This window comes from Dermacentor albipictus, chromosome 7 (genome assembly GCF_038994185.2).
Source record: "Dermacentor albipictus isolate Rhodes 1998 colony chromosome 7, USDA_Dalb.pri_finalv2, whole genome shotgun sequence".
Lineage (NCBI taxonomy): Eukaryota > Metazoa > Arthropoda > Arachnida > Ixodida > Ixodidae > Dermacentor > Dermacentor albipictus.
The window spans coordinates 79943491-80087669 of record NC_091827.1 but is presented as its reverse complement, the minus strand read 5'-3'; the positions used below and the strand labels follow the sequence as shown (position 1 = coordinate 80087669).

The following is a 144179-nucleotide window of genomic DNA, read 5'->3' as shown; positions in this document are numbered from 1 at the left end:
AGAGTTACACGCATTAATTTCTGGGCCGAACGTTCACATGACTAATCACTTTATGTTCTATAGGTTCATATTTGTAGCCGTTTATAAACGCCTACGTGTTTTCGGTTACTTCTCATTATGTGTGATAAGGAATGCAGCTTAAGGCAGAGAAATAAGCAACTGTATGGCACAATTGGCAATTTATGCTGCACCCCACCAAACTGATTCAACGTGTGCCTGATATGCAGCTTTCTAGAGCAAAATTCTAAAACTTGCAAAGTATGCCTACTAATCCCGCCAATTTCCAACTTCAGCCCGTGCGCAAATTTCATGGCGAAACTTGGCTAGGGAATCTCAGATAGATTTTAGAAGGGCATGGTATGCGTCGCTATGTCTCGGCGGCATAGATCCCCATTGCTCATTTGCCATGGAAACTTGGATCACGTGCCGGTTTACTCTGGCGTCTGCTTCGACAGCGCCAGGCTCTACGTTTTACGATGTAAGAGCGCAGAATTTTAGCCTCAATAGCATTCATTCCAGAATATGACCAGATTTGAAATCTTAGTCGCTCGGCCAATAATAACGCATCTATGCAATACGCTGCGAAACATTGTCGAAGAGGGAAGGAATTCAATGGCCATTAAGATGCGTATTTAAAATTACCGAATATTCATAGGCAATGTCGAAAAGACCATATAAACGAGCGTTGTGTTTCGTAACACAATGCAAGTTCCCTTTATTTGTTTCAATTTATTTGTTTTGCTGTTGTATATTGTGCAGATTCTACGTACCTTTACAATACAGTGCAAGATGGCGTTGCGTTAAGCAGCAACAAAAACACTGCAAATGTGTTGATCGTCTGCAACACGTTTCCAGGCATAGCAGATAACCAAGGCACGGGCAACCAGCTCTCCGCCCCCCCCCCCCCCCAATCTTTTTTTTCTTCACGACTGACCTGATCCATGCGACCGCGGATTACTGTCTCCGATATCAACTTGCTTTTTGTTATCACCTCCTGTATCAGCCTAGTGCAATGTTGTACGATGCCCGTAAAACAGTAAACTTTATTCAGTGTAAAGTGAGAATGGATACACGTCAGACATAGAAAGCAAGACCTGGGAAGATTAATTTTGCATACGAATGGTAATGAGCTCGAAGGCCTATATATTTTTTGCACTGAGGTTATTTAGGTGCCTTTTTTTTCTCTGCGTGATACTCTACAAAGGGTAGTCACCAAGCGGCAGATTCCTAGACATAGTAAATATACGGCTGCATATAAGCATACTCGTTATATAAGGGCTGTTGTTTGCGCGAGCCATTCCGCAAAACAGCGGTAGCGACTAGGGTCTCCAATGTATGAGGGGCGAATTAAACTGAAAAGCTGCGCTTTAAACATGTGACATACCAACGTGGCCTCTTCTTCGAAATGGCATACACTATACTGCGAAGAATATAACTAGTGCATCACGTGACACAAATATTCCCTCAAAACTTAGCGCACTGCGTCGCGGCTACCCGTTGGCGGTCTAGCACTTTCTTGAAGGCAAAACAAATGTTAGGCCCGATGTAATTATCAAAGCTTTTTTTTGAGCCAGGTTATCAAACAGCAGCCATATCAAGTTTATGACCTGGGCTCGGCTGCATATCCTAGGAGCTCCGAAAAAAAGGAGAAATATAATGGGGTCTTATTTCCGAAAATTACTATCTGGTTATAAGGCACGCGGTAGCGGGAAACTTCGGAGCACATCGGGTTATTTAACTTTCACCTAAAGCAAAGCTCGCAGATGTTTTCGCCCTCATCGAAATGCGGCCGCCGTTGACGGGATTCAATCCCCCGATCTCAAGATCAGCTGCCCAACACCATAGCCGCTGGGCAACCCCGGCTGGTATGAGCTCTGCAATTGTAATTTCTGTACCATAAAATGCATCGTTTCGTGACTCAGAAATGTTTTATTTTCTTTCTGATGATGCAACAATTCTCAGTTGTCCGCAATGGACGAATTTTTCGCCAGGAATGAGAAGCATTCCTCCTAAGTCGCAGCGAAGAGGCGGCTTACTTCGTTGTAAGTTGCGTTGTAAGCTTACTTAGTTGTAACGGCGTCATTTGAACTTGGTTTTCTTGAAATATAGGCAGTAGCGCCTGTGCATCCCCAAGTGGCGCTCGGGCCGAACACTGTGGCTCGGATAAATAGAGAACTCGGAATTTCAGCAGGATTTATACACCGCACTTTATGCTTGCAACCACAACGTTTACCAGCAATTGCCATTTCAGAAACTGCCAAAGAACGTGCAAGGTTTACCTCTTTTTTAAGGAGCTAATTTTGATATGCGAGATTTGCTGGCGTCGGAGTATTTTAGAAATATAACCTAAATTGCGATGTAAATAAACACACTTACCTTTCTCATTTTCAATGTATGCCAGCAAACGGGTTGTAATTTCGGTCTCTGAAAATTCAGTAATTCCGCAGACGCAAACAATAAGATTGTCACAAGTTGGAATTTTTCTGCCATTCCCTTGCTAAAGACCGCTTCCTATAACTTTAGCGAATGAAAGCATGCATAGCCGCGCGTTGAGTGTCGATGTATTTCACTACTATCTGCTGCAGGCTACGTTGACTATGTATCGCAAGCTTTGCAGGTGTGCAGGTGCGTCCTTATTTTTCCATTCAATTGCGAACCTCATGCCACGTAAGTATTACTCAATACGGACAGAACGGAGCCGGCGTTGCGGGCTGTTACACAAAGGAAAGATGTGTCCAGTTGTTACGCGTGGTCTTAATCGAACGCGGCACAATGCATTATACAGGTAGGCCCACATAACTTGCGCCGAAGTTTTAAAAATGAAAGGCGCTCCGGACGCGATTTGAACCGAATCCATAATGTTGGCACTGTCAATATTTCAAGAAAATTTAGTTCAAGTTACGCCGCTCCAAATGGGTAAAGCACGCGCGGCTCGCAGTAATCCGCCTCTTCGCTGCCACTTAGGAGGAATGCTTTTCATTCATGGCGAAAAATTCGTCCACTGCGTGCCATTTAGTCATGGTGTCGTTCTGCAGGCGACTACATGAAGTTGTCTCTCTCTCCATTGCGTAAAATTGAGAATTGTTGCACTGAGGCTATTTTTTAATATTTCCCTTATCTAACGGATTAGTTATGCTTAATTATTCAAAGGTTTAAGTATTGGCTGCAGACCCCAAAAGTGATGCGCAAAGTTGTAGAGCACCTTGGGAAACCTCTCAATCAATTGTTTCCAACAAGATATATCTCACGTGGTCCTTTTTTCTGCGTTCCAAGGAAAGCCTGCGAAATATGAAAAAAAAAGAATGTGAAAGGGCGCTTGCGCACTGCTATTGTGCTGCTATCAAGCGTGTGATGAACGAACAAGGTCGGCTGCAGCGAGACTGGCCCTCCACAGGGCATGTGCGCCGTTGTGCGATAAGAGCAGCATGCCCAGATGCCTGCACCAGGCATAACGCCCTGTCGTGGGTCAGTGTTGCTGCAGCCGACCATGTTCATCCCTCGCATGCTTGAGAACAGCGCAATAACAGTGCGCAAGCGCCCCGTAACTTTGTATTCTTTTTTCGTATTTTGTGGCCTTTCTTTGGAACGCAGAAAAAAGAACCACGTGATATATATTGTGATGGAAACAATTAATTCAGAGGTTTCTCAAGTGTCTGGCCCTTGCAAATGGCAACACGCGAATTGTAGTTATTCCATAATTTCTTTGTGCACTACTACTAATCGAGTAGTTCCTGCGTGGAAGAAGCGGTCGACAAAGGTTGAGATACCCCGTAACCATACTGATATGGCAAACCAATGCACCATTCATGAATATCCATATCCAGCTTTTCTAAGACATCAGGGGTTAGCTTGCATGAGTGCCACCATATGGCCTAGTGAACTTAAAATTTTGAAGCTTCGTGCAGTAACGCAGTGATGACGTCAGCAAAACATAAATAAAAGAATCGAAATTCATCCGTGTGTACTAAACTTCACCAGAAAGCCGCCCCTGAAGCACTCCGTGCAGGTGGCTAACCTGCAAAGCTGAAACTCCCCACCGCGATGTTTATCACTGGGTTGATCGCTATGGTTCAATTATTGACGGCTTGGTAGGGTGCCGGGACCTCGGTACACAGCGCTGCTTGCGCTCGGCTGCACAAGCTTGGTCTTGTGCCCGGGCTGCATCATCCACACGGCGTAGACAAGCTGGTTGGCGGTTCGGTTCATGACATTGCTGGTGGAAAGTTGCCTGCTCCTCAGGAGAACGTATGACGCTTTCGTTTCGAAGCCGGAGAAAAACTGCTGTGCGTGGTCGCCTGCGACGGAGAGCAACGGTGTCACTACTGGTGCAGCTAATCGCACGCCATTCTTTTTGTCCCTTACCGTAGGAGCTTTAGACTTGCAGGGGACAGACGGATGGACGGATGAATCGGCTAGCCATATACAGCTTCGCTGTAAAAGCTTGTCCCGCCAACGTTGCAAGTGTTCTGATATAGGCAAGCAGCGAGTCGGCTGGAAATGACTTTACATCAAAACAGCGTTCAGTCAACACGGCAAACAAACCGAAGAACGATTCCATGCTTTCAGATCCTTCACAAAAGGCAGGCTCGGCTTTTTTTGAAAGCTACGAAGAGAACCGGCTAGGATAATAGCCAGAAGCACTACGCTGCAGCATTTCATCTCTAGGAACGCATTCTCTGTTTATTGTTAAGAATCAGCATCCGAACTTTCCATGGCGCCTATGATAGACCCGTTGTGGACAGCTTTCGGTTTTGACCTATGGGTTGCATTAGCATGACTTCAAATATTTTACAAGTAACCTTCCTATCCGCACTCATAGGCTACCGTAGCAGCTACAAATCGAGAAAAAGATGTGTTAACTATTAGCATGAACAAATCAAGCAGTTCGTTTTTCACCTTGAATAAAAGTGCACACAACATGAATTGTGCACACTGTCTCCGTGTCATCCTCCGTAAGCGTGCTACGGAAGAAGTTCGCTACAATAGTACGTCACACTTACTGGCCACTGTTCCAGGTACACCATCGGGTGTGACAAATATGTTGCTTGCAGTTAGTTGGCAACATACTATCACGTCCTCATGAAGGAAGACTGCTATTTAATATATTTGTGCAGTAATACATGCGGCATTTGTCTGTTCTCCACATTGCCTGCTACGCTGCTACTAGCTGATATCGGTATCGCAGATATCTATAGTGTTGTACTGCTACGCAAGTGGTCGCGGGATCAAATTCCGGTCGCTACTGCCAAATTTCGATGGCGGCGAAATGCAAGAACCACCGTTTGTCATGCATTGTTAATTATAATCCCCTGTTGGTGAACTTGATCTTAAGCCTTCCACGGCGTGCGTCCCAACAAAATCGTGATTTTGGCACGTAAAACCCCATAATTCATTCATAGGCATCGCCCAGGAGTTCTCACTCTAACTTTTATGCAAGAGCTGTGTTACTGTAAACGACATCATTAAGCAACGTTGGCAGGCCAAAGAAGGTGACAGTCGGCACAAGTGACAATTAGTTTCTATCCTCATTGCGCGAACATCAGTACCGCCTCACATTCTCGCATCATTTAACATCATCGGGTTTTAGCTGAACTCCCTCTACAGCCAACATAATGTTCCCCAAATTTGGCCACCCTCTCAACCTGGTGATTATTTATCTTTGATGTGTTTTTTACATCTGAGTGAGTGTTGTTCCGAGATTTCCAGGTGTTTCACGTTTGCCCCAATGCTCGCTTTTTTGTCAACTTCTGTTAACGTTATCACCTGCCGTGGTCGCTTAGTGGCCATGGTGTCGGGCTGCGAAGCACGAGGTCGCGCGATGAAATCCTGGCCATGGCGGCCTCATTTCGATGGGGCAAAATGAAGAAACGCCCATCTAATTAAATTTTGGTGCACGTTAAAAAGCCGATTTCCCCATTTTCGGAGTCCCTCAATTCAAAGTGCCTCATTGTCAGATGGTGGTTTTGACCATGTTCTTGTGGGTGGGCAGCGCGACCCGGACGAAGGACAATAAAATTTGACACATAAAACCCCATATGTATTTTATTTTCACTTTATCGCGCTGTAGTGATGGCCAAGCACACAGTACCAAAGTGTGAATGACGAAACAAACATTTATTACTGGGTGAACGTCTGCTCACAAAAGCAATTGACACTCGAACCACAAGGATTTGGGCAAGGACAGGCGGGGATAATTACCGTTTGATCTGCGGATCACGCACGTGGGCTTTCATTCATGGCTCGTGGCAGGTTCCAGCGTAATCGATGGTTCTCGCACACCTTCCAGACAGTACAAAACTCTTCCCGTTGCGCACATAATATCATCCCACAACTTTCAGCGAGGACATGCGCAACCAACTGAAACAACAAGAGCATTCGAGAAAGTGGTACCAGTAACCTGCTAGCGGATGAAATGCTGTTCCCAGGAAAATGATAAACAATACACATGCACATAAAACTTCTCACCCTCACTTTGTCGAGAGTTTAATGTTTGCGGTTCGTTTCATCTGGAACATAAGCTCAACTCACGCTATATCTACCTGCTTGGAGCCAGATGATTCTGTGTGTTAGGCAATATTGAGTTCTATAAAACAAAAAAAATCAAATTATGGGCTTTAACGTGCCAGAACAACTTTCTGATTATGAGGCACGCCGTACTCCGGAAATTTCGACCACCTGGGGATCTTTAACGTGCACCTTATTCTATGTACACGGGTGTTTTCTTATACAAAACTGACGAAGAAATAAGAACCTAATTTCAGTAACAAGATTACCATTTTAAACTTAGGCTATCACGGTGCGTACTGTTAATTTAGAAAGTGTTTTAAAATCTTTCCAGCTAAGCGTTCGTCTTTGACGGTTCGCTATATCGTTCTCCTTCACATGTTGCTTCATCTGATTAATTTTTACTGGAGCTGCCAGACTCATAAGTACTGCAGTGAGCTTCAAGTGTGTCGGGTAGAAGACAACGAAGTTATCCTGTTGCTGACTGTTCTCCGTCACCAGAAGTTTCTGGTAATTCTCGCTATCTTTTGGGGAGCACTATCCCGTGCTCTGCGGGAATTAATCTGCAACCACCCGCATCTTCACCTGATTTAGCGGCGCCTGCGTCGGCAACCTCTAAAAAGCGGAACTGCATCTTGTGCGACAGCGAGGCTACCCTTATATGCTCGACGGAGAGCGATACAAGTTGCGACCACGACTACGTGACTGTCCTGAGTAAGAAACCAAAGCGGTGGATGCTCTGGGCATCTGTGCACATATCTACTAGAGGACTCCAAGAGCTTGCCGAAGTACACCACCCTCTTATCTACGCTACCCTCAGACAACATGAGGCACCTCAACAGGCAAGCTCCATCGGTTGAACGGAAGAGACTGCTGCCAAATGGCATTGCGGACGGCAGAGTCAACTCTAGGAAGGATGTTGTTGTGCTCGGCGTTCCACTCTCTGCGTCGTCCTTCGACTCTCTGCGCGCTGTCACTGTCCTCGGTGGCATGAACGTTCTTACCATCATCCCGCAGGAAAAAGAGACTACTACAGGCGTCATATATGACACTGATGTGGCCATCTCAGGTGAGAATACACCGCTTTTGATTAAGCCTGCCATTTATAGGGCCCAAACACCACAGTTGGAATGTCTCGGTAATTCCGGATGTGTAAAAATCATCTTTAAAGGCGACGGCCTTCCGTCGCATGGAAAGGTAGGTCAATTCGGACATTGTGTCCCGCACTTTGTTCCCTTGTCACTTCAGTGCAGAAAATGCCAGAAATTTGGTCATGGGAGTGCCGTATTTGGAAAGTGTATGATAAGTTCCCGTTGTGCAGCACAACACTCTGCAGACAACTGCCATGCTAAAACATTGTAGCTGTCCAAACTGTCAGAGGCCCCACGACGCCTCATCAAAGGAATGTCCAAGAGTTCAACGGAAACTCACCATCTTGAAGACAATAGCGAAGGACTGGTGTACTCATCAAGAAGCAGCTGCTGACGTCGGGCGACGTCGTTCTCGTCGTAGACGCCCGTCACAGAACCCTGCTACCCACACACAGAATACACGTGCCACAAAGCGCCTTGCTGCTAAATCCGCTGCACCACCCCTGCAGAATGTGTCCAAACCATGTATTAATAATGGAACAGCTGAAAAGAGTGCCGTGGATGAAGCAAGGCTACCACTGCCATGTGAATAAACCCCAACAACGAGCGCACCACGATGTTTCACCTTCAGCCAGATGAGCTGACAGACCATCACCGCCGCATTGCGACAATGCTCAAGTCTTTGATAAATGTGATTCGCACGCCTGTCAGCAGCTTCAATACACCAACATATCGAAGCGCAGTGCAACTGTTGGATGCCGTGAGCCCAGTGCTTGCAAACCTTGCATAAGCACAATGGCTCTTGCACTGCCTTCAGTCCGTAATGAAGTGTGTATTGCGACGATTTTCCAGTGGAATGCAAAATAGTTTAAATCACGGATCTCATGTTTGAGCCAATGCGTTTTTACCATTTTATTCCCTATAGGAATAATATGTGAATCAAACTCGTCAAAAGCGCTAAGACTCTCTGGGCATGAAGTCTTTATGGCATCGACATGCGGGCAATCCAGCAAAGTAGTTGTTTACACCCACACAGAACTAACCTACATTCCCCACTGAGTGCAACATGATGATGGAAACCAATATGTGTCGCTCTGCATTGCAGAGAATAAAGTGGCCTTCATTATTAACGGCGCCTACATCTCCCCATCTAGTCAGTTCGACGATGACCGACTGGAACACATCCTGACGGCTGCTTCTGAACCGTGGATTGTAACTGCTCACTTTAATGCTCAACATTTGGTTTGGGAAAACTCCAGAATAGATTCCGTGGGCAGCAAGCTTGTGGAATTCGATTGCGACCACGAACTCAGCATTATAAACGATGACAGTCCAACGTACTTGCATGGCTCGACTTATAACAGTTGTTTAGTTTGACTTTGGCGATACGGCATGTTGGTCAACATGTTCGATGTTTCTCTCGCATCGAGACTCATTGCAGTGACTATATTGCCCCCTACTTAAGGGACCCTAAAGGTTAATATTAAGACAACGTGGACTGTTGAAATACCATCCCAGAAACCTCGAAACGCTTGTTTCATGTAAAGAAATGACCTATTTTAAGAGAAAATGCGTTCCGAAGCATCCGCGTACTTCTAGCGCAGTTCAAATCGCCTGCCCTCCGATCGTGGAGCGCTGACGTCGTGGTCTCATAGTGACGTTGCGCCGTCGGTGAGTAAAACGGCACCCGCAGACGGCACTATAGCTTTTCTGCACAGAACGCAAACGCGCGGCCAGAAACAGAGCCAAGACAGCCGACCGCAGTGCGAAAGCGGAGCTGTGGTGGCTAGCAGAAGGGAAATGCGCGACGATAAGCTGGTTCATTATTTTACGACGTCAACTTTGACGCTCGTTGCAGTGGACTACCCTTACAACGAAACATTGGATCACGATGCTGGGCTCAACTTCAGCGATTTGAGCATTAATGAACGTGACCCGCTTCTGAGGGCTCTCGCTGCCGGTGTCGCTGCGTACTACTACGACGGCGACTGTGTGTCACGGCTGTACATACTCGCACATTTGTAGCTTTTCCTTCGTGAAAGCCAAATGCCGCACTCACCGCCCCGTCTTCTACTCGCAGTTCTTGCGCTTCGGAGAATGCAGGCAAGACCGACGGAACAGCGCTACGGGAAAGCATTGCTTTGAAAGGCACTCCACACGACTTCAGTAAGTCGGCGTTGAACTCGTAATCCTCAGGTCGAAAGTGCACCGAGCACACTATGCGATTTTTCGGCTCTTTGCACCCGCGCAGTAGCAGAGGTACGGCCCTCAACCACTTCGAACGGAGAGGTTCACTCGTTTGCACAGCGTGATAAGTAACGTTGGATTCGCCGCTGCAACTGCCTTTGGCCAAGTTCCGCGCACCGTTCGCGCATCCCATGACATCACATGGACGTGGCATTCTCGCTGCTTGTTCCAAATGCAAGTTTCCCGAGCCAGCAGAACCAGCGCAGCACGACGTGATAACGAAACGACTGAAACTCCAAAGCGCGCGCGGCGCAGTCGAACGCGCAGAGCCGAGCGAAAACGAAACCTTTCGGCCACCCATACTACTGAAGGGTAACATCAAAATGGTATTTTTTCTTAGAATCGAACAGAAGTGGACACGTAGCATTTTCTTCCATATTTTAACGTAATGGAATGATCTTTTTATTACGAGTAGGTGAGTACTAGTGACATAAATTATGATGAGGAGTGCCTTCGTCATCGGGCTAGTACCGGAATATCGCTGAAGGGGTCCTAAATCGTGTCATGCATTTACCTCAATTTCTCAGTTACTAAAGCTCTGTTCGCGATTATATTGACGCTTTAGACGATCTAGAGCATTGCTTTGTCACTTTAACTTGAATTCATAGTAGCCTTTAGTGTCCCTTTAGGAATCACTTGGTTTGTAAACTTCTCGTTTTCGACTTCCCGACAAGTAAGGTTGTCAACGTAGAAGACAAAAGTGGAATAGGCATGCAAGGAAGGATTTCCTTGCGCCATTAAGCATACATTAGCAATGCGCTGGAAGCGTGCAAATACTGCTTTGCATACACAACAGAACGTACGAAATTCGACAAGGAACTTGAGCGACTTCGAACGATTTGTAGAAGGGCCGAAGGCAATACAAGTACACCAAGTCAATTCATGACCTTAGAGTCACTCGACGTATGCCAAACAAAATCCAACGTCGTATGGATAGGCTGGAGGAACAGCAGTGGAAGATGTTTGGCGAATCACTTGACCCCCGCAAACCACTGTCTACTATATATAGGACGGTGCGGTGCCTTGGCTTGTCTCCACAACAACGACATCTATTCTGCTCTCTAGCCCCTTATTAAGGACGCTAGCAGGTTGATATAACCGAATACTTCTGTATGAAGATTGCGGGTAGTGTAGTCACCATCAATAAGAATATTGTTGGTGAGGTTCCTGCAACACGTTTGCCAGAATTGCATGTGTCCTTCTCACTTGAGGGATTGGACGCTGCTCTGGCCACATGCAGGCGATCATTGTCGTCAGGACCGGATGGCATCACCTATGCTGCTTTATGCCACCGAGGTTGACTTCTGGAATTGAAGTTGGCCGAGGTAGAATTCTGGAATGCTACGACCAGTCATGGAATACTGGCTTTGTTCCTGAGTGGTGGAAGTGCAGCTGCTTCATACCATTCCTGAAGCAGGGAAAGACGTCACTTCACCTAGCGTCCTACCCACCCATTTCGGTGTCCAGCTATGTTGGAATGTTCATGGAAAAAATGGTTCTTACATGTCTACAGTGCTACCTTGAGCGCCACAACGTATACCACGAAGCCCTGGCTAGGTTTAGAAAAAGTCCACTCCTCCGTTGACGTCCTCGGCCTTGTGGCATCGGTGCAACAAGAAAAACAATGCAAACTTACATCGGTTGCATTTTTCCTCGATGTGAAAGGCGCCGATGATAATGTAACTCATGAAGCCGTCCTTGATGCCCTAGAATATAAGGGAATTGGTTGAATGTTTCTGTGGATTCGAAGCTATGCATTCAAAAGATCCTTCTTTGTGGAAAGTGCGGATGACCGAACCGTTACCATTGCACTTGCCTTGGCGTCCCGCAAGGCGGGTTTCTCAGCCTCACTTTGTTCAAACTCGCAATCCTTGGACTTTCCGACGTTCTACTACATACATTCAACCTTTTCATGTATGCTGACGACATATGCATATGGGCCTCGGCAGTTACACGTCCCCAGGTGCGTGCGTGGCTTCAAGAAGCAGTGTCTCTAACATCGTCGTACGTGCGCGTTCAAGGCCTCAGCATTTCGACCGAGAAGTGCGCCTTAGTCGCTTTATCAACAAACCCATAACCTGGTACTCCATTTCTATTGACCACCAAGTATTTTCATAGGCAAACTCTCACAGATTCCTAGGTGTTATTATTGACAGAGACCTGTAATAGAGCCCCGCTTCTCAAACTTGAAGAATAAGCGTATTTCTATCGCCAATATACTAAGGCTTCTTACCAATAAAACGTGCGGCACATCCGTGGCATCTATGCTTCAAATATGCACGACGCTCTTCCGAGGATACTTGCGATATAGCACACCTGTCCTGTTCAATGCTAGTATAACTAAGATCCACTTTCTGCAGAGCATTCAAGGTCAAGCCCTTGGAACATATCTGCAGCTACCTTGATGTCCTGCAACCGTACCAACAATTGACACCGCGGGACAGTACTAAAAAACGACTTATATAGCTGTCGACGCACTCTGGGGGCATGTTAGGCCCATATCCAGAGTCCCTGACCACCATCTCGCTCGCTTGCCTGCGAAAACACCAAAGGCATCGTTTTCCACATCAATTGCTGCTCAGCAGCACTCTTTGTCATTGAGGTACTCGCCCACAGCAAGAATGCCATCCCCTATGTGGTACTTGAAATAGCTTTCTGTGGACCTTGCTGTTCCAGGAATTGCGAAGAAGGCTAGCCTGACCACCACAGCTCTCATGCAGATCACATTGGAACTTTTAACTTGTCCGTACGGCAACCGAATCCATGTGTACACGGACGGTTCGGTCTCGGAACGTTTTACCAGCGCCGTTGTTACACCATCTCAGTCGGTCGTCATCAATTTTAAGACTTCACACGCCACAACATCTACAGTTTCCGAACTGGCCGCTTTTCGCGCTGCTGTCGAATACATTTAAAAAGAATCGCCTAGGAAATGGGCAGTATTTTGTGATTCGAAAGAAGCCCTCCAAAGCTTGCGAGGTTTACGACGTCGTAATTACGAACACCTGGTGCCTGAAATCAACGAAATTTGCCGTTGCGCTTCAGAACGAGGACGTGATATATTCTTTCAGTGGCTAACGGGACATTGTGGCATTGTTGGTAATCACCTCACTGATAATGGTGTCCGATGTGCCCAGGCTTAATCACTGACACTCATACCTTTATTGAGAGGAGACGCTCCAAGAGAGCTTCGCAGTCTCGTTCAAACCATTACGTTCAATTACTGGCATATAAGTCATAACTCTGTCGTTTATGCATCCTAGACTCATCACTGAAACTGGAATTACCAGCAAACCTTTCACGACGTGAAGCAACACTGCTGTATCGGCTCTAGGTAGGAGTAGCGTTCATCAACTCCTACAGCTATCGTACTGGAATGGCGGACATAACGCTGTGCGCTAAGTGCAAGTTTGAAGAGACCATCAGTCATCTTTTCTGCGGTGGTTCTCGCTTTGGTAACCAAGGTCAGACTCTCCAGTGTGCCTTGAATGGAGTGTACGGAAGGCGATTCACTGGAGCAAAGATCTCAGGAGCCTGGTCTCCCAGGTGATTAGCTCAGAAAGCCTTTCGAGCTCTTCGCTACATGAAGGCAACAGACTTGAGTGCCCGAATGCACGCGTCCTGCACCTAATTAATTGCATGTGAAAGTGCGAAATAGACACATGTTTTTTTCTCTTCCTCACTATCACTGCCCCATTCCCTTCCCCACATGTAGGGGAGCAAACTGGGCTCAGTCAGGCTAACCTCACTGCCTTTCCTTCCTCATTTCTCGCTCTCTGTCTCTCAAGCGTGTCTGCATGCAGTTCACATGACTCATCAGCATCCGATGGTTACTTTCTTTTTGATTAGTGACTTTCAGCCTGCAAAGAGTCCGAACGGTGTGATGGCGTGCCACCAGAAGCATTGCTTCCACAGCTCTCACAGGCTATCTGTACATGGGATTCTTTCCTAGATGTTTCGCAAAGCGGTGTCCTGCGGATCGGCCATCACCGCCGGTAGCGGCTGATGTTTTGGCACGATCTCCTGTGCAAACCGGCACTTAAAGAAAACAAGTTTCAAATTTCAAAGATACTCCGTATATTTCCGTCTTGGCGCGCTGCGCACGCGTTCGCTTGCTATGATGTACATGCAAAGAACCTATCCAAATCGACACTAGAGCCTAAACCAACCAAGGGCCAAGGCAAAAACCACCGTAATACGAATGTAGTACTTTAATACCCATGAATGCCTGTGGCGAATGTGGCTGACGTACAATAAAGGTATTATCAATGTTTGTTTAATTTCCTTGCTTCGCTTCGTGGTTTTTACGCAATTTATTAAATGAGTTTACACCATCACCTCGGTTATATGTATTTTTTTGTGAAGTTGGTACTTAGGCGGTAGTTGTAAGGACGTCGCTTTTATGTAGGACAAGACGACTCGCACTAGGAATGGGAAAAACCATCATTTCCCATAGCTCCCAGTAAAATTTTGTTGTTCTGAGCCTGAGCAGCAAAAACATAATTCAGTGTGTTGCATACCTATTGCCATGGATCGACTTTGCTGCATGATGGACGTACGAAATTATACCTTCTGCGCTTCTCCTAAGCCTTAACCCAGGTCATCTAGAGTGCCTGTGAATGCAGTCTTCAGCTTTTCAGTCGGCTAACGTAGCTCAAGTTTTGTTGCTTCTCTAGTGGAAGCGCCAAGATACAATAGTTTCCTTAAGTTGCTTCTCGCAACTGGCACCTTTCTGTTGACTTTCTATGATGTCCTCTTTATCAACGTTTTAGTGGGGGTCAGGCACGTAGTAGATGTATCGTTGTTGGCGCCTCTCAAGCCTGTGCACTCTTTTTGGATATTTCTTGTAATGTACTTGCACTTTAGCTTGTGCCGCTGGTAGGACAATCAAGGCAAAGCTGCAAAGTGTGCAATACTTGCACGACTGCTCCAACATCTTTGCTTGACAATATAAGCTTGACAATATATACATGTGTCAATATATAAATATATATTGTCGTATATCCTGCAGTTGTGCAAGCAAATGCCTAACTTCGCGATCAATTAAAGTAATATGTTCGTATATACAATGCCACAATTCTGCTTACCTTTTATGCCATAAGTTGGAGGCACAGCTCTCATGCAATGGCTTCCATTGTAACGGTTCCCATTTTTGAAATCTTGAGCTTGCTACTGTCTTTCTAACGCCACATTGAGTCAGTGGAGTTTTTCAGTGCTAAGATTACCTCTGCACAATTTCCTTTACCTAGCAGCTCCATCACAACTGGTAGACTTCCATTGACTTTACACCATGCTGACTGAATGTGTCTCTTTATCACCACATCAAGACATTTAAAGTGCTCTCAACCACACTATAGAACGGCGGAATGCTTTACGCCGTCATATTCATTCTTTTTCAACATGTTGAATTTTTGGATCTCGTTTATGTTAACCACTGAACTTGCCTTTCGTGTTAATTTCTTTTTTGTTTTCGCTTTTTTATTCTTTACTAAATTTGTATTCTGTACTCCCTATTCCGGCAATGGCCGTTCGGGGCTACAGTATGTTGAAATGAAGGAAACAAATTTGCATGTGATAGCCGTGCTAATTTAAAGGCAGCAAATTAAACATTGAGAAGGCTTTTATCCTATATAAACGAGAAAAAACTGCATAAACCGAGGCCGGTGTCTCAAAATTAAGTTTACATCACATCATATTAGCACGTACGCCAGACCGCGCCACCCTACAGTTATGGGCCCACCAAGTACTACTAGACTACACAGTGGTGTGCCACCAGACAACAATGTAGTGTACATGAGGTAGCACTGAACAATCGTTGGGCGCCCACCGGATGATACCAGGCCACATTGACGTGCATACTAGAACAAACCAAGCCACTATGGTGTGTATACCAGAACACAACAGGCCACTCTGGCGTGCAGACCAGTTGACAGCGGGCCATGCTGGTGTTTACACTAGAAAACACCAGAACGCATCAAACCGGTCTAGTGTATTTTTCATCTGGGAGTGTTATATCAGTGAGTAACTTCTGCAAAAATCTTCCATTTTCCTAAACCGCGCGGCTTAAATCCTCATAAATGACGATGCTCTGGAGAATCAAGTAAAAGTCTTCATTCACAGCTGTGCAATAAAATAAGTTACCTGAATGAACACAGCAATCTGGGCGAGTTGGTGAAAAAATATTTGCCGAGTTTTTTACAGCCATTCTGGAGTCATCGATGTCCGATTTCGAGCAAGCAGCAGCGCAGCATTTCCTACTAGTGTAGAGAAACTGATGTCGTCCGTACGAGAGAGTGATTCATGTGGAAATTCTCCAAGCAGATCTCGAGGTTATTCTGCTGTTTGCTGATGCACAAGTGCCCTTTGCCTTGTCACTCTTCGTCTTCTGCGGTTGGACGAAACGTACACTGGGAGATTAGAAAAGTAACAAGCAACCGCATCGGGGGGAGGGGGTTTCCTCAAAGCCTAAGCACCGGGATCAATTTTTACGACTTCGCCGTTCTTAACACAGTCAAACGTCTTCCTTAAATGGCTTTCTTAGAAGAGAGCATTGAACACTTTGCGTTCTTTCCTTATATATTTGTCCGCAGGAGAACTGGCTCTTTCTCATTGCCTTAATAACAGTGGGCAAGACGGCAGAGAGAAAAAGTGGAGGTTCTCAGAGTTTTTGTTGTATCCGCTGGTGCAACCATGCACAAACAAGTCGACATGTTGTCTTGAAGCTCGAAAGCATGACAGTGAAGATGACAATAGCAGTAGGCTTTACCTCATGAGGTGAAGTAATCCACACGTCATCGGTACTTCAATCATACCTTGCGATCTCTACACTAGGGACGAGTAGGTATCAGATGCTCAAAGGGCTGCGTGACCGCAGACGACAGTCGAACCTGATGCAAAAGGCCACGGAAGCCTGCCAAGTCCAGGGTTTCGGAGCACACAGAAAGCACACAGACTAGATAAAAAGAACTAGACTTCCAACAGCAAGACGCAATGTAAGTAATTACTACCAGAGGAGAACTGTCATTCACTAGGCGCTTTTTAACTTTTTTATCACGTTGTGACATAGTGTGCAAGCAGTTGAGACAACAGGAGATAGAAAATGCATTTGATGCATTAAAGCGGTGCCATTATTCTAGGACGTTTACTAACGATACCCAGAAGCAAATGCGGAGGAAAAGGGGAAGTGAGTCACGAGTGAGTGCAGCGTCGACTGTATCTGTTCCATATGTTCAGGGTACGTCAGATATTCGTTGCAGTGCTTTGCGTCCGCTATGCCTACAAACCGCTTTGAAACCCCTTTACACTTTCGGGATGTGTTCGCGAAACCAAAACACCACGCCCCTGTGAATGATCAGAGTGGGGCCATCTTCAAGTCCGATGCGGGAATTGTGACACGACCTAGATTGTCGAAATCGGTAGAAAAAGGCCAACAAGATTGAAAGAGCACAAGCGAGACGTCAGCAAGGCAGCCCATGAAGCGCGTTCAAAAATCGAAGTTGTCAAACTCTGCTGCACAATAAGGCATAGCTTCGACCTTGACAATGTGACGACGTTGGCCTGATAGCAAAAGTGCGGCAAAAAAAGCTCCTGGAATCGTGGTTCATCCGGCGTGACAAAACAGCGTGCAACAGCAACCGTGACCCCCTGCTGGACGCTTATGATGGCGTCTTGGACGAGTAGAGTGGTCCTCCACTCATTTGGTTTAGTGTATACTGAAGATGCCACCTGCATAGGTGGCGAAACGTCTGTACCCCTTTCTTTTAATTTGTTATGTTAAGTTGGAGTAACCATATTTTCACACATAAATTCACCAGGCTTTTGGAACAATCTTGCAAAATATTTACGGAAAACAATTGTCTTTTTTTTCGAGTCTACTGGCCGCAACCTGGATCTTCACCCCAAATCTCAGGAACAAAAAACCTGCGGCCATTACACGAGCATATATGGATAGGCTTTTCGCTCTGTATTACTCCACCCCCAGCACTTCAATTGAGACTCTTAGCATTCTTATAGTACTTCACGAACCATCTGGGGACAAACTATAGATTTATGGATATATGTATGCTTGCAGCTGACCGTTCTATCGCAAACCTCTGTCAATGCGTAGCCCATGGTCAAATTATTAAAGAATCGGGCTAGTACGCTGAAGGAACAGAGCTCGAAACCGACTGTCTGATCAACGTGACTCAAAGAGTATGCGGCAAAATATGCATATGAACCGTTCTTCAACGGCTTACTTTCGAGCCCACGTGGGTCAATGTATGTGCATGTTGGGTATCTACCGCTCTTCAATGAAACTCTTTGACGCCAACTTCGTGCACTGGGTATGTGCCAGTGGGTCGGTACGTGTATTCAATGAACCTGTCTAATACCAATATGGCTCCCTGGGTATGTGCCAGTAGGTATGTGTAACACTACAATTAGAAAATGTCCGATGGAACCAATCTCACGATGACTATCGACGGAAATGCGTTTAGCTTTTCTCAATATTGCGACACAAAGTATTGATGCTGTCGAAGCAAGTTATGTATGAGTCGTGCACGGCAGCGGGATTCCTCTATCGCGATGCCCTCAGAACCCTTGGTGCGATTTAACACTCCCTGCGTGTGGCCTCCAAAATGCATGGATCGCCGCTATATGTCAAACACATAGACACACACGGAACGGCAACCGGTCTCCTCTGCTGCGTTTTTTTTTCTGAAAACGCGTGACATCTAGTAGCACTACAAAAAGTGCGTGCCTGGCCTTCGAGACAAGAAGCGTGGTGAAGACATCCTTGTAAACGTTGATAATTGTGCACTCGCTTGCCCACACTGACTGGTATATACTCAGTGACCGAAGCTAACGAAATTTTTATTGAACAGCAGCACATAAACGGTGCATCAATGGTGCAGCTTGCGAAGTCGTTGGCTAAAAACCGTTCATGGAAAACTGGTACATACCCAATACATTTAAATTTGCGCAGGCTGCTAATGCACCGTGTTGATATTCTTAAGGAACCCTTGTGGCGTGGACTCGATTCCGCTCAGCAACGAAAAAAATTGAGGGCCTAATTTGTCGTTGTAGATAGCAGATTCCCTCAGGCACATACATAGATACTCAACCTGGCGTCAAAGGCGTTTATTGGAGAGAGGCACACCCCCACTTCCAGACGACCGTTGGCTCAAGTTGGCATCAAGGAGGTTCACTGAAGACTTGCGCAAACCGGGTGGCACAAACCTAGTGCACCCAGTGGCAATTAAGAAGCTTTTTTTCTAACATTGGTACCTTTATATTTCACTCATGCTGTGCAGAAGCACACCAATGTCATACGTCTTCTTCAAAAACAGCAACCAAATTGCAATAGCAGGCTGCATAAAATTCAATAGCTTGCGTATGTAATGAAACAGTAGAGCAGAAATAGGAGACCTGCTACAGTACAGGCCTTATACATGACTCATTTCGACGGTGGCAATATGTATTGTCATTGAAATGATTCAATGCTTATTGAATTACCACAGACTGTGATAGTAATTTATTTATAAATTTATAAAGTGAATCTTAATCTACTCCGTGCGAATCCGACTAGTGATCAACCAACCAGCCGAGGCGAAACCATGGAATCGTAAGTAAAGACAAGATCGCTTTTGAAAGGAAAAGCTGTAGGATAACACAAACGATATTTCCTTGAATTGTGAGGCCCGAGCTGGCTACCCGAGGAGCAACTGAGCACATTCTAATAGATAGTGAAACTGCACACCTTTACTGGCTGCCTAACTACTCAGATACTAATTTCATTGTAAAGGTAGTCACCCAGCAAAACCTGTAGTTAATGCGCACCTTCCTGAAGTGCTGGGGTTTAAAGTGAACGGAAAACGAAACGATCAGCAGTCGAGATGACCACAATCGGTTTTGGGTATTGATGGAAAAACAGTAGACAAGAGGTTGACAGGGCCGAATGTGTTGCAGGCTTGGGTAGGTGTGCTAGTTAGACAAGCGATTTCAAGAAAGGCGTTGGCTTGATGATACATTTATGCGCATGTATGAGTTGAAAGAGACAACCCTGTGGATTACCAGCCGTTGCGTTTGTGATTAAATAAAACCAGCTAGGCGACTATTTTTTGCCATCTAGTTTCAAAGCAGATGCCAATAAATCATTGTAATCATAGACATCATCACGTAGCTAGTGAGACACTGCCGTTATGATGTGGTGTTGCTGATGGAGCTGAAGCATTTGCACCAGTGAACGCTCGCTTCCTCTCTTAAATATATGGCTAAGAGGAAGATCAGCGCGGGAGTTCCTATCGTTTTTCTCAGCAACAGCAGCAGTATTGGTCAAATTTTTTGCATTGGAAAGGAAAAGTTACCATGGAATAGGTGAAAGTATTGTTTTGTCTTCATTTACGGTGACAGTATACTTAGAATATGTCAAGAAAATGCCAAATTCCAATATATCAACCGTCACGTTTACAACTGGTTCACACATGAACAAGAAACAAGATCACTAATCTGGAAACTATACTGATAAATAATATATAGCGGACAAATTGAATGTACCATACGCTTTTGTACTGTACCGCTAATGTTTAGGACGAGTTTCGCAATATTCTTCCAGCCACTGTAACAGTTTATGTATACTTCGTATTTATATATTCAATTTTTCCGCTATAAATTCTGGAACAGCGGAAATTTCTATAACTGCGCAATATACTTTTTCGTGTTGACTTGTAGGTTTTTCAGCATTGTGCTTCTATTTCTTGTTTTGCTCACTTATTTATGGAACGCTTTTCAAGAAATTCGAGGCCCTGAAGCGAAATTCTCTTTCGCAAATGTGATGGCAACTAACATTCTCTCCAAATGGAACAAATATTCTCAGGATCAGTCCAGCGGTTGTTTCAGCGTAGTATTGCTGCGTTTTGCAAGAATTTCATTTGGGAAATTGGCATAGCTTAGGCCTTAAAGCTGGGGCCCTATAACGTAAAACTATTTCAATATATTTTTATTTTATTCTCCTGACGTCAATTTTGCGCAGCCGCTGACGCAAGCATCGGACGGTAATCCACAGGGTTGTCTGAACAGACAAATAAAAAGTTCTGCTCGTTCATAGGAGATCACTTTTCTTTGCTTCAAAAACGAATAGCATTGCCTGCACTGAGCGGGTTGTCTTATATAATTGGCTGCCAATAGGCAAAGAGCACGCTAATGGGAAGAGGGATGCGACGGGGTCGAGCTTCTGCACTGACAATCGATAACCCGATTAAGAGGGTGGTGCCGGCGGTTGCGATTGGTCCGCTTTCCCTTACTTAGCTTGCGGTGGCTGGTCAAAATTACGGTGACATGCAACGGAAGCTCAAGAATGACGCTAAAACGGATTATAAGCAAAGAGGAGTTGGCAGAACGAGGTCGTAAACGTGCTGAAAATGCTTGAAAACTTTACATGGTCATTAAAATGTTTTATTATACACAAATAAACCCATTCTCTCCGGCAGGTGTGGGTAGTCACTGCCTGAGCGGTAAGCGTCAGCCATCTTTTATTCCTTTCAGAACGGGGTAGCCTGGGGCTATTCAGAAGAAACTTCAGTTTTGTTCGGCATAATAACGAAGCTTTAACGCGTACGCGTCCCTTTGACGCGATGAGTTTCTGCGGTTTTGTGACGTAGCGTGACAGGCAGGTGAAGTTAGGCCAGCCAGAAAAGTTTAGGGCTAGGGCTAATGACGGGCTAGGGCTAAGCCTAGGGCTAATGACGAAAAGGCATCGAATCAGATATAACTATTTTTCTGTCGTTTGGTCAAATCATGTATAATCAGTGTGCACACGTCATATCAGATAGGTAGCGATCGCGGTTTTCGTGACGTCACCAGGCAGACAGGTGAAGTGGGGGTGGTTCAAAAAGGATATTGACCAATCGCAAAAGGCTGATTCCATAATTGGAATAGAAAAATTTGGAATAGTTTTACGTTATACCACCCCTACATGACCGGGGTTGTTGGAGAAGTATGGGAGAGGCCTTTGCCCTGCAGTGGGCGTAACCAGGCTGATGATGATACCAGCCCTGCTACACGTTTGGGGGTGTGGCTACCTGCGCGTTATCTTGGCCTTTTATTGCCTGATGCTTTTGTATTCCTCCCGCTAACTTGCTTCACTGACCACCCTTCTATGAACTCGGCTCAACTTCTGTAAAACTGGGGGGTTGGTCTTTGTCGAGTCTTCAAGAAAAGCGCTCCTGGAGCAAGGCGAATTTCTTTGAACTACGATAATTTTCTTATGAGCTCCGACCAGCGAGACCAGGTCTGGGCCGTCCAGCTAGCCGAAGCAACCACTGAGACGCAGGCAACTACGGCCGTCTCCTAAACAGAGGAAGGCTGCATCCGTCCTCGTTATTGCTGGCATAAAAAAGTTGAATCTATCTCTCTCTCTCTTATTAGAACTGCTACTTGTTTTCTTTAGCTCCATCACATTTCCGCGGCGTGCTGCTGTTTCTGGTGCTCTTTCTCTCCCCCTACTTTCATTCCCTACCCCCTGTGCAGCGCGGTTGAGGTGTCCTCTGCTGAGAGAGAGTTACTGCGCTGCACTTTACCCCAACCTTTCCTTCCCATCATCAAGAATCTCCTTCTCTCTCTCTCTCTTGTAGCTTAGGCAGCTGCGTGTGAGAATTCTTCATTTTGATGGATGTCTGTCTACCTTGAGATTTTCGTAGAATTGTTATTATAAAGCTCGCCTAAAGGGCGTACTCCTATTTCGAAGACACATCATCGTATAGCTTTTTTTGCGAGCCTATCTCTGTCCTTGGCACTGGCTTGAGGAAAGATTTCACTGAGACGTGCAATGGAATGGCACCTAACTTATTGCCTGGCTGTTATTTTGACATTGCACGATCAAATATGTGAAGGGTCAACTCCAAAAATTTACTTCTCAGGAGAGATATCTCTTGATTTGCGATTTTAGGCTGGCATGAAGGATCAAGGTACTGATAACAGAAAAATATTGGTATCAATGTTTTACTTCTCTTTAAGACTCTCTTTCACTTGTAACTCGTAGATTACTGACCAAAAATCTACCCTGTATAAATAACCATACTTAAAATTTATGTGCCCTAAAGACTACACTTAAATTTTGTCGCGTCTTAAAAGGTAGCGCTGGATTACTTTTGTAACAAAAAAAAATATTGCATCACCTACTAGCCCCGCTACGTCTTTATTGAGGGAACTTATATTTTGCTTCCCATTTTCTATAACGTCTGCCGTGGATGTTTGGCACTTTGCTGAATCAGCTGCGGCGGTCGTGAACTCTTATGGAATAGGCCCTTGCAGAAGTTGTCGTAAATACAATGTCCTCGGGGTTCCAGCTTTGTGAATTTTTGAAGACAGGGGCGTGCACTTTGGATTACCATGGTTGAGTTCCAAACTCGCAAGTCATACGTGTGTAGCCCACCTAAATATAGAAAAGCAAAGCAGAGCCATGAAGAAAATATGTACGTGGCTGTAGTGAAATGATCTGTAATGCAAAACCTTACACACTTGTTCAGTAATATTTCTTGAGTAAGCAATGTAGCAGAATAATTCCTTAGCTCATAGAGCAAAATGTTACAATCGCTGAACTGCAATTGAATATTGAGAGATTGTTATTCTTTGAAAATAAGCAAAACCTTATATAATTGTCTATGACTGCGACAACAACCTGTTAAATTTACGCGCTAGCATTTCTCTCGTAGAAAGCTGTTCGGGATATGAAAATAAACTGGATGTTAGTTCGACGTATTAAAAAGGACACTGCTATAGGTAAGTTTAATGTTATGCATGGCATGCAAGAATCAAATGGACAAGTAACTCAAATCATTGATAGGTTTCTGCCAGAATTGTGCCTTGTTTTTTATAGCAGATATTTTCCCCACAGAATCCATTGGAAATGCAGCTGAATTAGGCAAACGTATATATGAAGTGTACAATCATCCGCAAATATTCAAGCCACAGTTTTCTCCACTGACGGCTGTATGGCACTCGTCGTAACCATGTATATCCCGCACACAAACATGACAAAAACTAAAACCAGGTCATGCAAAATAGAATTACGCGCACGTGAATAGAGGATCACATCTACAGTACCCCAAGATGTTGCTTCCGTTTTTCCTCTTAAATTCTCACGTACCGACATTTCCACCACGTATGCAGGTCACGGAAAAGGCAGCCAAGCGAATATATGTCAGTACTAGAAACAAATGTCTTTCTGTTTCAATGTATTGTAAACCTTATTTCCTGGAAAATTATCCTATCTTGTTTCATATTCTAGTAAGTGGTTATATATATATATATATATATATATATATATATATATATATATATATATATATATATATATATATATATATATATATATTGCAATGAAGAAGAAGAGCACACGGACAATGCCAGCCAGATCGTCAGTTCCGTGCCTGCAGTGGAACCAGTGGGCCAGCCGGATCGCCAGCGCTTAGCGCGAGCGTGAGCCGCTCGGGCAACCAGCTGTTCCTGCTCTGCGTGACCTTCCTTCTCGATTACGAACAGACGCTACCAACTGAACTGTTCAAAACACTCCATTACAATTGGTGGAGGTGCGGGGTATTCAAAAACATCTACACCCTGGAACTCCGGTCTCGGACTCTGCCTCCCGTCATGCCTGCCTCCCCCCAGCCGACGTCGCCGCCACTCTCCGTTGCCTGCTCTGGCGCTGTCCCGCGGATACAGCGGCTCTTATTCAATAACTATTGTAATGTGAAATAACCATGCCTCATATATGGTTTATATATGGAGAACGTATGCAGACCCCATGGACCTTGGGAATCGATGTAAACTTTCTGTGGTGCTAGCTTTGACTGGCTTTAATTAGCGGTGATATTGACAGCAAAGCTTAATTTTTTAAATGTTTAGTCTAACAGGAGAGTGGTGAGTTGATGTTAAACGTTACCTTGCGACCACCACTGTTATTTGTACGTTTGACAGATAGCGGTGTTTATTGAGGTGTTGTTGTGTGCACTTTTTCGCAACCTCTGAGAGGGCTGTACACTGTCATTGCCTCACATGGCACATCGCATTGTGACCAAAGTATGAAATGTGAATTGAATAATGGGGCTGTACTTGCTGAAACCACAATTGGATTATGAGGTACGCCATAGTGGCGGAGTCTGGGTTAGTTTTGTCACAGTGTTGTTCTTTAATGTGTCCTAAAATCGTGCGTTTTCTATTTCGCTCCTGTTGAAATGTGTCTGGCGCACTCGGGATAACATGCATGACTTGTGACAATGCAATATCCGCAAACTACTGCTGCTGGCTCAAATTAACACAGAAGTGTTCATTTGACGTGCGACCACTTCCGTAGTGTCGCCTCGACCCTGCAGTGCGTTTTAGTATAGCGGTTCTCCTTCTGCATGTCCCGCGTAAGTTTTTCTCTTGACGTATTTCCCTGGTTTTTATTTTTAAGGAATAGGAGAAACGTAGTGTACCGTACCTTGAACTTAAGTTTATGCAGTTTCCCCGCAACCACTGTCGTGTCTTAGTAGTAGCGTTTCTTTGCCTTCTCACGTCACAGTTTCCCCCTCCCGCCCGTTGGATGGGAACTGCCTCTCGTCCCCCTCCTCTCTAGAGTTCTGTATACGGCCAATCTGCACTCGCACGTTATTTATTTATTTATTTATTTATTTATTTATTTATTTATTTATTTATTTATTTATTTATTTATTTCAATATTACTGCCAGCCTCTAGTTAGAGGCCTTAAGCAGGAGTGGTTACATACACGACGAGTAAGACTGAGTAAAAGGTGTGAAGCGTGAGCAAAATGAAATAGCACTGAATTTTAAAATATAAGCATAAGAAGAAAGCTGAGCGCTGCACTTTCTGCAACACTTTTGAGGGGGTTCCCGAATAATAACAGCTGTCATGAGGCTAACGTGGCGACACCCAGGGAGCTCCAGAGGGCAGTGTGCTCATTCGACGTGGTGGGGTTCAAAGAAGTTTCGCGCGTCGCCTTTCTTCTCTACCTCAATCCTGTCATGTATACACAAGCTCTAGACCCCTCCCGACGTGGTGTGTCAGACAGCAGCAGCAGCCGTAATGGGAAAGTCGAAGGAGGAGGCAAAGGAAGGAGCGCTTTAAACATTTCGCGTCATAACACAAAGTTCTGTTATGGAGTAAGATTTCAATAAAATCATCATGAAAGCTTTCCTCATGAGTGAATATTGTACTTGCGAATTGCAACAACTTTTTTAAAACCAACCTGTAATACGCATCGAGATCCTAATCACAGCACAGTGGTGTTCCTTATTGAAATGGACGATTTCTTCTGTCATCTTATAGGGACTACCTGAAAAACAAGATGTAATAGTTATTTCTTTTTTCCATAGCATATGTGGTTCACTTTTTCAGCGGCTTTGCATGAGAAGCCGCAACATGCTTTTATGGTTCCATATTTTCTTCCTTGATTACTGCAGCGCGTTGTGACCGTAAATCATGTAGCGTGGGCAACCAATATATGCATATGGGAAACTACACGGGAGAGCGGCATACTTAAGGCATATATCAACGTGCTAATAGTGATCTTTAACGTCTGCCTCTTGCTGATAAGCAATTCAGGCAACCATTTCCTAGGATTCAAATCACGAAAGCTAAGTAAATGATATGGAGTTACGAGGGTGAGGAAATATATAACGGAAACATCGTCGTATCAGCTGGACAGGAAGAGCAGCATGAGTTGAGCCTGCAGATATTTCAAATAATGCAATGGAACCGCATCTGTAGAAGGTTTTCTGACTTTACGGCAGCTGCACATTCACGGGAAAAGTTTGCATTGGGGCCTATGATTTCACCAGTAATTATTGATCCATAAGGTTGCGTGCATTTCCTTTCTTCAAATTGGCATGCCCGATACCTTGGTGTAACAAATAGCATGCGCGTACGAATGCGACCTAACATAGTAAGCGTAAAAGACAGAGCAAAGGAAATACATACAATGCAAATAACAAGTGCTGTGTAGGGGTGGGATATACTATAAATGTGTAAAATTTGTCAGTGAAGCTGACATAAACGGCTTCATCTGTCATTGAAAGGGCTTCGATACAACTGTGCAAATGAGCGCAAAGTGAGCTCAAGAGGACGAAGGTAATGTACGATACGCTTCATTGTATGTGCAATTAACGCCCGTGCAATCCGCAATTACAGTGCAGAGACGTTTAACTGTGGAGCGTCTGCTTTGTGGGACAATTGAAGGCTAGGGACGTTGGGAACGTTGATTACGTTTCAGCAAAGTGCCATGCATACTATTGAGTACTTAACGTAAGGACAACTATTGTCAGCTTGCAGATACATTGAATAAGCACAGTTGCAATAAAACTCACCACAGGTTACGATACTGCCTAATGCGAAATTTAGCGCAGCTATAAATCTCTTTTCATTTCGCGATATATTGGCAGCCGCGGACAGTCTGCCTCATACGACACGTTGCAGATGGGGCGAAGTGTGGCGCGAGTGCCTCACTAATCAGAAGATAGCGAGAGGCTGCGCATGGCTTACGCGTGGCAGCCACTGCAGTCACGCATCAACGACGCGCTGCCGCTGAAGGTCTTCCCAGACAACGGGCGTGATTCTGGCGCCATGTTGTAGCCATCATCACCGCAATAAGCTTTTTCTCTCACGCCTTCACCATACCCTCCTTATCCTCTTTCCGCTTCATGGTTCCTCTGCGCCCGGCTCCTTCGCTTTCCTCCTCGTGTCTTTCATACCTAGATGCATTCCGCGTTCGCTCTTTCATCATTACCTGTATTCATTGTTTTGGTTACCCCGACACCTATGCTCGTCGCAGCAACGGTCGCCTAAAGCCTCAGTTATACGAAGACTCAACTATACGAAGAAGGATGCGCGTCGAGCTCTGAAACATCATTGTGGCGCACAACCAACGGCTATAGTAGAACGAAACGACGCAACCGGCATGCGTGGAGCCATCGGGCTCGTCATATCGTTACCGCCATGTGAATGCCTTCGTTCCTATTTCCCGCCTGCCGTCCAGGCCGCGGGCCACGGAATACGGCCAGGGGAGCACATGAAAACGCGTCCCCAGCCGCGGTTCTCTACGCATGCGCAGCAGCGTTGTATAGCAATGCGAAGCGTCAGCGCAGTTATCGCCAGTTGTAGTAGAGAATGTCCAACTTTTGCTCCGTTCACCATCGTCGACGGTACGTCACTAGTTTTGGTCAACGTGCTCCGCTGCGGTGAGAACGATGGAGACGGGTGGCTTAAAAGTTGTGTTCTAAATGTGTGAATCGTCAAACGAACTATTTATTCCGCGAACCTGCGCCAAGGAAATAGGTCACACTCAAAGCCCAACGACTGCACCAAACATAGTTGGTGAACGTTGAAAATCTGATTCTGCGGATAAACCGGGGCGGTTTTTATCCATGACTCATCGAACGTTGCAAGAAAATCGCTTGTTCCCACGTGCTTTCCAGAAAGAACTACACAATTCACATTGCGTATGCAAACTGATTACACAAGGTTTGGCGGGAGTGTACCTAGCAGACAGAATAAACGACTGCATTCGAATTGCAATCATGTAGGCGCGTCTGGCGTTGAGCGATAACTTGAAGTTGTACACTTCCCGAAAAAATTATAACTAGCACACGTGTCAATATCTAGGAGTCGTATCAACTGAAGCAGACAATCGTGGCCATTCCTATTGAACCGGTACTTGAACTAAAATAAGAAAAACGGAATCTGACTTTGTTCTTAGATGACTCCAGCACAGCGTGGTCAAGGCGGGAAAATGGCAGGCGCGCTGTTTGACAAGCAATGGGAAATTCCGGTGCTAAAGAAAACGGCATGTCATAGTAGTAGGACTTGTGCTGGCAGAAATATGATTAACATTGATGTAACAAATCTATTGCTGAAGACGCATGGATAAAGAGAAGTTCGAAAAAATTCCGAGAATGCAGCTGCATCTGCGTTGTCTGCAATTCTCGTCTCTCGGATTGTAACATTGAGAATATGTTGGAGTCGAAGTGCAGAGGTGTGCACATGAATGAGGTATACGACTGTTTATGTACTAGACATGGAGCAGCGGCAACGATCCACCGTAGTCGCTGGTGCAGAGGTTTTAGAGTGAAGTGAATAACGACAACAAAACTTACCGGCGCTGCCAACATGTAAAGCTTACGGGCCAATTAAGCGCGAGCCAAAGATGCTATCCGCGCCACCTAGAGGTGCAAAATCTGCCGTCAAGACTAGCCTTAGGCCGGAAACGAGTTCACTTGTTTTCCGCGGGCGTACCAGCTTCTTTGTGCCACTCGACCCTTTTATAATTCGCCGTTATCGCGCAAAGCTTGCGGCCCAGTGGGAGGCAGCGGTGCTAGGTGAGCGATAGGTGACTTGTATTAGCAACATAAGTCCCAATAATACTTCTGCGTGGACAGAAGCGCGTCGCTACAGCTGTCGATGAGCGCGTTGCGTGAGAAAGAAAAAAATAGAGAAACCTCGCGTTGAGCAAGAAGATTCACGTAACATCGCAAACAAAAGGACATATTTCCATCCTGGCCATGCTCTAGACGGCTACTTAAGTATATGACGTGTCATGGAAAGGTTGTTTGGAAAGCGCCCGTGTAGCAAGTAAACATTTACTGCGAACCGTACGGGGGTAGCTGAAATATGGCCTCATGCTAAGCCACCTGTCACCCTGTCTTTGATGACCTATATGATTAGGCCGACAGCATTTGATGAAAATGACATTGTCCTCTTATGCATAGTCCGCAGATTCCAAACACCATACTCTTTCTGCATGGTGGCCAGTACAGTTATTGCTACCGGTGGGTGCTCGGGACAAAAGGCTGATGCATTATGGTGTGCAATAAATACTAGGGCCATTCTGACACTTTGCGGATGCATTTGGCTCCGCAGGGATTACGCAAGGCTTACCGGTGCCACATAAAGCGCCGGCCGTCGAGCGGCTGAATAATGTAATTGCTGAGTACTGTAAACTTTAACATAAATTTCGTGAAATCAGCTAAAATCGTGGGTGGCGAAGAGATGTGCCTCGGTCCTGTAACGCCATATTTGTACAGCGAGCCGATCAACGCTTCTGTCCCATCCCCTTTTGCCCCTTGCAACTTCGCAAAGAAACCCGACGGTTGGCGTGGTACGTAACACCGCTTGATTTCTTATATCTGCGTAGAATAGGGCAGCAAAAGCGATCGATGGCCCTGCGGCAAGATGTGACGACAACAGAATGCGCCACGTCTTCAACAAGGCGGAAGAGTGGGTAACAACAGAATATAAATGTTTTGAGTACATTGCCGATGAAAGATGAGAACCAAAGAGTGCATAGCAAGCTTTGTGCCAACAATTATCAGCAAAGTATTGAACTTTTTGTTATACCTTTGGCAGAAACAGATATGCGATTCTTCTTTTCATGATCAAACATTCCCACGAATGTAGCGTTCCGTCTGTAAAATAATAAATGAATAAATAAATAAATAACTGCAGCGTTTAGTGTTCGGTCTAGAAAAATATATGATACTGTACTTTACACCCTTTTCGTAGTCCAGGTGATAGTAGAGCAGGGAAGCTTGGCTCATAGATACCAGTACGTCCACTGTACACAAAGTATTTCCACCTTTCGTAGTCATGTATGTCCATATGGGATCACGAGTATTTAAAAACTGAAAGCAAAACAAAGTTGTTCTTAGCAGCATTACAATACTCAAATTGTTGCTTTGCAGGCCACACTTTTCTTCTTTTACCCTGATTACTTACACAGGGCCCATAGTTCAGAGCTGAAGCATGGCTCTATAGCTCCTATGTTGATGGTCCTCACTAAAATTCAAGGCAGTGACGCATCCGCTAGCAGAATATGGAAGCTCTCGTTCCACGAAACAGTAATTACCACGCAGGTATATATCACAATAACAGCATGCGAAAAAAGTAATCTGTTCTCTCTGCTTAAAGTTACACTTCGCATGTAGCACGTTTTTTTTTAAATGAACGTGTTCTACACAAACGAACAGATAATGCAGAGCGTGAAGTGGTGAAAAATATGGCGTTTTACGTGCCAAAAGTCTATTTCGCGTCGCAGCATGGAATAAAGGTGCGTGAGCTGCCCTGTTTATGCACGCACATATGACACTGAAGATCACTTTAGTGTTCTTGCACTAATTGTTTAGTATGTTGATAGCTACGTTTTTGAACGAAACCATGCAAATGCAGAGGACGGCTCGTATTTTACTAGTTGGTACATAACCGATCATTACAAGCTGTCGCCGTTGTCGCAGTGTTCTGGAGTCGACGCGAAACCCTGAATTCATTCCGACGCGTTCAAACGGACCTCGACTTCAAAGCCTGCCGCTGATTGGTATTATCACGCCAACAGCAAAGCTCAGGCGATTCGTTTGCTCCGACTTACCATAGTGTAGTACAAAATAATACATGCAGGGTTTAGAAGCTCAAATACACGCATGTTAGCATTCGCCACGTACCCACGCCGAGATCGGTCCCTTCCACCGAAGCTTAGGCCTGGCGTTTCCGCCGAGTCCGTCTACAAGCTATCGGCCCGTCTGGGCTCAGGAATCAACAAGTCTAACAAGGAGAAATCAGTCTATATATCCGTTTTCGCATCGATCTTCTTAAATCATTTCTTCGTGTCTACAGCGTTAGCACAAGAAGCGATGATCGCCGATGAGACGCGTTATACACATAGGTAAATGTGTTCTCGCTGAAGGCTAACATCACTAGTCTACGATTCCATGACGAACATATCTGGCTAGATAGACGTGTTGAGTGAAACGTATCATTCAACTGAGAGAACATTGTATATCCCTTGAGCGAAGAACAAGAAACGGTGATCAAAATCGGCAGTAACAGCCGATGCAACATGTCTGGTCGGAGGTTCATTTAGGACATTTTTTCGAAGAAATAGCAATGGCTAACGAAAGTCGGCAACAACTTCTTCTTTCTGATACAGGCGTAAGTTTTATTTGCGGGGTGATAGCGTACCTGCCATGTCTGTGCGAGACGTCTCTCTGTGAAACGAAAACTATACCTGGATCTTGGCATGGCTAATTTTCCTCAGATATTTTTGTCTGGCGTGGCCTAGTGGTAAAGTAGGTGGCTTGGGATGTGTAGGTGAGATGCTCGAATAGTCGTGGAAACGGTTTTATTTTTCCAAATTTCTTAAATTGCGCTAAAATAAATTATGGGAGTTTACGTGCCAAAGTACCTTTCTGATTATTCGGCACGCCATAGTGAAGGATTCCGGAAATTTCGACCCCCTGGGGTTCTTTACCGTGTGCCTAAATCTAGGTACGCGGGTGTTTTTGCATTTCGCACCCATCGAACTCCGGCCGCCGTGGCCAGCATTCGATCCCGCGACGCATCAGCCCAACACCATAGCCACTGAGCAACCGCGGCGGCTCGTGAAGTTGAAGAGGAAATCGCCATACTTATTTAAATATACATAAGGTAAAGGAAAATGAATGCTGACGAAAATGTAACTTTGCCCAAGTTCGGACCAAACACAAACTTTTCCATATGGTTTCAGCAATTTACCAATTGGCCTACTATGGCTGCCACTTTCCTTCCTCTTTGTAGATCTGCACAAAATTGGCCTGGAGCGTGTTAGTCAACGCCAGTCGCGGCCAACTCTGCGTATGTAGAATGCCAATTTACTAGCAGACGTGACGTAGAACTTGCGCATAGGAATGGAAAACCCTTACCCTGTAGCGTGCTTTATTGAAAAACCGAACCGAGTGCACTCAAAACAGCTTACTTTCGCGTTCTATCAGAGAAATCAGCCACACGGCCAACTACGAAAAATCTGCCACACAACACTGGGGTGGTTCTGGGCTGCTCGGCTGCGAGAGGAAATTCAAGATCTGAAGTTATGACAATAAAATGTCTATGACGAAGCCGAAATTCTAAACAATTTTTACTTGTATTCAGCAAAATACCTTAGCATTATGTCTGTTCCCTACACTAATACACATAACAATATAGTACTCTAGGATGCGTGCACAAGCTACACAAACATTCAGCATTCGCTCGCATACCGCACTCATTAGGCTTTCAACGCCGTAAGCAAATTATTGAGTCATGCGCCAGAAAAGCTGTCGTAATCGAAATGACGAAATAAAGTGTAGGACCAAGGCAATTGAATTGTACAAATGATGAAAGGGCACCAACCAACGCTTCCTGGATAGCAGGTCTGTGCACTGTGCTTTATGACGTCATTATGATAGGACCAAAATTTCCACTCTTAAGCCCGGTGTGACGAAAGCGATGGCGTCAAAATGACCGCGGCTTACTCGAGAGTATACGCATCAGATTCTATAGATGTCGAACAACGTAGGATGACGTCACAGATCGAAGTGCGCACGCTTAGTGCTATCTAGGAGGTGTTGCAGAAGCCCTGGAATAAAATTGAGGTGACCTTCCTCAGAAGGGTAGTCGAACGCGTTGAATCAGCAAAACAAGCATTTCCCACCGTCACTCATTCACTGTGAAGGTCGTGAACTCTTGTGGTTGTGATCCCCAAGCTATGATAGGGAAGCGAACATCTGTTCGTAACATTTACATTGCTTTATAAAAAAAGGCTTTTTGTACATTTACAGGTTAACATTCTCAAGAGGTTAACGTTGGTTCTTTTTCCAAGGTGGATCGCTGAACGAAGTCGTTCTTGAAACATCTCACGAGGCATCAAAAGCTACTCGTAGCTTTGTAGTGGTGCAGGACTCTTGGATAACCGAGGGATGCGGCATGTAGTATGTATTAACGTTCGTTGTGTGAAATGGCGACACAGACTCTCTATGACAATCATTTAGGTAATTCTTGACTGCCACATTATAGCCATGTAGATGACCCTCATCCTCAACAACCGACGCAATAGACACTGCCGTCTTTTTCCGACAGATCAGTTATCCTGCATGTAAACGTCAATGGTTTTCAATGCATGGCACACCAAATATGAGGGACCATTGAATTCGATGCTGTTGCTGAAACTCTTCGGAACCTGCATCGTCTGACGTAATGAATCTGCCTGCAATACCGGTATTGTCATGTTGCCAAAACTATTGCAATGATATTGATAGGTCATTTGACATGCACCAGGTTTTCCTCAGTAGACAATTATTTGTCAAACAGCACCGGCTTACGCATTTATCGTGAGGAAGAAGCTGTTGCAAGATGCACCCACGTACAGAACTTGTGCCGACAAGTTCTTTGTTGTTTTCATCTCAAATTACAATTTTCCTCAAGATTTTCCGCTTGTGATCAGCGCCGATCAGGAAACATTGTTCCGGGCTTAAAAGGTGACCCTGGATTCGCCATCATGGTAGACATTAGGTAGCTCTAATTCTGAATGTTATCTATCTAGCTCTTCTCGTGGAACTAACTTGCAGGCTATCCTCACATAGGTACGCAATCCATATAGCCTGGATTTTGTACGCCGTTCGATCAAGCTCACTCTCCAGTTCTATTAGGACCAGTTTTCGTCGCACAATGGAACTGGAGTTCTGTCTACCAAATACATGAAGGCTGAGGTCAACTTCTACCTCTTTGAGGATTGTATTTTCACTCACTTCATCGCAAAGTAACCTGATTGCTGCTGCCTACCATTCCTGGCACGTAGCAGTAGCGAATAGCCTCGTTAATCCAAGCTCGAAACAAGTGAGGGAGAATGGCACTATCAGCCTTACAAAACCTTTCGCAGCCCTGTTGTACAGCTTGCATGAAAATATTACTAAGCGGCTGGTTCAGTAAAGGCCCATTGCACGGCAATTCGCCAGCTTTAGAAAACATGCATGAAGTGTGTGAGTTTTTGCAATGAGAAGAATTCACATTGCGATGGGCGATGGCAGTTCCTGCCACTGATGGTACACCTGAAGCTACTGCCACTTTCCCTCACTTTCCACCTTTTGCCGGGACCATCTGTCCATAACGTACATTCCAAAGAGATGGGCTCCTTTTCAGAAAACGCGCACATGACAGCTGCACTCTTAGCACAGTGGTAGTGGATGTCGGTAACCTTCAGTGCCATGGTGAAGGCTCTCATTCACGAGCATTAGAGGACGCTCGGTCCGCAGGAAGATTCTTTTCTTGACCGAATCTCTATTTCAGGTGGTTGAATAAGCCTTGCATATCTCTTTCTTGACTTGAACACTTCTTTTGTGTTGTTGGGGTTCCAGACTGAGGCTTCAGCGTCGATGATAGTCTACGACGAATCGTATTCACTAAGATTTGGCGCAGCATGATTCGCCTATGTCAACACTGCAAATCCAAATCCTTGCATCATCTGATATTAACTTGTAAATAGCCCTTAAGAATTGTGTACTTCTGACTTTGCTGGAGGAAGACAGTCGTGTGAAGCGTTCGCAGGCTCTTGAAGTACTTGATGTCGATAACCTTGTGATCCCCGAAGCAGTCTTGAAGAATCCGAACAGGGTCCGCGTAGATGCTTTAGGCTGTCAATATTTTAGCCAGGGCCTTGGCCGCTTGGTCTATACCATAATAATAGAAGAGACTGCAAACAGTGCATCTAGCTCAGTAGCAGATTTCCTTGTGCAATATGTCCTAGTAGGTCCTAAAATGGTTCCCAGTGCCTGGGGGACCCATTGAGCTTAAAAAAAACTGGGGTCCTTTCTGTCCAACCAATCGCCATTACCGTGACTGGCGAATCTGCTCACGTCGCAGTAGCTGAATCCGCTGCTGCTGGCGCCGGCGCCATATTATGATTCGCACTAGGATTCGATAGAGAGGACAACTCGACGATGTGATGCCTGAGCAGTCCAAGTACACCTTCAGCCGGGTATTCATAATCGAATATGGAGCGGTAAACTGGGCAACATCGTCGTCCAGCATAGGTGCCTGCAGCGATCCGTTGAGTATATCAATGCTTCGGAGTTTTACTCATGGCATAGCCCAATGGCTTCAAATACAGCGACGTATAACCTCTTGAACGAGATGAGCTCGTTGCCTGTTGAATGAACGGTGCGTTCTGTCCCCTTCGAGCACTCTGCATGCTCCTTTTTTTATCCTTCTTTCTTTCTCACCTATTGCATCCCCTTTCCCTTCCCCCAGAACAGGGTAGCCAACCGGAGATAATCTCTGGTTAACCTCCCTGTCTTTCCTTTGCCTTTCTCTCTCTCTCTCTCTCTCCTCAGGTGTTCCATTGTGCTTTAATTCGAAGTGCCTGCCCCCGGGTTTCCGCACCAAAACAGATCTGAACAAGGCCCCCTCGCCAGCACCATTGAAGTCTGTTACCGAGAAGTCAGTGTGTTCCGAGTCAGTAATGTGGCCATACTTACCAATGTTTGGTTCATGTAGGGGTTACAGACCCTTACGTGCTTTCCGACTAGTTTCGACAGATTGTTACAGAGCAACCAGGAGGGGCACCAGTCAGAAGAAGAGAATTTGAAGCGTTGAAGAGAAATCGCTTTCAACAGCCATCTCTGAGCATCGTTAACTCTATTGTAAGTACATCTTTATACACGACTTCTGCAACGTAAGAAATTGGAGAGAGGTGCGGGGCACCCACGAGAAACAGCAATAGAGCTCCGCAGTTGCTGTCACTTCGGACTGTTCACAATGAGAGATAAAACAGGACCCGATATGGTGCGGCCCACATCAACGCCTACGAGCCCGGCAGTTCTGCGGCACCGACCACTGCGACCTACAAAAATGGATCGACACGTATTAGCGTGTAAGTGCCCGCAACAAATTTTTTCCGACAATTACATTGGTTAACTTAGTCTACTAGGCACGGCGAACGTGTGATATGAGAACCACGAGGAAGCGCTTAACGACTGGGACACGTGCAAGCAGAAGCTGATACACTTGTTCAGCCATCTTACTGGGCGGAAGAGCACCGCTCAGGAAGAACTAGCGACCCGCGCCCAGACGTCCACAGAATCTTACGTCTCCTGCATACAGGACGAGCTGGCATCAGCGCGTCCGCGTTATCCTGCAAGCTGCCGGAATCCAGCCGAGTTGCGAACCGTAGACGATCGGCCAATCTATTTTCCCAGCCGGCGTATCTGTCACGTTCCGCGCCACTGTAACAACCATAATGTCTCCTCCCCTCTTGACCGCCATTCACGAGCAATTATTGTCCCGAACAAAGCGGGCGTCGTCACCATTCTCCATTGCATAGCAACAACCAAACAATGACACTCCTGCTCATTGGAACCATCTCTCGTCGTCATTCCGACGTCACCATTCCCGTTCACCACCAGCTCGTCGACCACCGTCACCAGCTCGCCGACCACCAGCTAAAGGAATGCCAACATTACGCAAATTCACAAAAAGAAATCATTAAAAAAGTAAAAATAATAGGCCCATTAGTTTACTTTCAGTATTTCCCCAATTTCAGAAAGAATAAGCACTACACTTAGGTCAGCCAAGAGAGCAGCCAGGCCTCAGGAAGGGATAGTCTGAAATGGATGATATCCATTGTGATAATATATGGTACGCGGGAGTGGAAAGTATAAACATATGAAGGCAGTGAGCCGTGTGGGGGCGAAGAGGACACCGACTCTTTGCAAATAGCGGCGAGAGAGCCATTAGCATCATCGACGCCGATTTGGGAGCGTCGACAGTGGTGCCTCGAAAAGCGTGGCGGGAGAGAGTGTGGCCTGTGGCCCCGTGGCGTGAGCAATGCGCGAGGTTCAGCGTTCGACGGAAAACAGCTTCCTCACTCGGCGTGTGGCCCATAGGTGCTATCGCCTCCCGCACCACTGCGCCACACCAGAGTCAACGCTGTCGCCCGCTGAGAGGTTACCTCGCCCCGCTCTTCCGCTGGGCAACTGGTCCAGGGGGGCTGGTGGTCCTGAAACGGGGCGATTGAGCGTTCGGGTGAGCGGCCACAGGGCTACCCCGCCAGCTGTGGACGCAACCCGGAGACTGCGGCCGTGGGCTCCCGTGCGAAAACCCGGCCGGAGGGAAACCGGGCACGCGGAGGCTCCCGTATATCGACTGTTGCACAGGGCCACCTGAGCACCGCGAGGCGGTCCGACCCGGCTCTCCGACCCGGTTGTCTGGCCCTGCTGTCTGACCTGGCTGTTCGACCCTGCCGTCAGACCCGGCCGTCCGACACGGCTGTCCAACCCGGCTGGCCGACACTGCTGTCCGGCCCCACTGGCCGACATCGGTTCCACGAGGTCTCCGACACGGCGACACGCGCTTCCGCCTGAACTGTAGGCCGATTATATTTGACTGATACATGTATATAGCTGCATGTCGTCTGAGGTATTTTGGGGAACTGTCGCGTGTGTGTGCCACTTTGTATATGTTATGTGCGTCAATACATGCCTGATGTGTGTTTGTGCTTCCGCATGCTGCTGCTGCCTCTTTCTGGAGTGATCCTGCACCCAATAACATCACATCCATGTCATCAATCACGTCATCGCGAAATTTGCACAGTAATGTCGAACTGTATATATGGCTTTAATAGATTACGGAAGGGTATTTGATTTAGTAGAGGATCAGCAGTCGTAGAGGCATTACGAAATCAAGGAATAGAAGAGACGCAGGGAAATATTTTGGAGAATACAAAGATTCTATAGCTATCATGATTCTCCGCAGAATGAGTGGAAAGATACCTATAAAGAAAGGAGTCCAACTATAAGACACAATCTTTCCAATCCTATTGACGGCACTCTTGGAAGTGTTCAAGCTATTAAACTGGGAAGGCTAAAAAGTGTGGATCAAAGGCGAATATCTCGCAACCTTTGGTTTACTGATGATATTGTCATGTTAGGCAACATTGCAGACAAATGGTAACAAATTATTGAAGACCTAAAATAGTAAGTGTAAGAGTGGGGTTCCAGATTATTATGCAGGCAACAAAATAATGCTTAGTAGCCTGGCAAGAGAACAAGAGTTTAGGATAGCCAAGCAGCATTTAGTCTTTGAAGGCATACGTTTATCTAGGCGAAATAATCGAAGGCTACACTGATCGTGAGAAGGAAATTCACACAAGTATGAAAATGGGTTAGTATGCGTATGGCAGACACCGGCAGGTCCTGACTGGAAGCTAAGACTATCATTGAAAATACAGTTGTGCAGTCAATGCATTCTACCGGTGCTAACATGTGGACTAAAGAATGAGCTAGAGAACAAGGGGCCCAAAAATAGCGATTGAACGAAGAATGTTAGGCGTAACGTTGAGAGACAGGGAGAGAGCATTGTGGATGAGAGAGGAAACGGAAACAGCCATTATTTTAGTTCACATTGGGAGAAAAAATGGAGCTGGGCAGGCCATGTATTGCGTAGGATAAATAAATAGCCGGCTAACAATTAGAGTTACGCAATAGTTACCAAGAGGAGGGAAGCGTAGTCCAGAACGGTAGAAAACTAGGTGGCTCAACAAATTAGGAAATTCACAGGCGAAGTGGAAATCGGTTTGCGCTGGACAGGGGTATTTGGAGATCGCAGGTAGAGGCGTTGCTCCTGCTGTGGACATAAAATAGGCTGGTAATGATACGGCCAATTGCTGCACTTACTGTGGCCGAAACTGTTCCATCTGGAGATTTGGACTAGCGTTACGTAACGTCTGCGTAAAATACTTCCCGTTCTCTAATTGCTGCTATTGTTTCTGCATGGGAACAGTGGCGTTTCTCCGTGATCTCATGCACCTGCATCCCATGGCCTCGCGCGCGGCACTATGTGAGTCGTCGCATAAGCAACAACTTGGTGAGTCTATGTCACAGGCTGATGTGGAGTGATAGCCTCTACAATTACACCATCTCACTGAAAACCTGCAAGCTTTAGCACAATGCCAAAATCTCCAATGGGCTCGGTGCTCCGGTGGTCTACGTGTCAAGGTATCCACGCCGTAAAAATGCGCCCAAGTCTTCTATCCAGACAGGCGTGTTAAACCGATGAACAAGATCGTAACGCTCGCAATTGGAACTCGGTTATCAGCTACTGACCTATTGGATCTGTAAACAGAAACAACACCAACTGGAGAGAGCATCTTCAAGAAGGCCTATGCAGTGATCTTAGTGGGTTCCTAACGAACAATGCGCTCCACACATACAAGATATAGAGGCACGAAAGCACGAGCCGAGATGCTAGAGAAACTCGTGCAAGTTAAGCAAATCATTGAGGCACTGAACCTCAGATAACTTGCACAGAATGCCTGTCTTGCGAAAACGCACCACCTTCGAGATGTCCGTAAAGTGTTCAGTTATAGCGCGCAGCTCCTTCTGGAAAATTTCTGATTAGTTCACCCGAATGTATGCACCATCTGTGGGAACTAACGCCACGAGCAGGGTATTTACTCGGTTCCAAAGAAAACGCTCAACGGCACCGACTCAGTGGTACTGCTAGCCGGCCAGGGCGAGCACATATCGAGACGGGAGGCGGCATTCACCGCTTCTAAAGAAACACACCTACACAAGAAACCATCCTACATTATGTGGACATACTCAGCAAGGTGCGCTACAGTGACCATAGGATGGTAAGAACTCGAGTTTGCCTAGACTTCAGGGGTGAACGGAAGAAACAGCTACATAAGAAGCCGATCAATGAGTTAGCGGTAAGAAGGTAAATAGAGGAATTCCGAATCAAGCTACCGAACGGGTTTTCGGAAGATGACGGTAGTGTTGAAGCAATGAACGATAATATTAGGGGCATCATTAAGAAGCGTGCAATAGACGTCGGTGGTAACTCCGTTAGACAGGATCATCATCATCATCAGCCTGGTTACGCCCACTGCAGGGCAAAGGCCTCTCCCGTGCTTCTCCAACAACCACGGTCATGTACTAATTGTGGCCATGCCGTCCCTGCAAACTTCTTAATCTCATCCACCCACCTAACTTTCTGCCGCCCCCTGCTACGCTTCCCTTCCCTTGGGATCCAATGCGTAACCCTTAATGACCATCAGTTATCTTCCCTCCTCATTACATGTCCTGCCCATGCCCATTTCTTTTTCTTGATTTCAACTAAGGTGTCATTAACTCGCGTTTGTTCCCTCACCCAATCTACTCTTTTCTTATCCCTTAACGTTACACCTATAATTCTTCTTTCCATAGCTCGTTGCGTCGTCCTCAATTTGAGTAGAACTCTTTTCGTAAGCCTCCAGATTTCTGCCCCGTAGGTGAGTACTGGTAAGACGCAGCTATTATATACTTTTCTCTTGAGGGATAATGGCAACCTGCTGTTCATAATCTGAGAATGCCTGCCAAACGCACCCCAGCCCATTCTTATTCTTCTGATTCTTTCTGTCTCATGATCCGGATCCGCCGTCACTACCTGCCCTAAGTAGATGTATTCCCTTACGACTTCAAGTTCCTCGCTGCCTATTGTAAATTGCTGCTCTCTTCCGAGACTGTTAAACATTAATTTAGCTTTCTGCAGATTCATTTTAGACCCACTCTTCTGCTCTGCCTCTCCAGGTCAGTGAGCATGCATTGCAATTGGTCACCTGAGTTACTAAGCAAGGTGATATCATCAGCGAATCGCAAGTTACTAAGGTATTCGCCATTAACTTTTATCCCCAATTCTTCCCAATCTCTGAATACCTCCTGTAAACACGCTGTGAATAGCATTGGAGAAATCGTATCTCCCTGCCTGACGACTTTCTTTATTGGGATTTTGTTGCTTGCTTTATGGAGGACTACGGTGGCTGTGCAGGCGCTATAGATATCTTTCAGCATTTTAGAGCGCAGCTCTTTGGCGTCCGTTCTTGGGTTTCGCGTCGTCGTCGGCGTCGTCGTCGTCGTCGGCGTTGTCGTCGGCCTCGTAACCAGCTCGCCGACGAATCTGCTCCGCCGCCGCGCATGCGCGCTGTCGGCTCTCCGGGCGAGGGAGGATGATGGAAGGGAGGAGGAGAGACTGTGGAGGAGGGCTGGCTACACAAATGGCTCTTTGGCGTCCGTTCCTGGGTTTCGCGTCGGCGTTGTCGTCGGCTTCGTAACCAGCTCCGCCCCCCCTTTCATCCCCCCAGCGCTAGCAGCGACCGACTGATACCGCTTTCGTGAGTCCGCTACCGCACTCACGAAAGACGTCGTGCACTTCTTGTAACTCGCATTAACCGTCCATCGATCCACACCGACGTTAGTAGTGGGGGACTTTAATGTTGACATAAAGACAAACAGCAATTTCCTAACACTTATGCGGGAGAACATCCCGTTCCTCTCGCTCGTAACGCGTCCCACGGCTGTGACAACCTCGCGAGGCACTTGTATAGATCTCGTCTTTGAGAATCAAGCATTGGTGTACCAAGTCGAACATATATCAGTCTATTTCTCCGACCACAAAGCTTCCTTCATGACTGTCAAGAACTGTTAGTGGAGTCTTTGTTAAAGGAATACGTGTGAAAAATAAAAAAAAATTCTGTGATAGCGCATTCATGTGTTGCTCGATTTCTTTTCCTCAATCTATCGAAAAGGTGAAACAGCTTAATTGCTGCGCTCAAATTTCGCATTAGGAAGTAACGTAATCGTCGGTAATTTTTTACATACGGCTCCTCTACACCCTGATTCCGTAATGCGTCCATGACTGCTGAGGTTTCGACAGAATCAAAGGCTTTTTCGTAATCAATGAAAGCTATATATAACGCTTGGTTATATTCCGCACATTTCTCTATCACCTGATTGATAGTGTGAATATGATGTATTGTTGAGTAGCCTTTACGGAATCCTGCCTGGTCCTTTGCTAGACAGGATACCAGTAAGCTATCGCAGGAGACGAAACAACTCATCAAAAAACGCCAATATATGAAAGCCGCTAACCCTACAGCTAGAATAGAACTGGCAGAATTTTCCAAGTTAATCAACACGCGTAAGACAGCTGACATAAGGAAGTATAATATGGATAGAATTGAACATGCTGTCAGGAACGGATGAAGCATAAAAGCAGTGAATAAGAAACTAGGAATAGGCAAGAATCAGATGTATGCGCTAAGAGACAAAGCCGGCACTATCATTACTAATATGGATGAGATAGTTCAAGTGGCAGAGGAGTTCTCTAGAGATGTATAGAGTACCACCGGCGCGAAACGCGATAATGAAAGAGACAATAAACTAGAGGAATTTGAAATTCCACAAGTAACGCTGGAAGAACTAAAGAAAGCCATGGGACCTATGCAAAGGTGCAAGGCAGCTGGGGAGGATCAGGTGACAGCGTATTGCTGAAGGATGGTGGGCAAATTCTTCTAGAAAAGTGGCCACCCTGTATACGCAATGCCTCATGACCTCGAGCGTACCGAGGGACGCCATAGACTTGAAAAATAAGAGACCCATCAGCTTACTGTCCATTGCCTACAAAGTATTTACAAAGATAATCGCAAATACAATCAGGAACACTTCAGACTTCTGTCAACCAAAGGACCAGGCAGGATTTCGTAAAGGCTACTCAACGAGAGACCACATCCACACTATCAATCAGGTGATAGAGGAATGTGCGAAATATAACCAACCCTTATATATAGGTTTCATTGATTGCGAGAAGCGTTTGATTCATTCGAGACCTAAGCAGTCATGGAGGCATTACGGAATCAGGGTGTAGACGTGCCGTATGTAAAAATACTGAAACATATCTGTAGCGGCTCCGCAGCCACCGCAGTCCTCCATAATGAAAGCCACAAAATCCCAATATATAAAGGCTTCAGGCGGGGAAATACGATCTCTCCCCGCCTGACGCTATTCACAGCGTATTTACAGCAGGTATTTAGAGACCTGAATTGGGAACAATTGGGGATGAGAGTTAATGGAGAATACGTTAGTAACTAGCGATTCGCTGATGATATTGCCTTGCTTAATAACTCAGGGGACCAATTGCAATGCGTATTGACTGACTTGGAGAGGCAAAGCAGAAAGGTGGCTCTAAAAATTAATTTACAGATAATTTACAGAAAACTTACAGAAAGTAATGTTTAACATTCTCGGAAGAGAACAGCAGTTTATAATAGGTAACGAGGTACTGGAACTGGTAAGGGAATATATCTACTTAGGGCAGGTAGTAACCGCGGATCCGGATCCTGAGACTGAAATAACCATAAGAATAAAAATTTGCTGGGGTGCGTTTTGGCCGGCATTCTCAGATCATGAACAGCAGGTTACCATTATACCTCAAGATAAAGGTCGTCTATAAAAGCTGTGTCTTACCAGTACTCACGTACGGAGCAGAAACCTGGAGGCTTACGAAAATGGTTCTAGTTAAATTGAGGACGACGGAACGAGCTGTGGAAAGAAGAATGATGGGTGTAACATTAAGGGATAAGAAAAGAGCAGATTGGGTGAGGGAAAAAAACGCGGGTTAGTGACATCTTAGTCGAAATCAAGAAAAATAAATGGGCACGGGCTGCACGTTAATGTAGAGGGAAGATAACCGATAGTCATTGAGGGTTACGGACTGGATTCCAAGGGAAGGGAAGCGTAGCAGCGCCCGGCAGAAAGTTCGGTGGGCGGATGAGAATAAGGAGTTTGCAGGGACAACGTGGCCACAAGTAGTAGATCACTGGGGTAGTTGGAAAAGTATGGGAGAGGCATTTGCCCTGCAGTGGGCGTAACCAGGCTGATGATGATGATGACACAAGAAACCAAGCCCTACACGCAGGTAAAATGCGCCCAATCCCGTTTCGGATATGCGACAAGAGGATCGCTTTTAAGTATGGCCAAGCCTTGCTGCGGCTGGCCCAGATCAGAAATACTGGAACTAACGAGAACACGAAACAACGGAATGAAATTCTTTGACGTCGACGTGCGTCACTGGGTGTGTGTCACGCGCTTTGTATTGGTCCTCAATGGACGCCTTTTATGCCTACTTGCGTCACTAAGTTGCGCTCGGTGTGTGCCTGTCATCAATGAACGTCTTTATGGCCAATTTGGGCCACTGATTATGTACCATCAGGTATTTTCAGGTCTTCGTGTAACCGTTTTGATGCCAACTTGGGTCATTACGTGTGCCACTAATTGCGTGCCGCTCCTAAATGTATGTCTGACTTAAACTTCAGTAACTATGTATGTGCCAGTGTAAGTGTAGCACTGTACAATGGCGAACATTCCCTTTAAGCTTGTTTTTAGCTGTACTGTACTAAATCCTCGTCACAAGGCTTACGCAAGCACAGCAACCGATGCCTTGGTTGTCTGTGCCACAAATGCGATGCATATATGTCACTTTGAATGAATATCTCTCATGCAAACGTTTAGGAGAGCTGCGCCAATAATGGATTCAGTATGTGCCACTCTTCAAGGAAGCTCTCACGAACTTGGGTCACTGAGAATATGCCACGGCGTGTGCGGTATGTAAGGGAACAATTGTGAGAGTTTGAGCACACTGGTTCACTGCGCTTCTCGTCTCGTAGAAGAGCTGCCGCAAAAACACGCGTGTGGGTTTCTCGGCAGCACTACTTCATTGCGCAGCTTGTGCAAAGTGCGAGAGAAGCTATGTTGCCGCATGACAAGCTAAGTAGCGTTCGCATACACCATTGCAGCGCGGATATCGGAGGCCACATGCCGTCTTCGCAGCGGCACCGCTACATGGCGATGTTTGTTCTCATGGAAGGGCGAAAAAGGAGCGCCACTGCAACACACATGTAAAAAAAAAACATTTTTAGAAAATCATTTGTGAAGCAACCTTTACAAGACTGAAGTCGCTAGCATTTCCTGAGTTGTTCTACGGCGTCTTTAAGTGTGCTCGGTCGCTGCTAAAGAGAAAATGTAGACATTAAACAGAACAAAAGGCCCTGCAATATAGCGATCAAGTGATGGAAATTGTAACTTTGTTCTTGTTTGCATATACAGTCCAAAAAAGTGGACTGATATGGAACGTCGTGCAGTCTAAACATTTGGCTGAACCCGAAATGGTGTAGTGTGAAAATGATTCTCCTTGCCGTATGTATGTGCAGTCCAAACGTGTGGACCTACCCGAAAGATTGTTCAGTCGAAATATGATATAGCTGAACGTTCGTCCTGATTCCCTTACGCGAGGGGTGACTAGATTGGATCAAATGCCGGGCGCAGTTCGTATATTGAATGATGTTTGAATCACATTCCACATTTTCTTCAGAAGACACGTATTGCGCTCTCTCAAACAGCATCCCCTTGAACACCCCAAGGAATACCTCACAACACATTTCAATACTGTCAATTATATATTTGCGCAGGGTCAGTGTTTTTGCTGCCGGAAGGTAATGTCATGGCTCTACAAGCAAAAATAACGAAGACGTTTGCGTTTGTTTAAGAAGATGGGAAGTCTTCCCGACTATGCACGATCCTTGCCATTAAGAAAGGATTGGGGATGACTGGTGCATGCACAGAAAAGTACGATATATATTATCTATAAAACATATTTTTTACAAGGAATTCTAATCTCTTATTATTTATGGCTCTACTCTTTACAATGTTAAGAATACAATATTACAGTATTATTACGATATTATCTAAACTGCTACTAACAATATTATTATCATATATTACATCAATTACCTCTGCAGAGTACAAAACTGTGCATGACAAACCTGCACTGCACAAGTACATTTATGTTTGCTGTGCGAAATATATTGTTGTCTAGGAAATAACCTGTTTGAATACACTTTGACGAAGAAGCTGTAATATTTATTAGAGAGGACCATCAACAGTGTACTAGTTGAGGGAACGAAAGCAAACAAACGGAAACACTGGAGAAGGTACTTGGACAATGCCTGGACTCTATTTGCTTAGCACCACGTGAACAGTGCTTGCAGCGCCTCTACAGGTCGTTCTCGAGACGAACATATGGCGCAAATATGAGGTACTGATTTACCTAGAGTGCCACTTTACCAATTAGGAAATAATATCTAAACGATTTCCCCAATATTCGAGAAAATATTCCAATGGATGGTGTTCGGAAAAAAAAAATATTGCATTGTCCTGGAAAGCACATCCAATAAACACATATAAAGGGATACCTTTTTTATACGAAAGCAATATATGTACCATTGCACGATGATCTGGCGCTGTAGTCTGCGGAGTAACCAAATGATGGCACCAAAAATTGCCAATGGCAAAGAGTCAATCACATCAAAGAACGCTCTAATTGACGTCAAGTTTTTCATGAGGGTTCCTGTAAACACAGTAAATTAATACCTTTGACGAGAAAATTAGGTAAACATTTAGGTCTGGAGGGGAATCCAACACGGGTCTTCAGGGTGCGAGACGAACCATGCTTCCCGGACGTCGGGGCCACGGTTCTGGTTGACTGAATGTGTGCCCTATAGTGCGTGTGCTGTGCTCCTGACGGCACAGCCAATGGGTAGGACATGGCACCACGTCGTCAGCGTATAGTGTATTAACTAAATAGCATTTTATTCCCATTTAACGCCGCTGAGCGTTCTGCCGAGTTATGAACTGGTCGCGGGCAAGCGAGCGCGTTGAGACCCTTGGTGCATTTTCCTTTGTCCTTACCGAGGCGTAATTAAAACTTAGGGTAGAGCTTGTGCGGACAAGAAATGTGCATTGAAAAAAAAAGTATTTCACCAAATCGACTCTAATGCTTTCGCATTCCTACAGGTAAGGTGTCTTAAGTGTCTATGCCGAATTCTTTTTTCTTGTCGACGAAAGCTGCGCTTGCGACATAAAACAATTCTACCCGACACGCGTTAAACAGTTATTATCAAAAATATGTAAGGGCATTACATGTTAAGTTACTCGTTTTTCAATGAATGTCATTGAGACCTATGATGAGGAAATATATACTACCTTTCGTATGTTGTATGTCTTTGATATACATTTCAAGCAGCATTCCAGCGTGGGTAAATGAGCACTGATTATAACGATAATAAGCAGCTTCCTTTCTTCCATCTCTTCTCAAAAAGAGCCCGCAACAAAATACTAGACGCAGAGGCGCGAAAACTTCCACATCACGCCATTGTATGTAGCAGATGGTGGGCACAACAATATAACGCAGTAGACGTTTTATTATTCCCTGTCGAGCGATTCCTTCGAAATTCAACTGCCTCCTTCTTCATTGTGTATATCCGAGGTGAAAAATAAGTGTAGAAAAATTATACTTCGTGGATATATTTAAGTACATACGCTGTAATTTTTGTTTGAGTTGTTCTCCTTGTACCTCTTAATAAAATCAGTCAAATACTAACGCCAATTCTGTATGCCACTAGAATTACTTCACAACTCCATGAAATGTGCGGTGTTTCTTTCTGTATTTCTTTTTGTACGAGTTTAACCGTTTTGCCGCCAACGAGAGTGGCTTGGTAGTTCATGATGAAAAGGGTAAAACAGGCTGCTGCACAGAGGAAATCATCTTCAAAACGAACAAACCCGCCAACTTTGGTCACTGATTACGTGAGTACATGCTGCTGTTCTGTGAACCTCTTCGGTCCCAACTTTTATTTCACAAGGTACGTGCCAGAAGGTAGGTGCTGTACTTGAATGGACCTCTTTAGCGCTAACTTGATTCACGGGGCATGTTCCATTGGGTACGAGCCTAATTTCAAACGATATTTTCAACATATGCATGCACGAATGCGCCACGCGCGCACTCGTGATGGCTCGGCCAGATGGCATAGCGCGTTCAGAGGGAAGTGCGAGAGGATGCGTTTCGGTGGTGACAAAACGTTATGTCGCTATGTTATTTCAATATAAATCGGGTTATCGTCGACCTTCACTGTTAGACGGGTTCTACCGTAGTTTTTAACTGCAACGTTAAGCATACGCTCCAGCGACACATATTACCCTTCAACCAGTAATATGACACAGTAAAGGTACCTCAAGATCACCACAAGTTCTCTTAAAAAGAACTTGGATGAATTTGTATTGTCAAGGGAAAACTTTCAAACGATATTTCATCTTTGCAACCGTTGCATTAAACAAGATGGGATACAGCGCTAGAACTGGCGAAAATAGAAGCGCAAAAGGACAAAGTTTTAGGTATTCTTCTCGCGGATCTTGTGTCCTACTTTCATCACGCCTCCCAACCAACAAGCTTACTTACACCATTTACACCCCAAGATTTACACCACAGGCTGTAAAACACAGCATGTATATGATTCACACATTAAGTAATCCGTTTAAAATACACGCACGTGACGGCCTTGAGCACTTATTTTAAGAAATGTTTAGCAAAGTTTACACTTCACCAACACAAAATTTAAGCTGGCTTGTAAGTTAGCCCAAGTTTTCCGCGATTTCAACCAAACGTTTTCTTCGATGGTTCTTAAATATCTTCCAAAATAGCTTGGTAACTACTGCGTGGTTTCCAATAAGTTTTCTAACCTTGAGGAGCATTTCTAAATTAATTCACTAAAAAACTATATTTATTCCACGCGCATTGAAATTTACATAAAATATCACCCGTAAGCTGCTGCAACTTGCCCAAAGTATAAATGTGGGGATTGAATCAATTAGTCTTTACAAAGCTCTAAGAAAATTTCGGCGAATGATTGCGCCAGGTAACGCTCTCTATTACAGACCCCTACGAAATGATGAACAAATTCAGCTGTCTGATCCCGAGAGCTTATCTGAATTCAATATATTTTTTCATCTGTATTTACAGTTGAAGATCATCACAAAGTGCCCCAAATTCCTGATCATGAATTTCTATTCATGGAACCCATTAAATCACAATTGAAGTAATCGCAATCCTCATTACAAACCTTATAGTAATTTACTCTGGTGGTCCCGATAACACTTGTTCTACAATCTTGAAGTATGTACGGTCTATTTTTAGTAAAATATGTCAAATTTTGGTATAATCTTTATCAACAGGACATCTTCACATTGACTGCAAAGTTGGAAAAGCAATTCCATTCTTTCAAAGCGGTAAGAGAAATACGGCGGGGAACTACCGCTCTATCTCGCAGGCATGCATATGTAGCAAAATGCTTGAGCATAATATTGCATTGAATGCTTATAATAACATCGAGTTTAATAACTTCACTATTTAAGAATCAGCATGTGTTCCGAAAATATTTTTCTTGACAGACGGGTTCTACCGTAGTAGTACTGTCGTAGTACCGTAGTAGTAGTTCTACCGTACACAAGCTCAGTTACGGAAATTCACTACTGACTTGCACTTTAACATGCATAATAACCGCCAAAGCGATTGCATCGTTTTTGACACCTATATAACATTTGACCGCCTAGCTCACTGCCGACTCATAAATAAGCCATCTTAGACTAGGCTCACAAGCATTAGCGTGGTTGTGTAACTTTCTCTTTTTTCGCAAGCATTTCAACGTCATCATTAATTTTGCTTCTTTTTCTGAGATCACATCCCGTGTTCCACATGGCAGTATGCTAGGCCCTTAACTTTTTCTAATTTACAATAATGACCTGCGCTGCAGCAATTCCTCTTACGTGCGATTATTTGCTGACAACTGCGCCGTATGCCGCACTATTGAAACTCATGATGATTACCTCATCCTCCAAAAGGGCCTTGACCTTGTTTATGCCTGGTGTGGTAACTGGCTTATGACATTGAACTCGACAATGCGCGAAACAATTTCTTTTACTCGTAAACAATCACCTTCTGACTTTAGTACTGTCCGGTGTGGTGTAGTGTAAGTAGCTAGGCTTGCATCTTACATTAAACCTTTGTTGGAAATTGCATATCACCAAGATATGTGCTTAAGCATTACTAACACTGGGTGTCTTACGTCAAAAATTGCGTCAATGCTCAGCTCATACACGCAAATTGGCATATTTACAGCTCGTCCGCCCAGAACATGAATTTGCTTTGCACAACTCGTCGCCTCATCAAGAGTATTTAATTTAAGTGCTGTGAGCAGTAAAAAATTGAGCCGCGTTATGCAATTCACGTAAATATAAGCATCATTCCAGTGTAGCAACAGTAAGCTAGACATTCCACTCCAGACGCCAGATAGTCGTCGTTCTGTTGATATTTTACACTTAATATGCAAATATATTGATAACGTAACACCACATGACGAACCATTTCGCACATCCAGACGCCTTCACAGTCACCTCAGCATCAAACGCTTATTTGGTAAAAGTAAAGCTGTCAAATCTTGGATTTCTCAGAAGTCATCCAACTTTCGAACGACCTTCCTGATACAATTGTTTCAACCACTGAACGCAAACTTTTCCGTGAGCATTTGTACACATATTTTAAGTTTGTAAAATGATGGCCCTTTTTTGCTTGTCATTACCTTCCTTTTTTCTTTGAAATGCTCAACATGTATCTTGTTGTATAATCCCCCATTACTCAATGCTCCCACCGGAGCCTGTGATGTACCTTTAAAAAATAATTTAAAGAAATAATAAATAAATAAATAATAATGTGTCTACATATAGATATCTTTCTGGGCAGCTTTGATTAACGTTGAGCCGGCCCATTTTTATGAAATCAGAACTCGTTGTAACGTTCAGTTCTCTCAAAATAGTGGGGAACATAGCAGCTAATGGCCGCATAACGCTTTTTAGGATATCCCCAACAAATGTTTTTTCAAAGGACCGTTATTTATTTATTTATTTATTGATACTGTCAGCCCATGACGGGCTATTACAGGAGTGGATGTAACATACATAAACAGAGAAGTGCATTAGTGCGATTGAACAATGCAATAATGCAATGCAATGCAATGCAATAACACAATGCATGCAATGCATGCAACAACAATGCAATGCAATAAAAATTAAGTAGCACTGCTGATATGAAACACATTAACAATATTTAACGAAATACAGTGTTTTCTGTTTGTGGCGAACTTATTTGCCATGTAAAACTGCACACAAAATCAGGCTCCATATATTACCAAATGTTGTATATACCACACTATAACACTCTGTAGCACTTGAATGAATTATTTCGTACAGAAGACCTGAAATACCGCCTATTTTGCCCCTGCACATCTCTATTCTAGAGCGTTACCACAAATAATTTACGGCCACAGCCTAAATATACGGGAAATTAACTTTGGTTTTGCACTTAATTGGCAACATCACCCTAATTTTCACCTACAACAAAAAGGTTGCGACGGTTATTTTATCAAAGATACCTCTAAAATCTCATGTCTCGTGGAAAGCAATATATTATGGGTAAAAAGAATTTTCCTAATTATTTAAAACCCTCATAATTATTGTAGAAACGCTAAACACTACGTATATCGGGCCTAACATGGCGCCACTCTATTGACGAATACGTATCGGGAGTATTATGCCATGAGTGATTGTTTTATTCCGCAGAATGTAAATTTCTTCTAAGGCACCAATGTATCGGTCACATTGTCATTGTACAGAAAACGGTAGGCCGGGCTTCAGTCATCTGCAGCGCTAGAAATCTAGAGATGAATATAAGAATATAATTTTTCTTTTGCTTAAAGGGAATCTGAAAAGGTTTTAGAATTCTAAAAAAAACTGACGTTTCTCTGAATCGCAGACACTTTAAATCCTTGGTTCGAAGCCTTGTTTTTAGATAGTATGAGTAGCGGCGCCATACTTCCGAATTAAATTCACAGCTAAGGTCGCACCGCGGCTCGCGGTGTCAGCCAGCGGCGGAGGCAGGACAGGCGGCGGAAGTGGGAAAGCTAGCGAAGACGACTTCTATATAAGAGTCCAGGGCGCCCACTCCAACATAGCCTGCAGGTTTTACTCATCAATCAGCTTGTATTCTTGGCCCTGTTGGCAAATAATCATTGTATCCGCCTTACATTTTCACCTTGCGCTACAAAAGAACTGCTGCCGCGTGAAGCACTTCGTTTAAGAGGCATATATATAGCAGTCCTGCTGCTGCTGCTGCTGTTGCTGCCACACCTGGATAATTAACACATGTTTTTGCGTTATTTGCTTGCCTGTCGGGTGTATAGAAGACTCTAAATTGCGCAGTTCTGCTGCAAATTTCTATTGAACTTGCGTTGAAGCAAAATCGATTCTGATTTATGCAAAAATGTATCGGCTTTATTGGCTGGAAACGATAAACGAAGAACCATGCAGCATCGAGTACAATCCACAGAAACACAATTTTATTATGAGGCATGCCGTAGCTGGGGGCCTCTGGATTATTGGGGTAGCCTTAACTTAGTCACTTATCTGGCGTTGCGCATACCGCGACACTTGCTGCTCTTCCCACAACATTGTAGTAAAAATTGAGAAGGTGGCTGCGTTAGAAGAATATACAGATAAAATATAAGTAGGTCGATAAATGAATCACTGATCCAAAGTTTCACAAGAAAGCAGTAACGATGTGGACGGAAAATAGGAAGCCTACAAGAAAAGAACCAGCTTTTTTTTTAATGGTGAGCTGAAGTTTTGGCTCTTAATGTCATCGTCTCGACGTACGCTTTGAGTACTTTGGGTAAGAATACTTACTCGGCATTAGCACTCGTTGGCCAGCTTGACGCCGCTTCCCGTAAGCGTGGCACCGCTTCGCGCTTCACGGAAGGACATTACACAAAACACGTTGACCAACTATGTAACACCCATAGAAGGCTCAGCGCTCAGTAAGCAAAACATTCACGCCACCGGAATTCAGAAAGCCAGATGGTGGAAAACGACTAAAAATTTGAGAGGTGGAGGTGGGGAGGGGGCGTATTGTAGATGGCGCCTCTAACAAGCGCATTTTCTCGCAATGGAGTGAACGCTGCCTATTGCTCCTTGAACGTGGGAAGCATGCAGAAAATTCAGTGGTGCTTTGCGTAATGGTAATATGGGCGCACGTCACAAAAAGGGGAAGACGGTAAGAGTTTCAGCGGTGGGAAGCTATATAATGTGCCATCATGTCGCCCGCAGTTCGAATAAATTGTTCTGTGCACCACTTGCTTTTAGGATGGCAAAAAGTGCGGTTTCGTTAACAAGGTGACATTGCTTTACAATTGATTCGACAACATCCAACAGAAACACACGTCATCAGCTGCAAAGCAACTTATGTGGTGAGCCATGCCGTAGAATAATGTTTTCTCAAATGAAAGGGGCAACGTCACATGCCGATGCAGGTGACAATGGCGAATTCTCTGTGTACTGCGTGGCGTGATCGTTAGCAACGATTCTTCAGAGGTTGTAAGCTCGAGGGATGGGACGAGGTCCGCGCAAGTTGTTGACGACGTGGTTAAATTGGCGTGCACGACACGGCATCGGTTATACCGGATCGCTTGAACGGCATGGGGGCTTCTTTCGGTGCAGTCAAGCGAGACAAGGACAGATGTAGTGGCAAACAAAGTGGTACATCGTGTGCCAATGCAACGGGCACCGAAGACGGGTTTACGTATTCTGTAAAAAAAAAGATGAAGAAAAACAGGGCCGCGTGCTAATACTTTTATACTGACGTTATGCCCTGCGGTCACCCAAGCATACAAAAAGTAGCCTGTGATACTTCGGCATATCCTCACGATGTGTCCGCGTGGAAGACAGCGCATAGGTGTGAGCTTAGACGGCGGTGAATAATCAAGAGGTTTTTGCGCCCTTCGGTTGCGTTGTCACGACGGGACGCGACAAGGAGTGAAAGTGCTCATGTAAGCAGCTCGGAAACCAGTGCCGATGGAGTGAACCAGAGTTAGAATGCGGTATCAAGAACGTCGTAGGTAATCGAAGCTCGCCCGAACGCATTCTATTAAGGACATGAGCTCTGCATATTGCTTCTGCGCCTCGTGAATGGGCGTCAGTAAAGGGTATTCGAAAGGTGGAATGGAAGCTGCAATGACGTAAATCTGCAGACAAGACGGTTCATCAGAGACAACGTCTGCAAAAAAAGGGATCAAGGGCGCTATGCAGGAGGCGCCCGGTACCTCGTTCGCATGAATTTCGCCCGAACTTCCTGGACGGCACTCAGTGAACAGAGGTAGCATGGAACGCTCAAAAGCAGCAGACAAAATATTATGTCGAGAAAACGCCGCGTATGACAAAACGAGCGCATTCTGCGCACGCTGCTTCTGCGTTTCAAGCTCAGAAGGTTGTGGGACAAAAACACGCCAGCGTCTCGTATTTTTTCAACGTATTATCCCCATTTAACAACACCTTGACTGTACGGTCGTCTACCTGGCCACTTGACGTGAGCCGCCTCTTACACCATTCTCGGGCGCGTCAATGGCGTGCCTCCCCTTTTCGAGAATTATCGTTCTATCCGCTATCGAATGTGAACAGGCCACATGCAGCTCATTCTTGCACCTACACTTTCCAATAATCGAATACATTCAAGTACAACAAATAAAATAACAAACATTTCCGGTATTAAAGTGTCTGTTTTCCGTTTTCAATGCTATAGATGTTTGAAGAGACACGGATATCGAGTGAGCTAATAAGTTTTGCACTCTTTGCCGCAAGTGGTGACACTGAGGCGAAAGCTTACAGGCGGATGCATTTTGCAGGGTCCCACGCAAGAGAGAGTTCAGATTGCGAATAGTTGCCAGAGGCGCTGCAGTGCTATTCTAGATAAAGTCATTCATGACAATGATGTGAACATTCTCCGTTTACTAGCGAAATGACAACGAAGCGCCGCGGTATGGCTGTTCCCAGCAGGCGCTTTACCGATAGTGGTGCTCAATTCATCACTGATGACAGTGCGTTGTGCAAGTTTCATTTTGATGAGCGAGAGTGTTGAGCGCTCTCAGTTGAGCACCACGTCGTTGTTCTCGAAAGATGAGTGGCGCGTGGACCAACCGTGGCGAGTGAGCTCCCAGGGGTCACATGCCTCGCACGTGGCGCCACGTATACTTTTGATTGATGGGCGAACTTGTGCCAAACTCGTACGTCAAGTAATCCTTCAGAGTTAAGGTCGGTAATACGGCACTGGCATCAGCAGCCTGTGTGATCGCACCCAGCGGCAGCAACTGTCAATATGACTGTCTATACCCGTTCACCTACACGACCGGCATGCAGTTTATCCGTCATTTCTCCTTTCCGAACCGTCAGTGCGCTGGCTACGTGACGAGTTAGGCAAGGAACATCGTTTGCAGAGACAGTTTAAGGACCAAATGATTCTTTCCGAGCACAGGCTGGTGTGGCTGGGCTCCTGAAGAAGAGTTCATGTGATCTCTTCGGCTCCATTCGGCTTCAAACGCTGTGCGTACACCAAGATGCAGCGCCAGGCTAGGTCCGGCGGCGTCATCAGAGTACTGGGGCACCTGCGAAGAACTGGGGTTTAACCCGGACAAACCAACGTGCGAAGTGGTCACATAATATGGCAAAACGCACAATGGATGCTGGGCTGCGTTCCGGTGCAACAGGTGCCGAAACCGGTTGTCGCAAGTTACAAGCACGGCTTCATAGCACGGGCAGAGAGGGGAAGGAAGGTACTTTGTCCTCACCCGGACCACCTCTGCCGTGACCCTTTCCAGGCGGCAAGTGATTTGGCTCGCATACTGCGTGAGCAAAAGTGTAGGCATGTGGCTGTTGAATCAGATGACCGACGACAATTGTTTCCTCTGTGGGCACCCACGATCGCCGACTTTAGGAACTATGCCGATGAGTTAATGCAGCACGAGCTGCTGTCGTAACCTACACTCGGGGGCCCCATGACGATAGTGAAAATTCTCAAGTGCCTTCTGCGTCGTAAGCTCAAGTACCGTCGAGGCCACCTGATGACGGGCGACAACGTCCCGCCTAGCCGCGAAAATTATGGAGGTGTTGCAGATCGTGGTCCAAAGGCCTTCGGCATGATCTGCACGACCAGTCTGGAGCTGCGACTTTTCAAATTTGACCAAAGAGACGCTCCGAAGCTAGGCCCCATTACTGCAGTCAGTGTTCTACTGGGGAGCATTATGAGGAAATTATGGTAGGTCAAAAAAGAGCCGACTGCTTCGTTTGAGGTGAACAAAACAACTAAACTTTATTTCAATAGGGATGCCCGTCGCCGAGTGAGTTCGGAGGAGTACAGGGTTGCCCGCTGACGAAAAGAATGAGGCTAAAGTTGGCAGTTTCTTCACACTCTCCCCGGAATGAGCTTCAGGTTATTCGTCCATGTATTCCATGGGGTACATCAGTTGAATCGGTCTCCTCAATGTGGTTCCATTAGGCATGCGCACCATGCAAGCTCTGATTCTTCCATCTTGTCCGAGAAGAAATTCTGACACTTGTCCATGGTTATATTGCGCATGAACGTTCAGCAACTAGCCTCCTTCATTGCTTTACTAAAAGACACTTGCCCAGTTTTCCAGAGTTGCCTCGGTAGATAATGTTCAGGAACTAAAACGAGAGTGCCTTTCTTCAGTGCGCTTGACGAATTTGGAACAGCGAAATGTGCTGACTGGAGACTCGTAAGATATTCCTTTTGTCAGCGACGCCTAAATTGGTCGACCATCCTTTGTCGGTAGTGCCAGCGACGAGTGAGTTGACCAGGGGGCTGAGCCACCTCTGCAGCGGAACCACTGTCAGGAAGAGTGGTCAGTCGCTTTCCCACTAGAAAGTGCGATGGTGCTAGAGGTTCGGGTTCGCTTGCCTCCATGTAGACGTAGATCAAGGGTGTAGAGTTGATGACAGCTTCGATTTCAGTTAATATTGTCGTGAGCTCCTCGAAGTTGCAGTAGCTGTTTCCCAAGACCTTCTTCAACGATGTTTTCACGGACCGAACCACTCTTTCCCAGAATCCTCCCCACCAAGCAGCTTTCTCAGCTATACATTTCCGGCGTATCTGGTGGCTTGTGACGAAGTTGTGAATTTCTTCTCCTCTTATTGTACTCCATAGTCGCCTTAGGTCGTTAGAAGCGCGCTGGAATGTCGTGGCGTTGTCAGAAAAGATCACTCGATAAACTCTTCTTCTCGAGATAAATCTTCGAAACGCCATCAGGAAGTTTGATGTGGACATGTCGGTCACCACTTCAAGGTGTATTGCCCTGGTCACTGCACATGTGAAAATAACGATGTAAGACTTCCGGTTATTTCCTTGATCCTTTGAGATCAGTGGGCCAGCAAAATCTACACCGGTAACATCAAAGGGTGGAGCTTGTGTCACCCTCTCACGAGGCAGAGGAGCGACTGGCTCAGTAGCCGCTCGGCTGTTGAAACGGTTGCAAGTCACACATTTCTTAAGCACCTTTTTCACCATTCGCCTTCCCCGCACGATCCAGTACATTTCCCTCAGTTCGGTAAGAGCCTCCAGTGCACCGGCATGCAGGAGACGGCGGTCGGCTGCGCTGATCGTTAGCTCTGTGAAGGGATATCTTGACGGTAGGATAACAGAATGCTTCATGTTGTAGGACAACTCGGCTGCACCAAGCCTTCCTCCCACTCTCAGCACTCCATCGTCGTCGTAGATGACGCTGAGATCACGTATCGGGGAATCGCTTGGCACGCGTGTCGAGCGGCGAAGACACTGGAGTTCCACTTGGAAGGCCTCAAATTGTACTTGAAGAATCAAACAAGTATGCGCCTTTTGAACTTCCTCGGTCGTAATAGGTCCCTCGTACTTTTGGCCGGAGTGCCTGGTGTTGTGGAAAAATCGCAAAACCCAGGCTGTCACTCGAACCAGTCTAGAGAGGGAGCTGTATTTCTGCAGAGGCAAGACAGATTCCTTTACAGTCACGTTGTGAACGCGAAGGGTTCTTCTTTCCTCCTCTGCGATGATCATGTCAGTGGTGCCTTCATGCCTTGGCCAGCAAGTAGATGGCTTCGAAAGCCAAGCAGGTCCATTCCACCAAAGTGAGCTCGACTGGAGTACCTGACGTGTGACTCCCCTTGTCAAAAGGTCGGCGGCATTTTCGATCCCAGAACAGTGATTCCAGATGTCTGGATCCGATCGCTGCTGAATTTCCAACACTCTGTTGGCGACAAAGGGTTTCCATTGTTGTGCGGGACCTCGCACCCACTGCAGCGCAATAGATGAATCAGTCCACAGATACCATTTGGCTATTGGAAGGCTCAGTGACCGCTCCAAATATTCCTTCAGTCGAGCACCTATCACCATGCCCATCAATTCCAGTCTTGGAAGAGAAATTCTCTTAATTGGTGCTACTCGGGACTTTGAGAGAACCAGAATAACCTTTGCTTCCTTGACCCCGGAGATGCGCAAATATACAACTGCGCCGTAAGCTCTGGGGCTGGCATCTATGAAGATGTGTACTTCTTTCCAGCTATCGTTGGCTAAGCTACCATATTTGTCTTGGCACTGTTATGTCTGTTAAATGGTGTAGCTGGGTGTGCCACTGCGTCTAAGCTGCTTTGACTTCTTCAGGCAGAGGGGCGTCCCACTCAATACCCAATTCCCACAGTGTTTGAAACATCAACTTGGTTGTAACTGTGACCGGAGAAATGAGACCAAGTGGGTCATATATACGAGCCGATGCTTGAAGAATGAATCGTTTGGTGTTGCTGTTTCGGTGTAGGAAATCTAAGATGGCCTCCGTGGAAAATGCTAGGTGATCTCTGTCCTTATCCCATACAAGTCCGAGGACCCGTGAGACACTTGTTGTTGGACATTCCACGTAGCCAAGGGCGCATCCGGTTCCTTCGTCGTTGAACAGCTGTTGCAGCTTCTTGGAATTTGAGTTCCACTTACGCAGTGTCATGCTTGCTCGATTCATGACATCTAGTGCCCCTCGGTAGAAATCTGTAGCCGCCTCCACTCTGTTCGATCCTGGTATGAGGTCGTCCACGTAAAGGCTCTCGCTGATGGTTTTTCTTATTTCTGGATAATCTCCTGTCGTGGAGAGATGGTGGCGCACGGTGGCTGCGAGGAGGAATGGACTACTTGTCACGCCAAAAGGGACACGTGTCATTCTCCAGACCTCAATAGGAGGTTCTGGGTCTTCCTTCGTTGGAAGATGTGCATACCAGAGAAATCGGAGGGCTTCGCGATCAGCCGGTTGCACCAAAATTTGCAGAAATGCCTTTTCAATATCTGCACTTAATTCAATACGATGAATTCTGAAGTTCAGCAATACCTTAAGTAAATCTGGATTCAAGTTCGGTCCTGGTTCTAGGGCTTCGTTCAGAGATATACAACCTGCATCGTGAGAAGATGCATCAAAGAGGACTCTAACCTTGGTCGAAAGGCTGTCAGGTCTAAAAACTGCACGATGAGGCATGTAGTATAATCTTCTTACATCGTTGTTGCTTTCTTGCGATGGAAGTCGTTCTGCGAACCCTTGTTCCAGGTACTGATGGATAGCCTCGTCATACTTGATCGGCGTCGACTCATCTTCCATTAACTTCTTTGTGAGGTTAGTCAAGCGCTTCTTTGCAACAGCTTTGTTGTCGGCGAGCTGCATGTTCAAGGATTTCCAGGGCAGTGCTACCTCATAGCGCTTGTCCATTTTCTCTACCAATGCCGAAAATGTGCTCGTGACTTCTTCGCTTTCTTCATTCGTTTGGGCACAAGAGTCGATAATTCCAATGCTCTCAAGTTCCCAGAACGATTTAAGCTCCTTGGACAGGCTGGTTGTGTCGGCGAACACTCCGGCACGAAGCACTGCCACGGTTGAGCAGTAGGCAGCTGAGTTACTGCCGGGAATCGCTCCTTGTAGAGTCCAGCCAAATTCGGTCTTTGCCGCAACTAGTGCGCCTTGCAGCTTCTTAACTTCACCACACACCAAAATCCAAGGAAGAAGAAGAAGCACCGAGCAGTGCAGACGTGGAAGCATCGGCTCCGTTTCTTTTTCCATGCTCCGCTCGCCAATTGTGAGAGTACAACGAAAAGAAGCATACCACTGGATCCACGAAGCGACGGCGAATCGACTGACACCAAGATTCGAGGTGGGGCTCCTATTTTCACAATTTTACAGAACCTTTTCTGCTCCTAGACGCCGACTTGAGCTTAGCGGAGCTAAGCTTAGTGAGGAGTAGGGCCCTTATTGGGCCTAGTAAGCCCACCTGCCCGCAGGCATGGCGGATTCAAGCATGGAAGATGAAGATTTTTCTGGAAATGAAAGAAAGAATGCTCAGGAAGACTTCGGCTGGCAAGTCGTGGCTGGCCGAAGATCACGAGCTAGCACAAAGGCTGTGGATGAGGAGAGCACATTGCCACGCAGTGAGCGAGATCATGGCGCCAAGAAAACCGCCGTTGGTGGAATGATTAAGAATCGGGTTATCAGAGCTTCGAGAATGCCTCAACTGCCTGAGGAGCACAGCAAGATCATTATACGGCCTCGAGGAGGGCTCAATTTGAACAAGGTGAGCACCACCATGATTGGTTCTGCAGTCATTGAGGCGTCCGGCCTAACGGAAGACGAGGCCCGTGAAGATGTTGTCTGCCCAAACTTCACTCAAAATATCATCGTAGTCAGCACACCTAAGCCCGAACATGCTGCGAAGTACGTCAGAATCAAGTCTTTCAAGATCATGGCAGCGGAATACGAGGTAAATGCATACGAAGCGGCACCACATGCCACATGCAAAGGCGTCATCCGAAGAGTGGACATCAGAGACTCCCAAGCTATGATAACAAGAAATATCGTGCATGACTTGAACCCGCTTGCGCTGGCTGCTAAGCGCATCAAGACGTCGGAATCGGTCATAGTACTTTTCGATGGACTCAAAGTGCCCAATTTTGTCAGGTATGGATCCACACTAGTGAGGTGCTACCTTTACAGGAAGCAATTCGACGTCTGCTTCACCTGCGGAAGGGTCGGGCACCGCTCTGATGTGTGTCCAACACCTGACTTTGTTCAGTGCAGAGGTTGTGGAACTCGCAACCCAGGAGATGAACATGTGTGTGTACCTAGGTGTAAATTTTGTGACGGCGATCACCCTACCGGCGACAAATTTTGTAAGAAAAGATTTAAAGTCCCTTACGTCGTACGACTCCGTCGAAGAGAGCGCAACAGGACTCGGTCGTCAACAAGAGCGCAGTCGGAGGCGCATCAGCTGGCGCCCAACCATCGCCCCGAGGACAGGGAGCACTCGCGCTCCAGGAGTCGCACCAGATCCAGGCATCGTTCGCTATCCAGGGAGAGAAGGCGCTCCAAGTCAAGGGACGCGCAGGTGCACTTCGTGCAAAGAGACTCAATCCCTGGCGAGAAGACGACGCCAGGAACCACCTGGGCTGACAAAGTCAAAGGTATGGCGAGGGTTGCTGGGGGCGCCTCGGCGGCTGTGGGTGATGACAATGATGCCAGAATAGAGCAATTAATTAAAGAAGTAGCCTCTTTAAGAAAAGCTAATGAAGAATTGACCAGGCAGGTAGTAGAGCTTCGTAAAAAAGAGCAGTCAAGCCCTGCTAGTGTAGAGATAGATAGACCTGTGAGCAAAAGCAACGATCCAGGGGAATCCAGCTCCCCTGCCCCTAAAAAGAGAGCGGTGAGTTCCGAGGGTGATTCAGTCTTCTCAGCCCTCAGTGAAATAAAAGAGGCAATTAAAGCGTTAAGAGAGACAGTGGAAACGACCAACTTTAAAGTGGACAAATTGTGGAAATGGAGGCTAACGGCAGAGAAAAGACTTAGGAAAATGGAGGCGCGAGGGGATGACGACGATGAGTATCTGCCATCGGAGGCGGATAGTATAAAGTCCATTCCTGGATTGTCCGGGGCCATCACAAAGAGGAAAATAGCAGGTAATAGAAAGGCATCCTCACTTAATAACAATGGACAGTAATCATGGATTTAACGTGTGGCAATGGAATTGTCGTGGGTTCCAACACAAAAAAGCAGCACTGCAACAGGTGATCAGGACATCTGAGGCCAGGCCAAAGGTAATTATGCTGCAGGAAACCTTAGCGGACGAAATTATGCTCACTGGGTACAAAGTTATATGTAGAGACAAAAGAATGGGGAGGGGGTTGGCGACCCTCATTGACAAAAAGTTGCCGTACATTGAGCATGAGATTCACCTTAGACATTCCAGGTTTGAATTTATTCTAGTTGAGATTATACTTAAAAGAAACAGAGGTAAGACGCAAAGCATTTTCTGCTTGAATATTTACAGCAGTCCTAACGACATGAGACAAAGGTTTAGAGCACTCTTCAACAAGGTGCTTTCGGTTGCCAAAAACTCCCCTCTCATTATTGGAGGCGACTTTAATGCTCCCTATCATACATGGGGATACGCTTGGAACACAAAGAAGGGAGAGGAGCTATGGAGTCTTGCCATGGATCTGGGATTATGCTTGATTACTGATCCTGCGTATCCCACCCGTTGTGGCACTTCCACAAGCAGGGACTCCACGCCAGATCTTACTTTTGTGAACAATTCAGGAGGAGCCAATTGGGAAAATTCAAACTTGGATCTCGGAAGCGATCATTACATCATACACATAACCATACGCATACCGATGCAGGAAACAAGAATCTTCAAATTCACTGATTGGGATCACTTCAGAAAAATTAGGGCGAACAGAGGGACAGTGGGGCCTCCACATGCCGAGCAGGAGCCCCTTCAGACATGGGTCATCCAGCTCAGAGAGGACGTCAAGGAGGCCACTAAAGAAATCAGGACAGAGGAAAATATTGAAGCTATGGACAGCAGGCTGGCGCATCTGATTGAGGCCAAACAGGCTATATTACAGAGATGGAAAACGCAGAGACTTAACAGAAGGCTAAGAAAAAAAATAGCGCAATTAAACAGAGAAATTGATGATCATTCGAAGACCCTCGTGAAGCAACAGTGGGATGAGATCTGTAATTCGGCTGATGGTAGACTCAAACATGGAGGTAGCTGGAACCTCCTCAAGCACTTGCTCAACGAGAATGAAAGAAGGACAAGCAAGAGAACAGCTATAGCTAAGTTGGTTCATCAGGAAAGCCAAGATAAAACAGAGAGGGATATCATGGATAGTCTCGCAGCCAAATATCTCCCACTTAAACAACCAAACGAAGGAGAGGAGAGCCTCGAGTATACGGGAGGCATATGTGAAGAACTTGACCGGGACTTCACTGAGAGTGAAGTGAGGGCCGCTCTTCACAGTCTTAATGGTAGATCGGCGGCTGGACCTGACGGAATAACTAACAAGATGTTAAGAAATCTAGATGATGCATCAATCTATTATCTAACTGAACACTTCAATGAATGTTGGAGAAAAGGGGTATACTCAGAGGAATGGAGGGTGGCCAATACTATCCTCATACCAAAGCCAGGCAAACAACTCACTCTAGACAACCTCCGTCCTATTTCCTTAACGTCATGTCTAGGCAAAGCTATGGAACATGTCATCCTAAATCGACTCACGAAATACGTTGAGCAGAACGAGATCCTCCCATACAACTTGATCGGCTTTCGTCCAGGGCTGTCAACTCAGGATGCTATGCTGCTGATCAAACATCAACTTATACAGGCTAGCCCAGCGCATACGAAAGCTCTTTTGGGATTGGATGTGGAAAAAGCTTTTGATCGTATAAAGCATAAGGCAATACTTGACGTTCTCTCGGAGATGGGTTTGGGTAAGAGACTTTTTAACATGATTAAGGACTTTCTTAGAAATAGAACTGCACAACTCATGCTGGGTGAGCTTAAATCAGAAGCTAAGAATTTGGGAAATAGGGGCACTCCACAAGGGGCTGTGCTCTCACCCATGCTGTTCAATTTAGCAATGTCCAAGGTTGCAAGAAATCTGGAGAAAATTGAGGGTATACGTTATGTGATATATGCAGACGACATAACCATATGGAGTGCCAAGGGCAATATAGGACAGACAGAGAACAGATTACAGGAAAGTTTATACGTTGTAGAGAACACACTGAAAGCCATGGGGTTGAAATGCTCGGCAGCCAAATCAGAACTCTTAGTCATTAAACATTGCAGAAAGGGTCGTAAACCAAGAGGTTACATTCCGGAAGATGAGCCTAAAGTGTGCTTATATACTCATGAAGGATCCGCAATCAGGCTAGTTGAAAAAATCAAGGTTCTTGGGTATCACATAGACGGAAACAATACTAACTACAGAACAATACAACATATCTCGAATAAAACAGATGAGGTCATTAGGTTACTAAGGAGAATTACCAATAGACACAGAGGCCTGGGAGAAGACAGCGCTTTGAGGATAATACATGCCTTTGCTCTCTGTCACTTCACTTATGTGGCTGGATTATTCAAATGGAAGCAGGCAGAACTTAACAAACTTAATGTGATGCTCAGGAAGCTCGTTAAAGTAGCCCTAGGTATACCCAGTAACGCTGCAACCGACAAACTCATGAGTCTAGGGGTGCACAATACAATGCAAGAAATTGCGGAGGCCCAACAGCTAGCGCAACACGAAAGATTGACAAAGTCACGAGCTGGCAGGAACATATTACAGGCAATAGGTGCAGAACTGAATACATCGAGGAGTCCAATAGAGGCTGAAGTAGAATTAATGACTGAAGTTAGGAGCAAGATCAGAACCAACCCTCTCCCCAGAAACATGCATCCAGAATATAATGTCGAAAGGAGAAAGGCAAGAGCTAAAGCACTCTTGAAGGAAATAGAGCAGCAGAACCAACTGGCAGCTATAGTTGATGCCGCCTGGGTGAACGGTAAAGAAGCCTATACGGCCATTGTATCAAATTATCAAGGGAAGGTGCAAGACGCTCTCACAATTTTTACCAAGGACCCCACGGTGGCGGAACAAGCGGCAATTGCTCTAGCCATCAGGAGTAATAAGTGGGCCTTCATTTACAGTGATTCGAAAACCGCTGTAAAGTGTTTTGACAAAGGCTACGTAGCTGGAGTTGCAGCTAAACTTTTTGAAAACATTGTGATTATGACAACTGAAATCCGATGGTTTCCTGCGCATATGGGGAAAGTGGACGAGACTCGGGTAAACCTCAATGAGGTTGCTCATGACTTGGCACGAGGACTTGCTAACCGTGACAGTCACAACCGAGCCGTTCACCATCAAGCGAGGGAATCCAGAGATCATTTACTAACATACAATGATGTTACCAAACATTACTATTTAGGGCGCCGACAATTCCCATTGCCACATTCAAAACTGAACAGGGCTCAGGCAGTCTCACTGCGCTTATTGCAAACGGGTACATATCCCACACCGTACACCATTATTAAAATATATCCAGAGAGGGAGATTAAGATGGAATGCAATGATTGTAATGGCTTCATTGGAATCAGACATATGCTGGCGGGGTGTCCCGCGACTCTCCCCAACCTCGTTGAAGAATGGACACAGTGGGAGAAAAGGATTCAAAGCCCATTGTTTCAGGACCAACTAAGGGCAGTCCAGAGGGCCCATGATGTCGCTGAAAGGCTTGGCCTGACAGTGCCAACGTGGGAGCGGCCCGCCTTGGCTTGAGAAGTCGAGCCTCCGGACCTCTGTACAATAAAAGTTTTCACACACACACACACCAAAATCCAATAATAGTCAGCACCGATAAGAATGTCGATCCCGCTTCCCATCAAATGGGCTGGCGCAAGAGTCACGTCTGCCAGTTCATCCATCTCCGCTTGCACCTCTTTTAGGATGTCCTCAGGAACATGAAGCCGATCACAGCAGATCTCCGGTATTTCCAGAGCTTCGATAGAGTGCTCTTTACGGTCGTATTGACTTCTTAGCCAAATTTTTACTCTTCTGCGCTTCTCTTTGATAATGTTTCCTGCACCTCCGAATGGGTAGATTGTGATGTCTTCTTCACCTAGGACCTCGAGTTGCAGTTCACGTGAAAGTCTTTTAGTGACAAAGCTTCGTTGGCTACCTCCGTCAAAGAGTAGACGGGTGAGCGCTCTTCTTCGTCCTTCTGCCCATGATTGAGCTGTTTGGAGCAGCACAGTTGCTACTTTTTCAGATTTCTTTTCTGTCCAAGAGTGCGACTCTGTGGCTTTGTTCTCGGGTGGCTTCCATGTCGGGTCACACATCTGAGTCAGATGTCTTCTGCCACATTCCTTGCATTTTATTCTTTTGTTGCGGCATTCCCTTGAAGTGTGCCCTTTTATGCAGCATCGGGAGCACCGGCCAGCTGTAGTGAGCCTTTCTTCTTTTCATCCAATGAGATCTTCGCCTGGCAATTGTGAGTCGCATTATCTTTTGCAGCACAGAATGCACATGGATCGGACAGCTTCGAAGTACCCGCAGAAAAAAGAGAAGCTGCTGACCCTCTTTGAGGTTTGCTCTTTTCTCTGTCTCGATGTTTTGATTCTCTGGCTGCGAGGTTACCAGGTTGCAGTGCCTTTTCCCGGCTCTCTACTTCTGTTTTAAGAAAGGCTTGCAAACTCTTGATGCTGATCGCGTCATCTTTGCTTGCAGCGGAAAGTCCCTTATGGTATCCGACAACAAGATCAGTTGGCAGCATTCGCAGGAGTGCGGAGGAGAGCAGGGCGCCGTAACTGTCGGTCTTGACTCTGAGCCCCGTGAGACCAGCGTTATTGCGTTGCAGGTGGTCATAGAGTCGACGTAGGCCGATGTGCACCTTCTCGTTCTGTACAGTTGGCAAGTCGAGTAAATGAGTCAGGTGTTCTTGAATCAGCACGTCTCGTCGACCGAAGCGCTCTTTCAAAAGTTCGATGACAGTGGTGTAATTTGCCCCAGTCACTTGAATGCCGGCAATGGCCGCTGCGGCTTTTCCCGAAAGCACCGATCGCAAGTACAGAAACTTCTCTGCGTTGGAGAGGCCGTTTTTTCCGTGCACCGCTTGCTCGAACTGCTCCCAGAAGGACTGCCACTCCGTGGCGGCACCGCTAAATCGTTGTAACTCGAGCTTCGGCAGTTTCAGTTTGCACTTTGGCCCCGCCGTGGGGCCATCGGTCTGTGCCCGTGTCGCCGACATTTCTGCTTGTTTTGTTAGCAGGTCTTTTTCTGCTTCTTGGCGGAGTTTTGCCATGTGAGCGACGATACGGTCGTTGTATTCTATGGTCCGCACATAATTTAGCTCTGCGTCTTGGTCTTGTACTAAGGGCTCGATGGCTGCGTCCACCTCGTTTAGCTGTGTTTGGAGGGCGCTAAGCCTCGCAGACAAGACATTAAGAGCTCCTTCGTCTGCATGACTCTCCAAGAAGAAGTGCGCTTCAGAAATCAGTTTAGTGACTTGAGCTCTCAATGCACTTCTTTTCCGTTTGAGCCGTTCCATCGTGGCATCAATGTTTAGAGTTCGCTTACCGCAATGGGGCTTGAGTCGTGGTGGCGGTTTCAGTTGGGTGTGGCGTCATTAGGCATCGTTGTTGAAGGCACGCCTCGTCGACTGTTTTCTGCCCGAGGATCGTTGCTAGTTTTCCCCGAGCTCGTTGTGGTGTCGACGTCTGTTGACCTCGTTGCCTCAATGGTAAGTTCGATCGTTTCTCCAGGGTTTCGGCACCAAATATTGAGGAAATTATGGAAGGTCAAAAAATAACCGACTGCTTCGTTTGAGGTGAACAAAAAACTAAACTTTATTTTGATAGAGATGCCCGTCGCCGAGCGAGTTCGGAGGAGTACAGGGTTGCCCGTTGACGAAAAGAATGAGGCTAAAGTTGGCAGTTTCTTCAGCGACTCCATGTCATCTAGTGAGTATTACTTTGTCATACAATTACAATGTCATATCCCTCACTGATCTTGTTGTTCACTCGGTTGCCACAGGTGAACAAAACAGATGACGCATATAAATCTTGCGGGTAGCATGAGCCATAGCAATGCATCCTCAAGTGGGACAAGCATAATTCTCGCTTCGGTGAATTATGCTGCTCTGCTGGGTATATGTTGAGGGACCAGCCAGTCTGCCCTAGCTAAATTTGACAAAATATTCAGGTGATTTTGACAGTGAAATTTGAGCCGGACGTTGATCCACTCTGCCCAAATTGTGGCACTGAATTTAGCTCATTAGGTCACAAGCTCTGGCAGTGTCCTGCGTTGTATGATTTTAACCGAGAAGAAGACGGGACGAAGGCCATCACAGACACGAAACAAGACGTCCAGCTCCTGGCTGTCCAGAGAGCCCGAGAACGAGCAGAGAGGCATGGCCTCTCTGTTCAGACATGGGACTAGCCAATGGCTGGGTAGAGACCTACCCAGCAGGCACCCGCCTAGCTCCTCAGGGCGCCAATAAAGTTGTTTACTACTACTACTACCTAGCAGACATGGTTGGTCTTCGGAAATACACAAATATGGCAACAAGTATCTGTTGGCGTACCGTAGAAATAGTAGGTGCAAGTCAGCCTCAACATTGCTACAATATTCAGCTCCCACACTGCTACAGTGCTTAAGCACTACTGAAGTGTAAGTGCAAACCAAATACAAGTAGGCACATCAACCGTAGATTTGACCTGAGCAGTCGAGGCATAGGCTGCTTAAGTAGGTAAAATACTGGCTAATATGTGTGAAATCGCTATAAATACTTTAATACTCCAATTAGAAAATTAGGAGTTGCAGTGTACATGATGCTTGTTCTAGACACAAGTATTTTTGTGAAAAGTACCCTTAGGAATGTATATACTGTTTTCAGTATATCTGCCTAGTAATGGAGGTCTCACTAATAGCATTATAATTTGGACTTGCTGGTTAAACATATTCTGACCTGAACAGCGCCAAGCAGAATGAATAGAAGACTGCTCACTGTGCTGAGCATATACAGAGGCAGAAACAGGATCCGAGAAAAGGGATCTAACACATTAGATATATTTCTTGACTTCTGTAGAATTAGTGCCAGTGCTAAGTAGAATGTTCAATGAAGTGCTGCTGAAATGAAATTCATTTGATGAGCAACACTGCAATCACCAGCAAACCCTATAGCAAGAGCAACCACACAATTAGGCACTATGCACAAAATTGCTTCATACACTTCATACATACCATAGTGTTTAGCATAGCAGCCTTCCTGACCCCACCATCCAGATCACGCATCGCGCTGCAGCAGCCACAGCCAAGGGATCCCTGAGTTTCTAGGGGCTCATCCGTAACGTCGGTACCATTGTGGGTCGTGGCCGAAAGAAGTTGCGTGTTAATATATGACAATCGTACATTAAGGCTATTAGATTACGAACACGTGCAAGGAGCAGCTAACATAGTCAAGAACACATTATTTACATAAGGGAAGGGTGGCAAAGAGTGAAGGGTGGCAAAGTTTGAGGTCATGAATTAATGACATGATAACAGGGACCCTTCATCACAGTAAAATATTAACATGCATGCATCAACAGCACATCACAAATCTTTGCGTAACAATTATTTTTTTATGAAAGCCTACTGAACTTTCTTCTGTCTGGTTTAGTTACTTCATATTTTTGTCAACACACCTTGTCTTAAAAAGTAAACTGTACTAGTAGCAATCTGCTATTGCTTATTTTTTTTCGCCTAGAACTGCGCGTAAACAGAAAATATCGTCAGCAGAGATTATTTACAACGTCAAAGCATACATAAGCGAGGAACAGTCATTCCACTAAACATCGGTGAAAAGGCAGAACAGTCGTTATGCTGGAGCAGACGAACACATTATGAGCATGATCATATCAAACGTAAATTTTTTCATCGGAAGAAAATGTTTATCAAGATTTTCAATTTGGCATGAAGAAATAAATTTGCGTAGCTAAATTAAACAATGGGCTTTTTTCTGCCAAAACCACTTTCTGATTATGAGGCATGCCGTAGTGGAGGGCTCCGGAAATTTCGACCACCTGGGATTCTTTAACGTGATCCTAAATCTAAGCACACGGGTGTTTTCGCATTTCGCCCCCATCGAAAACTCGCAAAACGTGGCAGGGATTCGATCCCGCGACCTCGTGCCCATCAGCCCAACACCACAGCCACTGAACAACCATGGCGGGTAAATTTGCGCAGCTAAATTCTCATAAACAGCGCTCAACAAGCGCTCGTTTCATTGTTTACGTGGAAGTTCTATTTCGTACGTTCGCAAGGCACTGCATGCAAACACGAAAGTAAGCACAACACGCGTGTGGATATCAAGCACGATTCCTTGCCTTTTTGAGTGTGACGACGTGCTCGAAAAGCGCCCTCCAAGTTGCCGGTGCTCCATTTTTCTCCCACCATATATGCCATTGTGTATTGGAAGATCATATTGTGACAGCGGTTTAGCGCTGACTGGTTAGATTCACAGTGCCGAGCACAGTTTGTTCTTCCTCCTTTTCTCCCGAGTGATGGCACCCACGCTCCTCGTTCAAACAGAAAAATACCACACGCATGTAGCATAATCCCCCAAAGGCAGGAGCGACGTCCCGGAGCGTCTAAATGTCATCACTGGGAGGGTGATACTGCTTCAGTCGGGCAACGTGTACGATATCATGGGACTGGGATGCCTGTGGGGCGTCAGGAGCGATCTCGTAGGTGACGCGAGTCACAGCACGAAGCAATTGGTATGGGCCTGTTTTTCTGACGGGCCCATACCAAGTGAAAAACAGAAAATAAAAACGTCATAAACGTAAGAAAAACAGCAGGTTTTCTGACAGGCCCACTTGACCCGACGGAGACCATACAAGCATCAGAAAACCAGGCGGGAAGTGCACGTCTTACTGTCACCGGTCGTACAAACGCCTTTGACTCTCTTGGGATTTCAGAAGGCGGCCACGGGCAATTTTTCTTGCGTGGGCACAGTGGACCTGTTCCCAGAGGCAGAAAGAGGAAAAAGGCCAAGTAAGTCCAAACCAACCCGAAAAAAATGGTTCCGCGGGAATGTCGAGTGGTTGAAGGTGCCCAGCAGGGAGCGTCGATGGCGTCACGCTTCGCTGGCATTTCTCACATGCATTTACGTATGTTCGAACAGAGCGAGCAAGTGCTGGCCAAAAGAAGCTTCGGCGGATCCGGTCGTATGTACGTGACACACCCAGGGGACCGGCGGTGGGGCGATCATGAAGTTCGAGCAGAACAGCCGAGCAAAGGTGTTGAGGGATGACAAGCAGTAATGGAGAGCCATCGGTTGAACGCTGTGGCGGTAGAGTACGCCATCTTGAAGTGTGAATACGTGAACAAACGGGGTCAAGTAAAGATTCTATGCTGTCAATGATGACACGCAAGGACGGGTCAGGTCTCAGCTCGACGGCGACATGGAGCAGTTGAAAGCAGAGAACACAGGCGTCGTTGTCAATATCAGACGTAGAAGTCGCGTCTCCGACAGGTTAGCCATAGAGGCAATTTGAGTTCTGGTCTGGCAAGTCACTGTGTAGTGATATCCTTGCAGTCGGGGGGCCAACGACCGAGCCGGCCAGTAGGACCCTTGAACAACGAAAGCCGAAAGGGCGCATGATGGCCTGTGATTACTGAGAAGGGCTTGCCATAAATATATATATATATATATATATATATATATATATATATATATATATATATATATATATATATTATACATGGGTGGAACATTGACACAGCCCATACAGGAGCAAGACATTCGCGCTCGGTAATTGAATAGTTGCGCTCTGCTGTTGTCAGGAGCCGGCTAGCGTAGGCAATAGCACGGCCGCGTCTGCGTTGGCATTGCGATAAGACGGCGCTGATGCCGTAACCACTCGCATCGGTTCAGACCTCGGTAAGTGCGGACGGTTCAAAATGGCCCAAGGCCGGTGGATTGGTGAGAATCGTGATAAGGCGTGAAAATGCGCAGCCTGACGGGAGCCCCACGAAAAAGGCACGTCTTCCTTCAGAAGATCAGTGAGCGGTCGAGCGGTTGCTGCCAAATCTTTCACGAACTATTCGGAAATAAGAACAGATCCCCACAAGACTTCGGACGTCATTGAGAGACTGAGGTAAAGGAAAAGCCGTTACTGCACGAAGCTTCTCCGGGTAGGGTTGCACTCTGGAAGCGTCCACGAGATGACCTATGACTGTAATCTGTCGGGGCCGAAGTGGCCCTTCGATGGATTTAGCTGGGGCCCAGCCTTGCGGAACACGTCAAAGAAAGCTGCGACGTGCTAAAGGTGCGTCGCAAATGTAGGTAGCAACACAAGAACGTCGTCGAGGTAACAAAGGCAAGTTGACCCTTTGAAACGTTGAAGCAGAGAGTAGATAATAGGTTCGAACGTGGTGGGAGAATTGCATAAACCAAACGGCATTACCTTGAATTAGTAGAGGCAATCTGGAGTGACGAAACTGATATTTTCATGGCCTTGCTTATCGACAGAAATCTGCTAATGACCAGATCAAACTTCTATGGACGAAAAGCATTTGGCACCGTGAAGACAATCAAGAGCATCGTCGATTCGTGGTAAACGGTAAACGTCCTTTTTATTAATTGGCTTTAGGTGGCGGTAATCAACGCAAAAACGCCACATGCCATCTTTCGTTTTGACGAGCACGACCGGCGACGCCCAAATACTAGACCAGGGCTCGAGATGCCTTGAGATGCTCGAGGACTAGAGATGCCTCAGGCGAGCATCTTGTTTACTTCCTGCTGAACAACTTGCCACTCTGCCGTGGACACGCGATGCGGTCGGTGGTGAGTTCGAACAATATCACCAGTGTTTATTCGATGCTTAACGAGGGACGTCTGACCAAGTGGTTAGTTGTCAGTGTCAAATATGTCGCGGTAGGAGAGCAAAAGGAGATATAGGGTGGCTGCTTGGTCAGGTGCGATGTTCGTAGCGACCATGGAACGTAATGGCCTGTGGAGCTTCAAAGCATCCTGCAGGTAATCAGGAGGATCTCGAGACGCGTCGTCTGCAAAAGCAGTGACGTCGTCGTGTCTCACTGACCAGAGCGTGTCCAACACTATGGCTTCAGGTAACACTTGCTTCAATTTGATCGCGGGGAGGCACTTCCGATTAGCCGCAAGGGTTATGACGGAGTGCGGCACAGAGATGTCGCGCGCCAGGAGAATATCACGAATCGGTGCAACGACATAGTTGCCATCAGGCACGGTTACCGCTGAGGCAAACTCGACGAATGTTACGTCTTTTGGGAGATAAGACAACAAACGCTGTAGTGCACAGGGTATTCGGTTTGTTCGGGGTGAACATCTGAAAGAAGAGGAAGCACGAGGTACAGCGTACTGGCGGAACTGTTGATGAGGACAGAATGCGTCGCCAGAAAGTCGAGCCGAAAGATTAGGTCATGAGGGCAACTGGTCAGCACGGTGAACATGACTGTAGCTTCATCATCATCATCATCATCAGCCTGGTTACGCCCGCTGCAGGGCAAAGGCCTCTCCCATACTTCTCCAACAACCCCGGTCATGTACTAATTATGGGCATGCCGTGGCTGCAAACTTCTTAATCTCATCCGCCCACCTAACTTTCTGCCGCCCCCTGCTACGCTTCCCATCCCTTGGGATCCAGTCCGTAACCCTTAATGAACATCGGTTATCTTCCCTTCTCATTACATGTCCTGCCCATGCCCATTTCTTTTTCTTGATTTCAACTAAGATGTCATTAACTCGCGTTTGTTCCCTCACCCAATCTGTTCTTTTCGTATCCCTTAAGGTTACACCTATCGTTCTTCTTTCCATAGCTCATTGCGTCGTCCTCAGTTTGAGTAGAACCCTTTCGTAAGCCTCCAGGCTTCTGCCCCGTAGGTGAGTCCTGGTAAGACACAGCTATTATATACTTTTCTCTTGAGGGATAATGGCAACCTGCTGTTCATGATCTGAGAATGCCTGCCAAATGCTCCCCAGCCCATTCTTATTCTTCTGATTATTTCCTTCTCATGATCCGGATCCGCCGTCACTACCTGCCCTAAGTAGATGTATTACCTTACGACTTCTAGTGCCTCGCCGCCTATTGTAAATTGCTGTTCTCTACCGAGACTGTTAAGCATTACTTTAGTTTTCTGCAGATTAATTTTTAGACCCACTCTTCTGCTTTGCCTCTCCAGGTCAGTGAGCATGCATTGCAATTGGTCCCCTGAGTTACTAAGCAAGGCAATATCATCCGCGAATCGCAAGTTACTAAGGTATTCTCCATTAACTTTTATCCCCAATTCTTCCCAATCCAGGTCTCTGAATACCTCCTGTAAGCACGCTGTGAATAGCATTGGAGATATCATATCTCCCTGCCTGACGCCTTTCTTTATTGGGATTTTGTTGCTTGCTTTATGGAGGACTCAAGGAGGATATATAAAAATTTCTGGAGTGGAGAGGGCGCGCTCCGACCGAAGCCTCCGTCCGCCATCTTACCAGAGGCAGAAAGCGCGCTCGGCACCGGCGGCACCGGCTCGCGCTGCTGTTTTCGTGAGTTGGTCTTCAGTGCAAGTTGCTGTGAGGGGCATGTAAACACCATCGATTTGATTATGGTTGCCACTTGAGTTGCCTACGGATGTGCGAACAGGCTGAAGAAGGGTTGTGGCCTCACGTTTCACCTGTAAGTACACGAGGACACTTTCATTGAGCCACTACGCTCGCGTTGCCGATGGATATATGTCAACTTATAAGTTGTGTGTGTGTGTGCAACGACTAGATCAGGAGCTGCGGAGCCTGTGGGAGCGGGCTGTTCGCCGTGAAAGGTGGCATGGAAAAGATGGAGATCACCTTTGCTGTGTGCATTTCACGCCGGAGTGCCACTGGAAGCTATTTTTTTCCGAGGCCCGTGCCTACATACAAGGGCTAAGAGACCCTGCAGGGCGTCCAGTAATAGAAACGCTAAAGAAAACTGGGTTCGTTGGATTTTTGGTGTGCATAACCAGCACAGAAAAATTGTTCGATGAGCTTGTTCGCAAGGGTCAGCTGAAATACTTGCTGACGCACAAGCTTAGCCAAAATCATGCCGAAAACTTCTTCGGGTCCATACGTGCACGAGGTGGTCACTCATAGCAACAACCCAACCGCTGCGCAGTTCAAGGCTGCATACAAGCGTCTGTTGGTTCAGACAGAAGTGACTTCATCATATCTCTGGAAACTGCTCCTAAGACATAGTCTCAATTCTAAATCCAACAACTACAGGAGCTTTGGTAGGTGAAAGCAGCATGCTTACTGATATGCGCAGGTCATCAATCCTGCAGGCCGACGACCACAACTAAACCCATCGCATTGACTGCCCAGAAAGCTTGTCAGCTTTTGTCGGTGCTGTAGTGCCGTACATTGCAGGTTTCGTCGTTCAGAAAGTTCGTTCAACGGTAACATGTGAACTGTGCATCGCAGCCCTGCCCTCGGATGAACTGGCACCTTTAATTAGGCAAAAGAGCCGAGGTGGACTCATTTCACCGTCACAAGACATGGTTGGCCTGTGTGAAGCAGTTGAAAAGGGGCTGCGATGGCTACAGGCAGAATATGATACTAATAAAATGGTGACGGTAAGATCAAAACACCTCATCCTTGAAGTCCTGGGCACCTGCACAGAGAAAAACTGGTTCCAGAAACTGGAGGACCACATCCTTGATCTTGATCCACTTGATAACCATATTTATATTTTGTGCAAAAAAATTCGCTGAAAAATTTATAAAAGTGAGAATACACCACATGACGAAAGAACGAAACCGTGAACTGATCAAAAACAAAGTGAGACCACTTTTGTCGAGGGGGATTATTTTCAATCACCAGTAGGGTGTTTGTCATGGTGTTCTTGACGGTATGTGAGATTTTCTCCTTAATATCTGCTCATTTGAACTGCCTTCTGTATATCAGTTGGCTGCTGGTTGATGGTAAATAAACGACTACAACTGGAACCACACATTTGCATTCCTTTCTAAATGGGAGCAGCTTCATCAGCAAAGCGAAAAAGCGCGAGCGCAGCTGCATTACGCTTTTCTCCTTAATATTTCTACAGTTACACTGCCTTTTACATGCCACTTTTCTGCTAGCTCATGGAAAATAAATGTATATGACTAGAACCACTCGTTTTTGTTGCTCTGTAAATGCGAATAACGTCATCCACAGCGCGGAAAAGCACGAGCGCGGCAGTGCTAAGCTTTTCGCTTAATATTTGAGCTGGCAAACTGCCTTGTACATGCCAGTTTCCCTCTGGTTGACGAAAAATAGACTAAAACCGACTAAAGATTAATACTAAAACCGCTCGTTAGCGTTGCTTTGTAAACGCAAAAAAGCGCGGCTGCGCTATGCTTTTCTCTTTATTATTTCCGCAGTTAAATAGCCTTCTTCACGCCAGTTGGCTGCTACAGTTGATGAGAGATAACCGTTTACAACCAGAAGCACTTGTTTTCATTGGTTTCTGAATGCGAACGCCTTCATGAGCAGCGCGAAAAAGTAGAAGCGCGGATAGGCGCGGCTGCGCCGCTGCCTTTTGCCTCTGGTAAGGTGGCCGCCGGCCGTTCGGCGCGGCTTCACCCTTGCCCATAGGCGCGTATAGGCGGCTTCCACTCCAGCATGTTTTATATATCTTCCTTGGGAGGACTACGGTGGCTGTGGAGCCGCTATAGATATGTTTCAGTATTTTTACATACGGCTCGTCTGCAACCCGATTCCGTAATGCCTCCATGACTGCTGAGGTTTCGACAGAATCGAACGCTTTCTTGTAATCAATGAAAGGTATATATAAGGGTTGATTATATTCCGCACATTTCTCTATAACCTGATTGATAGTGTGAATATGATCTATTGTTGAGTAGCCTTTACGGAATCCTGCCTGGTCCTTTGCTTGACAGAAGTCTAAGGTGCTGCTGATTCTATTTGCGATTACCTTAGTAAATAGTAGCATTGCCATTTGTTGGGCGTGTTGGTAAATTGAAAGCATATTTAGCGCCAGCAAACAAGGACGTAAGGAAGACGACAACACAATGCGCTACACAGCGCATTGTGTTGTCGTCTTCCTTACGTCCTTGTTTGCTGGCGCTAAATATGCTTTCAGCTTAGTAAATAGTTTGTAGGCAACGGACAGTAAGGTGATCGGTCTATAATTTTTCAAGTCTTTGGCGTCCCCTTTCTTATGGATTATGTTAGCGTTCTTCCAAGATTCCATTAAAGTTGGCAGATTGGCATTAAAGTCACCCATTGGTATAGTGTATTTAGTTTTCACTCTGCCCATCGCCGATCCCACGTCTTCATAGAAGCTTTCGACTTCCTGGTCATCATGACTGGATGTAGGGGCGTAGACCTGTAGAATCTTCATTTTGTACCTCTTTGTTAAGTTTCACAACAAGACCTGCCACCCTCTCGCTAATGCTATAGAATTCCTGTAGGTTACCAGCTATTCTCCGCTAAGCCCCGGTAGTACAGGACGTGCCCGCTTTTTAGCACTGTATATGCTTCTTTTGGCCTCCTAACTTCACTGAGCCCTATTATATCCCATTTACTGCCCTCTAATTCCTCCAGTAGCACTGCTAGACTCGTCTCACTAGATAACGTTCTAGCGTTAAACGTTGCCAGGTTCATATTCCAATGGCGGCCTGTCCGGAGCCACTGATTCTTAGCACCCTTTGCTGCGCCGCAGGTCTGACCGCCGCCGTGGTCAGTTGCTTCGCAGCTGCTGGGGACTGAGGGCCGGGGTTTGATTGTTGTGTTCATATAGGAGGTTGTGGCGAAGTACTGTACCAGGGTGGCCAATCCTGCTCTGGTGAGGGAGTGCGTTACCGGTTCTGATCACTGGGATCAGGCCAAACTCTAGGCCTGTTTGTGCAATTTCATCAACACGCGGATTTTTTTTTAATCCGGTGGAAAATTGCCAGCACCGGGATTCGAACCACGGGCTTCTTGCACGCGAGGCGGGTGTTCTACCTCTACGCCACCGCTGCACCGGCAGCGGTGACTGTAGCTTGGCGGCTAGCAATTCCTATGCAAGCTGTGCACATACCCCTGACGGGAACAGTGGCGTCATTGGCGACGCTTACGACTCAAGTGATGGCAAGCGCAAGAACGTTTTTGAGGTGACGAGATAGGGTAGCGCTCATTATGGGCACTTGGTCACCGGTATCAATTATTGCCGTCAACGGAACACCATCGACGTCTACTACAATTAGGTTCATGTTGGTGAGGAGCGTGAATTGGGGATTTGGACAGGACGAACGTGATGCAGCACTACGTCCAATAGCTGCATGGCCTAGTTTTCCGTCTGTCGGTTTGGCGAGGAAAAGCGGCGAGGTTGGGGTGATATTGAGCGACGGCGCTGAGGTGACGGCGATCGCACGGAGGAGTGGCTGTCAGGGGCATCGGAAATAGGGTATTGTCGGCGAGGTGAATAACGGCGAGCGTCGGTGTATGGGAAAGAGTGGGGGCCGCATGGTCAAAGGTATCGTCAATGGGTCGTGGATGAAGCGGGAGCGGTCTCGCCACTTCAATCTCACAGTGAACGATACGTGTGCCATTCTCTTGAAATGGTCGTGTAGCTAAGAGCGGAGCAAGAGGGCGGGGAAAGAATGTTTGGGAGCCGGGAAAACTGTGGGACGACGCGGCGGCTTTTCGCTACCTCGAAGTGGTGGCATTCTTTGACGATGGCGTCGATGCTAGAAACTTCGTTATAGATGAGCAAATTGAAAGTGTCGTCTACGTTGCTTTTAGGATATGGCCCACCTTCGCAACCTCGGTCTTGTGCTCGTCGACATTCCGGCAAAGCGCGAGCACTTCCTGTATGTAGGAGACATACGACTAGGTCGACGACTGGACACGGGTGGTAAGTTCTTTCGCGCAGCCTGTTGGCAACCTGACGGGTTGCTAAATAGGTCGCGAAGCCGTTCTTTGAAAATGCCCCAGCTGGAGTGCTCGATCTCACGGGCGTGAAGCCAGACATGTGGTGTCCCGTCCAGATAAAAGATCACATTGGCAAGCATGATGTTAGGGTCCCAGTGGTGGCTTTGGCTAACACGCTCATAGATGCTCACCCAGTCGTCGACGTCAATGACATTTTGGGCTGAGAATGTCCCAGTATCACGGAGACTAGGAACCTTCACGCACGTTGTTGATGGCGCCGGAAGTGTAGATGGCGACGGGGTGGGTCCATCAGAAGCCATGGCTGAGAAGACGGCAGTGCAGCTGCTTCGGAGCTCCGTGGCGAGGACGGGGAATGTTCCACCACAATGTTACGCGAAGAACGAGTCAGCAAGACGAGCAACTATATACATGTTATATTTCCAACAACGGTTGCAGCGCCAACCAGTTAGATTCACAGCGAGAGCCCAGTTCGTTCTTCCTGACCACCCTTCTATGAACTCAGCGCAACTTCTATAAAACTGGGGTGTTGGCATATGCCGAGTCTTCAAGCACAGCGACCCTGGAGAAGGGCGAACTTCTCTTGAACTGCAACAATTTTCTTATGAGCTCAGTCCAGCAATACCAGGTCTGGGACATCCAGGTAGCCGAAGCAGCCGCTGAGACGCAGGGAATCTCGGCCGTCTGCTAGGCGGAGGGAGCGTGTGTCCGTCCTAATTATTGCTGGCATCAACAAAGTTGACTCTCTCTCTCTCTCTCACACACACACTCTTATTAGAACTGCTACTCGTTTTCTTGTAGCTTCGCGCAGCTTCATGTCAGAATTCTTCCTTTTTATGATTGTCTGTCTGCCTTGAGATTTTCCCAGAATTATTACTTTAAAGCTTGTTTAAATAGCGTACCCCCATTTCGAAATCCCACCAATGTGTAGATTTTTTGTGAACCTATCTCTTTCCTTGGCACTGCTGTAGGGAAAATTTGACTGAGCTGTGCAAGGCACAGCGCATAACTTATGCCTGGCTGCTATTTTCACATATCAGGATAAATAATGTGAAGGTTCATGACGAAAAATTATGTCATTTATTTTCCAGGACAGATTATCTGTTCGTTCGTGATGTTATGCTGGGATGAAGAATCAAAGTAGCGACAATACAAGAAAATCTTGGTGTCAATCTTTTATATATTTATTTGTTTTAAGACGCTCTTTCACTTTCAGCTTGTATATTACAGGCCAAAGAGTACACCGCATAACATATCTATAATTAAATTTTATGTGCCTAAAAACTACACGTCAATTTTGTCTCACATTACAAAGTAGCAGTTGATTAGTTACGTAAGTAAGAAAAGTATACCATCACCAAGTAGTCCCGCAACACATTTTGTTGAGCGAACTTATATTTTGCTTGCCATATTCTATAACTTTTGCCGTGGGCGTTGTGCACTTTGCTGAATCAACTTCGGCGATCCTGAACTCTTATGAAATAGGCCCTTGCAGGAATCTTCGTAAATACAATGTCTTTTAGGTTCCAGCTCTGTGAATCTTCGAAGACAGGGGTGAGCATTGCCGATTACCGTGCTTGAGTTCCAAACTCGCAAGTCATACATGTGTAGCTCACCTAAAAAGCAGGAAAGGGAAGCTGAGCCACGAAGAACACATTAATGGGGTTCTAACGAAGTTATCTGTAATGCAACAGCGTACACACTTGATCAGTAATATTGCATGAGTAAGCAATTCAGCAAAATAAATATTTAGCTCATGGAGCAAAATGTTACAATAGGTGGTCTGCAATTGAATACTAAATTATGGGGTTTTACGTGCCAAAACCACTTTCTGATTATGAGGCACGCCGTAGTGGAGGACTCCGGAAATTTCGACCACCTGGGGTTCTTTAACGTGCACCTAAATCTAAGTACACGGGTGTTTTCGCATTTCGCCCCCATCGAAATGCGGCCGCCGTGGCCGGGATTCGATCCCGCGACCTCGTGCTCAGCCGCCTAACACGCAATTGAATACTGACAGACTGTTAATGTTCAAAAATAATTAAAGAGCTTACATAATTATCCATGACAACGACAACAATCTGTAAAGATTACGCGCAAGCATTGCTCTCGTAGAACGCCGCTCGGGATATGAAATTAAACTGGAGGTTCATTCGATGTACTATAAATGGACAGTGATGTAGGCAAGTATAAAGTTATGCATGGCATGCAACAATGAAATGGCAGTAACTCAATCAGTGATAGTTTTCTGCCAGAATTGCGCCTTTGCCTTTATATAAAATATTTACCCCGCCGACTGCATTGGGTATGAAGCCTAATTAGGCAAAAGTAACTTTAAAACCATCAGCGAAAATTCCGGCCACAGTTTTCTCCAGACATGGCTGTCTGGTACTCATCGTAAGCATGTTTAGCCGCACACAAAAATTAAAAATAATAATAATAAAGCAGAGTCATGAAGAAGAAAATTACGGGAATGTGAACAAAAGATCCCATCTACGGCGCCTCATGATGTTGCTTCTCCTTTTACTAGTGAATTCTCTCGTACCGAGACGTCTACCATGTATACATGTCATAAAACAGGCAGACAAGCGCATAATTGGCATACCTAAAAACGCATGTCTCTTTGCTTGACGGTATTGTGAACCTTCTTTTTCCTGTCAAATTACCGTATCTTGTGTCATATTGCCAGTAGGCCATGATATATATATATATATATATATATATATATATATATATATATATATATATATATAGTTATTTATTTATTTATTTATTTATTTATATATTGGTGTGCCGAGAAACGACACCTGACCATATATGTACCAGATGTATGCAATGGGGAGGAGACAGGCATAAAAGTTGGAGAGTGTGCGCACGACTATCGCCGATCGTCGTCTTCGTCAGCCTGCTCATCATCGTTCGCACCTGCAGCACCTCGTAACCTTACCCTCTGCGGCGAAAGCGCTGTCCGAGCGCTTGGTAGGTTTGAGTGACATCGCTTCAGTCGAGCGACGTGAACAATATTAAAGGAGGGCCGCGGTGTGGATGTATCGAGAGTTTGTAACTCATCGGTCACGTCTGTCACCAGACGCAAGACACGGTATAGGCCTGAGTAGGGTGATATCAGCTTCTCACAAAGACCACCTCGCCGTGCTGGTTTTCAAAGAAGCACGATGTCACCAGGATTAAAGTGGGCATCGCGCTGACGACCGTCATATATGCCTTGTTGCTTTTCTTAGGAAGTGGTCAGACGCAGGTGTGCTATCTGACATGCCTTGGTCGCTCTAGATATGGCATCTGAGCCATATTCTTATGTTGTATCGAAAACAGCTGGGACAATCATGTCAAACGTTAGTATAGGGTGTCGTCTTACAAGAGAAAAATGGAGAGAAAACAGGTCATGGCGGGACGTATTATACGCAAATGTGACAAACAGCTGAGCGGCCTCCCAGTCATGGTGGTCTGGGTAGACGTACATAGCGAGCATTCCTGTGATAGTTCTATTGAGCTGCTCTGCGAAACCGTTCGTCAAAGAGTAAATACCAGGTTGTAAACTTGTGCTTTGTAGCGCAGGTGTGCCAGATGTCCTGGACAACCTGTGAGAAAGCAGCGGCCCCGGCCGGTAAAGTGTTGTCGAGAAGCGCCGTCGTGCAGTATCACTGCGTCGAGAAGGAAGTCAGGAACGTCGGTTGCCCAACTGGTAGCGAGAACGTGCGTGATAGCGTACCGGGTGGTGTAGCCCCGTAGCAACAGCTATGCACTTATGCCCACCAAACACTAGAGGAAAAAACAAAGGAGATCAATACCAACTGGGAAAAATGGCCAAGGTGATATTTCAATGGGCTGAAGATGGCCAGCTGGTAGGGCTGCTGGCTTATTGCGGTACTGACAAGATTTACAAATGACGTAAAGACAAACTGAACGGTAAGTACTAGCCTAGAAGAAACGACGCCAAACACGTCATATGTGTTTGAGATTCCAAGAACACCAGTGCTTCGGACATCATGCAAGTGTGCGAGAACAGTCTCACGCGTAGGTTTGGGAACGTTCAGGAGCAATTCAGGGCATCGCGGTGAATGTTGTAACGGCACAATATGCCATCTTTCAGCACAAACATACGCAAAGAGGGTGACGTTGGCAAGTGCGTGAGGCTGAGAATGATATCTCTCAGGTAAAGGTGGCGTAGTTGCTCATCGGCGATGTCACCAAATGCGGTAAGGGCGAGGACGCAGGTTGACTCGCTGGTCTCAGGTTGATCTGGTGGATTAACTGGATGACGCGACAAGCAATCAGAATCCTCATGGAGTGAGCCTGTCTTATATACCAATGTGTAAGAGTACTCTTCGAGCCGTAGAGCGCACCAACCGAGACATCCAGCTGCTTCTTTTAAAGACGAAAGCCAGCATAGGGCGTTGTGATTGTTGATAACCGTAAAAGGCCGTCTGTAGAGGTAGGGGCGAAATTTACCTACTGCCCACAAGAGAGCGAAGCAGTCACGTTCGAAGATCGAGTAATTGCTTACGGCTGGCGACAGAAGACGGCTTGCGTGCGCAATGACACGATCGCAACCATGTGGTGGTTATGCCAAAGCAGCGCTATAACATGGCTGCTGGCATCATTGCGAACCTCCATAGGGGCAAACACTTAAAAGTGGCCGAGAATTGGTGTCGACATGAGTCGCGTCATAAGCTCAGCGAATGCACTAGCTTGGTCAGGACACCGGGCAAAAGCCGCGTCTTTCTTCAGAAGTTGAGTTAGGAGGTGTGCGATGTCAGCAAAATTTTGCAAGTATCTGCGGAAGCAGGAGCAGAGGCCTACGAAGTTTCGAACGTCGGTTGCGCAGGTGGGCACAGCGAAATCTGACCACGAGAATTTTCTTCGGATAGGGACGAACACCAGAAGAGTCGACGAGGTGTATGAGCACAGTAAGTTGCCGGCGGCCGAAGTGACATTTCTTCGAAATGAGCTGAAGTGTCGCCTTGCGGAACACTGAAAGAACTGTCGAGAAACACTCGAGGTGTGTGTCAAAAGTCAGCGAAAAGAAAACTACGTCATCGGGGTTGCACAAGTAATCAGTGAAGGAGGGCGGCCATCATTCGTTTGGTTAGCGTGGGAGGATGGCATAGCCAGAATGGCATAATCCAAAAGTGACCGAGCACATCAGGCCTAATAAAACACCGCCTTTTTCCGATCCATGCCGTCGACTGCAATCTGTGAATACCCGGAACGAAGGTATATCGAAGAAAATTACTTGTAACCACTAAGACAGTCAAGGGCGTAATCAATCTGAGGTAAGGGGCACACGTATTTTTTTGCTACATGGTTAAGATTCCGGTAGGCGATACAGAAGCGCCAGCTGTTGTCCTTTCTAACGAGCACGACAGGAGATGTCCACGCGTTTGAAAAAAGTCGGATGATATCACGGGCAAGTATTTTGTCAACTTTCTTTTGTGTAACTTAGCGCTCAGCGGAGGAGACGCGTTAGAGACGTCGGTGAATGCCGGTGTGAATTCGATGTTTGACAACTGTTTGGCCAAGTCGTTGGTCATTGAGCTCAAAAATGTCCTACTACGACATGAGCAGGCCCAAAAGCCCCTGTAGGTGCTCGGCTGGAAGGTCAGTGGCAATGTAATCGAACACCGTGGGGTTCGAATCAATAGGAGCAGGAGGCGGTGCAGCAGGCTTAATAAAAGCGGAGACATGATAGTCAGAGGCTATTGCTGGGGTTGCGAGAGATATCCCGGGGTATCGCTTGAGAGCATAGTCCAAAATTAACAGCAGGGAGACATGTGGCATCGCCCTTTATACTGATGGCCGAATGCGGGAACATGACATTCTGCGAGCAAAGCGTGGGGTGACAGAATCTAATCACTGTCTTCCACAGGGGGATCAGGAGAGATGTCGATGTACGTCACCGCTAGATGTCGTAGACGATGGACTAATGTAATAGGTGGAACACAGCCGACTTGGCGCAGGATCAGAAGGCTCAACGGCATGAAGTAAGGCAAGCTGGATAACCCCTGCAGAGCAGTCAATAAGAGCCGCATGGGCCGAGAGAAAGTCAAGTCCTAAGACTGATCCAAGGCGTGAAACAAAACTGAGGTGTCGCGTTCGGGTAACAGTGACACAGGCGGTACACAACCCAGCAACAGCCCTGAGTTGCACCACCGGCTATGAGTACTACAGTGATCGGAGAAGGGGTAAGAACTTTCTTCAGGCGAATACAGAGATCTGAGATATGTGGGCGCCGGTATCAGTCAGTGCGATGACAGGTATACAGCCCACGTCTATGTTGATAAAGTTATGCTGTTCAGGTAGTGTGAGCAGAGGAATTCGGCTGGGGTCGTCACGGCAGGCTCACCTTTCGGGGCTGCGAACGCCAATTTTGCTATGAGCCGCGGTAGTACAAAGGACACGGAGGGCGACGACACAGAGGTTAGCGGGGCATGTGTCGGGGTGGTGAAGGGGAACGGTTTGGTCGTGCCTGGGGTGATGGCGGAGCACTGTCTTGGTTATCGTGTACCGGTGCTCTATAACTACCACCTGGACTTGGGATCTTTTGAGAGCTCGGCCAAGGCTAGTAGTTCCAAGGTCGGCGACAATGGCGGGAAATGTGTCCAACGCGTTCACAACAGAAGTAGATTGGCCTGTCATTGGAAGTGCGCGTTTCTGCGCAATTCTGATAAAGACGACAAAAGGCTGGGAGTCTGTGTAACTCAGGGGTGGCGGGCGGGTGGTAGTCAGGTCCGTTGACTGGGCAAAGCGTCTGTAATCCTGCGTTTGTGATTTCTTGGCGTACAATGGTTTGGATAAGGGAAATGGTTGCAAGGGACTAGTCGGTGCTACGCACCTGAAGGGGAACTGGGGAGGCAGCTTCAATCGCTAGGCGAATGAAGCGCAAGATATGGTCGGATGCAGCACGAACGGGTGAAATGGGTGGGAGACTGAGGTCCCCGCAGGTAGACATCGCAGCAGTATTTGGAAGGCGTGTGAAGTTCGGAGTACCGCGGCGATTTTCGCTTCTTCATAGCGTCGACATTCATTGATAACGTCTCGCACTGTGGTTGAGTTCTTAAAAACCAGAAATGTTAAGGCATCATCTGCGGTAACTTGGAGGATATGTGCAACTTTTTTCGTTTGCGGCATCGTGTCATCGGCTTTGCGACAAAGCGCGAGCACTTCCTAGATGTACGTCGCATAGGACTCGGTGCAAATCTGAGATCGGCAAGGAAGTTCTTTCCGCGCAGCACGACGGCATTCGATGAGCTTGCCGAAAACGCCGATGGGCTTTTACTTACATAACACCCAGCTCTTAAGTTCCTGTTCGTGGTTCAGAAACCACACTTGTGCCGTGGCCGCAAGGTAAAATATGATTTTTGCTAGCATCAGAGCCGGGTCCCAGTTGCTATTGCTCACCCGTTCGTACAGTTGAAACCAATCTTCGAAGTAGGTGTTGTCAGAGCCGGAAAAGGTACCTAGGTCACGCAGTTGTGTGAAGGCGATGGGGCGTTTGACAGCAGATGGTTGAGCCACGGTTGGCGACCTGCTCGAAGCATTCTCGTTCCCGCCGTGCACTGGCATTCTAGATGACGCCAAGGAGCGTTCACTGCGTAGATCCGTCTTCAAACTTCAAAAGCCCGTACTCTCCACCAAAATGTTACGGGGAGAAAAGACGCTGGTCAATGTATCTGCAAGATATATACAACACGCTGGAGACAGGCATACAAGATGGAGCACGTACGCATGACTATCGGCGATTCTGGTCTTCGTCAGCGGTCTTATCATTGTTCGCTCCTGTAGCGCCTCTTAACAATATATATATATAAATATATGTATATATATATATATATATATGTATATATATATATGGCAGAAGAAGCCAAACAACGCTGACTCCAAGGAAACATAGGGGAAATTACTTGTGCTGCAATAAATTACATAAAGAAAGGAAAAATTAAGGGAAACCATATATATGTATATATACATACCTATATATATATATATATATATATATATATATATATATATATATATATATATATATATATATATATATATATATATATATATATATATATGCTCGAGCACCGTCTCTTAGCTCGACCATCTGCAGCACCTGATGCTGTTGATGACAATCCTGCAATCTATGTTCCCGCGTTCTACTTTATTACAATGGCCCCAACGGAAAAAGGAGCCACTCTGGTGACTTAGTCTACAGATGAGGCCGCACGATCATGATGAGGCTTGAGCCGCTGGACGTGGACGACTTCGCGGTTACGACGACACATGCCAGATGGCGGTATGAGTGGCTCTATGAGGTAGTTGACGGGATAAGTTCGCTGCAGAACGCTGTATGGTCCATCGTATTTAGGAAAAAGTCTTGAAGCGCTTCCTGGTGTGCGGGTTGGTACGGACAGACAAACGAGGGTTCCCGGTAGAAAAGTTTGAGTCGTGTTGCGGGCATCGTGTTTTGATTTTTGGCGATTCGGATAGAGAGAGAGAGATTATTTAATTGAAAGAAGGCAGAGAGATCAGCCTGAGCTAACGCGCGTTAGCCTGCTACTCCGCACAGGGGAAGGGGAAACAGGGATATGAAGGTGTGATGAGGGATGATAATGACATTGAAACAGGGATGCGCAACGGTGAAAGCAAGTTCAACATTCTGATAATAAACATTCAGAAATCTCATCCGTAAAGCCACTATCAGGCTCCGTATCAAGTCTGGAGTCACCAATTCAAGTGAACTTAAAAATAAAAGCTCTAGGACAAAGCTGATGTGCGGGCCTCCCCTGCGTGATGAGCAGAAGCGCCAAACAAAAGCTTTAAATCATGTAAAGAACTGATATAAGCGGCACCAGCACGGCGAGCACCTGCAGGGTACTTTTAGCAGCCAGATTCTCGAGACCACTGAGAATCACGCGCATTGGCTCTACGAGGTGCTTCAGCATATTTTGTACTCTCTGCTCCTCACTGTGTCCATCTCCTTTCTTGCCTGTAGTGTAACAGGTTTCATGGGCCCTATAATTCTTGTGCTTCATGGTGCGGAGGACGACTATGGCACGCTGGTATGGCGGTGGTCCTAGAGGGCAGTAAATTCCATTCCGTGTCTCTATTAGCCCATGGAGGTGAATGTTTGCCACATGCTGACATCGACCTTGACTTAGCACTAGGCGCCGTTTCCGTCTTCGATGCACGAACAGGCAGAGGTGGTCGTGGCGCCTTTGCTCCTCTATGTACTTCTGAAATGGCTGTGTGACGCTGCTTTCGCGAGAATTGGTCACTTTGGCGAAAAGTTTGAGCAGCCTCTTTACGTGAAGATTTCTCTGTTGACATTTTGCGAAAAACACGAACTACTTGTTTCACCTTCGGGCATTCCTTCGAAGTCGCTTCCTGAGAGCCAGTACAGCTGGGACATTTATATGAGGACGCCTCAGAGTCGGTGGTATTATGTTCTCTGCCACAACGTGAGCAGGTGGCTTTAGTTCTACAAAGAGCGCTCACCTGTCCTATCTTTAGACATTTACGGCACTGAACAAGCCTCAGAACGAATGGTCGTGCACGGTGTATCAGGTAGCCCACTTTGACAGACGCTGGTAATGTCGAAGAAGCAAATATTACCTTGATACATCGGGAGTTCTCGAAGCGCTGAATCTCAAGAATGCGCACCGATGACCTCAAACGAGTCTTGAGGTCCGCATGCTTGATTACAAGCTCCACGTCGTAAATCACTCCAGTCATTGTCTACTTTCCGTGAGTAATATAGGAGCGGGCGGGATTGCGCTTAACTGTGCTATGGTCTTTAACTTCTCCAGTATTGAGGACTTTTTCACATCTATTCTCAGGATGTTTTTGTGAGCGTTCATCCTGCTCTCAATGGATTGCCCAGGGGCCACACTTTCAAAACATTCTCTTAGGAACTGCCTGCTGAGAGGGTTCATGCTGTGTGACGGCGAGAGCGGCACGTAAGAAACCATGAAGGATTCCTGCTCATTCTGATTAGATGAGGTCGCCTCAGGTGACATACGGCGGCGCATGAATGCCGTGTACTCGCTGTCAAAATCCATGGCTACTGGCGTTGAGCATTCCCAGAAATCGAACTGCTCCGAGCTTTCAAAGGCACGTCGTCCCGAAATGAGTGATGAATTACACGACTGACCTTGTTCTAGTGGTCATGTTCTTGCTCATCTTCTTGCTCATCCCATCCTTGATGAAATCACTCTCACGAAAATAGCTAAAAACGTGAAAAATTGCATATCAGAGAGAGGCTCAGACCACCAGTGAGCTCTGGGCACTTGTTTCTCTTCTGATCTTCACTTCGGCGATTCTGATCGTCCGAAGTCAATGGTGGGCCAACTGACAACATTCTTCAGCTTGTCTTGGGCGCACAAGATTTGCAGACATGTTGATGGATCTGGGTGGTAGGGGAGAATGGTATCGATTGTATGAGAAGGATCACCGCCATAAAGAAGTTAGAAGGCTGAGAAACCGGTAGAGGCTTGCATTACGGTATGGTGACGAGCGGAAGAACTATGTCCCAATTGGAGTGGCCGGAAGCGCTGTTCATAGCGAACATGCCACCAAGGGTGCAATTAAAGGGTTACGTGGCACCATTGGTTTTATGGTGATAGGCGGTGCATGTGCAATGAACAATAGCGCATTCCGCAAGAAATTTTTCAACGAGTTCAGAGAGGAAGGTGCGGCCTCGGTTACTGCGGAGTTCACGACGGCCTCCATGGCGAAGCACAGAACGGAGCAGTATCAAAGTGCCGAATTCCTGCGAGGTAGCAGCTGGGAGGGCAACAGTCTCTGCATAGCGTGTTAAGTGATCGACGGGAACTAAACTATTATCCACCGGTTGCCGGACGTAGACGAACGAAGTGGACCGCATAAATCGACACCGACACAAACAAAAAGTTGAGATGAGCATCGCCGGGGTCGGAGCTCACCGGCTGGGAGGTGCGGCGAATATTTCTGTTGTTGGCATTCCTGGCAAGAGCGGACGTTGTTCCGAACGAAGGTGTACATCCCCCTCCAGTAGTAGTGGTGCCGAAATCGCGCATACGTCTTAAAAACGCCGACGCCGCCACACTTGGAGTCCGAGTGGAAAGAGGAACAAATATCTGACCTCAAGGCTTGGGGAATGACGAACAACCACATATGTCCCTCTGGTGCATAGTCGCGTCGGTACAGGCGCTGATCACAGATCGCAAAATGCGGAACTTGGCGCCGAAGTGTTCGAGAGCCTGGAACTCAAAGTCACGAGACACAGCAAATTGCTTTCACAGAGGGCTCACGAGTGGCCTCTAGCGAGAATGGTGACCGAGAAAGAGCGTCTGCGTCAGAATGCTTCCACCGGGAACAATACACCATGTGCATGTCGTACTCTTGGATTCGCAGGCGCAGCAAGGCAAGCGGCCAGATGGGTCTTTTAAATTCGAAAGCCTGAACAGTGCATGGTTTTCCGTCGATGCGTAAAAAGAGCAGCCATGTATATGCGGTCGAAACTTCCCAAGCGCCCAGACGTTGGCCAAGCACTCCTTATCCGTGACACTGTAATTGCCCGCCGCCTTGGTCAGCGTGCGGCTCGCTTAAGCCGCGACGTATTCTGCCAGACCAGGGTGACGCTGTACGAGAAGAGCACCTAGGCTTACACCACTCACGTCGGTATGTGCTTCAGTAGGAGCTTGAAGGCCCAAGTGGCGTAGAATAGGTGGCGTCATGAGACAACGGCGCATGGTTTCAGGCAGGGGACCACGATGAGTCGTCTTTGCCACCACGAAGCAGTTGCGTAAGGGGTGATAGTATCGATGCAAAATTTCAAATGAAGCGCCGGAAATAAGAATATAAGCCGATGAAAGTGCGAAGTCATTTCGCTGTGGTGGGCTTAGGAAACGCAGAGACGGCTCCCTATTTCTTGGGATGCGGAAGAATGCCATCCATGGACATAACGTGGCCGAGGATCATCAACTAGTGCGGCAAAGGGACATTCCTTGAGATTAAGCTCGGCGTTGGTTAAGGAACGCAGCACGTGCTGAAGGCGGCGCAGGTGTGTAGCGAAATCATGGCCAAACACCGCGATGTAGTCAAGGTAACACAGATGTATTTTACATTACATCATCATTATAAAAAGCAGCAGCAGTAGCAGCCTATTTTATGTCCACTGTAGGACGAAGGTCTCTCCCTGCCATCTCCGATTACCCCTTTGCCTCGCCAACTGATTCACACTAGCGCCTGCAAATTTCAAAATTTTCTCGCACCACATATTCATCTCCCACCCCCTACGGCGTTTCCGTTCTCCTGGTAACCATTCTGTAACCGAAATGGTCCAACTGTTATTTAATCTGCGCATTACATTACCTGCCCAGTGCTATGTTTTTTCGCTTAATGCCGTCTGTACCCGAATATCGTCTATACCCATTTTGCTCTCTGATCTAAACCACTATCTTTCTGTCTCCTAAAGTTACGCCTAGTAATATTCGTTTCATTGCACTTTGCGCGGTCCTTAACGTATTCTCAAGCTTCTTTGTCAGTTTCCAAGTCTCTGCACCATTTGTCAGCGCCGGTAAAATGCAGTAATTGTATTCCCTACTTTTCAATGACAACGATAAGCTTTGAGTAGGAGGTCACAATGTCTGCCATATGCGATACAATCCATTTTAATTCTTCTGTGAATTTCCTTCGCATGGTCAGGGTTCCCTGTGATTAGTTGACCTAGTAAACGTACTCCATCACAGACTCTAGAGGTTACTTGCGATCCTGAAATGTTGTTCCCTTGCCCAGTTATTCATCATTTTCTCTGTCTTCTGCATATTAACCTTCAACCCCACTCCATGCTAAGGTCCTCAAACATTTGTTGTAACTCGTCTGCAGCGTTGTTGAATATAACAATACCATCGGCAAATCGAAGGTTGCTGAGGTATTCGCGTCGATATTCACTCCTAAACCTTCCCAGTTTAATAGATTGAATACTTCTTCCAAGCGCGCAGTGAATGGCATTGGAAAAATTGTGTCTGCTTCTTTTATCCCTTTTTTTTTCAGGTATCTTCCTACTTTTCTTGTGTCGAATTAATGGGCTGTGGAATCTATGTAGATATTCTCCAGGGTACTTACGTAAGCGGTCTGTGCTCTTTAATTACGCAATGCCTCTATGACTGTTGGTATCTCTACTGAATCCAATGCTTTTTCGTAATCTATTAGAGCCATATAGAGATACTTATTGTACTCGGCAGATTTCGCAATAACCTGAATAATGACATGGATGTGATCTATTGTAGAGCATCCCTGCCTGAAGCCAGCCTGCTTCTTCGTTGTCTAAAGTCTAGTGTTGCCCTTATTCTATTGGAGAATATTTTGGTAAATATTTTGTATAATAGTGGGAGTAAGCTAATGTGCCTATAATTTGTCAATTCTTTCGCTTCTCCCTTTTTGTCGATTAGTTTAATGTTTGTATTCTTCCAGTTTTCTGGTACCCTTGCAGTCGATAGACACTTCTTATACAGAGAAGCCAGATTTCCTAGCATTATGTCTCCTCAATTTTTGATTAAATCGACTGTTAATCCATCTTATCCTGCCGCTTTCGCCGTTTCATGTCTTGCAAGGCCCTTCTGACCTCATCTCTAGTTATAAGCGGAGTTTCTGTAGCCTGTTCATTATTGTTTCGGATGTAGTACTCCTGACTCCTCTGGGTACTGTAGAGGTCAGTATAGAATTATTCCACTGCTTTTACTATACCTTCGAGATTGCTGATTGTATATCGTGCTTATCTTTCAGTGCATAAATCTTGGTTTTTCCTATGCCACGTTTATTTCTAACGCCTCCATTTTTTACAGCTTCTCCAGACTTTCTAACGTTATAATTTCTAATATCCCTTATTTTCGCATTGTTCATCAGTTTTGACAGTTCTGCGAATTCTATCTTATCTCATTAGTTGGACACCTTCATTATTTCTCTTTTCTTTACTAAGCCCTTTATTAGTTGGGAGAGCTTGCCTTCTGGTTGCCGTGGTGCCTTGCCTCCCACTTCAATTGTTGCCTCTGAAACCAGCCTCGTTACGGTTTCATTCATTACCTCTACGTAACAATCATCATCTCTCTTTTCTAAGGCTACATATTTGTTTGCAAGTATTAGCCTAAATTTGTGGGCTTTTAACCTTACTGCATCTAAGTTGACCTGCTTCTGCTTGACCAATGTTACTATTCTTCTGGTCAAGTTGCGGTAAATCCTAGCCCTCACTAACCTGCGATCACTGCGCTTCACCCTACCTTTTATGTCTATATCCTGCTCTATCCTGGGTTCGGCAGAAACTGTTAAAACAATTTCATTTCTTGTTTCACCATTAGGGCGTCTTCAGGTCCACTTCCTGTGGCTGCGTTTCCTGAGAAAGGCCTTCATTATTCTCAGCTTATTCCTTTACGCGAATTCTACCAGTATTTTTCCTTTAGCATTTGTAGAATTGACGCCGTAGTTGCCAGTTTCCTGTACACCCACCTGCTTTTTCCCCACTTTTGCATTGAAGTCAACCATTGCTATTTTATACCCAGTTTGCACTTTTCTCATTGCTAATTAAACATCTTCATAAACCTGATCTACTTCCTGATTGTCGGTACTGGATGCTGGAACTTAGGCTTGTACAACGTTTAATGTATACCTCTTGTTATGTTTGATTACGACTACTGCTACCCTCTACTTAACTCTGTCGAATTCGTCAATGTTGCCCGCAATGTCCTAATGGATTAGGAATCCTACCCCGTGTTGCTTCTTATATATTGATTAAGACATAGCCGTTATGTAGCAATGTATAAACCTCACCAGTTCTTTTAATCTCACTAAAGCCGATAATATCACAAGCAACGTATGATAGTCCTCGAAGAATCCTGCTAAGCTAGACTCACTCGACAGAGCACGGCTGTTAAAGATTGCCACTCTCAGTTTGCATTGGTGGCCTGTCCGGGCCAAGAAATTCTTAGCAGCTCTGCTGCGTTACAGGTCTGACCACCGCCTTGATCAGGTGCTTCGCAGCTTCTGGGGACTGAGGGACCGTAGGTTAATCGTGCAAACCATAGAACATGTACTTTGCCACTGTCCTCGAAACAGCGTGCACCGGCTATCAGTAGCGACCACCTTGGCACGCCTTGAGGACAGGCCACGTTCAGAACAGTCAGTCTTGGAATGCCGACATGAACTGCCGTCGCACCGAAAGTCGGTCAAGGCATTGTTGACATTTTTACATGGCAGCAACCTATTAGAAAGGCTATAGTGACCTCGTTCTGTCCCTTTTCATTTTTTTCACGCTTTTATTTTTGTTACGTTCTTCTTTACGTCTTTACTTCCCCTTTTCCCTTTCCCTAGTGCAGGGTAGCAAAACGGAGGTTCTAACTCTTGTTAGCCTCCCTGCCTTTCTCTTATTAGCATGTCTCTCTCTCTCTTTTTATAAAAATAGTTGCGTAAAATTGCGATCAAAGAAGATTGAACAATGCCGAAGTGCGAAGGAAGGCACTGCAAGAAGTCTCTAGCCTCCACAGCGTTGACTGCTACGTGTGAAAGGAAGTATCGGCGATTCGGCAGGGCAAAGAACGCGACATCTACACCGACAGGCTTCCCAAACTTTCTTTCAATTTGTGAGTGATCTTCTGTAGGTTGAGCAAAACGATTACATACTTCTTTTAACAGCGAAGCTGGTTAAGCTTTCCTTCCGCCGTACAGCGTTACCAGAAAGCTCAGCCCAGCTGTAAGACCCCTCACGTTGCCTATCAACCACCTGGGAGAGCACCGAGCCACGTAACCTCCTCGCACCCCACGCCTGTAGGGCGGACTCGTGACATCACAGACCAATAAAAGCTCGAGCCGGCGTGGTGGTACACCTCTCGCCTCCTCTACTTCATGCGTACGTGCTGCTTCCATGGGAAGATCGAAGGAAGTCCGAACGCCCGAAGAAGAAGCGGCTTACCAGGAAGAGCACCTACGGCCAAGCGAGAAACGAAGCATCACCGCCGACCTGATCTGGAACGCCGCACCGAAGCTGCAGCTGAGAAGAGGCGACGCCGAGCAGATGATCACAAGTTTCAGTCCAGGGAACACGAGAGTCGGCGTCTAATCGATCGACGTCGCCGAGAAAGCGATCCTGGCCTGCGAGTGCTCGAAAACCCGTCTCCAGCGACAAGCCCTCCGAGGCACGGGGGGTTCGAACGGTTGATTCCAGCGCAAATTTCTGGGCATAGAGTTTGGCCACAGCTGTCCTGCTTGCGACTTACAACGAAACTCGGCGCCCGGATTAGCGGGACTACGATCGATGAAGAAAAGCCGATCCTGCCCATCGCTCCGATGCCGCCGCCGACAAACGCCGTCGCCGAGCCGAAGATCCCGAGTTTCAGGCCACAAACAACGAACGCTGTCGACTGAATGCTCGGCGCCACCTGGAATAGCTTCCCTGCCGGGGCGTCACCGAGAATTTCCAACGCCAAGCCAGCAAATCCATGGGAGGGGCAAACGGCCGCTTCCAGCGCGAATTCCTCGGCATACAGTTCAGGCACAGCTGCTGCTTCTGTGTCCGGCTCTGGTTCGTAGGCGTGAATCTCTCCCAGGTCAGCTCGGTGCGGAACTTTGGAGAGAAGAGCTTTGCCTTGCAAGTGCTTTGCGAAGCTTTCCCCGACACCGCTGGCCATAACGACGATCACGATGACGGTCGGACGTCGAGGACGAGGACCGGGTCGAGGATGATGATGACTGGTTCTGAAGCACGGTACATAATAAATTGTGATGCCCGTACTGTGGCTTGTATGTGTGTGACTTGATGGGGCTCCTGTGACTTACCGAACTAACCGTGTATGACTCCGCAAATTCTTGGAGAAACTTAACAAATCTTGGTGAAACTTACTATGAACATAGTTAAGTCATGCGTAACTTCTTAAGACTTAGCAAAACCTAGCAACGGTTGATATCAGCCTAGCCAGCCTATGCATAGCATAGCGAAACGTAGCAACATATTAGTGTGAACCTAGCCAAGCCATGCATAACCTCGCAAAAGTTAGCGAAACCTAGCATAATTAGCAAAAGCCGGAACTCGCTCCGCTATGACCCAGCATTGCAGCACTAGAGCAAACTGCCCATATTGACACGTGCGTTTATTTCGGCTTCTAGCGACACGAGCTACGCAGCTCGAGTCGCTGCGACGCGACCGGCGTCGCTGCGACTCAAGCGGCGTCGCTTGACGCGTTTCGATCATGGACGCGAAACGTATAAATACGGCACAACCACCTCAGACGAACGCCCCAGACGCGCTTGCTGCTTTCGCCGTCACCGCGTTGTTCACTTGATTTCGGGCACAAGTTCGCCCATTAAAACTCTTTTTACATCTAACGCCGACGCAGTGTCCCTTTCTGTCTGCCTGCGTGCCAGGTAGCTCACCGTGACTTACGTGACATTTTGGTGGAGGTGCTTATGCCCCGGACATCCCCTCAAAGCCGGGACACCAGTCCAAGTGCATTTGGAGCTGGCGACGCGGAAGAGAGCTCCAGAGAAGACAAGAAGGAAGAAACCTCGAGCAGCCACCAACTTCAAGGACTGCCGGCTGAATTGGGACCACTACCTGCCCCTGGTCGCCGTGTGAACCACCGCTCAATGTCACCAATGCAAGCCGCCACTACACCTGCGCCGCTCGTCGTCCAGCAGCCACGAGTACCTCCGCTTTTTTGCGGCTCCACTTGCGAAGATGTACAAGATTGGCTGGAACGTTACGAACGATCGAGTTGCAACCTTCAACAAGTGGTCTGACGAAGACCACTTGTTCTGTCTCGAAGACTCTGCTAGAACCTTGTTCGAGAACCAAGAGCTCTCCCTGAGAAGATGGGAGGCTTTCAAGAGGCACTTATCTGCAACTTTCGCAAGTATTCTACGCAAAGAACGAGCTGAGGCATTGCTTCAAACTCGCCAGCAGCATCCAAATGAGTCCGTAACCGTCTTTGCGGAAGAAATGCAAAAGCTCTTGCGCCACGTGGACGCCAACATGACTGAAGACAAGAAGCTTCAGTACCTTATGAGGGCTGTCAAGGAGCAACTTTTCGTCGCTCTCATTCGCAACCCGCCGAGGACCGTCGCCGAATGGATTAGCGAAGCGGCCACTATCGAGAAGACGCTCGAGCTGCGCGCAAAGCAATACGACGGCAACATACGCACTCCTCCGCCAGACTGCGACGACTCCCGAAGTACCTCCGGAGTGGCCCTTCGAGATACCATCCGTGCCATCGTGCGCGACGAGCTGCGCAAGTTCCTACCGGGTCTGCAACCACAAATATCCTCGCTCGCCGACGTTGTAAGGCACAAGGTACAACAAGCGCTGGGCACACTCGATCCTGCCGAAACGGCGCCAACCATATCGCCACCTTGCCAGGAGCCACGCGTTTCAACTTACACCGCCGCTCTGCAAAGCCAAGCGAGGCCGACCAGCTGGCGACGGGGAACGCACGCGCCACCTCAATGCAGCGAAGCCTACCCGCCACCGCCGCGTCCGCAGCACGCCGTCCGCTCAAACACGTTTCGGCAAACCACCACGAGGAAGACTGACATCTGGAGAACCCGAGATCGACGACCGCTTTGTTTTCACTGTGGTGAGGCCGGCCACCTCCTACGAGAATGCCCCTACCGTCAGATGGGCCTCCGTGGGTACAACATCGACGCCCCACGACCTCTTCCTGGCCCATGGCCTCGAGAAATTGAAGCCTTAATAGGCTGGAGACCGTGCTAGAGGCAATTAGGGTGTCGGGACTCACTCTGAAACCAGAGAAATGTCGTTTCTCCTACGAAGAGCTCCTGTTCCTCGGTCACGTAGTTAATCTCGAAGGCGTGCGTCCGGATCGCAAAAAGACGGCAGCCATCGAAAGTTTCCCGATACCCAGTGGAAAGAAAGCTGTCCGTAGATTTTTGGGGCTCTGTGCGTATTACAGGCGTTTTGTCCGAGATTTCTCTCGAATTGCAGAGCCTCTCACTCGCCTTACGAAAGCCGACACGCAGTTTACATGGAAGAATCCCCAAGAAGACGCTTTTCGCGAACTTCAACGACGCTTGCAGTCACCGCCAGTACTTGGCCATTTCGATGAGAGCGCTGACACCGAGATCCCCACGGATGCAAGCGGCATAGGACTCGGTGCTGTGTTGATTCAAAAGAAGAACGGCCTGGAGCGTGCCATCGCCTACGCGAGCAGATCACTGTCGAAAGCCGAATTGAACTATTCTATGACCGAAAAGGAATGTCTCACTGTCGTTTGGGCGGTCACAAAATTTCGGCCGTATCTTTACGGGAAGCACTTCAAGGTCGTCAGTGACCACCACGCTCTGTGCTGGTACGCTAACCTGAAAGACCCGTCAGGTCGCCTCAATCGTTGGAGCCTGCGACTACAGAAGTTCGACGTCACCGTCGTGTATAAGTCAGGCCGAAAGCACACAGACGCCGACTGCCTTTCGCGAGCCCCTGTTGAATCCGCCCCAACCTGCGACGATGACGGCGATGCCTTCCTGGGGCCCATAAGCTCTAACACCTTCGCAGAAGATCACCGCGCCGATCCTGATCTATGCTGTGTGGTTGAATATCTCGAAGGGAAGACCGATTCAGTGCCAAAGGCATTCAGACGCGCGCTTTCATCGCTATGCCTGCGCGACAATGTGCTTGTGAAAAAGAACATCAGGCCGTACAAAGCGGCTTATCTACTCGCCATGCCAATCAAGCTAAGGCAAGAGATTTTAGAAGCGTCTCACGATGAGCCGACAGCAGGGCATCTGGTATTCACTCGAACTCTCAAAAGAATTCAAGAAAAATACTACTGGCCGGCCCTGAACGCAGACGTCGCACGCTACGAGAAAACCTGCCGACATTGCCAACGTCGGAAAACACCACCTACAAGGCCAGCCGGCCTCCTGCAACCAATCGAGCCACCATGGAAACAATTCTAGCAGATAGGCATGGATTTGCTTGGCCCCTTCCCGATATCTACTTGCGGGAACAGGTGGATAGTGGTAGCAACGGACTATCTGACGCGCTATGCCGAGACAGCGGCGTTAGCATCGGGAAATGCAATCGAGGTCGCCAGATTCTTCATAAAGACCATCGTTCTCCGTCATGGTGCACCCGAGGTCCTTATTACGGACAGAGGTACGGTGTTCACAGCTGAACTTACGCAACAGATTCTGCACTTGAGCCACACGAGCCATCGGCGCACTACAGCGTACCACCCGCAGACAAACGGCCTTACGGAGCGTTTAAATAAAACCCTCGCCGACATGCTCGCCATGTATGTCGACGTCTGGCACAAGACTTGGGACGAAGTCCTTCCCGTACATGACGTTCGCCTACAACACCACGCCACAGGAAACAACGCAGATGACGCCATTCGAGCTTGTCTTCGGTCGCCAAGTCGCCACGATGCTTGATGCGATGTTGCCTCACGTTGAAGAGAACATCCATGCAGACGTTGCCGGCTTCCTTCAACGTGCCGAGGAAGGTCGCCAGCTAGCCCGAATGCGCATTAAAGAGCAGCAAAACGTCGACGCCCGACTCTACAACCTACGACGACGAGACCAAGAGTACGCACTTGGTGACCGCGTTATGGTGTGGACACCGATTCGTCGCCGCGGGCTTAGTGAGAAGCTCCTGCGCCGTTACTTCGGGCCCTACAAGATAAGTCGACGACTTGGACCACTGGTGTACGAGGCTGTGCCCGATGGAGTGACGCAGTCACAGCGACGTCGCGCACGGCCTGAGATGGTGCACGTCGCGCGCCTCAAGAGGTTTTTTGAGCGTTAGCGGGCTAACAGACTATATTTTTTTTCGTTATCCTTGGTTGATTCCATGCTTACAAGTTTCATGTTTTTTTTTAGCATTGGGGCGATGCTTTTTCACGGGGGGGGGGGGGGGGGGGTAATGCCACGTGCGTTTATTTCAGCTTCTAGCGACGCGAGCTACGCAGCTCGCGTCGCTGCGACGCGACCGGCGTCGCTGTGACGCAAGCGGCGTCGCTTGACGCGTTTCGATCATGGACGCGAAACGTATAAATACGGCACCACCGCCTGCGCCGGCTGTCCGACGAACGCCCCAGACGCGCTTACTGCTTTCGCCGTCACCGCGTTGTTCACTTGATTTCGGGCACGTGAGACTTGGTGCTCAAAATTTCTGTCAATCAAGTCAGGGCAGGAATTCAAAAGGGCATTTTTGAAGCGCAAATTGATGATACTTGACCCCCTTGAATGAGGTGCTGAATATGCAAGGTTGGTTTTTTGGTGTTAGTCGTGTAGTACCAACACTCCTTTTTACTAGCAAACTTGAGGGGGAGATCCAAAAATCTGAGAGTCCCGTTAACGAGCTCTCCAGTCGTTGCATCAAGTAACCTGACGCATTTATAAAGACTGACCAAACAGCGGACGTCACAGTGGTACGCAAACACTTGGCAGAGTCTAATAATTCGAAGTAGTCGTCAAAATACTGGTGAATTCTTGCTACTTTTAGTCTTTTTAGTCGAGAGCATACTTTCGTGTCTTGATGAGCCTGAAACAAGTCACTCAAGCAAGGCGCGATGCAGGAACATATGCAAACACCTGTCTTTTGTATGGAATTTTAATTTCGCCAAGAGGCTAAAGTCGAGGAAAGATATAAAAGTGAGACGGGAAACCTATCGAAAATCAGACGCAAAACCAGACGCAAAATCTAATTCTGGAAATTCACTACACCATGAGTGTGAATAGCGTTTTTCACACATAAGAGGAGATCAGCTCAGAGATCAGAAAATGATGTGAAGCTGCCGTTGGCATTGTCGTTTAAAAATGTATGACTTTATTAAAAATGTTTAGCAGAATGGGGTGATCAATTGTTAGCAGTTTCCATTTTGCCTTCAGGAATGGTGCTAATGATTTTTGCCACCAACCGCTTTCGGAAAAGGTAACCCGGAATAGGTAGGTATTCTTATGCCCACTGATTGTAAGGAACATTTTAAACTAAGGTTTTTGGTTTCGTCGAAATGTTGACAGAGCGATTCCAATCTAAGGCTTTCACACAACATGCGAACTTCCTTCTTTACTTTGTCTAAGCACAGATCGTCCCACTAAAGGGATGAAGAGTTTATGGCGTTTATAGCATCTAGAGCCTTATTATTGCAAACACCGCTTATTAGAACAGTGAAGCAACTCTCTTCATCGGCTTTCACCAGCCGCCGAGTTTTTTCCGAGAGTAGAACGCTGAGGAATTCACCCAGTTTGAGTCTATTCGCAGAAAGCCTGTGTTCCTGCGGGGTTTTAATAAGGTGCTTCACTAAACTCACCCTTACTGCAGGGTCTAGCACGAGCGGTTTAGGTATGTCGCAGTGGTGGGTAACATATGGCGGGGCATTGCCGTCGCATTGTTATTGCATTTAGACAGGTTCACTATCAGCTTTAGAACAAAAGGTACATCTGCTCTTTTTGTACTATTATATATTGTATCGATACCCAGCACCTCCACCATATTTGTAACGCACAGTTGAGTGACGGTGCTTTCATCACTTACCTTGCGAGAATTTGTGCCCTACATACAGCTAAACGGGAGCCTCACTAGAACGTCCACAGTCTTTTCGCAAGAGCCCGCACCTCTTTTTTTACCTCGTGTCCCGCGCTGATGACACGTTGCTCCGATTGCGCGGGCCTAGCGAGTTCGTGTTGCCCGCTTCACCACCGCTACCTTTCGCATGTAGCAGTAAACAACTGGACGGACGCAGGAGGTGGCTGGCGCGCGTAATTTGAAATCATCTTGTGTCAATATAAAGGATATATCAATGTATCTATAATCATGGCGTAGACGGACAAGTAAGGTGAAGTTATCGGTGAACAAGAACTCTCAACATATCCTACAAGTGTGGGCTGCAGATCCGCTAATGTTGACGTGTATTACTCAACATATCAAAAGAACATTTAGCGCTTTGCAGAAAAAATGCATGGCATGTGGGGCACTGTAACATAAAATTATGGCAATGTGCTTCTATTTCATTTCAGTCATTATCCCTCCAAGATTGGTCCACGATTTTCGGGCCATGCTCACATCGCCTCTCTGTCGCGGAGCTTCGCAAAAACTGCAACATGTCCCCATCTGATATGATGCGGACCCAGTGAATACGCATCATAAGGTGAAACAATTTTAAACAAAACTTTTCTTCAAATATTTTTCGCGTGGCGCCCGATTCGCCTGTATGCCAAGCAAAGGAAAAACGAAAGCACAAACTTATGGCATCAAGGTGAGTTGAATTCAAAAAAAGAGGCATTACGCTGCCCGACAAAACCTAATTGGTTTTTGGAATAGGCGGAGACTGCCCTTTTCCGAAAGGAATACAAGACGGCTACTGGCCGATCACTCTGGCCATGGCTACTTGCAGCTGCCGGCGAGCATGAGTTTGTTTGCGTAAAATGTTAAAACCTGCGTGACACTACAGCGTTGCCGAGCCCTATCAGCACTTTTACTACATCACTATGCCATATTTCCTTCGCCGAGAATTCCCATTACCGGCATTTCAACCTCCCCATAGTGCATCAACACAATTTTGACCATCGATAGTTACGAAGCGGATGCCAACTGATCACATACACGGGCACCACTCTCCTCATCCAGTTAGCTTGTTTCACTACGCTAGCTAAGCCCAACCGAAACCTTCTCCACTTGTTTGGGGCCATCACATTTTGTCAGACAGATTTGCCTAGGACTTTATGTTGAGGTCGGCAATGGTATGGGCTTTGTGAGCAAACAAAGAAGGCCTCCTGTATACGAGGAGATCGTTTCACCGGGCCGTATGAACAACAGCTGTGGATCACCACTTGATTCTTGCTCCGACTATTACATCATTTCCACATTAGGTAAAATTAGGTAATCTTTTCCGTCATATGGTCCTTGCGTTTGCGGAGACAAAAGATCTTATTCAATAAGGCCTGTAACATGAAATAGCCATGCCTCATATGTGATCTCTACGTTTAAAAATTATGCAAATCTCACGCACCGTTGGAATTGATGTAAGCTTTCTCTGCTGCTAGCTACGATTAACATTAATTAGCGGTGATGTTGACGGCGAAAGCTTAATTTATTTCAATGTTTAGTCTAACGCGGGAGTGGTGAGTTGCTGTTAATCGTTACCTTGCGATCACCACTGCTTTTGTCTGCATAGTACACAGAACGCACAGATAGAGATGTTTACTTGAGGCGTTGTCACCCTCCGTATTTTGTAACCTATGAGAGGGCTGTACATTGTCATTGCCTCACATGGAATTTTGCATCGTGACAGAATTATCAAAATTGAATTGACTTATGAGGCTGGACGTGCCAAAAGCAAAATTGGATTATGTGGTGCGCCTTAATGGCGGACTCCGGATTAATTTTGTCACGGTGTTGTTCTTTAACGTGTTCCGAAATCGTGTGATTTCTATTTCGCCCATGTAAAAATGTGACTTCCGCGATCGAGATCAAATCCACGACCTCTAGCAATGCCATATCCGCAAAGCTATCACAGTGGGCAAAAATCAACACAGAAGGGTTGATTGGACGTGCGGCGGCTTGCGTGATGTCGTCTGTACAATGCGGTGCGCTTAAACTATAGCGGCTCTGCTTCCCCACATCCTGCGTAAGTGTTTCTCCTGACATATTTGCATGGTATTTATTTTTAAGAAATAGCAGAAACGTACTGTACCGCACCTTGAACCTAAGTTTATAGTTGCGCCGCAACTACTGTCGTGTCTGTTTCGCTCCTTGTCTTTCCTCTCTGCCTCGCTCCTGTCATGTATACACACGCACTGAACAACTCCCCGACGCGGTGTGTCAGACAGCAGCAGCCGCAATAGTGAGAAACTCGAAGTAAGAGGTAAAGAGAGCTGCACTTGAAAAATTTTGCCTCATAACTCAAAGTTATCTCACAGAGAGGCATTTCAATGAAATCCGAAAGCAAGATTTTCTTATGAGTGGATATTGTACTTGCGAATTGTAACAAAATTTTTTCAACCAACCGGTAATGCGCATGGAGCTCCTAATCACAGCACAGTGGTGTTCTCTATTGAAATGGACGATTTTATCCGTAATCTTATACGCACCACCTGAAAAACAAGGTATGACCGTTACTACTTTTTTGTATTGCATATATGGCTCACGTTTTCAGCTCCTTTGCATTAGAAATCGCTACATGCATTTCTCGTTCCACATTTTCGTCCTTGATTACTTCAGCGCGCTGCAACTGCAAATCGTCTAGCTTAGACAAACAATGTATGCGTATTTGAAACTTGACGGGACAGCAGCATGTTTTAAGGTGTACATCAACGCGGTAATAGTTGCGTTTAACGTGTCGCTACTGCTGATCAGCAATTCCGGCAACTATTTCCCATGAATCAAATCACGAAAGCTAAGCAAATAATATTGAGTTAACAAGGATAGGGAACACGGTAGAAAAACATTGTCGTATCAGCTGGACAGGAAAACAGCATGGGTTGAGCCTTCAGATTTAATAAATAACTAAATGGAACGGCATCTGTAGGAGATTATCCGACTTTACGGCAGCTGCACATTCTCGGAAAAGGTTTGCATGCATTGGGGCTTATAATTTCACCAGTAATTATTCATCGATAAGGTTGCGTGCATTTCCTTTCTTAGCGTGACTGATACCTTCTTCTCACGAACAGCATGCGCGTATGAGTGGGACCTAACATAGCAAGAGTAGCAGACAGAACAAAGGAAATTCACACAATACAAATAAGTACTGTTTACGGGTGTGATATCATATATATGCGTAAAATGTGTCAGCGAAGCTGACAGTAGGAATGGCTTTATCTGGCATTGAGAGGTCTTTGAGGCAACGATGAAAATAAGCGCAAAGCGGGCTAAGGACGACCAAGGCAAATTTCGATGCGCGTCATTGTATGTGCAATTAACGCCCGGACCATTTTCAATTATGGTGCGGAGACGTTTAAATGTTGACCGTATTATTTGTTTGGAAAGTGAAGACTAGGGACGTTGGCAACACTGATTGTGTTTTAGCAAAGCACCATGCATATTACTGAGAACTTAGCGCATGGAGAAATATTGTCAACTTGCAGAGACCCTAAATAAACACAGTAGGTTTGGCGAGAATATATTCAGCAGACGGAATCAACGACAGCATATAAATTGCAATCATGCAGGCGCGTCTTGCGCTGAGCGTTAATTTTAATTTGTTAGCTGGTGAAATACATTTACCGAGAAAATGATAAATAGCGCAATTGTCACTATCTAGGCGTCATATCGAATAAAACAAACGATCGCGGCAATTCTTATTGAACCTGTACTACAACTAAAATTAAAAAAATAATCTGACTTTGTTCATAGCCGACTCCAGCACAGCGTGGTCCAGGCGGCAAAAAGACAGGGGCGCTGTTTGTCAAGCAATCGGAAATGCTGGCGTTGATGAAAACGGCGTGTCTTTGTAGTAGGGTCCCTACTGGCAGAAATGTGATCAACGTTGACGTAGCAAATATGTTGCTACATATGCATGAATAAAGAGAAGTTCGTAAAAATTCTGACAATGCAGCTGCGCCTGTGTTCTCTGCAATACACGTCTTTCGGCTGGGAACACTGAGAATATGTCAGCTTCGAAGTGCAGAGGTGTGGGCATGAATGAGGTATACGACTGTTTGTGTCCTAGACATGGAGCAGCGGCAACCATCCACCGGAGTGGCTGGTGCAGAGGCTTCAAAGGGAAGGGAATAACGGCTACAAAACTTACCGACCCTTCCTACATGTAAAGCTTATGGGCCACGCAAGCCCGAGCCACCGGGCTCGGGCTTGCGTGGCCCATAGGCTCTCCGCGCCACCTAGAGGTGCAACACCTGCCATCGAGACTAGCTTTAGGCCGGAAAAGAGTTCGATTGTTTTCAGCAGGCGTACCAATTTCTAGGTGCCACTCGACCCTTTTATACTACCCCGTTAACACGCAACGCTTGTGGCCCAGCGGGAGGCAGCGGTGTTAGGTAAGTGACACGTGACTTGTATAAGCAACATTAGTTCCAATGACACTTCTGTCGGGACAGAAGCGCGTCGATAGAGCTGTCCACGAGCGCATTGCATGAGAAATAAAAAATAGAGAAGAATGGCGGTCGAGCACGAAAATTCACTCAACAACGGAGAACAAAAGGACACATTTCCAACCTGGCCATACTCTATACAGCTGCTTGCGCCTAGGAAATGTCATGAAAATGTCGTAAGGCAAGCGCCTGTGTAATAAGTAAACATTTACTGTCAACCGTAGGGGGGTAGCTGAAATGCGACCTCATTATCAGACCTCTGCCACCCTGTCTTTCATGACCTACGCGTTTAGCGCGACAGCAGTTGATGAAAATGGCATCGTTCTCCTAAAAAACGCGATCCTCTTTCCGCGTGGCAGCCTGCATAATTAGTGCTACCAGTGTGTGCTGGGGACAAGAAGGCGACACATTATTGTATACAATGAATTGTGACACCTTGCGGATGCATTTGGCTCCGCAGCGATTACGCATAGCTTAGCGGTGTCACAGAAAGCGCCAGCTGTCCTGCGGCTGAGTAATGTAATTTCCGGGCACGGTACATTTTAAGATAAATTTCTTAAAATCAGCTAAAATTTGGGGTTGTGAGGAGATGCGCATGGGTCGCGTAACACCATAATTCTGTGGTGAGGCGATCAACGCTCCCGTCCCCTACCCTTTTGTCCAAAGCAACTTCCCATAGAAACCCGTAGGTTGGCACGCTGCCTATCACCGCTTGATTTGTTGTAACTGCGTAGAATAGGGCAACAAAAACGATCGATGGCCCTATGGCAAGATGTCATTAAAACAGAACGCTCCGCGTATTCAACAAGGCCAAGGAGTGGGTAACAAAAGAAAATGAATGTTTTGAGTGTATTGCCGGTGGAAGATGAGAACGAAAGACTGTGTAGCCAGCTTTGTGCTTAAACTTATAAGCACAGTATTGCACTTTTTCTTGTACCTTTGAGAGAAACATATATGCGATTCTTTTTTTGTTGATCAAATATGCCCACCAAAGTAACGTTCCATCTGTAAAATAACAAATAAATAAATAAATGAATCATGTAGTGTTTAGTCTAGAAAAATATACGATACCGTACTTTACACCCTTTTCGTAGTAAAGACGATTGAAGACCATGGAATCTCGCCTCATAGATACCAATACGTCCACCGTACACTTAGTATTTCCACCTTGCCTAGTCATGTATGTCCATATGGGTTGAGCAGTATTTAAAAACTGAAAGCAAAACGAAATTGTATTTAACAGCATTATAACACTCAGGTTGTTGCTTTACAGGCCACACTTTCGCTCTTTAACCTGGCTAATTTACCCAGGGCTCATCTTGCAGAGCTGAAACATGGCTCTATGGTTCCTATATTGATGGTCCTCACTAAAATGCGAGATAGTGACACCTTAGCTAGCAGGATGTGGAAGCTCTCGTTCCACGAAGCAGTCGCAACCACGCAGGTATTAGTAACAATAAGAGCACGGAAAGTACTTCTCTCTGCTTAAAGCTAGCCCAAACATGTTGAATGTTGGTCTAAAAAAACATGTTGCATGTTTTTTTAACTGCAAATGTTGTACACAATCATACGGAAAGAGAAGGAAGAGAGTGAAGCGGTAGGAGGAAATCGCTATTACTATTGAAATGTCGATAATGTAATGGAAAATTAAGGTTGACGAAAAGATAAATTTGCGCAAGTTCGGACAGCACATAAAGTTTTCCATAAGTATTCGGCGTTTTACCAATTAGCCTACTACACTTGCTATTCCGCAGACTACTTTCCTTCGTCTTTTTAGACCTCCACAAAAGTAGCTGGAGAGTGTTAGTCAACGCCACTCACGGCCACCTCTGAGCATGTGGAACATCATTTTAACAGCTGGCCTCACATAGAAAGGGCGCATACGAATGGACAAGCGTTATCCTGTACAGTGCTTTTGTCGCTCACCGAACCGAGCCACTCAACACAGGTTAATTTAGCATATTGTCAGAGAGATCCGGCACGTGGTCAAGCACCGAAAATTTGCGACACAATAGAGGCGTGGTACTGTGCTGCTCGGCTTTGAAACGAAATTCGAGATCTGAGGTTTTTACAATGCAATTTCTGTGACGAAGCCCAAATTCTAAACAATTTTCACTTATAATCTGTAAAATAGCTTAGCACCATGCCTGTTCTCTACACTGATACAGACATCAATATATTATTCAAGGTGGCGTACACAAGCTACGGAAACGTTCAACATTTGCTCGCATACCACTTAACGCTGTACACAAATTATTGAGTCATGCGCTTGAAAAGCTGTCATAATTTAAAAGACGAAAGAAAGTCTAGAACCAAGGCAATTGAATTGTACGAATGGTGAAAGGACAAAAACCAACGCCTCCCAGATAGCAGGTCTCTGTACTCTGCTTTATGACGTCATCATGCTTGGACTGAAATTTCCAGTGTTGCCTGGCGTGACGAAAGCGGTGACGTCAAAATCGCCGCGGCTTACTCGAGAGTATCCACCGCAGATTCTATGGAAATGGAGCAAAGTAACATGATGTCATCAATGGAAGTGCACAGCCTTAGTTCTCTCTAGAAGGCTTTGCAAAGTCCTGGAATAGAATGGAGCAGATATTCGTCATAGGGGTAGTCTAAGGCTTTGAAACAGCAAACCAAGCACTTCCCACAGGCAGTAATTCACTTTGTGAAGATCTTGTACTCTTGCGGGTGTGTTCTCGAAGCAGAGGGCAGCGAACTTCTGTTCGCAAGATTTCCATTGCTTTGCAAAAAGTCTCTTCGTAGATTCACAGGTTAGCATTCTCAAAAGATTAAGGCTGCATGTTTTTACAAAGTGATTGTTGAACGAAGTCGCTCTTGAAGCATGTCATGAGGCGTCAAAAACCAATCTTTGCTTTGTAGTGGTGGTGGACACTTGAATAACCTAAGCGATGCGGCATGTAGTATGTATGAACATTTGTTGTGTGAAATGGCGGCACAGACTCTGTATGTAAATCATTTAAGTACTTGTTGACTGCCACAACATAGTCATGTAGATGATCCTCGTCTGCGACAACCGGCGCAATAGACACTGCCGTCTTCTTCTGCTAGAGATTGGTTATCCTGCATTTTAACTTCAAGTGTTTTCAATGCATGACACACCCAATAAGAGTTACCTTACAATTCTGTGCTGCTGTTGAAACTCTTCGGAATCAGCATCGTCTCAAGTAATCAATCTGTCTGTGATACCGATATTGTGATGTTGCCAGAACTACTGGAATGACATTGATAGGGCATTTGGCATGCACTAGGTTTTCCTAAGCAGACAATCATTTGTCAGACAGCACCGGCTTACGCATTTGTCTTGAATAACAGGCTCTTGCTAGATCTAACCGAATGCAGAACTCGTGGGGACAAGCTCTTTGTTGTTTTCATCCGAAAGTGCAATTGTTTCTCAAGATCTTTCGCTTTTGATCAGCGCCGATCAGGAAACGTTGTTCCGGGCTTATGAAGTGCCGCTGGATACGCGATCATGTCAGAGATGCAGTGGCGAAAAATCTGAATATTTCTTATGAAGCTATTATCGTATGAAATTTCCACGCAATCCTCACATGTGTACAAAACATATATAGCTTGGATTTTGTGCGCCGTTCGATCAAGCTCACGCTGCAGTTCTATTACAACCAGTTTTCATCGCACAGTGTGACTTGAGCTATGTTTGCCAAATGCATGAAGGCTGATGCGAACATCTACCACTTTGAGGATTGTATTTTCACTAACTTCATCGCAAAGTAACACTGACAGCTCCTGCCTACTATTCATCGCACGTAGCAGTAGCGAATAGCCCTGTTAATCCAAGATCGAAACATGTGCGGGAGAAAGGCACTATTAGCATTACAAAGACTTTTGCTGACGTTTTTGTACAGCATACATGTAATAACTAGAAAGTGACTGGTTCAGTATAGGCCCATTGCATGGCGATTCGCCAGCTTTAGAGCACATGGATGAAGCGTGTGAGTCTTTACAATGAGTAGAACACACATTGCGATGGGCGATGGCGGTCCCTGCCCAGATGTCCATTGACGGTACACGGGAAGCTACTGTCACTTTCCGCTTCTTTCCACCTTTTCCCAAGACCATCTGTCGCTAACGCACATTCCGAAGATACGGGCTCCTTTTCACTAAACGCGCACATGACAGCTGCACTGTTTAGTACAGCGGTAGTGGATGTCAGTAACTTTCAGTGCCTTGGCCAAAGCTCGCATTCGCGTGAATTGGTCGACGCTCGGTCGCAGGAAGGTTGTTATCCTGACCCAATCGGTATTTCAAGATGGTTGAATAAACCTCTGAGATTTTTTTCTTGAACACTCCTTCTCTGTTGTTGACGTTCCCGACTGTGGGCTTCAGCGTCGATGATAGCCTAAAAGGAATCGTTTTCATTAAGATTTCGCGCAGCATCATTTTCATATGTCAGCGCTGCAAATCCCAACCCCTTGAATCCCCTGATATTAATTTGTAAATAGTCGTTAAGAACCGCAGGCTTGTGACTTTGTTGGAGGAACTCAATGATGCAAAGCGTCCGCAGGCCCTCGAAGTACTTGAGCTCAATAACCTTGTTATCCCCGAAGCGGTCTTTAAGAATTCTAACTAGGTCCACGTAGCTGCTTTTGGTTGTCAATATTTTAGCGACGTCCTTGGCCGCTGGACTATACACTAATAATACAAGATACTGCAAGCAGTCCATCTAGCTCAATTGCATGTTTACATCTACAGCATATCTTAGTAGGTGCCAAAATGGTTCCCACTTCGTGGAGGACCCACTGAACATAAAAAAACTATGGTTGTCTAAGTACATATAGTCGCCGCTACCATGACTCGCAAATCTGTTCACGTCTCAGTAGCTGACTCCGTTCTTGCTGGCGCTGGCGCCATGTGATGATTCGCGGTGTGGGTAGACGGAGAGAACTCGAAGGTGTGATGCCTGAGCTGTCCAAGCGCACCGGCAAGCGGGTATTTATAATCCAATATGCAGCCATAAACTGGACAACATCGTCGTCCAGCATAAATACGTGTAGCTCGTGGATCAGTTTTACCGACGCTTTGGAGTTTTACTCGTGGCATAGCATTCTAGCTTCAAATCCAGTGACTTAAGACTTCTTGAACGAGATGAGCTCGTTGCCTGCTAAAATAACGGTGCGTTCTGTCCTCTTCGAGCACTCTGCATGTTTTTCAGGCATTCCATTTTGCTGTAGATTCTAAGTTCCTGCTGCCATGTTTCAGCATCAAAATGGATTGGTACATGTCGCCAGCACCAGTGAAGTCGGCTACTGAGACGTCAGTGCATTTTGGAGTCAGCAATTTGGCCACATATACTATTGTTTCGTTTACTTAGCGTTGACAGACCCCTCAGCATTAGCAACCTGCTTTGGGACTAGTTTCTACATGTTGTTACAGCGCCACCAGGAGTCAGAAGAAGGGAATTTGATGTGGAGGGGTGAAATCGCTGTCGACAGCCAGCTTGTGTATGGATGGTTGACTCTCTTGTAAATAGTGTAAATACATCTTTATATGTGACTTTTAAACGTACGAAATTGCTCAGAGCTGTGGGGCTCCCGCAAGGTGCATCAATGGAGCTCTGCAGTGGTTGTCACATAGGACTGGGCACCATGACAGACGAAGCAGGACCGGACATGGCGCGGCCGACATGATCGCCAACAAGCCTGACAGTTATCTGGCTCAGTTTGAGCATGTAAGCGGCAACAGCAAATGGTATCCGACGATTATATTGGCTAACTTATTCTTCAACCTACAAGGCATAGCGAAGGTATGGTATGAGAACCGCGAAGAAGGGCTTAACGACTGGGACATGTGCAAACAGAAGTTGAGACACTTGTTCAACCTTCCCGCCGGGCGATAGAGCACAGCTAAGAAACAACTAGCGACGCGCGCCCAGATATCCACAGAGTCACACGTCTCCTGCATCGAGGACGCGTTAGCTCTGGGCCATAAGGCCGACAATGATATGGCTGAGTCAGACAAGGTTGGGTATGAACTGAGGGGATAGCTGACAAGGCTTTCAACATGGGCATGTGCAGAAATTGTGAAACAGTAGAGGACATCGTAAAGAGTGTCAAAGCTTTGAGCAGGCCAAAAACCGCCTCATTGCAACACCGTTCACACGTCTGCCAAACATAGCTGCGACATTTACTTTTGACGACAGGATAGAGTGGGAAACGAGAATCATCATCAGGTGACCTGACGCAGATAGTTCGGCGAGAACCTTAACCTGGATCACTGTGTAGTTCATGGTCGAATGATTAGAACATCAGGCTGACTGTACTTAGGCAACAGAGTTCGACATAGTACGCCAATGCGGGCATATGTGCTGCTCCTAAACAAACCTCTTTCACACCGAAATATGTCACTGTGGGTGGAGGACTACATGGGTTGTTGTTTCTGTTGCCTCAAAACATGGCTTGCACCTACGAGGGGGATTATCTACATTGGATGGAATGTAACGTACACCCAACCACAAACCAAAAGCGGCAAAGACGAAAGTTCAGAATGAAGCAGTTGGCAACTAATTATTAACATAGGTTCTGAGAGGACCTATGTATAAGTAAATAGAAACGTAAAGTTAACTACAGAAAACGAATAAAGTAAAATGTCCTATGGGTGGTACTCTGGCAGCGTAACTCGGGGTGCTTCACTGAACTTGTGCAGAGCAGTAATTACCTGACCATGGCTTGTTCTTGATAGAAAGACACCAAAAGATAAAACGTTTGTTTTTGTAAGTGGTAAACCCAGTTTTGTAGTTGGAAATATGGGGACCATTCTGCGGAGGGAGGAAAAGTAGTGGCAGGAAAGAAATAACTATTCAGTTTTTGGTTCAACACGTAAGGACTAGAGGTCAGTTACGGATAATCCAGATCTCTAAATGTGAAAATTTAGGCAGGAAACTCTACATAACGTCACCTCGTTTTCGCGTTAAAGGCATTTGCTCGTGTTTCTGAGAAATTTTGGCAATCAAGAAGTATGTGAGGAAAGTATTAGTGCTCCGTTATGGTTCAACAATAAAGCGCGTTTAAATCTAGCTCCTGGTATAAAAGACAAATCAGGAGCGTTGAATGAAGACGAGACAAGTTAGTGATTATGTGATTGAGTTGGCTGATTTATTTAGCAAGATTCCGCTATGTTCGGGAACCGCGACAAAATGTGCTTCAGACAAATGGTCTGGGACAAGATTTGATAATCACTGAACAAGTGAACGATTATTAAGAGTAAAGTGTGTACAGACCGAAAACGGGTCTGTTAGAACAATTACTTTAGATTTCTGCGATTCAATTTCAGCACTGCTAGAATAACTGTCAAAAACTGAGCACAAAATATTAGAGTGTAATCAGCGAGGGGAAGAGCAAAAGAACAGTTAAGCTGACTTGAAAAGATGCAGACTCCAGCCTTGGCTAAATTTTGTGCTTCGTCCATAGAAATCGTCAAGGGAGACTGAAACGAAGATCTTCAAGGGGTCCTTCATGTGTGCGCGCAGAAAGAAGTTCTGCGTTTTTTGCAGAAATGTCCCCTTAAATCAGCTTGACCTTCAGGAAATTAAGTTTTTGAAAAAGTCAGGCACGGCAGACGAACTTGAAGTTGTGATAACAGATACTTATGACTGTTAGTAGCGGAACTAACCTGTTCTGCAAACTTATTAGGGAGATTTGATAAAAACTGGCTCGAAATGCAAGAGGGATCCATCATAAAGATTAAGAAAAGCCAGGACATTACGTTGCTTTAATCTGGGTTGAAGTGCAGTAACGCCAAACTTCAGATCAAGCACATTCTTTGCGACAAAACTTGGAGGCACAATGTAGAGACGCAGCGCTTGCCTTTCCAGCAGTATTAAAGGTCTTAGTTTGTATGCTGCACATCCTGAAAAAACGAACGCAGCCAAATTTGAGAATAGGGGTGACGCAAAGTTTAAAAATCATCAGCAACGCACCTATAGGCCATCCCTGTGTTTTGATTACTCAACCGGCAAAGCAATTCCGTTGCCCGTACTTTACTACCACTTTATTCAATTTCCTGCTGCCAGTTTACATTACCATCACAAGTTATCCATAAGTACTTCAAATCTGCAACTTTCGGTATCGGCTCATTTAAATAATAAAACGAGAGAAATAAAAACGCGATTTGTCAATTGACGCACAAGTCATTTTTCTTGAAGTTAAAGGGCTCCCCACCAGGCCCCTTTGCAATGTTGGTTCCTCATCATCATCATCACCATATTTTATGTCTACTGCAGGACGAATGCCTCAGCCTGCGATCTCCAATTGGCCTTTTCTTGCGCCAACTGACTCCAAATAGCACCCGCAAATTTCCTAATTTCGTCGCACCACCTAGTCTTCTGCCGTCCTCTACTGCGCTTCCCTTCTCTTGGTACCCATTCTCTCACCCTAATGGTCCAACGGCTACCGGTGCTGCGCATTACATGGTCTACCAAGCGCCATTTTTTCTCTAAATGTCTATTAGAATATCGTCTATAGCCGTTTGTCTTGATTCAAATCACTACCTTTCTGTCTCTTAAAGTTATGCTTAGCATTCTTCGTTCCATCACTCTGCGCGGTCCTTAACTTGACCTCAAGCGTTTTTGTCAGTCTCCAAGTCTCTCCCCTATGTCGGCACCGGTAAGATGCACTGATTGTATATTTTCCTTTTCAGTTATAACGGTAAGCTCCCAGTCGCGAGCTCACGATGTCTGCCGTATGCTATCGAACCCATTTTTATTCTTCCGTGAATTTCCTTCTTGTGGTCAGGGTTCCCATTTATTGGTTGACCTAGGTAAACGTACTTCTTCACAAACTCTAGAGGCTGACTTGCGATCTTCAAATCTTGTTCCCTTGCTGGTTATTTATTGTTATCTTTGTCTTCTGCATAATAATCTTGAACCCCAGTCTTACACTCTCCTTGTTAAGGTCCTCAATCGTTTATTGCAACTCGTCCGCAGTGTGGCTGAATAGGACAATATCATCGGCAAACCGAAGGTTGAATTAGGAAGGAACAGCGCCAACTAAGAGGATCACGAGAGGGAGAACGACGCAGGACAAGCGTGTCGTTCTCCCTCTCGTGATCTTCTTAGTTGGCGTCGTTCCTCCCTAATTCAAGTGGGCACCATCTAGCCCAAATGAATGTTGTCCTGGAACCGAAAGTTCCTGGCATCTTCGCCGTCGATCCTTACTCCCAAACCTTCCCACTTTGATGGATTGAATACTTCTTCCATGTACGCAGTGACTAGCATTGGAAAGATTGTGTCTCCTTGTCTGACCCTTTCTTTATAGGTAACTTCCTACTTGTCTTATGTAGAATTAAATTGGCTGTGGAATCTGCGCAGATATTTTCACGGTGTTTACGTAAGCTATCCTGTACTCCTTGATTACGCGATGACTCTATGATTGCTGGTATCTCTACTGAATTGTAGTCGTAGTCTATGAAAGCCATGTAAGATGTTTATTGTGCTCTGCGGTCTTCTAGATAACCTGATTAATGACATGGTTGTGATCCATTGTAGAATATCTCTTCCTGAAGCCAACCTGTTGCCCTGTTTAATTAAATTCCTTTGTTTCCCTTATTCTATTGGACAATATTTTGGTAAATATTTTATATAGTACTTAGGGTAAACCCGAGTGTTGATTGCCGTGTTATAGTTCGTCAACGAAGCTTTCCATCAAGTCTAATATGTTGAGGCAGTTTGTCGTTTGCGTATCATGGCCACGCACGCTTATATCGCCTTCCGTTTCTCTACCGCTTTGAAACCAAGGCGCTGCAATTTTGCTTCAGAGACTTTCCTTTCCTTCTCCGCCCTTAAACTGGCTCTCTTAACTACTACACGCAGAGACAAAGCAACAGCGCGCGCATTACATCCCATAGATGAGATGAATATTTACAATTATTATTCGGGTTCTAATTATATTCGAGTGCTGATTGCTGTGCTATCGTTTGTTAACGAAGCTTTCCCTCAAGTTTAAATGTTTTAAGGCAGTTTGTCGTGTCCGTATCATGGCCACGCACGCTTATTTTGTCTTCCGTTTCTCTACCACGGGTGCGCTTTAAAACCACGGCGCTGCAATTTTGCTTTCCTTTCCTTCCTTCTTCTCCGCCCTTAAACTGGCTCTCTTAACTACTACACGCAGTGACAAAGCAACAACGCGCGCAATAGAGCCCCTAGATGAGATGAATATTTACAATTATTCTTAGGGTTATAATTATATTCGAGTGCTGATTGCCGTGCTATTTTTTGTTAACGAAGCTTTCCCTCAAGTCTAAATATTTTAAGGCACGTTGTCGTATGCGTATCATGGTCACGCATGCTTATATCGCCTTCCGTTTCTCTACCATGGGTGCGCTTTAAAACGACGGCGCTGCAATTTTGCTTCCGAGGCTTTCCTTGCCTTCCTCCTTCTCCGCCCTTAAACTGGCTCTCTTACCTACTACACGCAGAGACAAAGTAACAGCGCGCGCATGCGATCCCATAGATGAGATGAATATATATATATATATATATATATATAGAGAGAGAGAGAGAGAGAGAGAGAGATAATTGTCAGTGTCACAGCTCTCGTAGTATAGCCTTCTGGGCCGTTTCCTTTTTTTCTTTCGAAAATAGTCCTATTAGGGTTATTATATTTACACGAAGGTATTTCGCCCTCGTCTGCAGTAGTCCTTGAGATAGTTATTCTGGTGGCTAGCTTCCCACGCTATGCGTGCCGCCCTCGCACCTGTTTAGGCTTTTCCTAGACGCTAGAGTTATACTATGTCCGCGCAACATTGAGCGATCGGAAAGCGCGTTTTCCCCTCTTGGCCGGCGGAGAAGGGAGGCTTTGTTCCGGCCGCAGAGCTCTCCACGTCTCAGTAAGGTGCCCGGTGGTGGTCTCGTGCGGACGATGCCCTCTCGGTGAGCGCATATTCACCCTCATCTTTTAAGAGGTTCAATACTTACAAGCATTTGTCTCGCAAAACATATTTATATCAAGCGAATTTTCCACGTCTCAATAATTTCTCTCGTCGTATTCGAGTGCTGATTGCCGTGCTATAGTTCGTTAACAAAACTTTCCCCCAAGTCTAAATATTTTTAGGCAGTTTTCCTAGTCTCTAAAGCCGCTCGAGTTCACTCTTCTCCTCGGGCGGCCATTTTTCCAAGAAGTATGGCTTCCATCGAATATCGCGGAAAACATCAGTCTCTTTTCACGTAAGTATGAGGCTTTCACGTAAGTATGAGTATAAGCTATATTTCCGGGCAACGTCCAAGGGTCACGAGTTCAAATCACCTGGTATTTTACTTTTCCTCCCCCCATTTTTTCTTTTTTTTCCTTTTAATGTATTTTCCTTTGTTTTATCACTGTACGGGAACCCTCCTAAAAATTATATATATCCTCAATTGATGTATGGCCACACATGCGCAGGTCATAAATACCAGGTTCTCTAGCCGAGTGCCATCCGTGCGGTATAACCGAGCTCAGATTGATCCACCTTGACTGATCAAATAGGTCACCACTCTAGGTTAAATGAGGCGTACAACTCCTGCGGGACCCGCCGTGGTTGCTGACTGGCTATGATGTTACAGTGCTGAGCACGAGGTTGCGGGATCGGATCCCGGCCACGGCGGCCGCATTTCGATGGGGGCGAAATGCGAAAACACCTGTGTACTTAGAATTAGGTGCACGTTAAAGAACCCCAGGTGGAAGAAATTTCCCGAGTCCTCCACTACGGCCTGCCTCATAATCAGAAAGTGGTTTTGTCACGTAAAACCCCATAATTTAATTTTTTAATTTACCTCCTGCGGGGACGGTAGAGTATCCACCTCCCGTGAAAGAGGACCATGGTTCAAATCCCGGTGCGGCGCAATTCTCCACTCGAAAATACAGAAAAACCGTGTGTTGAGAAAATTGCACAAACAGGCCTGGAGTGCGGCCTGATCCCGGTGACCCGAACCACTAACGCACTCTCTCACCAGAGCAGAATTGGCCACCCTGGTGCAGTACTTGGCCACAACCTCCTATATGAATACAGCAATCAAACCCCGGCCCTCAGTCCCTAGCAGCCGCGAAGCAACTGACCACGGTGGTGGTCAGATCTGTGACGCAGCAGAGGTTTCTAAGCATACCTGGCTCCGCAGAGGCCGCCATTGGAATCTGAACCTGGCAACGTTTAACGTTAGAACGTTATTTAGTGAGACGAGTCTAGCAGTGTTGTTGGAGGAATTAGAGGGCAATAAATGGGATATAATAGGGCTCAGTGAGGTTAGAAGGACAAAAGAAGCATATACAGTGCTAAAAAGCGGGCACGTACTGTGCTACCGGGGCTTAGTGGAGAGACGAGAACTAGGAGTCGTATTCCTGATTAATAAGGAAATAGCTGGTAACATACAGGAATTCTATTAGCCCCGAGAACGAACACGAGCGGCGCTGCGAGCGCCGCTCGCGTGACGTCAGGGCACGGACTCGCGCCTGTCGTCTGCTACAGTTCGGGCGTTGTCCGGGCGCTTTCTGCGGTGTTTTCGTTTGTTCGCCCTCGTTCTCTCTGCTTGTATACTTATGGTGGTCGTCTCAAATATATTTTTACGACGTCTTCCTTTGCGAACATTTATTCAAAGAGCTAATTTCTTAGACAACAATGCAGCTCTCGAAGGCAACGCTACAGTGCTAGCCGAAGCGACGCAGACCAGCCCATTGTGGGTTTTTCATGCGCGGATAGACAATCGCAAAAGCATAGCCTACAGGAATCCAGTTATGATACCATACCTGCCGCGGTGCAACAAGTATGTCACAAAGCTGGCTATATATGACTTCTACAGCAGTTACGTTGATTTTATTCCGCTAAAATAGGTTTGCCCACGACGAGTAGTTCATGGTATAATATCGAATTTTTGCATTTGCTCACAGAAACGCTCGGCAGTAGCACGGGGACTTGACTAATACTGGAGCTTAGATTCTACACGCCTCACTTGCTTCTTTAACTGCCTGCCAACATTAGGCGGCTCTTCACGTGTTTATTTTTTTTAAGTGGCGGAAATTTGAAGTAAAGATAATGAAGGCTTACAGCTATTTACAGAGTACAAATAGGAATGTACCAATACATATTTCCTTTTCCGTGTTACACGTTCAACTCACCTCTTTAGGGCGCGTTTGTTAATGATTAATAATGTAAGTTATGTTCCTCTTTTTTTCTCTATATTACCAAGTGTATATCATTTATTTATTTCAATGCCGCAGTGTGTTTTGCATTGTTATTGTGGAAATATTTCACTGTTCTTTCATATATTGTATAACTGCAATGTTTTATGGCCACTATATAAATGTAATTTATATGGCGCTTGATGTGTTACCCCATGCAGCCGTATTGTACCTGAGGGGGTGAGGTTACCTCAAGCCTCGTCTGTGCGACTTTTTTCCCTCATCCACCTCCACTTACCACTCCTCTGTACATGTGTGTGTGTAAATGGAAATTAATAAACCAAATCAAACTCACTTGAGAAATTTACTGGTGCTTGCTGCTTGAGGAATATACATGACGAATCTGTTTGGCGAACTGACACAGGCTGCTCGGCCCAATTTTTTAGTGAAGTATGCCTGCTGGACCGCATAGCTGCAGCCGGAAAGAAGTCAAAGCGTCAATGATTAGTAGTATGGGACATATTGAAGATATCGAAATTCCCCCGGTGGAGGGTCAGAAATCAAGTGAAAGTATCTGCAAGGCTTGTGGTGCTTTCTTTATGAATGTTTGCGATTGGATTGGAGCAAACTTAATTTGCCTGCAAGGTTCTCTTTTATGTACCGACGAAGCGAATAGTTATCCGTTTGTATAATTGAATAACGCTGGATCGAGACATGGTGAGACAGAAGGTGCTTGAATTTTCCTTTTGTATGCAGGAAATCTAAGCTGCGGTGTAGTAGCTCGAGAATACTTTAGCCATTCCAGTTGGCGCTGTAAAAAACATGCTTTATGGTTTTAATTCGAAGTTGTAGTGAACTGATGGGTTTCGCGAACATAGCGTGCCTCGCCATACGGACAGTCGATTGCTACCGTTACGTGATCAGGGGTGTGCCATATTGTCGATAAAGGCTACTGAGGGCCACTATGAAACATTTCATCACTTTCAATTGAATGGCTCTCGATCTTAACAACGAAACTTTTCTCTCAGGTGATTGCTACTATGATGTTTGTGAATTAACTATGTAAATACTCTGCATGACGCGCCGTCGTGTTAGCAGCCATGAGCAATTCGTTTTTTGGAGGCCTGTTTCAGAGGGGGATGAAAGTAGCAGCAAACTTTTTCATAAGAAATGCGCGCCTAAGTATTTTTTTACGCATTAATGAATGGCCATATTTGAATAGAACAACACACCAGAGTAATAGGAATCATGATGAGAGCGTCGCTGGGCAGTGTCTTTCTAAAATCAGATAACATGTTGACGCCAATTACCAAATTTTTCTTCCACGTCAAATGCAATGCCTCTCATAGCTAAATACTAAAGGAATGTTAAATGTTTAGCGAAGCATCATACACAACTTCGCGCGTTGAATTTGCAGATATTCTTTTTTTAGTCAACATTTACCGATAGACACGGCGCATATATGCATTGCAAAACCTAGCAGACCCCTTTAACGCTACTTAGCTTGCGATATCCAAGCCGCGAAGTTTCTCGACTCACACGCTTTTGAAGAAGAAACTGTGGTTAAGGTATGGCAGCTGAAAGAAGCCAACGTATTCTTCAATACGTACGGCTCGAGCCACCCATACCGCAAGCATACACGAAGGGAACGAGCGCGCGCGGCAGCCGAGCGAGCCGGAGCGAGCGGCGTCCTGGCCGTGACGTCACTCGCGAGAGGGCGCCACTCCTAATTCTCGGGGCTAATAGCATTGACTAGAGGGTGGCAGGTCTTGTTCTGAAACTTAATAAGAGGTACAAATTGAAGGTGGTACACGTCTATGCCCCTACATGCAGCCATGATGACCAGGAAGTCGAAAGCTTTTATGAAGACGTGGAATCGGCGATAGGTAAAGTCAAAACAAAATACACTATACTGATGGGCGACTTCAGTGCCAGGGTAGGCAAGAAGCAGGCTGGAGACAAGTCAGTGGATGAATATGGCATAAGCTTTAGGAATAGCAGAGGAGAGTTATTAGTAGAGTTTGCAGAACAGAATAATATGCGGATAATGAATACTTTTTTCCGCAAGCGCGTTAGCCGAAAATGGACGTGGAGGAGCCCGAATGGTGAGACAAGAAATGAAACGAACTTCATACTCTGCGCGAACCCTGGCGGCATACAAGATGTAGACGTGCTCGGTAAGGTACGCTGCAGTGACCATAGGATGGTAAGAGCTCGAATTAGCCTAGACTCGAGGAGGGAACGGAAGAAACTGGTACACAAGAAGCCAATCAATGAGTTAGCGGTATGAGGGAAGCTAGAGGAATTCCGGGTCAAGCTACAGAACGAGTATTCGGCTTTAACTCAGAAAGAGGACCTTAGTGTTGAAGAAATGAACGACAATCTCATGGGCATCCTTAAGGAGTGTGCAATAGAAGTAGGTGGTAACGCGGTTAGACAGGAAACCAGTAAGCTATCACAGGAGACGAAAGATCTGATCAAGAAACACCAATGTATGAAAACCTCTAACCCTACAGCTAGAATAGAACTGGCAGAACTTTCTAAGTTAATCAACAAGCGTAAGACAGCGGACATCAGGAACTATAGTATGGATATAATTGATAAGGCTCTCAGGAACGGAGGAAGCCTAAAAACAATGAAGACGAAACTAGGAATATGCAAGAATCAGAAGTGTGCGTTAAGAGACAAAGCCAGCAATATCGATACTAATATCGATGACATAGTTCAAGTGGCTGAGGAGTTCTATAAAGATTTATACAGTACCAGTGGCACCCACGACGATAGTGGAAGAGAGAAAAATCTAGAGGAATTTGAAATCCCACAGGTAACGCCGGAACAAGTAAAGAAAGCCTTAGGAGCTACGCAAAAGGGGAAGGCAGCTGGGGAGGATCAGGTAACAGCAGATTTGTTGAAGGATGGTGGTCAAATTGTTCTAGAGAAACTGGCCACCCTGTATACGCAATGCCTCATAACCTCGAGCGTACCCGAATCTTGGAAGAACGCTAGCATAATCCTAATCCATAAGAAAGGGGACGCCAAAGACTTGAAAAATTATAGACCGATCAGCTTACTGTCCGTTGCCGACAAAGTATTTACTAAGGTAATCGCAAATAGAATCAGGAGCACCTTAGACCTCTGTCAACCAAAGGACCAGTCAGGATTCCGTAAAGGCTACTCAACATTAGACGATATTCACACTATCAATCAAGTGATAGAGGAATGTGCAGAATATAACCAACCCTTATATATAGCTTTCATTGATTACGAGAAAGCGTTTGATTCAATCGAAACCTGAGCAGTCATGGAGGCATTACGGAATCAGGGTGTAGATGAGCCATATGTAAAAATACTGGAAAATATCTATAGCGGCTCCACAGCCACCGTAGTCCTCCACAAGGAAAGGAACAAAATCCCAATAAAGAAAGGCGTCAGACAGGGAGATACGATCTCTCCAATGCTATTCACAGCATGTTTACAGGAGGTATTCAGAGACCTGGAGTGGGAAGAATTGGGGATAAAAGTTGATGGAGAATACCTTAGCAACTTGCGATTCACTGATGATATTGCCTTGCTTAGTAACTCAGGAGACCAAATGCAATGCATGCTCATTGACCTGGAGAGGCAAAGCCGATAGATAGGTCTGAAAATTAATCTGCAGAAGACTAAAGTAATGTTTAACAGTCTCGGAAGAGAACTGCAGTTTACGATAAGTAGCGAGGCACTGGAATTGGTAAGGGAATACATCTACTTAGGGCAGGTAGTGACCACGGATCCGGATCATCAGACTGAAATAGCCAGAAGAATAAGAATGGGCTGGGGTGCGCTTGGCAGGCATTCTCAAATCATGAGCAGCAGGCTGCCACTATCCCTCAAAAGGAAAGTGTATAACAACTGTGTGTTACCAGTACTGACATATGGGGCAGAAACCTGGAGACTTACGAAAAGGGTGCTGCTGAAATCGAGGACGACGCAACGAGCTATGGAAAGAAGAATGATGGGTGTAACGTTAAGGGATAAGAAAAGAGCAGATTGGGTGAGGCAACAAACCCTGGTAATTAAGAAATCAATCAAGAAACCCGGGTAATTAAGTAATCAAGAAAAAGAAATGGGCATGGGCCGGACATGTAATGAGGAGGGAAGATAACCGATGGTCATTAAGGATTACGGACTGGATTCCAAGGGAAGGGAAGCGTAGCAGGGGACGGCAGAAAGTTAGGTGGGCGGATGACATTAAAACGTTTGCAGGGACAACATGGCCACAATTAGTACATGACCGAGGTAGTTGGAGAAGTATAGGAGAGGCCTTTGCCTTGCAGTGGGCGTGACTAGGCTGCTGATGATGATGATGAAGGGGTAAACTAATGGGCCTCTAATTTTTCAGTTGTTTCACGTCTCTCTTTTTGTCGTTTAGTAAATTGTTTGGATTATTTCAGTTTTCTGGGACCCTTGCAGTCGATACACATTCCGTATAGAGAGTCGCTAGTTTTCCTAGCTATATGTCTCCTTAATCTTTGATTAAATCGACTGTTATTCCATCCTCTCCTGCCGCTTTTCCCCGGTTCATGCATTGCAAGGCCCTTCTGACCTCATATCTAGGTATAGGAGGAGTTTCTATACACTGTTCATTATTGCTTTGAATGGAGTACTCCTGAGTCATCTGGGTACTGTGAAAGTCAGCATAGGATTCTTCCGCTGCTTTTATTATACCTTCGAGATTGCTGATGATAGCTTGCTTATCTTTCAGTGCATACATCTTGGTTTGTCTTATGCCAAGTTTCCTTCTCACTGATTTCAGACTGCGTTCATTTTTTACGGCTTCTTCACTCTTTCTCACGTTATTATTTATAATATCACTTATTTTCGATTTGCTGATCAGTTTTCACAGTCCCGCGAATTCTATTTTGTCTCTTCAGTACAACACTTTCATTTTTTGTCGTTTCTTTATTAGGTCCTTTGTTATTTGGCAGAGCTTGCCTACTGGTTGCTTTGGTGCCTTGCCTCCCACTTAAACTGCTGCCTCTGAAGCCAGCCTCTTTACGGTTTCATTCATTACCGCTATGTCATCTTCATCATCTAGCTGTTCTAAGGCCGCATATTTACTTGCAAGTGCCAGGCTAAACTGGTGCCTTACTGCCTCTAAGCATACCTGCTTTTTCTTAACCAATCTGACTCTTTCTGTATTCAAATTAAGGTGAGTCCTTGCCCTCACTAACCTATGATCGCTGCACTTTACCCTACCTATCACTTCTACATCCTGCACTATGGTGGTATCGGCAAAAAGCATGAAATCAATTTCAGTTCCTGTTTCACCATTAGGGCTTTCTTCATCACCATGGGGATATCTTCATAGAACTGACCTGCTTCCTCATTGTCGTGACTGGATGTGATTTGTAGGCTTGTACTACGTTTAATCTATACCTCTTATTATGATTGATTACGACTAGTGTTACCGTCTTGTTAATGCCGCAGAATTCTTCAGTGTTACTCGCAATGTCCTTATGGATTAGGAATCGTGCCCCGTATTGCTTCTTATCAGGACACCTCTGTAGCAGAGGACACGGCTCGTATTTAGCAATGTTTACGCCTCACCAGTTCTTCTAATCTCACTTTGGCCGATATTATCCCAAACAATGTATGATAGTTTCTCGAAGAGTCCTGCTAAGCTAGCCTAATTTGAGCGGATTTGGGTGTTAAATGTTACAAGGGTCAATTTCCATTGGCCGCCTGTCCTGAGCCCGAGATTCTTAGCACCTTCTGTTGCGTTACAGGTCTGACCCCTGCCTTGGCCAGCTGCTCCGCAAGTGCTGGGGACAGAGGGCCATTGGTTAGCTGTTGATATCATCAGGGAGGTTGTGGCGGAATACTAAACCAGGGAGGCCAATTCCTGTTCTGGTGAGGGAGTGTCTTTGTTCAAATTAGTGGGCCTTCCTAACTTGGTTGTACCTGAATTAGTACAGCCCCATTTGCTTTCGGCATCTTTCGCCGGTGTCAGGTGTCACTCTAAGCCTGCACATGCAGTGCAATGGAGAATGTCAAAATAAAAAAAAGAAAGGGGGAATCAAAATTTTGATTATACGATAAGTTTTACGCGTCCTCTAGGGAGCGTCCTGCCGAAAAAATGTTTCAAATCGATTTATTAATAGCCGAGATATAAATAATCCAGAGCTGCAAACGCATGATTTTAGCACGCGGGCTCCACTGCCAAGCAAGACGCTCTCTCCACTCACCCCGTCTAGCCAACGAAAGCGAAATTCCTTCCCTGTGTACTCCCCTACCGGACCTCAAGGATCGCGGGACGCATACGTAACAGGTTCCGCCTTATTTTTTTTCTGTTTGCTTTTTTTTCGGCTCTACGCTTTACCGCCTACGGCGTCGCGCGCGAGCTGTTGTCTTGTTCTCGCAGTCCACGATTTTGTACGCTTTTCACAAGAACACATGACTAGAGGTATAATTCAGTGTTACACGAATACTGAGGCAGAACAAACGGATCGCAGAGCATGATCACGCGCTGAACACGGTCGAAAATGGTACAGTTTCGGTACCTGCGCACGTGACCGCACGACCGTGGGAACAAGCAGGCGAAGCGAAAGTAGATCTCTCTTGCTTTCGTGCGAAGCAAATCATAAACCAAGCATACATTCCATTTGTGTGTTTTCTTATTTTATAATATTCAATTCCCCAGTTCAAGGAACACATTGCACAGATAACAGATGTTGTCTTGAATAATTCTCGAAGTCAAGTGCCACCACGAGCCACGTCACACTGCGGAAACGAATACGTATTCACAGGGGCATGACTACGTCAGCGTCCTGCTTGGAGTGCGGGGCCGCGAGGAGAAAGCAAAGCGGTTTTCGGTTAGAAATTTCAGATCTTTCCGCGGCGCGTAACGATATAATGCTTTGCAGACACTATCGTTATCGCAGAACGTATGATCTGCGTTTGTCAGCTCAAAAGGGCCAGACCTGGTGAGGGGCCCTTTGAGCGAAAAAGACAGTCCTCCAGCCAGTACTCGAGTTCAGACAAATATGATCGCCAAGTTTGGTGTAATGTATTGACATCCCGTATGAGGAGAAAAATGCAATGTCATCACAATAGAGATAGAGTTCCTCAATCTGACGGACCAGGACAGAAGATAACGAAATATTGAATGAAAGTGGCGAAAGTACTGAATGCCGTAGCACGTATCTTATCCGTTAATATATACCCGTATCAGCCCATTCTCGAAGCAAACCAATTCTCTATCCGCAAGCAACTGTTGCATCCAGGCCATTAGGTGGTCTGGAAAAGCACATCTTGGTAATCTAGAAATCAAAATTATATCTTCGACACTGCCATATGTTATAGCAATATTGAAAGTTAACAATGCTGATACATCTTCTGATAACCCTGCTAGAAGAATGCTATTTCTAAATCAACGTGACCTGACCATAGGGGACACTCAGAACTAAATCCTATTTATCTTTTGTTCAGAATACCCTGAGAAGGAGCAAATTCATTGAACTGGACATGGATTACTTTTTCTAGAATTTTGAATAGATACAATCCAACGAGAATTGGCCGATTAATGTACAATACATATTCTAGGTTTGCATTCTTTAGTAAAAGCTACATATTTGCAATTTTTATAAAGGAAGGAATTATTGTATATTGTAGCTAACAGGTAACTATATTCAAGAGCTCCTTTGGGAAAGAGTTAAACAATAATTTAATCGTAGGAGTTGTGATACGGTCCAGTCCATGAGTCGATTAATATGTAGTTAAGATAACATAGGATAATTTTGTGGTGGCAGCTTTTAAAAACTCGATGCCTCAGTTTTAAGCCACCCAAGTCTGCGACACTGCGATGAAAAGCGTGGTTCAAGCCCTTTCACGATATGATTTATTGAATCCGCCGCTTATTTGGGAGATACAACAGCAGAATGTAACCATGCGGACAGTTGAACAGATATTTTGCTCCGTAAAAAGATGAAAAGTGCTGATCTTTCTAGATTTGACAAAGATGAATGCAGTCCATTTTTTTCCCTTTTTAGCTATCGCCGCGGTTACATTAAACACAGGTGCACAGAATTCCGCGTCCATGCAATTTATCGGGGATGAATATGTTGGACGCTCTTCCACGTTGATTTTATTCGCCTATTATCCTGTGTGCATGCTTTATTCTACCAAGATGAGTTTGATGGCAAGTAGCCAGACATAATCGTTCACTCTGCGGGCTGAATAGCCGAACTGAAACGTGATACTACGTAGTCAGCTCTCCATTGTTGATCAGAAGTTGCCAACACGGATAAGCTTCAATTTATCGCTCATTTATGTTTTATAGTTATTGATCCATCTTTGCCTTACTATAGCAGCCTGACGTGACAGCACCGTTTCCAAAATGGTCAGTAAGGGATCCCTGCTTGTTCTACTGTGAAACGTGTCCCAAGATTAAATGGACATATGAGCAGAAGAGAAACTGAGGTCGAATGCAGAATAGAATCGACCACGTAGAAAAGTAATTTGACCTGAATTTTGAGATGGAAAATTATTTTCACACACTCAAATACACAACCTGTTGCCACAAACATCAGTTTTATATCCCCAAGAAATAAAGATCTCCTGCCAGGAGCATTGCATTTGAAAAATTCCGGCACAAGTCAAGAAATCAGTGGACTTTACCGCGTTCGGCATGTGCTAGAGGGGGCGGGGTGGCTCATGTTAAACCACTTACTGCACGCCGAACACGGCATCGTCGAGCTGATTCTTTAACACCTTATAACACACGAACTAACCTCTCTAAGTTTTCCTTCTTTCCGTGCAGTGTAACAGATTGGAACAGCCTGCCATTATCACAATTGATTGATAACACCGATTCTATTGAATGCATAAGTCTTTAATACTAGGAGTGTTGCCATGTCGGCAAGCCTTGTTACTGTTTTTTTTCTCTTTTTTTACACGTGAATTTTGTTTGATACTTTCCTGATTTTACTTGTTCTATTATTTTCAGTATATTGCAATGGTCGCTCGTTCAAGTTCTGGTATTTTTTTTTTCTGTCGAAAGTGGCTGGAAACTGTTGCAATAAAGCTTACTTGCTGGGATAAATCATTCTTGCTATTTGCAGTTTATCGAGCACTTGACTCGCCCCCAGAATCCTTTTGTGATCTTTTTGAACATACGGTTTCATTCACAAGCGATAAAACACTACTTATAGGCTGCTTTAGCCTACCAGATATTGATTGGGAGAACGGATTTCTCTGCACCGAGATAAATTCACACTTAGGTGACTTGCATGAAATCATCCTGTGTCACAATCTACAACTGGATGTAAGACTGCCAACGCGCACCTATGGTAGGTCAGCAACCATACTTGACCTCGTTTTTGTAAGTCGTCCATTAGAAACCTTTTTAGTTTCGGTTGAGCCTGGAATATTATTATCATAGTCTGCTATATTCTTCTTGTTCTTTGGAAGTGCTTGACACCAAAAAGATTAATACAACCGCTGTTAAAGATTTTTCTCGCGTCAGAGACGAATGCGTCTTGGCTTATATCGAACAATGCCTTGATAACTTTTACAGTTACAATGCTACTGTCCTTTGGGATAAATTTAAAGAAATTATCACTCGCTGCCTTAGCAACTTTATTCGTAGTAAAACTAAAAAAACTTCCAAGGCTACTCCCTGGATAATGCGAAAGATCTTGCAGCTTAAAAGAAAGTTAAGCGCTTGAGACAATGACGTGCCTCACGTGTTTCTATTCACGAAATCCAAAATAAACTCAACCAAGAAGTACAGCAAGCTAAGCGCTGGTATTTTCACCATACATTGCCAAATTTTATTCAAATGGCACCCCAAAAATTATGGGCTTTTCTAAGCGCAAGAACAAAATCAATTGACCAAATTGTTCACGAGGGCCATGTCGTTGTCGAAAAACGAGGTGTCGCGGAGCACTTCAATAATTATTTTCAGAGTGTATTTTTTTCAAATTTCGGTTGTGTTATAAACCTTAACCGCATGTCATGTAACTCGACCTCTGATATTGTTTCGCAACCTGGTGTTGTGTCGATGCTGCTTAACCTCAAAGCTAAATCATCTCCAGGACCAGACAACATACCGAACGCTTTTCTGCGCAGATATGCTGAAGCGTTAGCCCCTTTTCTTGTTGTTATCTTCCGTTCCTCGTTGTCTTCGGCTAAACTTCCTACAGACTGGCTAACTGCACGTGTCGCTCCCATACCGAAAAAAAGTGACAAAATCCTTGTAACTAGTTATCGTCCGATATCATTAACTTCATCATGTTGCAAATAATTCGAACATATTATAGCTAATGAAATAACCAAATTCCTAAGTGACAACAACGTACTTTCCCCTCATCAGCATGGTTTGCGAAAGGGTTTCTATACTGTGACACAAATAAGCACAATTATTCACAACCTTGCAAGTGCTCTTGACAAGTCGGGCCAAATTGACGTAATATTTTTAGACTTTAAGAAAGCGTTTGACCTTGTTCCTCACAATAAACTTGAGTCGATATACCTTCCAGCCTATATTATTAACTGGGTGGCAGCTTATCTTTCTAATCGCAAGCAGTTTGTTTCAATTGATAATTACTCTTCTAATGAACTTTCAGTAGACTCTGGAGTACCTCAATGTAGCGTACTAGGACCGTTGCTACTTCTAATATACATAAACGACATCACTAACGAAATTTCTCATTATGTTCAAGTTAGACTATTTGCTGACGATAGTGTGTTGTTTAACGAGGTTACTTGCCACGAAGATCAATTAATGCTTAACTCTGACCTTCAAAAGATTCTTTTCTGGTGCAGTCGGTGGGGCATGGAATTGAACAGAGACAAGACTATTTACGTGTCCGTAAGAAAAGAAATGTCGTTTGTCTGTAACCTCGACTCTGAACCACTAACCAAAGCCAGTCAGTATAAATATCTTGGACTCACAATAACCACTGACCTCAGCTGGAATAGCCACGTTTATAACGTAAGTAACTCGTCTTTCAGGAAGCTTTGCCTCCTCAGCCACAAACTAAAGTACGCTCCCTCTGGTACTAGATTACTGGCTAACACTTCACTCTTCCGACCAAAACCAGAATATGCATGCATTGTGTGGGATTCCTAGAAGATAATTGACATTAACGCTTTAGAGATGGTCCATCGTAAAGCTGTCAGGTATATTTTTTCTAAATATAGATTGAGTCACTCTCCTACTAGCTTAATGAGTCGACATAACGTTCAAACGCTACAACTACGCAGGAAAATACAACGACAGAAGTTTCTTTTCTTGCTTAAAAACAACTGTTTATCTCTCGACCCACATGCTTATGTTAAACCACTTACTGCACGCCGAACACGGCATCGTCGACCTGATTCTTTAACACCTTATAACACATGAACTAACCTCTCTAAGTTTTCCTTCTTTCCGTGCACTGTAAAAGATTGGAACAGCCTGCCATTATCACAATTGATAAACACCGATTCTATTGAACGCATGTCTTTAATACTAGGGGTGTGCCATGTCGGCAAGCCTTGTTACTAGTTTTTTTCTCTTTTTTATACACGTGAATTTTGTTTGATACTTTCCTCATCTTCCGTGTTCTATTATTTTCAGTATATTGCAATGGTCACTCGTTCAAGTTCTGGTATTTTTTTTTTCTGTCGAAAGTGGCTGCAAGTTCTCATATATGCGTGTGATAGTGTTCTAATGTTGTTCGAGTTGCCTTCCTTTAGTGTACCTTCTCTTAATCTTATTAGTCCTCGCTTTCATTTTAATTTTCTTCTGATATATACCTAGGTTGCATTGCTTTTGTATTTTTCATGTGAGCGCATATATATATATATTTATATATATATATATATATGTATTCTGCCCCTCCTGCTTGGGCCCTCATTTGGGCTTGCAGTATTGCATAAATAAATAAATCAATAAACGTTCCAGTAACTTGCGATACATGAAGCGCGTCCTGCGCAGAGCGATAACATTTGGTACACGGTAACACGCGGTACCCCAATGAAAGATAAACAAATACACGCATCATTATGGCGAGATAAAGTGTAAAATTAGTCAATAATAAACAGGTTTACGTAGGCGCAGTAAGACTTAAAGAAGACTAATTCAGCCTGGTGCATGCAAACAAATACTCAGCGTTAACACAGAGGGATGAAGATGACAGAGAGGTAATGAACCAACGGTAATTAGACTGGCTTCAGAAGCAACAACTGAAGTAGGAGCTAAGGAACTAAGGCAACCAGTAGGTAAGCTCTCCCAACTAACGAAAGATCTCCTAAAAAACGACAAAGAATGAAAGTGTCTAACTCAAGAGATCACATAGAATTCATGAAACTGTCAAAACTGATCAACAATCAGAAAGTAAGGAATATTCGAAATTCTGACGTCAGAAAGACTGAAAAATGGACCCAGCAAAAAGCAGTGAGAAAAAAACTTGACTTAGGACAAGCCAAGATGTATGCATTGAAAGCAGAACACTATGATCAGCGCTTTCGATGATATATTAAAATCAGCAGAAGAGTTCTACCGGACCTGTACACTGCGCAGAGTAGGTATGCTACCTCCATTAGGAGTAGTAATTACCAGGATGCAAATATCTCTTCTATAACTAGCGATGAAATTAGAAGGTCCTCGCAAGGCATGAGCCGAGGAAACCAGGCAGTAGAAGATAGAATAAGGCATGATTTATTCAAAGAGGAGGAGGTGTCATGCTTGAGAAGCTTGCGGCCATTTATACGAAATGCTTCGCGACTTCTAGGATACCAGACAAATGAAAGATTGCCAACATTACACGAGTTCACAAAAACAGACGTTAAAGAATGAAAAATAATAAGCCCATTAGCTTACTTCCCGTATTCTATAAATATTTCATTAAGCCAATTTCTAAATGAATAAGCACAACACTTGAATTAGGTCAACCAAGAGAACAGGCATGCTTACAGAAGGAAGAGTCTGCAATAAACCACATCCATGTCATCAATCGCGTAATAGTGAAATCTGCACAGTAATGTCAACCTCTCTATATGCTATTCATAGATTACTAAAATGTGTTTGATTTAGGAGAGCAACAGCAGTCATAGAGTGGTCACGTAATGAAGGAGTGAATATTTTGGAAAATACGAGGATTCAACAGCTACCATGATTCTCCCCAGAATAAGTGTAAAGGTGCCTATAATGAAACGAGTCCGACTATGAGACACAATCTCTCCAATGCTATTGATTCTGTGCTTGGAAATTAACAAGTTATTAAACTCGGAAGGGTTAGCAGTGAGGATCATAGGCGAATATATCGCCAATCTTCGGTTTGCGGATGACATTGTCGTGGTCGGAAACAAAGAGGACAAATTGCAAGAAATGATTGAGGACGTAGAAGAGAAACGGTAAGAGTGGGGTTCAAGATTAATATGCAGAAGAAAATATATGGCTTAGTAGCCAGGCAAAGAAACTAGAGTTCAGGATCCTCAAGCAGCATTTATTCTGTGAAGGCGTACGGTTACCTAGGTCAGATACTACTGGAGGACCCTGATCATCAGAAGGATATTTAATGAACAATTAAAATGGGTTAGTGTGCTTATGGGAGGCATCGGCGGTCCTGACTGGAAGCTTACCACTATCATTGAAGAGAAAGGTGTAGAATAAATGCATTCTACCAGTGCTAACATGTTGGGCAGAAACTTGGAGGTTGACAAAGAAGCTGGAGAACAAGGGCCCCGAAAATAGCAATGGAGCGAGGAATGTTAGGCTTAACGTTAAGAGACAGGAAGAGAGCGGTGTGGATTAGAGAGCAAACGGGAATAGCCGCTATTCTAATTGATATTAAGAGAAAAAATGGAGCTCGGCAGATCCCGTATTGCGTAGGACACACAACCGGTGGAGAATCAGTGCAACGGAATCGTTGCCAAGTAGAGGGAAGCGTAGTCGAGGACGGTAGAAAACTAGGTGGCTGATGAAATTAAGCAATTCACAGGCGAAGTGTGCATCAGTTGGCGCAGGACTGGGGTAACTGGATATCTCAGGGAGAGGCCTCGGTCCTGCTGCGGACATAAAATAGGCCGATAATAACGCTGCCAATTGCTGTGCCTACTGCGGCTGAAAGTGCCGCATCTCAAGATGCAGACTGACGTGATGCACCGGCTGCGTAACCGACTTCACGCTATTGAATTGCTGCTGTTGCTTCCACACAGGAACAATGACATTTCTCCGCGACCTCGAGCACCTGCATCTCATGGGCTCGCGCATGGCACCTACTGTCCGCACCACTATGAGTGTCATGGCATAAGCGACAACTTGGTGCATCTACGTCGCAGGCTGCTCTGGAGTGAGAGCCTTCACATCTACACCATCTGAATGAAAATCTGCAGACATTAGCACTGTGCCCAATCTCCAACGTATTCGGCACTACGGTGTTCTGCGTGTGAAGGTCTCCACGCCGAACAAATGCGTCCAAGTTTTCTTTTCAGACACGCGCGTTAAACCGGTGAACGAGATGATAATGCGCGCAGTTGGAACTCCATTATCAACCACTGACTTATTGGATTTGTAAACAGAAACAACACTCACCAGAGAAAGCATCTTCCAGAAGGTCTAAGGACTGATATCGGTGGGTTCACCACGAACTGTGCCCAATTCACACATGGAAGGTATAGAGACATGAAAGCATGAACCGAGATGCTAGACAAACTCGTGAAGGTGAGCAAATCATTGAGGCATTGAACATTAGCTCAGTTGCACAGAAAGCCTGCCTTGTGAAAACGCCTCACCTTCGAGGTGTCAGTAAAGTGTTCGGTTATACCCCGCAGCTCGTTGTGGAAAATGTCTGATTAGGTAAGCTCAATGGATCCACCATGTGTGGGAACGAGGGCGCCGAGCAGGGTATTTACTCAATTCCAAAGAAAACATTCAAGAGCACTGACTCAGTGGGAGGGCTAGCCTACCAGGGCGAGCCATGGCCTGGAAGGGAGACCGACATTCACGGTTCCTGAAAAGAGAACAACTATATAAGAAACCAAGCACTATGTGCAGTAAAAATGCGGCCAATTCTTTTTCGTATACGAGACAAGAGGATCACTTGGTAGTTCGGCCAAGCCTCGCTGCGGCTCGTCCTCATCAGAAATACGGGCACTAACGGAACCACGCAACTGTGCAATAAAACTCTTTGATTTCGACTTGGGTCACTGGCTACGTGTCACGCGGTTTGTATTGGCCTCCGATGAGCGTATTTTATGCCGGCTTGAGTCACTAAGTTCCCGTTGGTGTGTGCTGGTCTTCAGTGAACGTCTTTATTTCGAACTTGGGTCTCTAACTATGTACCCCGAGGTATTTGCTGGTCTTAGTGGGACCTCTTTGGTGCTATCTTGGGTCGCTAGGTATGTGCCACTAGTTGTGTGCCGCTCCTAAATGAATGTCTGACTCAAACTTTGGTATTGTGTATGTACAGCGGCAATGCAGCACTCTACAATGACGAAACATCCTTTAAACTTATCTGTATCTATACTGTACCGAATCCAGGTCACAAGCCTTCCACAAGGACAGCAAATGGATACCTTGGTTGGCTGTGCCAGAAATTCGATGCGTGTGTGGCACTTTTCAATGAACATCTCTCATGTAATCGTGTAAAAGAGTTGCACCATTAATGCATTTGGTATGTGCCACTCTTCATCGAAGCTCTGACGAGCTTGGGTCACTGAGAATATGCCACGGCGTGTGCGGCAAGTAAGCGAACAACTGGCAGAGCTTGAGCGCACTGATGCACTTATCTTCTCGTCTCGGAGAAGATCTGCCGCAGAAACACGCCTGCGGGTTTCTCTACAACACTACTTCATTGGGAAGCTTGTGCAAATATCCGAGAGAAGCGCGGTTGCCGCATGAGGAGCTTAGCAGCATTCGCATGCTCCGGTGCATTGTAGATATAGGAGGCCACGCGCCGTCTTCATGCTGGCACCACTACAGGTCGACGTCTGTCTTTAGGAAAATGCGAAAAAGGAGCGACACTGTGACATACATGTAAGAACATTTTTAGACAATCATTTTGAAGCAACCTTTGTACGATTAAAGTCGCTAGCATTTCCCGAATTCTTCTAAGGCGTCGTTAAATATTCTCGCTCATTGCTAAAGAGAAAATTTAGACCATAAACAGAACAAAAGGCCGTTGAATATAGCGATCAAGTCATGAAAATTGCAACTCTATTTCTGTGGGTATGTGCCGTATAAAATGTGGACTGATTCCGAAGGTTGTGCAGTCTAAAAATTCGCCTGAACCCGAAAGTAGTGTAGCTTGAAAATGATTCCCCTTCCCGTAGGTATGCCCAGTCCAAACGTGTGGACCGACCCCAAAGATTGGGCAGTCGAAATATAATCTAAATGAACATTCGTTCTGCTGTCCTTACGTGAGGGATGACTACATTGGAGCAAATACCATACGCAAAACGTACGTTGAATGATGTTTAAATCACCTTCAAAGTTTTATGCAGAAGACAAGCATTACGCTCTCTCAAACGGTATCCCCATTGCACTCCTCAAGGAATACCTCAAGACACCTTTTCATAGTGTCCATTGCATATTTCCGAAGGGTCAGCCTTTTTGCTGCTGGAAGTTAATGACATCCATGGCTCTACGAGCTTTAAATAAATAAAGACGCTTGCGTTTTTGTAAGATGGGAACTCTTCGCGACTATGCGCGATCCTGGCCATTAAGAAAGGATTTGTAATGACAGGTGGCGTAGAGGTGGCGTAGAGGTAGAACACCCGCCTCGCGTGCAAGAGGTCCGTGGTACGAATCCCGGTGCCGGCAATTTTCCACCAGAATAAAAAAAAATCCGCGTGTTGATAAAATTGCACAAACAGGCCTGGAGTGTCGCCTGATCCCGGTGACCAGAACCGGTAGCGCACTCCCTCACCAGAGCAGGATTGGCCACCCTGGTGCAGTACTTGGCCACAACCTCCTAAAAAAAATGTGCGGAATATAACCAACCCTTATATTTAGCTTTCATTGATTACGAGAAAGCGTTTGATTCTGTCGAAACCTCAGCAGTCATGGAGGCATTACGGAATCAGGGTGTAGACGAGCCGTATGTAAAAATACTGAAAGATATCTATAGCGGCTCCACAGCAACCATAGTCCTCCATAAAGCAAGCAACAAAATCCCAATAAAGAAAGGCGTCAGGCAGGGAGATACGATATCTCCGATGCTATTCACAGCGTGTTTACAGGAGGTATTCAGAGACCTGGATTGGGAAGAATTGGGAATAAAAGTTACTGGAGAATACCTTAGTAACTTGCGATTTGCTGATGATATTGCCTTGCTTAGTAACTCAGGGGACCAATTGCAATGCATGCTCACTGACCTGGAGAGGCAAAGCAGAAGAGTGGGTCTAAAAATTAATCTGCAGAAAACTAAAGTAATGCTTAACAGTCTCGGAAGAGAACAGCAATTTACAATAGGCAGCGAGGCACTGGAAGTCGTAAGCGAATACATCTACTTAGGGCAGGTAGTGACGGCGGATCCGGATCATGAGACGGAAATAATCAGAAGAATAAGAATGGGCTGGGGTGCATTCGGCAGGCATTCTCAGATCATGAACAGCAGGTTGCCATTATCCCTCAAGAGAAAAGTATATAATAGATGTGTCTTACCAGTACTCACCTACGGGGCCGAAACCTGGAGGCTTACGAAAAGGGTTCTACTCAAATTGAGGACGGCGCAACGAGCTATGCAAAGAAGAATGATAGGTGTAACGTTAAGGGATAAGAAAAGAGCAGATTGGGTGAGGGAACAAACGCGAGTTAATGACATCTTAGTTGAAATCAAGAAAAAGAAATGGGCATGGGCAGGACATGTAATGAGGAGGGAAGATAACCGATGGTCATTAAGGGTTACGGACTGGATCCCAAGGGAAGGGAAGCATAGCAGGGGGTGGCAGAAAGTTAGGTGGGCGGATGAGATTAAGAAGTTTGCAGGCATGACATGGCCACAATTAGTACATGACCGGGGTTGTTGGAGAAGTATGGGAGAGGCCTTTGCCCTGCAGTGGGCGTAACCAGGCTGATGATGATGATGATGATGATGATGATGATGATGTGACGACAGGCGCATGAACAGAAAAGTAAGACAGATATTATGTATATGCAATATAATTTTAGTATAACAGATTGTACATTCTTATGAATAATTGCTCTACTCATTACAATATTAACAATACAATATCACAGCACTATTACGACACTACCTAAACTGTTATTATTATTTTTTATTATCATCTATTACGTCAGTTACCTCTGCAAAGTACAGAACCGTGCAAGAAAGACTTGAACTGCGCCAGTACATTAATGTTTTCTTTGCGAAATATGTTTTTGTCTAGGAAATAAACTGTTTGAACAAACATTCACGAACGTAGACACTGTAAAATTTATTCTATAGGGCCATCAACAGTGTATTAGTTTAGGCAATAAGAGCAAGCAAACGGAAACGCTGCGGCAGCTGGTTTTACAATGCCTAAACTGTATTTCATTAACATCACGTGAACAGTGCTTGCACCAACCCTTAAGGCACAGTTCTTAAGGCACAGATATGCCACATATGGCACAAATATGGAGTAATGAATTAGCTAGACTGCCACTTTATTGATTAGGAAATAATATCGGATCAATTGCGCAATACTTCGACAATGTCTCAACTGCATTTGCTTACCATGACGTGAACAGTGCTTGCGCCACCCCTGCAGGTCGTTATTCAGGTACAAATATGGCACATATGGCACAAATATGGAGTAATGATTAACCTAGACTGAAACTTTACTGGTTAGGAAATAATATTGAATCGATTGTCCCAATATCAGGGAAAGAATTACAAGTGTTGGTGTTCTGAAAGCTAAATATTGCGTCGTCCTGGCAAACACATACCATACACACAGATCAAGGGATACCTTTTTGTGCGAAATCAATATATGTACCGTTACACGTTCATCTGGCGCTGTAGACTGCGGAGTAATGATGACACCAAAATGATGAAACCAAAAATTGCCAGCGGGAGAGAGTAAATCCAATCAAAGAATGCTCCAATTGAAGTGAAGTTTCTCATTACGGTTACTGTAAACAAAGTAAAATAATACCTTTCACAAAAAAATTACGTAAATATTTAGGTATGGGTGAGAATCGAGCACGGCCGATCGGGGTGCGAGACAATCGCGCTTCCCAGACGCCACGTGTGGGCCACAGTTCTGGTTGACTAAATTTGTGCCTAGTGCGTGCTTCATTGCGCACGTCACGTCGCAGTTAAACGTGTGCCATAGTGCGTATGCCGTTGTGTTCCTAATGGCACAGCCAATGAGTAGCAGATGGCGCCACCTCATAAGAGTATGAAATTAGTGCAGAATATAAAGAGCATTGTCGTCCAAATAAACGCAGCTGAGCGCTTTTTGGAGTTATGAACTGGTCGTGGGCAAACGAGCGCGTTGAGACGCTTGGCGCATTTTCCTTGGGCCTTACCGACGCGTATAGTTAAAACGTAGGGTAGAGCTTCAGCGGACAAGGAACGTGCAGAAAAAGAAAACATCCAACCAAAGCGACTATAATGCTTTCGCATTCCCACACTCAAGGAGTCTTAAGTATCACTGCCGAATTTTTTGTGCTTGTTAACTAGAGCTACGCTCCCTACATAAAATAATTTTATCAGGCGTGCGTTCAACATAGTTATTATCAAAACCATGGAAGAGCATTACAGGTTCACTTACCCGCTTTTTGAATGAATGCAATTCAGACTTATGATGAGAAAATATGTACTACCTCTCGGATGTTGTATGTCTTTGATCGCAAGTTCAAGCCGCATTCCAACGCGGTTAAATGAGCCTGAGTAGAATGATGGTAAACAGCTTCTTCTCGTCCATCTCTTCCCCTCAAAAACAGCCTGGAAGAAAATAATAGACGTAGAGACGCGAAAGCTTCCACATCACGCCTTTCTGTGTAGCAGATGGCGGGCAGAACAATATTCCGCAGTAGATTTTGTTTTTGTTCCCCGTCGAGCGATTCCTTCGAAATTCAACTCCGTGCTTCTTCATTGTTTATAGCCGAGGAAGAAAAAAGGAGTAGAAGAATCGTACTTTTTGTTCATGTTGAAGTACGTGAGGTTTATTATTTCTGTGAGTTGTGCTCCTTATTCCTACTCATAAAATCAGTCAACTGCTAGCGCCAATATTATATGCCACTAGAATATATTTCAGAACTCCACCTAATTCGCCGTATTTTTTTCTGTATGTCGTTTTGTAAGAGCTTAACCTACTAAACCAACTAGAGACACTGGGTAGTACATGTTCTAAGGGGTAAAACGGGCTGCTGGACAGACGAAAACGCATTCAAAACGAACCGACCGACCAACTTGGGTCGCTGATTACGTGTCAGTGGGTACATGCCGCTGTTTTGTGTTTTGTAGGTAGGTGCCGCACTCGAATGAACCTGTTTACCGCTAGTTCGGTTGACGGTGTATGTGACACTTGGTATGAGCCTCATTTCTATCGATGTTTTCAACATATGCATCCACAAATGAGCCACGTGCGGACTCGTGGTGGCTCAGCTAGATGGCATAGCGCACCCAGAGGGAAGTGCGAGAGGACGCGTTTCGGAGGTGCCAAAACCTTATGTCGCAATATTATTTCAATATCAATCGGGTTATCGTCGATGTTCATTGTGAGATGAGTTCTACCGTAGTTTTTAAATGCAACGTTGAGCATACGCTCCAGCGACACATATTAGCCTTGAACTAGTAATATGACTCAGTAAGCGAATCTCAAGTTCGCCATTGGTTCTCTTAAAAAGAGCTTGGATAAACTTGCATTGCCAAAGGAAAAATTGCACGCGAGTTTTCTTCTGTGGAGCCGTTGCATTAAACATGGTGGGATACAGCGCTGAACTGGCGAAAATAGTAGCGAAAAAGGACATAGTTGTACGTATTCTTCTCTCGGATTTTGTGTTCTGCTTTCATCACGCTTTCCCACCAACAAGCTTAGCCAAACGCCTTGCCCTTTTGCATTAAAATTTTACTTGCATAGATTTACACCACAGGCTCTAAAACGTTGCATTTGTATGAATCAGCCATTGAGTCATCCGTTCAAAATGCCCGCATGTGACGGCCATGAGCACTTGTCTTTAGAAATGTTTAGCAAAGTTTCCATTCTATCAACACAAAATTTAAACTGGCTAGTAAATTACTCCAAATTTACAGCAATTTCAACCAACCTCTTTCTTCGATGGTTCTTCAATATTTTCCAAAAATGCTTGGTATATACTGCGTGGTTTCTAATACAGTTTTCTAACCTTGAGGAGCACTTCAAAATTAATTCACTAAAAACCATATTTGTTCCACGCGCTTTGAACTTTGCATAAAGTATCACCCATGAGACTGCTGCAACTTGCCCAAACTATAAATGCGGTGATTCAATCAATTAGTCTTCACAAAGCTCTAAGAAAATTTTGGCGAATTATTGCGCCAGGTAACGCTCTCCATTAGAGACCGCTACTAAATGATGAACAAGTTTATTTGTCTGATCACGATAGTTTCTCAGAATTCAATAGGTTTTTTCACCTGTATTTACAGTTGAAGATCATTCCAAAGTGCCCACAATTCCTGATCATGAATTTCGATACATGGAGCCCATTAAATCACAATTGAAATAACCGCACGCCTCATTACAAACCTTATAGTACCTTCCTCTGGTGATCCCGATAACACTTGTTCTAAAATCATGATGTATGCACTGTCTATTTCTAGTAAAATATGGACAATTGCGGTATAATCTTTATCAACAGGACATCTTCACCTTGACCGCAAATTTGGCAAAGGAATGCCACTGTTTCAAAGCGGTGACAGAAATGCGGCAGCGAACTACCACCATATCTAGCAGGCATGCATATGTAGCAAAATGCTTGAGCATAATATTGCATTAAATACTTATAATCATCATGTGTTCCGAAAATATTTTTCTTGGGGAAGCTCAGTGGCTAAAATTGACTACAGACTGGCACTTTAGCATGGATAATAACGTCCAAAGTGATTGCATCTTTTTTGACAACTATAACACATTTGATCGCCTAGCTCACTGCCTACTCATAACTAAGCTATCTTAGACTAGACTCACTAGCGCTAGCATGGTTTTGTAACTTTTTATCTTTTCGCAAGCATTTCACCGTCGTCATTAATTTTGCTTCCTTTTCTGAGATCACATCCCGTGTTCTGCATGGCAGTGTGCTAGGCCCTAAACTTTTTCTAATTTACAATACTGACCTGCGTTGTAACATTTCCTCATGCGTCTGATTATTTGTTGACAACTGCGTCGTATGCCGCACTAGTGAAACTCATGATGACCACTTCATCCTCCAAAAGGGCCTTGACCTTGTTTATGCCTGGTGTCGTAATTGGTTTATGACATTGAACTCGACTATGCGCAAAACAATTTCTTTTACTCGTAAACAGTCACCTTCTGACTTTAGGTATACTATAAAGAACGTTTTACTTTCCCGTGTGGTGTATTTTAAGTAGCTAGGCTTGCATCTTACATCAAACCTTTCATGGACATTGCATATCACCAAGATATGTGCTTAAGCGTCGTTAACACTGGGCTTCTTACGTCAAAAATTGCGTCATTTCTCAGCTCATACACGCAAATTGCCATATTTAATGCTCGTCTGCCCCCAGCTTGAATTTGCTTTGCATATCTGGTCGCCTAATCAAGAGTATTTAATTTCAGTGCTGGAAGCCGTACAAAATAGAGCCGCTTTATTCAATTCACGTAAATATAATTGCCATTCCAGTGTAGCAAAAATTATCTAGACCTTCCAGTCCAGACGCCAGATAATCGTCGTTCTGTTGATATTTTATGCTTAAAACGCAAATATATTCAATGCGTAACGCCATCCCTACTGCCACATGACAAACAATTTCGCACATCCAGACGCCATCACAGTTACCTTAGCATCAAACGCATATTTGGTAAAACAAAACTTGTTACATCTGCGGCTTTGCCAGAAGTCTTCGAACTTTCGAACCATCTTCTTGATACCAGTGTTTCAACCCCTGACAGCAAAATTTTGCGTGAGCATTTACACGCATATTTGAAGTTTGTAAAATGATGGCCCTTTTTTGCTTGTCATTACTTTTCTTTTTCCTTGGTTATGCTGAGCATGTATCTTCTATAATCCCCCATTACTCAATGCTCCGACCGGAGCCTGCGAGGAAAGCTAGCGAAGACGACTTCTTTATAAGAGTCCAGCGCACCCGCTCCAACATAGCCTGCAGGGTTTACTCATCAATCAGCTTGTATTCTTGGCCCTGTTGACAAATAATCATTGACTCCGCCCTACATTTTCACCTTGCGCTAGAAAAGAACTGCTGCCGCGTGAAACACTTCGTTTATGAGGCATCTATATATAGCAGTCTTGCTGCTGCTGCTGTTGCTGCCGCACCTGGACAATTAACACATGTTTTTGCGTTATTTCTTTGCCTGTCGGGTGTATAGAGGACTCTAAATTGCGCAGTTCTGCTGCAAATGTCTATTGAACTTGCGTTGCAACAAAATCGATTCTGATTTATGCAAAAATTTACTGGCTTTATTGGCTGGAAACGATAAACCACGAACCATGCAGCATCGAGTACAATCCACAGAAACAGGGTTCTATTATGAGGCATGCCGTAGCTGGGCGCCTCCGGATTATTGGGGTAGCCTTAGCTTAGTCACTTATCTGGCGTTGCGCATACCGTGACACTTTCTGCTCGTCCGACAACATTGTAGCAAAAATTGAGAAGGCGGCTGCGTTAAAAGAATATATAGATAACAATTAGGTAGGTAGATAAATAACTCACTGATCCAAAGTTTCACATGAACGGAGTAATGCTGTGGATGGAAAATGGGAAGCGTACAGAAAAGAACAGCTTATTTTTTTTACAGGTGAGCTGAAGTTTTGGCTGTTAATGTCGTCGTCTCGGCGAACCCTTTGAGTACCTTGGGTGAAAATACTTGCTCGGGTTTAGCACTCATTGGCGAGCTTGACGCCGCTTCACCTAAGCGTGGCGCCGCTTCGCGCTTCACGGAACGACATTTCACAAAACTTGTTGACTAACTACCTAACACTCATAGATGCCCCAGCGCTCAGTAAGCGAAACATTCACGCGACAGGAGTTCAGAAAGATGGAAAACGACTAAACATTTGAGAGAGGGAGGTGGGCGGGTGGGGGGGGCGGTCTTATTGTAGATGGCACACCTTATAAGCGCGTTTTTTCGCAATGGAGTGAACGCTGCCTATTGCTCCTAGAACGTGGTAAGCATGCAGAAAATCTAGTAGTGCTTTGCGCAATGGTAATATGGGCGCTCGTCACAAAAAGGGGAATACAGTAAGAGTTTGAGCGCTGGGAAGCTATGTAATGTGCAGGCATGTCGCTTCGATTAAATTGTTCTGTGCACCGTTTGCTTTTAGGATGCTAAAAAGTGTGGTTTCGTGAACAAGGTGGCATTGCTTTAGAATTGATTCGACAACATCCAACAGAAACACAAGTCATCAGCCGCAAAGCAACTCATGTGGGGAGCCATGCCATAGAATAATGTTTTCTCAAATGAAAGGGGTAACGTCACATGCCTATGCAGGTGGCAATGGCGAATTCTCTGCGTACCACGTGGCGTGATCGATAGCAACGATTCTTCAGAGGTTGTCAGCTGGAGGAATGGGACGAGGTTCGCGCAAGTTGATGACGACGTGGTTAAATTGGCGCGCACGACACGGCAGCATGTATAGCGGATCGCTTGAACGGCAAGGAGGCTTCTTTCGGTGCAGTCAAGCTAGACAAGGACAGATGTAGTGGCAAACAAAGCGGTAAATCGTGTGCCAATGCAATGGGCACCGAAGACGGGTTCACGTCTGCTGTAAAAAAAAAGAAAAATAACAGGCCCACGTGCTAATACTTAGTTTCACACTGACGTTATGCCTTGCGGCCACCCAAGCAGACAAAAATTAGCCTGTGATACTTTGGCAT

At 45.7% G+C, this 144179-nt stretch overlaps 3 protein-coding genes and 3 long non-coding RNA genes across 6 annotated transcripts in view; all 6 read right to left on the bottom strand.

The window, feature by feature from the left end:
- Positions 1-2558, bottom strand: part of LOC139047518 (uncharacterized) — a 13481-nt gene extending 10923 nt beyond the window's left edge. The window contains exon 1 of the long non-coding RNA XR_011507189.1: positions 2377-2558. This is a non-coding gene — a long non-coding RNA (uncharacterized lncRNA). The remainder of the gene's footprint in view (positions 1-2376) is intronic.
- A 20246-nt stretch (positions 2559-22804) lies between these two features.
- LOC135897100 (uncharacterized) lies at positions 22805-47652 on the bottom strand. The gene is made up of 5 exons (XR_010562909.1): positions 47505-47652; positions 30358-30494; positions 30211-30278; positions 26069-26155; positions 22805-23253 (listed from the first exon to the last, which is right to left on the bottom strand). It is a non-coding gene; the product is annotated as an uncharacterized lncRNA (long non-coding RNA).
- A 9333-nt stretch (positions 47653-56985) lies between these two features.
- Positions 56986-58614, bottom strand: LOC139047854 (uncharacterized). The gene has a single exon (XM_070521996.1). It carries the CDS (start codon positions 58612-58614, stop codon positions 56986-56988), a length of 1629 nt encoding a protein of 542 aa, XP_070378097.1.
- A 244-nt stretch (positions 58615-58858) lies between these two features.
- Positions 58859-60310, bottom strand: LOC139047853 (uncharacterized). Its single transcript, XM_070521995.1, has one exon. It carries the CDS (start codon positions 60308-60310, stop codon positions 58859-58861), a length of 1452 nt encoding a protein of 483 aa, XP_070378096.1.
- Positions 60311-66502: 6192 nt separating this feature from the next.
- On the bottom strand, positions 66503-67636 carry LOC139047852 (uncharacterized). Its single transcript, XM_070521994.1, has one exon. The coding sequence runs from the start codon at positions 67634-67636 to the stop codon at positions 66503-66505; it is 1134 nt and encodes a 377-aa protein (XP_070378095.1).
- A 12669-nt stretch (positions 67637-80305) lies between these two features.
- On the bottom strand, positions 80306-139105 carry LOC135897102 (uncharacterized). The gene is made up of 5 exons (XR_010562910.2): positions 138898-139105; positions 107122-107258; positions 106983-107050; positions 104003-104089; positions 80306-80625 (listed from the first exon to the last, which is right to left on the bottom strand). It is a non-coding gene; the product is annotated as an uncharacterized lncRNA (long non-coding RNA).
- Between the last annotated feature and the right edge of the window lie 5074 nt (positions 139106-144179).

Excerpts from the sequence above, each read along its gene's own strand:
- LOC139047852 (XM_070521994.1), bottom strand. The coding sequence starts at position 67,636 with ATGGAACGGCTCAAACGGAAAAGAAGTGCATTGAGAGCTCAAGTCACT.
- LOC139047853 (XM_070521995.1), bottom strand. The coding sequence starts at position 60,310 with ATGGAAAAAGAAACGGAGCCGATGCTTCCACGTCTGCACTGCTCGGTG.
- LOC139047854 (XM_070521996.1), bottom strand. The coding sequence starts at position 58,614 with ATGGTGATAGGTGCTCGACTGAAGGAATATTTGGAGCGGTCACTGAGC.